This window comes from Brienomyrus brachyistius, chromosome 17 (assembly GCF_023856365.1).
Source record: "Brienomyrus brachyistius isolate T26 chromosome 17, BBRACH_0.4, whole genome shotgun sequence".
In the NCBI taxonomy this organism is placed as follows: Eukaryota; Metazoa; Chordata; class Actinopteri; order Osteoglossiformes; family Mormyridae; genus Brienomyrus; species Brienomyrus brachyistius.
In genome coordinates this window covers 8,630,670-8,737,013 of record NC_064549.1, presented here as the reverse complement: position 1 = coordinate 8,737,013, position 106,344 = coordinate 8,630,670, and the positions used below count along the sequence as shown (strand labels likewise).

The 106,344-nt window shown below is 43.7% G+C and overlaps 8 protein-coding genes and 1 long non-coding RNA gene across 16 annotated transcripts; 5 read left to right on the top strand and 4 right to left on the bottom strand.

Annotated features, from left to right (window-relative positions):
* Positions 1-355: 355 nt before the first annotated feature.
* Positions 356-13,943, bottom strand: bace1 (beta-secretase 1). Its single transcript, XM_048981901.1, has 10 exons — positions 13,747-13,943; positions 12,953-13,331; positions 8,759-8,847; positions 7,738-7,954; positions 7,119-7,256; positions 6,423-6,557; positions 4,908-5,009; positions 3,460-3,609; positions 2,782-2,953; positions 356-1,530 (listed from the first exon to the last, which is right to left on the bottom strand). The coding sequence occupies exons 2-10, from the start codon at positions 13,232-13,234 to the stop codon at positions 1,289-1,291; spliced, it is 1,527 nt and encodes a 508-aa protein (XP_048837858.1). The 5' UTR covers positions 13,235-13,331; positions 13,747-13,943; the 3' UTR covers positions 356-1,288.
* Positions 13,944-19,238: 5,295 nt separating this feature from the next.
* Positions 19,239-22,357, bottom strand: LOC125712011 (T-box transcription factor TBX1-like). Its single transcript, XM_048981587.1, has 6 exons — positions 21,832-22,357; positions 20,579-20,702; positions 20,392-20,493; positions 19,943-20,114; positions 19,699-19,854; positions 19,239-19,310 (listed from the first exon to the last, which is right to left on the bottom strand). Exons 1-6 carry the CDS (start codon positions 22,058-22,060, stop codon positions 19,239-19,241), a joined length of 855 nt encoding a protein of 284 aa, XP_048837544.1. The 5' UTR covers positions 22,061-22,357.
* Positions 22,358-24,814: 2,457 nt separating this feature from the next.
* LOC125712087 (apolipoprotein A-I-1-like) lies at positions 24,815-27,540 on the bottom strand. Its single transcript, XM_048981724.1, has 4 exons — positions 27,438-27,540; positions 26,378-26,429; positions 25,966-26,110; positions 24,815-25,795 (listed from the first exon to the last, which is right to left on the bottom strand). The coding sequence occupies exons 2-4, from the start codon at positions 26,418-26,420 to the stop codon at positions 25,219-25,221; spliced, it is 765 nt and encodes a 254-aa protein (XP_048837681.1). The 5' UTR covers positions 26,421-26,429; positions 27,438-27,540; the 3' UTR covers positions 24,815-25,218.
* An 8,318-nt stretch (positions 27,541-35,858) lies between these two features.
* On the top strand, positions 35,859-53,607 carry LOC125711949 (centrosomal protein of 164 kDa-like). 4 transcript variants are annotated; one of them, XM_048981429.1, is made up of 27 exons: positions 35,859-36,051; positions 36,294-36,380; positions 36,850-36,961; positions 37,336-37,534; positions 38,903-39,046; positions 39,271-39,384; positions 39,657-39,734; positions 40,287-40,385; positions 40,788-41,828; positions 42,438-42,494; positions 42,745-42,837; positions 43,255-43,337; positions 43,407-43,856; positions 44,657-44,788; positions 45,630-45,801; positions 45,959-46,069; positions 46,563-46,661; positions 46,771-46,893; positions 47,198-47,565; positions 47,995-48,198; positions 48,412-48,589; positions 49,674-49,781; positions 50,616-50,715; positions 50,903-51,163; positions 51,796-51,877; positions 52,041-52,148; positions 52,582-53,607. In XM_048981429.1, the coding sequence occupies exons 2-27, from the start codon at positions 36,299-36,301 to the stop codon at positions 52,676-52,678; spliced, it is 4,695 nt and encodes a 1,564-aa protein (XP_048837386.1). In that variant the 5' UTR covers positions 35,859-36,051; positions 36,294-36,298; the 3' UTR covers positions 52,679-53,607. The 4 variants fall into 4 exon arrangements, with proteins under 4 accessions (XP_048837386.1, XP_048837387.1, XP_048837385.1 ...); XM_048981430.1 differs by having other exon boundaries at positions 35,859-36,055; positions 43,425-43,856; XM_048981428.1 differs by having other exon boundaries at positions 35,859-36,055.
* Positions 53,608-54,594: 987 nt separating this feature from the next.
* Positions 54,595-58,185, top strand: dmac2 (distal membrane arm assembly component 2). The gene is made up of 6 exons (XM_048982308.1): positions 54,595-54,652; positions 55,130-55,323; positions 55,423-55,503; positions 55,684-55,823; positions 56,477-56,639; positions 57,333-58,185. The coding sequence occupies exons 1-6, from the start codon at positions 54,635-54,637 to the stop codon at positions 57,553-57,555; spliced, it is 819 nt and encodes a 272-aa protein (XP_048838265.1). The 5' UTR covers positions 54,595-54,634; the 3' UTR covers positions 57,556-58,185.
* A 2,146-nt stretch (positions 58,186-60,331) lies between these two features.
* Positions 60,332-66,048, top strand: sirt2 (sirtuin 2 (silent mating type information regulation 2, homolog) 2 (S. cerevisiae)). 2 transcript variants are annotated; one of them, XM_048980832.1, is made up of 16 exons: positions 60,332-60,512; positions 60,806-60,846; positions 61,041-61,092; positions 61,210-61,320; positions 61,649-61,690; positions 61,834-61,940; positions 62,024-62,080; positions 62,233-62,301; positions 62,485-62,614; positions 62,855-62,914; positions 63,408-63,463; positions 63,603-63,679; positions 63,842-63,893; positions 63,992-64,059; positions 65,113-65,179; positions 65,354-66,048. In XM_048980832.1, exons 1-16 carry the CDS (start codon positions 60,497-60,499, stop codon positions 65,480-65,482), a joined length of 1,134 nt encoding a protein of 377 aa, XP_048836789.1. In that variant the 5' UTR covers positions 60,332-60,496; the 3' UTR covers positions 65,483-66,048. The 2 variants fall into 2 exon arrangements, with proteins under 2 accessions (XP_048836789.1, XP_048836790.1); XM_048980833.1 differs by lacking the exon at positions 60,332-60,512 and adding an exon at positions 60,532-60,733.
* Positions 66,049-66,192: 144 nt separating this feature from the next.
* Positions 66,193-84,732, top strand: rinl (Ras and Rab interactor-like). 4 transcript variants are annotated; one of them, XM_048980831.1, is made up of 12 exons: positions 66,193-66,763; positions 67,971-68,113; positions 68,305-68,455; positions 70,826-70,934; positions 71,246-71,318; positions 71,516-71,604; positions 72,450-72,532; positions 72,638-72,878; positions 73,277-73,924; positions 79,069-79,386; positions 81,008-81,139; positions 82,055-84,732. In XM_048980831.1, the coding sequence occupies exons 2-12, from the start codon at positions 68,067-68,069 to the stop codon at positions 82,690-82,692; spliced, it is 2,529 nt and encodes an 842-aa protein (XP_048836788.1). In that variant the 5' UTR covers positions 66,193-66,763; positions 67,971-68,066; the 3' UTR covers positions 82,693-84,732. The 4 variants fall into 4 exon arrangements, with proteins under 4 accessions (XP_048836788.1, XP_048836786.1, XP_048836787.1 ...); XM_048980829.1 differs by having other exon boundaries at positions 67,946-68,113; XM_048980830.1 differs by having other exon boundaries at positions 66,193-66,999.
* A 2,416-nt stretch (positions 84,733-87,148) lies between these two features.
* LOC125712206 (uncharacterized) lies at positions 87,149-96,354 on the top strand. The gene is made up of 3 exons (XR_007383213.1): positions 87,149-87,215; positions 93,249-93,359; positions 96,022-96,354. It is a non-coding gene; the product is annotated as an uncharacterized LOC125712206 (long non-coding RNA).
* Positions 90,881-103,226, bottom strand: meis3 (myeloid ecotropic viral integration site 3). The gene is made up of 12 exons (XM_048981991.1): positions 102,534-103,226; positions 99,085-99,224; positions 98,625-98,799; positions 98,419-98,469; positions 97,974-98,024; positions 97,683-97,832; positions 97,181-97,289; positions 96,431-96,576; positions 93,800-93,876; positions 93,425-93,483; positions 93,243-93,329; positions 90,881-92,413 (listed from the first exon to the last, which is right to left on the bottom strand). Exons 1-12 carry the CDS (start codon positions 102,543-102,545, stop codon positions 92,223-92,225), a joined length of 1,248 nt encoding a protein of 415 aa, XP_048837948.1. The 5' UTR covers positions 102,546-103,226; the 3' UTR covers positions 90,881-92,222.
* Between the last annotated feature and the right edge of the window lie 3,118 nt (positions 103,227-106,344).

Genomic DNA, 106,344 nt, shown 5'->3' with positions numbered 1-106,344 from the left:
CCCCTGTCATGGTGGTCACAACTGGAAGCTCCAGTTCACGGACATGCAGTTATGGTAACTGCCATCTCCAAATGGGCTGTTTTGTGTGCCTTGTGATAGACCAGCTTCCCATGCAGGGATCTTCTGCAGCCATGTGTCCTGTACTGCCAGGGATGAGCTCCAGTCTCCCCAGTGACCAGGATTAATGGTTAGTAGATGAATGGTTTCCAGGGATGTAAGCGTGATGCATTTTTCTCTTTCATGAAAGAAGGAGGTCACACTCTTACTGGAATGAACTGGGACTTGTTTGCACAATCATTTATGGACATGCCCTGAGCCAGGAGAACTGGATCATCTAGTGAGGTCATTACTCCGAGACGATTATATTATGTACTTTATTGAATGTCAGTACAGTCAGGTTCACCTGAGTGAGATCCAGGGCAAATTATTTACAGCAAATCAAACAGACCAGATGAACTTGCAGGCTTCATTAGACTTCATTTAGATGTACTTCTCTATGTATCATTCTTTTTGTGTACATTTATACATGTTATTTGCTATAATCACAACACTATTCATATCTATAACCGAAGAGGGGACTGAACAGTTGGGGTGTGCAGTTGCATATAAAGACTGTACATCTTAAAAGTTTGAATGAATAACCCTTGAATAGACCTAGATATGTGCCAAATCACATCAACTTAAGAATCCATCCATCCATTTTCCAAACCGCTTATCCTACTGGGTCGCGGCTTAAGAATCCAGTATAGTTGATATTCTTTAAACATATGTTCTTGCATATGTTTATGTAAGAAAAAGTTGTACGACTAGCATTTCTGTTCTATTTCAGAGGGACATTCTTCTACAGGGTGCTGGCACTGCTGATGTGAAAATCAAATAACATATTGATATTCCCCAAAGTCCATCTCTCTGTTGTAGATACAAGGCAGCATTACCCATGTGCAAAATCGGGCACAAACGCTCATAGTAGCTCTTCCAAAATCCCAGTCAAAATCGCTTCCCCCAAAACACGGGTCAGTGAGGCAGTCCGCTGCCTAGATATCTGAACTGGAGTGGAAAGTGAAGTTTCTCCTCCCCGTGTAATGATATAGGGAGATATAGTCTTCTACTCTCTTGGCTTGTTCTTACGTTCTGATGCGTTAGGTGCCTCCTTAAGTTGACCCGCACCACTGGACGATATGCACATCAGAACAGTACAAAACAACATCTATTTCCAGTGTGCTGGCCTGCCTCATTTCCCGTGACGCCACTCACCCCCTGTCCCACCCCCTCACCCCCTTACCTCTCCTCATTTAAGGAGAGAGATGTCGTCGGCGAAATCGCCCCCACCCAGACGGAGGCAGCGGGTGAAGCGCCATTGGCAGACCATGAGGCACAGAGGCAGCATGAAGAGAGCACATATGCCCGCCATGATGTAGGCGATGGTCATCAGGGTAGACTCGTCTGTCTGAGGTATGTTGTAGCCGCAGTCCTCCAGGTCCATGCTGTGGAAAGGGCCTTCCACCGAAGCCGTCCGGAATTCATCGTGAACTGAGCCAGAAATTTGATGGGGGGGGGGTGACACACAAACAGACCGGTCATTGTATGGCAGGACTGTTGAACCCTATACAGTATGTAGGTCGACAGTTGAGATGAGATGAGAACCCTTTATTGCTGTTGCAATACACCATGTCACTAGTCACAAGTACCAGCGAAAAAACTGGCCATCGCCCGACCATACATATACACAAACATCACAGTAGGGGGTAGACAGGTCGGGAGACAGGGGCAAACAGAGAGAAGAAAAGAAACAGAATAACATGAGGAGAGAGGAGGGGAATAAAAAAACAGCCCCCAGACTGTACTCCAGTGGGGAGGACATTGTAGGAACCGAAAAAAACACCTCAGCAACATAAGCACATGGTCACTACACCTTACAACATAAAATGACACAACTTGCAACAGGTGGGGGAAATGGGGAGGTGGAGGTAGTCCAGCACAGACAGACAGCCATCCGGTCCTGCAGCCACGAGGGCGCTGGTCACAGACCCGCCTGTTCACGCTGGGGGTGGGGGTTCAGTGCACCACTCGGTAGTAGAACTTCTCAAACCATGACAGAAGGACCACAGCAGTGGTTTTTTCCACCTGGTCGCTAAACTCATCAGATTCAGCAAATTAATTTAACAGCATCAATGGTGGCATGGTGGCTTGGTAAGTTGCACAAGCCTCCAGCGTTGAAGATTCGGGTCTTGCCTTCAGCTCAGTATGTGTGCTGTGTATGCTCTCCAACGTCCAGAGGAATCCCTTACATAGTCCGAAGACGTCCAATCTAAGTCAGCGTTTTTTCAAGCCAGGCAACGTATCAGATGGTCCACATTGGAAGACAGCAATAATATGGCCTGTCTGGGGTCCCCAAAGACCGGTTTGAGAAACACTGCTCAAAATTGCCCTAAGTATAAGACTGTGCATGTATGTGCCCTGTAATGGGATCCTGTCCTGGGTCTACCTTCTTCTTGTGCTCTTTGCTGCCTGGAATAGGCTCCAGGGCCCCCATGACCCCATGGGAGGATTAACAAAACCCATGTAACTGCCTTTACCGAATTCCAGTTTGTTAATGAAAAGCTTGCTGGGCTAAAGCACTGGCAGGCATGCAGTGCCAGGCATGCAGTGCCTTTATGTGCTTTTGTCCATTTTGCACCTTCAGCACAGGCACACTCACTGGAGCACAAACCCGCGAGACGTTCGTGAATGGTATCCATAGTGACAGCACAAACAGTTCTCTCCCCGCGCCCTCCCACGTACCATGGCAGGTGCTGACGGCGAACCCGATGCGCTTCCTCTGCCGGTCGAACACCACGTAGAAGCCCTCCATGATCACGGCGCCCATGACGGTCCCCGTGCTTGACTGGGACACTGCAAACTTGTAACAATCTTCCTGTGCCGATGCCACGTCCTCGACGGGCCGGAGGTATTGCTGCCGAGAGATTGGACCCCCGTTGAGAAGCCCGGAGGACAGCAGACGCTCGAAAACACTGGCCATTCATTTACCAGTCATTTACACAGCATTTCAGCATACGACACTGTCTAAACGTCTGCAGCTCTCACATTACAAACTAATGTTATTTGTGTAAAAAAACCGTTACATCAATGGTTGTATCAAAACGCGAAAGCAATATCAGACTGTTATGCCGTTGTTGCTCATAACAAATACAAAAATGAAGCATTTTTGCTTGATGACCAAAATCCAATGCAGAAAAGCAACAGCAAGTATTAATAATATTCTTAGTAATAAGTATTATTCAGCAAGACATGCCCAGGCATGAACAGAGGCACGTAGGCCAGGACTAGTGGAATGATAGACTAATGGCCATAGCAGCACACAGACAGTGGCCGCTGTCCTTTGGCGATGCCTCCACCACAGGCCCTTTTCACAGGACGCCCCTGGGGCTCGGGGCCGCCTCACTCGCCCCCCAGCCGTACCTGGGGCAGGATGGAGATGCGGAAGGACTGGTTGCGGTTCTCGCTCATCAGGTAGAGGGAGATGACCGGGAAGATGTGCCAAGGCGTGGTGCCCATCTGCCAGCACACCAGCTGCTCTCCCAGCCAGAAGCCTGATGGGAACTGTTCGGTCTGCCGAGTTCGGGGAGTGGGGGGGGGGGGGGGGGGGGGGGGGGGGGGGGGCAAGGGATGGGGATGAAGGGAGGACATACAGTAATGAAAGTGATGATGAGCTACAGCAGAATCACTGAAACTGGTGAATATGTTAAGTATATTCAACATCCTTCGTTTACCTTTTGTACATTGGTAGATAGGAATTCTTATATATTGGGGATGCACCGATCGCAAAACTATTATGGATATTGGATCCGATACCGTCCTTATGCACTAATCATTGTAACAATATCACACCGATGCCTACATCCAATACCAAGTAATGCTGTATCAGCAAAATCATTACAGAGCAAAATAATGGGAGAAAATGTTTGCAATGTAGAGATACTTCAAAGTTAAGACTGAATACAAAAGCAAAGCAGTCTGCAAGCTGTGCTCTACTCAGCTATCAAGAGGAGGTAGAAAAGCAGGTTCATACAGCACTACTAATCTCATTAAACATGTACAAATCAAACATAAAGCAGAGTATGATAAAATCGCCACCAGCAGCAGTAACCCACTGTGCAGCAAACACTGGCGCGGAGAGAGAAAATGTCAAACTGTAATGGTCTTGCAGTGGGAATATCAGAAGCTCTCCCAGCATATTGTCAAAGTGGTGGCGAACTCAGAGCGTAATGTTATTTGAGGTATTTTTCCGCAGAGACCAAAAGACGAGAACCGGCATCGCTGATCAGCATACCCCGCCCCATCGGCAAGATTAATGGCAACATGTGTGTTTGTGATTGTGTGTGTGTGTGTGTCTGTGTACATGTGCGTGCACGTGTGTGTGTGTGTGTGGTGGGATGATTTCGATATTGGTCATCCCGATATTTTAAAATTAAAACATTGCATATTATGTTTTTAGACATTGTCCAGTCCTAATTGGTATCAGTGAGTACCAGGAAGCAAGTATGAGTACTCATACTCATACTCAGTATGAAAACAATGGTATTGTTACATCCCTCTCTCTCTCTCTCTCTCTCTCTCTCTATATATATATATATATATATACATACACACACACACACACACATGCATATATATATAATTACATACTGTAAAAAACATGACTTAAGTTTCCATTTTTATCAGTAGTAAATTCTTGAAGGAAAACACGTGAGACATGACGTTACATCTATCCTATTACACAAGGTTACAAACAGGAAGCTGACGCAATGAAATCAATGGAGAGGCTGGTGTACATTGCTTTGACAGGGCGAGGACCCCCCCCCCGTTCAGGGACCGGGGGAGCAGGGATCAGGGAGGGGTGAGCTCACCGAGGAGGCGGCCTCGATGGCCTTGACGGCGGCCTGGAAAACCTTGCGGGGGAGGCGGAGGTTGGTGGTGCCACTGTCCACGATGCTCTTGTCATAGTTGTACTGCGGCAGGGAGGGAGGGTGGGGAGATGTAAACAAGGGAAAGCCTGACCACCTTTTTACAAAGAGACTCAACGGGCATTCATCTCCCCCGCCATGAATGGCTGGAAGAATCAGTCCCCGGCACACTGTCTATGAGTACAGAGGCCATAGAACGCAGTTAAATACTTGGTGAATATCAGACATAATCAGTCACTGACTCTCCAAGTACAAATGGGTTTTTAGACCTACTCTCTCGGAAAGCCTTCACTGCCAAACCTCTGTCTCTATTCGGCCTAAATTTTGTTAATGGGTCATTCCATGCAATGTCTATTTATAAAATAAGCTAACCTCCTTTGAATTCACATTAAAAAATGCCATGTTTCCCAGTGGTTACAATGTCCTTTCTTGGTGTGTGTGTATGTGTGTGTGTGTGTGTGTGTGTGTCCAGCCAAACAAAAGACAGGAATATCTCAAAACTGACCCATTTTGGATCCATTTTTCTACAATAAGACATCCACATCCTCAGGAACAGCGAACAGACAATGGTGGGTTTGGTAAACTTTTGAAAATGGTTATTTTCAGTAACCTTTGAGCTAAGATATCTGAGAGCCATGAGTAGATTCAACAGTTATACAATGCTGAGTCTGTAACTATTCTGAAGAATGACAAGTAAGATGTGAATATAAAGAGTACATGGGTGCCATTCAGTTAAAACATTACCTAGTATTCAAATGGAATAAAAGACTAATTTAACAGTAAACATAAGACCTTCCATGTTAGTCCTCAGGGTCTTTTGATATTGCTTTCATAGTTTCACCTTCACCGTCACATCAGCTGCAGCAATGATTTAACCAGGAACTGAGAGTAACTGTTACTCTTTCTAATGGTAATGTTAATCTCTAATCAATCTGTTGGCAGATTAAAGTTGTGTTCACTATAGCAATCAGAGTTGGGGCCATTCCAGAATGCATTCATTGGTTCCATCTAAATCAGGAAATGGAACTGGAGCTGGAATTTAAATCTCCCTGAAATTCAAATTCAATTCCAATTCTGTTCCCCTATTGTTTTTTTCAATCCCAATTCCAATTCCATTTCGTGATTTTGATTGGAATTGATTAATGCATTCCGGAATGGCCCCAACCCTGATATCAACTGCATTATTTAAAAAACTTTTTACTAATGTTTTTACTGTATTTTTGTTGTGTTTCTCTGTCTGTTTAAGCAGCGGTTTAAGAAGAATCCATGTGGATGCAGGCAAGTTAAACCTGACCTGGATCTAAGGAGAAAGTGGCACTTTCACATGAACTGCACAGTGTGCAAATAAATGCACTGCACTCACACACACTGCACTGTAAATGCGCTGCACTCACACACACGCCAAACAGCAGGCAAACACCCATAACACCAACCAGCATTTGCCATCCAGGCTCTCACCTCCTTGCAGTCCATGTTGAGATCCTGCCCATTCACCTCGATGCGCACGATGACGACCTCATAATACCACTCGCGGCGTATCGGAGTGTACCACAGATCGCCCACATACAGGGAGGGGTCTACCCCCCCAATGATCTGAGGACAGGAGGGGAAAACTTCAAACAGCACATATTTCTATATATTTATATCACTCTTTCTCTCTCTCCATATATTTTCAGAAACCTCTTGTCCTTTGAAGGTTGCACAGGGTCCGGAGCCTTTCCCAGAAGCCCAGCGCACGATGCGGGGAATAACCCAAGATGGGACACCAACCCATCGCAGGGCACACTCACGCACCATTCACTCACACGTGCACAATTTTGGTGATTCCAATTAACCTCATTATGTTTTTTGGACTGTGAGGGGAATCTGGAGTATTCGGAGGAAACCCCACAATGACATGGAGAGAACACGCAGAGAACATACAGAGAACACGCAGAGAACATACAGAGAACACGCAGAAAACATGCAGAGAACATGCAGAGAACATACAGAGAACACGCAGAGAACATACAGAGAACACGCAGAGAACATACAGAGAACACACAGAGAACATGCAGAGAACAAGCAGTTCACACACATGGAGCCATGGTAGATGGTACCATGTTTGGTAATAGTGCTAACCCCCCCCTCCCCCCGTCCTCCTTGTGGCCTCACCATGCTGCCCCCCACAGTAGCGCTGTCCAGGCTGTAATTCTGGCTGTACCCGGTGCCACACAGCTGAAGGGAGAAGAGGTTTGGAACCGTGGTCTGCCGCACCAGCGAGTCGAAGAAGGGCTCCAGCGTCTCGTCGGGCTTCAGGCGGAGGGCAGAAAGAAGACATGGTTTAGGTTGCGAAGAAAACATGGTTTTCTGGTCTTTATTCACCATTTAGTCGGCAGTCGTGCAAATGCCTGTCTGTTTCGGTCATAAAATCTTTCTCATCTAGTTTGGAGGTGGTCAAGGTCAAGATGGAGAGGAGTCACACAGGTACTGTAATTAAGGCAGACATGTCTCAGACCTTGGGTATGAAACAGAAATAATGACATCCTGCTGTACCTTTCCTGCATGCGTCTCACACACCTGTCCTCTTCCACCCCTCTCTGAGCAAGCGGGGATTCATATTCCAATATTCTCACTCATACTCGCTTCCCCATTTCGATGGAAGGCCTGCATCTTTTATCCTTCATCTACTTCCACAACACATCTACCCTTGAGTGCAAGGTTGCTATGAGAGAGTGCTCCATCTTGCCCGTAAACCCTTTCGTGATCCGATCCAAAGCCGCCCCCCACTCACTCGTGCAATCTCAGCGTAGGCCAGCCCAAGGATGCCCTCCCAGTTGGAGCCGTTGATGAAGAAGTGGTCGGACTGTGTAATGGCAGCGATGTTAGCTCGCAGGGAAACGTTGGGTCCGTGGGGCACAGACACCACGTCGGTGCCCAGCTCCCCTTCCCAGCGGCCCTGCGTGTATGGCACATACACACTGTGGCCAAGGTCCCTATACGAACTTGATCTGAAAAGCAGAATACAGACACACTAAGGTCACTTGCACCAAAAGGTTGTTGGTTTGAGTTCCAGCTGAACCTCACGTAGTAGGTCTAAATATCTCCAGTATAAATCTTCCTTTATTCAAGTCTAGCCATGGATAATAATACAAATTAAGTGAATAATTCAAATAATAATATAATAATAGGAGGATTGTGAAAAAGAGCAAGCCACCAGAAAGCCTAAGACTGTGACCATGTTGAAGAGTAGACTAGATGTCAGTGTTGTGAACTAATGAGCAGTGTACTCAAAATGAGCAGTGATAGTATCTGCAGTGTACTCACAGAGAGTGATGGTGGTATCTGCAGTGTACTCACAGATATTGATGGTGGCATCTGCAGTGTACTCACAGAGAGTGGTGGTAATATGTGCAGTGTACTAACAGAATGAGGTAGTAGTAAGTGCAGTGTGCTCACAGAGAGTGGTGGTAATATGTGCAGTGTACTCACAGATATTGATGGTGGCATCTGCAGTGTACTCACAGAGAGTGGTGGTAATATGTGCAGTGTACTAACAGAATGAGGTAGTAGTAAGTGCAGTGTGCTCACAGAGAGTAATGGTAATATGTGTACTCACAGAGAGTGGTGGTAATATGTGCAGTGTACTAACAATGTGTTGGTAGTATGTGCAGTGTACTCACAGAGAGTGGTGGTAATATGTGCAGTGTACTAACAGAATATGTTGGTAGTATGTGCAGTGTACTCACAGAGAGTGGTGGTAATATGTGCAGTGTACTAACAGAATGTGTTGGTAGTATGTGCAGTGTACTCACAGAGAGCGGTGGTAGTATCTGCGGAGGAAAGGATGAGCTGCTGCTCCAACAGCAAAATTACTGCTGCCAGTGTCCACCAGGATGTTCAGCTGTGGGACACATACACACGACAAATTTTAAAGAATGTGTTGGATAGTAATTGCTCCTGTTTATAACCAGTTGTCATATGCTACCTTAGGAAAAAGTAATATAAGCCAAACCCTGAGTTGACAAGAACAGTACATAAAATAATATAAAAACATAAGTAGGAATAAAAAAATAATGCAAACAATATAACAATTTATAGAATCATGCTAGCCTCAGTCTTTGTTATTATCAAGAAGTGAATGTTTAATTGTTTTAATTTTCAATTTTATTTTCAGTAAGACTTTACTTCAGGGGACACAAATAATGTAGTAGTACACTCTTACTTAATGTATTAATTAACCATAAACTAAGTGTTAGTTCTGTACTGGTACCATGTTTATTCATCATTAATAAATCATGACGGTTCATCTATCACATGCAGTTGCTACTGTATATTTGCTCATAATTTGTACTTGAATAGCAAATGAGTTACTGAGTTACTTATGCCCCCTCAAGTAAAGTGTTACCTTGTTGTCTTGATGGTTGAATCTGTATTTTCCTTCATTGGCGTGTGGGGGGGGTTTGGGGGGGGCTGTGACGTGAGCATTTTGTCATTCATCCCCACCACTGCCATGTCTGTGTGGAGTTTGCACGTCCTCCCCATGATCTCTGGACTTCCACCCATGGTCCAAAAATCATGCATGTGATGGTCTTGCAATGGGCAGACACCCCCCTCCAGGGAGCCCCCTGCTGTGAGCTTCCTGAGGGGCTGCAGGCCAGACATGACTCTCAACAGCGTAAGCAGTTATGGATGCATGGACACCAGACCTTATCCTGCCTTCTGATATAGAACCTGACCGCTGACTTCGTGCCCTTGTCTTCATCGTTGGCTTATTAGCGCAGTAAACTGACCCCATCACTACCTATCTGAGGGATCCTGAAGCAGCAGACCTTTAAATTGGCTCCATTTATATTATCCCTGTATGCATACTGTGGAATTCATATTGTGACTTTCGAAGTTCAATGTTTGGACCTGAACCAATTAAAGGCCGACACAGTTAACGGAATAAACATGTATGCAAATCAGAATCTTCACAATTTCCTGGCAATTGTAATGCGACGCAGATTGTAATTCAATATTGTCTGGCGAGAGACGATGACAGACTATTACCGTAACACCGAGAGTGATTGTACACACTGAAAATGAGTATTAAGGCACAGTGAGGTTAGAATTATAAATTAAAACTTCCATTCAACACTCAGCTGTAACATATGTGTATCGTGAGCTACTATTTATAGCTATTTATAGAGGGGCCACCACTATACTGCAAAAGGAGAAACTGACTGTGCACCGCAATCATCTGTTACTTTATACAACTCATGACCATTTAAATCAGTATTCAGGCAATATTATAAACCAGGGGTGGGGAACCTGGTGCGGGTTTTTAGGATGACCCCTCGATCAGCCAATAATAATGCAGTGGTTCTCAATTCAACCTCTTTGGGACCCACTGTGATTGGCTGATTGAGAGACCATTACAAAAACCTGCAACGGCCCTCTATGGGGTGCGGTTCCACACCCCTGTTATAAACTGAAATATCTGTTCCTTGGAACAAGTAGATTGTGGGCCACTGATTATCAAGGCTCAGCAGTGGAAATGGCTGCTCTGAACGAACAGTGATTCCTACAGCTCTGAACGAACAACCAGGAAGGGATACCAGCAGTCTGCGGCTACATGAAGCAAACATGTTCCAGGGACAGGCCAGGTGGCCGGACGAGGATATGATTCTCCACATGGACATGAAAGGCGAAAAATTATGAATTACTACATTTCCAGTCATGGTCACTAAAGTGTCAGGAAGCTCATCAAAGTATCTAAAGGGCAAATGAATTATTGATTCGCACCCCTACTGGACACCAGAGACTAGCTGTCTGACTGACTGACTCAACTGACTGGGCACAATCCGATATGAAGACAGAGAGAGAGAGAATGAGAGAGAGAGAGAGAGAGAGAGAGAGAGAGAGATGAGAGAAAGAAAGACAGAGAAAGACACAGAGAGAGAAAGAGAGAAACACAGACAGAGAGAGAGAGAGAACGAGAGAGAGAAAGACAGAGAGAGAGAGAGAGAAAGAGAGAGAGAAAGACAGAGAGAGAGAGAGAGAGAGAGAGAGAGAGAGAAAGGGCAACCTGAGATCAGTAATCAGCAGGGGAGGGGAGCAGGGCGAGAGACAATGCAAAGAGCAGCTGATTACGAAGAACACAGATACAGGACTGTGGGGGCAGAGTGCCTGCTCTTAACAGTGTCAGTATAAGGCATCACTCATTTAATAATCCACATTAAATACCCAGATTAATACCAGTATATAAGACTTCAGTCCCAAAAAATTGACCATCACGTGAGGTTTCACGTAATCCCCAGGGTCAGAGGTACTGCAGAATTCATGACTGACAGAGAAAATTGGCAAAAAGCTTTGGACAAAAGTGCTTCCTAAATTAATGGCAATAAAAAGAGATATCCTGCCTGTACATTCAAACTTTCCAGAAAGCTGGGGGCGGCCCTCGCTACTCGATTTCTGTTTATTATGACTGACATGCAAAATGGTGGTATCAGTTTCCATATAAGCGACTTAAACCGAAGTCACACATTGATAAATTTCTTCCGCAGAGCTGCAGCCAATCAATGCATGGGAATTCACAGGAAAAATCCCAGTCATCACCTTGCAGTAAATTCTGGTGTCTGCTACCTTATACAAACCCCCCCCCACTCCATCCTCTCCATATATTTCTGATGGGTAAGCAGACTCACGATGCTTCTCTATTCCCTCACTTCCCTCCACCAGGGCTCAGGGCAGGCAGCTGCATCCTGCCACACCAGAGACCCCCGCAAGAATGCATGAAGGTCTCCTCTGCAGCCGCATATCCATTACCGGGAAACACTGATAACTCCTCACCTCTCTCACATCCAGTGGCATTTGGAAGGAAATAGCTGACAATGGCACAGGAGAAAGTTTGATACTGGGGAGGGACAGAATTTAATAACGTTAAAGTTATATTTTTTTTAGACGAATGAAGCCAAATTAAATATTCGGGGGTACAAGTCCCACCCAGCCCCCTGACTCCTACACACCTGATCGCTGACATTCTCCCAGCCCAGGATTCCCTAACTTAACGGTACTTAAGGGTACAGTCTTTTTCATCCATAAAAACCCATAACTTATATCTACAAGCATCAAATAACAACCAAGTAAACATTTTATCACAGGATTGCAAGTAACCGGCAGCCACCCTTTTCTATATCATTTGTATCTTGCTCTTTCGTCAAGGTCACAAATATACATGATAAAAAATCTTATTTTTTTTGGTTGGACAAATATCCCCTGCTCCAAAGGAAATAGATTCATATATCTCAGATTTTGTGTTGTTTGACTATCTGCTCAGTTTGTACAGCAATTTTCTTGATTTCTTTTTCCTCATTTGTCAAGAGTTATATTTCCCAAAAAATGCCGTAAGCATTTTGGTTGTAAGAAAAAGGGCGGGCCAGGAGAGGTCAACTTTAGCTAAAGTGCTTTCTGCCCCCCCCGGGGATAATCCCTCTTCCCCCTCTTTAGTGGCACCCTGTTCCCTGCACCGCAGCTGGCCGAAAGGATGCATACAATCGTTCCATTTCTTTCCCTCACCCAACAAACACACACGCACACACTCTCCCTAACACACTTATACACACACAAACACCCTTGGAAACAGATAAAATGCATTCATTATATAAGGACCTCTTATCCAAACTTAACAATCCAGATGTTTTCCTGATTTTCAAAAAAAAAACAAAACTTGGTATTCATAATCAAAGAGCACCAGCGCTGTGATCTGAAAGAGGATTTCACAATGATAACCAGATGTTATTTTAAAAAAAGTCTAAACGTGAGTAAGCTAGCGGCATAAAGTTAATATATATACATACTACGTTAAGACTCATAGTACAGATTAAAGTTAATACTTTATGCAATACCTGAAATGGCCCAGTACGATGGAAAGGGCATCTTGACTGGTTCAGGACAGGGTTTTGGGTGCAGGTGCCCGGGCATCAGCCGGGACACCGCTGCAGACGGTGCATTGGGGATGACCTTACCTTTTGCGGCGGAATCCCCACTGCCATCTCCACGTAGTAACCTTGTCCAGATTTGCCCCGGAGGTTGTCGATCATGTCCACGAAGCTGATGCCCTCGGCGCCCCTGCGCCGCCTGCTCGCCCCCGGGGCCCGCTGCTTGGCCACGGGCTGCGCTTCAGACGGGAGGCCCTGTCGCAGAGGGACGCGGATGGCCAACGGCTCCGGCACGTCGCGCCCGGCGTCGGGGCTCGCATTACCGAACAGTGTCCAAAGCATCATCCAGAGAAGCCAGGGTGCCTCCATCTTAAGACGTCTCCAGTGCAAAGTGTTTCTCTTATTTTAGCCCTTTTCCTTATTTTTTAACCCAAACTTGTTCTTCCTTCTCCGTGCTTTTTGGTGCCTGTAATAATTATTGCAGCATTGCTGTTTATAGGTCCGGCGCAAATTTTAGATGCTGTTATCCAAGTACCGTCACCGTTATTATTATGCGTTATTTTGTACAAGAGCAAAAAAAGCCGACTATTATTTTTTCCCGATGTTGCTGTTTTCCTCCTGTGGTCCTTAAGTTTAAATTTTGAAATGTGCTGCCACCTTTTACGCCCCAATGCCGTTCTTATGCATAACCTCCCGCTCCCTGATCAATATTAAAAACATGTAAAACTGACACATGTAACAAAAACATATTTGTGTGATATAGTCCTGTATTTGCGAATCTCCAGATTACATATAAAATATAGGGAAATTCCCAGTACCAGATCAACGAGGATGAAAATATAAATTAGTAAAATATTTAAAAACTGAGCAAAATAAAATACCTCTCTTTAAATGTCTCCGGGTGTCAGAAAGCGGAGGCTGGACACCCGGCGACTCTCGGTGCTGTTGCCTGTCCTGACATCGTTCAGTCACACGGACAACCTGCCGCCCTACTGTCCACCATAATCCGCATCTCCTCCCCGAATACAATCTGCTGTTTCTTCCCTCTTCTCCGCCTCCCTCTCGGGGCTGTCAGCATCCAAGCTGAACCAGGGTAATCGGTACGTCTCAGTGCCCAACGCATTCTGGGATTTGTAGTTTTCCGTATTATGCGCTCGCTGCGATTGTATTCGCTTTATGCAAATACGCGCGTTGCACGATCTGCTTAAACTAATAACACACGAATAATTGTGCTTTTTAATATCTTTAATCGACAAGGTGTTTTGGTGTTTCTAGGCTAGGAAATTAGTGGGAACCCTTTATTAGTTACTGTAGAGCGTCCTTCAGTAGCAATAACCTCCATTAAATGTAGGTGTTGATCAGACTTGCACAACATCCATCCATCCATCCATTTTCCAAACCGCTTATCCTACTGGGTCGTGGGGGGTCCAGAGCCCATCCCGGAAGCAATGGGCACGAGGCAGGGAACAACCCAGGATGGGGAGCCAGCCCATCGCAGGGCACACTCACACACCATTCACTCACACACGCACACCTACGGGCAATTTAGCAAGTCCAATTAGCCTCAGCATGTTTTTGGACTGTGGGGGGAAACCGGGGTACCCGGAGGAAACCCCACGACGACATGGGGAGAACATGCAAACTCCACACACACGTGAACCAGGCGGAGACTCGAACCCGAGTCCCAGAGGTGTGAGGCAACAGTGCTAACCACTGCACCACCATGCCGCCCCTACTTGCACAACAGGTAGGAGAAATTTTAATGCAAAGCTGTTACAGTTTTTTTTTCGTATTTCTGGGATTTCCTTTGTGAGCAGCTCTCTTCAAGTCATGGCACAGCGTCTCAGTTGGGTGGGGTAGGGAGTCAAAGTCTTGGACTGAATGTAATTCTCACTTTACTGTTCCTTCAATGATAGCAAACTGCCCCGAGGTCCTGAGGCAGCGAAGCAGCCCAAAGAGTGATGGTTCGTCCCCCGTACTTCGTAGTTGGAACGGGGTCTTGGTGTTGGAGTACACTGCTTCTCCTTGTTCATTTCCAAAGAGTTCAACTTTTCTCTCATCAATCTGCAGAACATTGTCCCAGAAAATCTGTGGAACATGCAGTACAAATGCAGTGGTGTTTGTGTGTGTGTGTGTGTGGGGGGGGGGGGGGGTGTGGGGGGTGTGCATTATGTTTATATTACATTGTGGGGACTAAATTGCCCCGATTTTTCAGGTTCCCTCAAAGATCTGTGAATGCAGCCAAAAGTCTCGTATTTTGTCTCTCCTGTGCGTGCGTGTGTGTGTGTGTGTGTGCGCGTCTGTGTGTGTGTGTGTGTGCGTCTGTGTGTGTGTGTGTGCGCGTCTGCGTGTGTGTGTGTGTGTGCGTCTGTGTGTGTGTGTGTGTGCATCTGTGTGTGTGTGTGTGCGCGTCTGTGTGTGTGTGTTTGGAAAGTAGCACTTTCCTCTCTAGAGTCCTTCCATGAGCAGCTTTCTTGATCAGGATTTTCTTACCGCAGCCACATGAAGTGGGAATTTGGCAGAGAGGTCTCTGCTTTGCCCAATGCTGTTTCCCTGCGGTTCTTTATATCCCCCGAAGGACGCACACTGCACTCTTACCATGGTCTTTGCCAGATGCCCACTTTAAGGCTGAATAGCAATGTCCCTATCCAGTCATATGAGCTTCACCAGCTCTTCTTCTGAGGTTCTCTGAAATCAACTCCGATCTGGTCATGTTGCACTTTAATAGATGTCTGTTGTGAAGAGTCGGTAACCAATACTGTGTCAAGGCAGGGCAGCTCACACCCACAACTGAATTCACTGGTATCCAGTTACCCATTATCAAGAGCCCATTGTCATAAAGGTTTGCATAGTTTCATCATTAATGACCAAGCATGATAAAAAAGATTTTCTCCGTAAAGGTATAGAAATGTTTTGCTTGTTGTTCGTTAAAGAAAACTAACCAGGTCACATTTCAGGTGCTGTTTATGCTGAAATTAAAATTATTCCAAAAGGTTAGCAAAATATTGCAATTGAACATGTAAGTTTTTAATGAGCAGCAGGAATTTCAGGTTCAGCTGCCGAGGTACCAAAAGTCAGCTGGATTTTATTCCCTCATGTAATTTATTAAATGATTTATGACCTACATTTCACGTACATTTAGGGTTAGGGTTTATTATTACCCAGTATTGCATTGAATAGTGGAAAAATGGAAGGCAGGGAGGAAAAAAGGAAAGGCAGAAAGGAAGGACAAAAGGCAGAAAGGAAGGATGAATGGAAGAAAGGAGGGGTGAAGGTAAGGAAGGACAGAATGTAGGAAGGATGGAAAAAAGGAAAGATGAAAGGCAGAAAGGAAGGATGAATGGAAGAAATGGTGAAGGTAAGGGAGGACAGAAAGCAGGAAGGAAGGATGGAAGGCAGAAAGGAAGGAAGGAAAATGGGAAATATGAAAGGCAGAAAGGAAGGATGAATGGAAGGAAGGGTGAAGGTAAAGAAGGACAGAAGACAGGAAGGAAGGGCGGAAGGCAGGACGAAAGAATGGAAGACAGAAAGGAAGGAAGGGAGGAGAGATGGAAGGTAGGAAGGAAGGGAGGAAAGAAGGAAGGTTTTGGATGTAAAACCACACAGATGTGCCCAGGTGTCTGGGCTGATTTTATTTTTTTCTCTTCGGAGCACAGAGGTATCAGACTTTAGAGGCAAAACAAAGGAGAAGCAGAAAGCTGATGGGCTGACATGAAGGAGGCACTGTGAAGGGAACGGTTGCATCACTTTTTTATACTCTGCCTCAGTAGGGAAACGAGAGCAAAGCAGCCTCTTGAAATACAAGTGATAGGGCTGTGAGAGATTAAAGCCCAGCGGCACCTCTTCTTCTGCCAAAGGGGGGCACCAACTTTATGTCTGCAGCTCCTGGGCATGTAGATCACGCAGGAGGGGCCACTATGACTGTTTACTGGGGGTAGAATGACCTGAGACATAGGTGGAGGAGATTTTGTTTGGCTTGATGGGCCCATCTGTGGAGAGAGGAGACAGAGAGAGGAGACAGAGAGAGAGAGAGAGAGAGAGAGTTTACATTATCATTTACCTTTTGTGGTTTTCATGCATATGCACTGTGTCAGTAAGAATATATTTGAACAGATATTGCATTTAAGGGGATTGTTACCAGTCAGAAAGTCAGCTCATCATATAGAGGTCACAATGTTCCACCCCGCATTTTGTCTCAGATTGGAACAGTCCCTTATTCAGTTTCTCATAGATCTTCTCCCATTGCTTAACACCCATTCCGAATCAAAAGAAATGACGACCATCGCATAACCCCTTAAATGTGCATCCTGTCAGCCGCCTGCTTTCTCTCACTCCAGGGACTGCAGTCTTCTACATGCATCACAGCACAGTTGGAAGAGAGAGGGAGGTGTTCGCCTGATTTCACCCACACTCCTGTAGGTGGCAGGCTCAGAAAATGCAGCACTGTAAAGTTATGAGAAGGTGAGGCACCCAGCTGTCCAACCCAGGCAATGAACTAATGTGACAGACCAAGGTAACCCCCAGGTCCCCCCTGGGGGATGTTCCCTCAGCTGACCTCCACACCATTAAGTGACGAACCTGAATGTTGGTTCAGCTTTTTCTGGTGTCGTTGCTTAGCTTTGTTCTGCTCCAGCTTACTTCCTCGCACCTGAGAGCTGGGAAATGAGAAAGGGAGAGGGGCACCAGTTGGAGGAGCACAAGAATGTTCCCACTCCCACAAATGTCCTTGTAACCCAGTACAAGTTACACACACACAGCTCACCGTCACGAGGTAAGACGGCTCATAGGCCATGCTAATGATATTTGGAATCCTTGCAAATCTACAGAAATTATTGGTATCTGGGAGACCCATAATAAACACAAAGCAGAAGGATGTACCAGATGTCGGGAAATGCACTTGTGACCCAAAGAGTGGACATGCTATTGTATTTTTTGAGGGAAGTGCTTAACATTGTTTTTTCAGTAAAATCCTATTTATCCCATAACTGGGTTGTGGTAAGTCAGGAGCCTGTCCCAGCAGGTCACACACACACACACACACACACACACACACACATGCTATGAGCAATGAGGAGGCACAAATTTCCCCCAAAGAATGCTTTAAGTGAGACCGCAGTGCTGCATATATGGTTAAAATCATCCGTCCCTTTTCTAGTGTGAAGTTTGGCTTGAAAACCAATATGTTTCAAAGTACAGGTAAATCTGATTGCAGTACTGTCTAACTATTTGTTGATTAGTGAACCTTTATGAACTAAAAGGGTATTTACTTCATTATCACCTGACATGAGCACCCGGATTTCAGGAAATAAAAAAATCAAGGTCATAGGCTTGCAGGTTTAATGTCATAACCAGCTCTTCTCTCTGGTTTTAAGAAAGCAGCCATCATTTAATGCTGAGATGTCAGTTAATTAATATACACTATAATCCAGGGAGCCAATCTAATCCAGAAAGGGCCAGTGGGTATGTGGGTTTCCGCTATAACTACCTAATTAGATTACTAATGCTGCATTCCATTTGCACTCCTAACTCGGAAAATCGGAAGTTTTCTTGGTTCACGAGTCAGAATCTCGACTTTACGTAGCATCCCATTTGAAATGTCTGACTAGAAACTCGGAATCGACACAACCCTGAGCTCAGAATCCAAGATGGCTGTGCCCTTTATCAGCAGAAGTTAATGCTGTAGTTTTATACTGTTTATTAGCTAAGAAAGAAAACCTGCTTTTTGAAACAGGTCCCTGGTATTGCATAATGACTTTTGCTTGGTTAATTGGAATGCTGTTAATTTGGGTGTGACGTCATTCTCAGGTCCGAGTTCTGACCTCTGTGGTAAATACAGCATACTTAGAGGATTGATTGGCTGAAGATTCCTCACATCTGGGTTTGAACAGCTGACCTAAAGGTTATACCTGCATATACACTGGCCCCTTCAGCATAAGATTGGCCACCCCTGCTATAATATTTATATATGTAGTCACATATATTGGTTAAAAACAATGGAAAACTTTACCTTAGGTGCACAAATAACTTAGTTACTCGGTCACTACTCAAGTACAAATCATGAACAAATATGTAACTGCACGAAACACATGAATTGTTATGATTGATAAATGATGAACAAACTTGGGATCAGTATGTAACTAACACTTAGTTTCTGGGTAATTAATACATTAAGTAAGACTGTACTACTGCATTATTTGTGTTCCCACAAGTAAAGTGTTACTGATTCTTTTGACATTGAATTAAGTTACACGATATAATTTTTGGTATTAATTGATCCTCAAGTCACGCACCTTCACAAATCTCAGGAATTTCACAATTGAGATTTCCCAAGTAATGGAAAAAATATATACCTATCATGCAGCCTGTCCGCATCTTACCATTCAGCTGTGTCATTGGACCGAAATCCTTTGGCGAATGGGTTGCTGGCTATCTTTAACTGGGTGATCTGATTGGGTGAAAAAGAACGAAGGGGAGAGATAATGAAACGAACAAAAGTTTATATAAAATATAATAAGTATTAATGATTGCAAGAGTCTTCCAAATGGATCATTTTAGAGTGTGCCTTATTCCATCCATCCATGTTCTTTAACCGCTTATCCTGTTCAGGTTCACGGAGGGCCCAGAGCCTAACCTGAAGCTTACAGGCGCAAGTTTGCCTTATAGTGTTTGATTTTTAGACCTGAACCAATAAATATGATCAGCTGCAGAAATTTCCTGAATAATTCAACAGACCCTTATGAGGAATCTTGGTCATTAGAGCTGCAGCACTATGCTTTGGTACTGTCAGAAGGTCACAGACAGAGAATGACTGTGATTGGATGCTGGAACAGTACCCTGTGATTCTGGTAGGCGGTGACAGCAGTGAAGCGAGTCTCACTGAAGGAGAAGGTCAGGAAGTTCCGGTGGGGATGTTGCTGGTAGTTGTGATGTGGGTCCACAAACACCACGTGAAACCGGGGCTGGTACCGGTGCATGGAGTTTAACATTATCTGCACACATAAATGCGTAATATACAGTATTAGTTTGGTTTCCATGGGAATTAAGGAGCCGCGCGTTCGCCCGGGGGGGTACACTCACGTGTCCGTTGTCATCCAGCAGGTTGTTGGTGAGCTTCAGCTGGTCGAAGGACACGGTCTGCTTCATCCACTGGGCGCCCTTGGCAGGGGAGTCAGGGTGAAAGTGCACTCTGCCCGGCATCACAGGGTCTGCCTGTCCTGCCACCAGCCAGGACGAGCTGTGAAATGCATACCTTGGGGAACGAGGTGGGGAGCGAGAGGGATTGATCAGAGAGGCCACATGGAGAAGGCCGCGTCAACGGCCAACTCAGCTCAAGATGAACATTTATGCGTCTCTATAGCAGTGTTTCCCAATCCAGTCCTGGGAGACCCACAGACAGTCCACATCTTTGCTCCCTCTCAGCTCCCTACGGGGGTGCAGGGAGCTGGGAGGGAGTAAAAACATGGACCGACTGTGGGTCCCGAGGACCGTGTTGGGAGACGCTGCTCCATGGGAATGAGGATTCCCACCTGTATCTCTTGTTATCTACAGGGATGAAGTCCATCAGGAGAACGTACTCTGCTGCTGGGTCCATTCCAGAAATCTGGACTTGAAATGTGGGAAACATCCGCCTGACAAGCAATAATAATAAATCAGATGTTTTACATGCAGGCTTCTTTTGTACATTTGTGGTGCCAATATGCCCGACATGCTAACCTTCCTGCCTTAGTGATGATCATTTCCATACCCAGCTGGTCAAACTGCCTCCACAGTGCACTCATCTCCAGTTGAACTTTGACCCCGGCAACTTGGGGGACTTTGACACACTTATTACCGGCCTCTGTAACAGCCGAGAGGATGGAAAACCCCCCCCCCCCCAAGGAAGGAATTTGATTCAGCAAGAGAGAGGGAAAGATAAGAGTGAGACGTTAGCAATTTTGTATTTCTGCTTGTTAAAGCTGTGAAAATGACACTCAATGTATCTCTATTTGTATTTCCTGTTAGTAGATGTATTACATATTAGACGGAATTAAGTGACTTGGACAGAATTATCAGTGTGTTTTGTTGCATGAAGATTTTATAGCCTTTTTTTGACAACACATTAGAACTTGCTGTGCGTTAGGAAGCAAGATAATTTCCAACTATTCTGCCAGAATAGTTACACAAGATAGAAACACTGACAACGGGCAGAACACTGTAAGTATTCGATGAGAGATGAAGGAAAGCTGAGAGGATGGTACCATCAGAGCAGAGACAAACAAATAAAGAGAGCGAGTAGGGGGGTTTAAATAAAAACGTCCAGCAATTTACAACACGGGAGACCAAAGAATAGACACAGCATATAACTGTAATGAATGTAATGAATGTACAGATGTACTGTGATATTCTGCAAGTAAATAATAGCCCATATTCTATAATTGCTTCTCCAGTGCAGGGATACACTGAGCCTAGGTCCTATGCCAGGAAGTTGAGGGACACCTTGGGCAGCCGGCCCATGTCCGATATCTGGCATGGTGTGTCACACAAACGAACTACCGGCAACTTTACAGTCAGAGGGTCTTCTGAATAGGACATTTTTGGAGGGTGGGTGTAACTAGAGAAAACCAATACGAGCCCACAGATAGATAGATAGATAGATAGATAGATAGATAGATAGATAGATAGATAGATAGATAGATAGATAGATAGATAGATAGATATACATTACATGCAAATCATAGACAACATGCAAACTGATCAAGCATCTATTTTGAATAATTAGACAATGGCAGAGGCAGATAGTTCAGGTCCAGAAAGTAAAGTTCCAGTCCAGGATTTTCTACCAACCAGTTCAGTATAAGGAGTCACCGTCACGTCACAGAGTGCTCAACTGGTTGGTTGAAACAAAATCTTGGTCTGGATTTTTACTTTCTGGACCTGGGCTACCCACCTCTGGGCAAAGGTAATTAACAAAGATGGAGCCTCTCTACCATCCATGTGAGCTGTGGGTAGACACTCCATGGCTGTAGAACTCAAAGGCAACGTCCATCTGCCTGCCTGTCCTTCAGGTCCAGATCCGTAGGGTGATTCTTCCCACTGTTCCATCTCTGGGTCTCTCTGCCGAATGACGTTTGCTGTCCAGCTGGGTGTTGCCGCCCGGCCACCATAAATAGGTAAAAGAAGTTGCTGTATGTCCTCAGATGTTTTTTGGGTATCCATCTTTATCAGACTGCAGCTGTGTAAAAGCCTTCCCTTTAATAAGCTGTGTCAATGCAATCACTCGCTGTTTCTCAATCTTAGCCGCTTCTGAAAGCTACCTTTCTGAGACATCCAAGTCGCTTGATTTATTCCAGCTCCTTTCTTATTTAGAATGAACTCATCGCTAACGGTAGCAAGAACAGCCAAAAGCGCCACTTCTGTTAGCCTCGGTAGCTCTCACAGAATCTCCAGGGCATGCGGAGATGTTTTGTTGTGTGACGCTAATGACAAGGTAATGCCATCCTAGCACACGCACAAGCTCCTGGATGCGTTCATGCTATTGCAAATATCAGTGTCAGGCTCAACAAGCCGCAGAATCTCCTTCATGACAGCACAACTAGCTGGTTCTGTCTGGACCGGTCTCCTCTGACAGCAGGCCCATTTGCGATGATGCAACGGCGGGCGGCTCTGCTCTTTATAGCGCCAGGAGAGGTGGTTACGAAACCACCTGATCCTACCAGCAATTAAGCCATCAAAATTGTTTGTGTTGCCTAATAAAAATCAATTCATTCTTACTACAAGTTCATTAATCATGAAGAAGCATAGTTGTCTGGCACCACTCAACACTGAACTAATTGTATTTCCAAAAAAAAAAACCCTTCACAGGAACACACTGTGCAAACACCCTCCAGGCCCACAAGTAAAATCCAAACAAGAATCAAGGGGATCAAGAATAATGATGTAAATCTTTGGACATCAGTCTTCAGGATCTCCATTGGTCTGTCTGAACTCTAATCTTCCCGTGTCCTGGGTGAGGCAGCACGTCAGCCCTCTAGCCATCTTGGATAGTCACAATCTACTAATAAGCATCCTTCCCCATAAGGCCTGACAATCAGACATGAAGAATCACAGATACCCTGGGGCTAAGGGCACAGTGAGAAGGGGGCATCTATCACCATTTTTTCAAAGTTGCTCATGCCTGGTTTGATATTCCTTTGGCTCAAGTTTTCCTAATGACGAAGGTTTGCACATAGCGAAGATATCGAACGCATTTGAACAGCACTTAGTCCAATGTAATCATTAGTAAAGTGAACATTCTGAGTTAAACATAGATCGACTTTATTGTCCTGCCATACATACTGACCCTATATGCAACATTTGGAGATGCTGCCAACTGCCAGCTCTCCGATTCTCATGCGCGACAAACAGCAACACGTTCATTTTGCCAAGATAAAATAAAAGGATAAAATGCATTTAACATCACTTTAAATGGTTTAGATTTGAATCTTGAGAACAGGTGATTTGGTTGCGTCAGCGTTGGTAAAAGGCTTGTATTTTCCTTGCCGCCACCTAATAGTAATCCTAGTTTGTGTATGATTTCTGATGTTTTTCTGTGCCTGAAGCACAAAAGCTGCTAATTGTGCCCCCTGCCGCAGATAAGAGAGCAGGTGAAAGGATGGTGCTGATGTATACAACCTAGGGGTGCCTACAGCCCCTAATCCATCTCCCTCCCTAAAAAACGCTTCCTAAAGTCATGCCTCAGCTTGTCAATAAAAGAGCGGATTCATTATTTTCCCTCATTAATCAACCCACTTATAATTATGTTGTGACAGATGTGACAGCATCCAGTCTCCCAAAGGTCAGTCCTCTGACCCTTCTGGTAGAGTTTGCTTGTTTTTATTTTGCTGCATTAATGGCACATAGTTGAAATGTGTTGAAATAACAGTGCAGCATTTTGTCCCGTATTTTGCATCATACTCCGGGCATACTCCAGCCATACTCCAACCATACTCCGGGCATACTCTGGCCATACTCCAGCCATACTCCAGCCATGTGGTAATCTTGATTTGGGTTTCCCTTGACATTTTTTAATTGATGTTTATAACTTTCATATGCGTGATGTATTGGCTGAATATCTGCCGGTGCTGATCGTGAATTACGTTCTCTGGAAAACCAGTGTAATCACTGCCCCTTGAAGTCCTTCACTGTATGACGTTATATATTCATATGAAAAGGCTCAAACACACTTCTTTTGACTGCTTTGATTTCCTGAATGCATTTCAGCTGGGAGTTCATCAGCAGCCTGGTAAATGTGTTATAGTAGCTTATTTGCCCATGGAGGAGATTTAATCTCCATCACAACAAGGTGTATGGTGCAGTGTCAAGCCAGGGTCCATTTCTGGTGTGTTAAGTATGAGCCACAGGGGCTCAGCAAACAAAAACCAGATTGATTTCTGTCAAATGGGTTAGATGATTCCATTTCTATGTCTACTATGACTTTAAGGGAATGTCTGGCAAATATTATGTTGCTAACTAATGCCTGTATCCTATGGAGGGAGAAGAAGCATATAGCCAATAAGGTATTTTACTTATGTAGCAGGCACAATTGCAAAAAAGCAGGCTCACGGTTGAGGGCCTTGCTCAGTGGCCCAACAGGGAAACCACTCACCCAACCCAGGGATTTGAACCAACAACCTTTACAGACACAGCGTCCCAACCTGCTGAGCCGCACATCACCACAAGACATGAGTGCAAGAAGGAATGTTCTCATTTCATTACCATCACTCACTTAGTCATTTAACAGCATGTCAACAATTCACTGTAGCATAGACGTAAGGAATCACGGAGTGAACAGGTCACTGGGTGTTCTTTCTTTGGGACTGCATTAAAACCCGCAGCTTTGCCTCGATGTTTCATAATCCTGTGAATAGCACTGCAGTCCAGCAATAGCGATAAGAACAATGAATAAATAACCCACGGCAAAGACACTTGGTATTAAATGATATAGATTTTATTGGTTAAACGTTATCGGTTGGAGGTCTGGGGTGAAGATTACAAGGCTGAAAGGTTAAAAAAGAAAAACCCATGCAGCAGGGTGGGGTTCAAGCAGCAGTTTGGATGTACAGACATCAAACACGGTGGCTGGGCACGCACTGCCCTCACATCCCACAGGAATCACACCACTGGTCAGATCAGTACCTGCCACCAATACAGAGCAAGCTTTATAATGTGTGACTATGTCAATCAGATCATTGTCTTTTTTTTGTTTCTATTTGCCACAATTGTGACACAAAGGTGTTTCCGATGTGGTGCTTGCAAAGCGTGTCTTATGCATGTGTTTGTGGGTGTCCATTAAAGTGTAGGAGACTGACTGGCGAGGCAGGTGAGTGGGCACACATTTAGGGCTGGAGGTGGCCCTTGATGACGTTATACATGGCTGCAAGCTTTTCCTTCACTTCTTCAGCCAGGGGCTTTAGCTTGTTCTGGAGGTCTTGGTTACCGTCCTTCAGGTTGGTGAATGTCTTAGTCAGGTGCTCCTTGTATTCCTGGGCAAGGGGCTCAACCATTTCCTTGAGCTCCTGCAAGCGCTCGTTCACCTTGGTACGGACAGCTTCCACAATAGGCATCAACTTGGACTTGGTTTCCTCGACATTGGTCGCGACCTTCCCACGCAACTCGGCTACTACGGGCTCCATCTTCGCCCGGAACGCTTCCATTTCCTGACGATGCTTCTCTGAGTACTCCTTCACGACGGGAATCAGCTTCTCGCGGTATTCCTCTAGATGCTTCTGGATGACCTTGCGCAGTTCTTCACGCTGGGGCTCCAGCTGTGTGCGCAGGCCATCGATGTCGTTCAAGATCTTTGCACGGATGTCTTCGGTCATGACCGCCAGCTGCTGACCGTAGGGGACCACGGTGTCTGTGGATTTCGTAATTATGTCTTGAACCTTGTTGAGGCCCTCAGTCACGTATTGCCTATTGGGTGATGGAGGTGGAAGGGGAGGAGAGAAGGAAAGATCTGAGACATCTGGTGGAGCTGAACAGAATTAAGTTATTACGGGCATGTCCAAGATAATACGAGAATAGAGGACAGAGCTATACACTTATAGGGGGCAAGACCATTATGGGGTAGGACATTGACCTACTTGTAATCTTTGTACTCGGTGTCATCCAGATGATCTAGGGCCTTGTTCACTGAATCCTTCACCTGATTCAGGTACACATCTACAACTGATTTCACATGGTCCAGCTGGGAGGGGGCATCAGCCTGCAGGACTCGTGCATGGGCGCCTGGTTTTAAAAATAAAGAGTCTTGGGTTGCCATGTGCTACAGACATACTAGTAATTAATTCTGCCTTTAGAGAAGCATTACTCCAGATGCACTGTTGTGAAGCATATTTACACCCATTAATTTTATTCTTTGTTGAATTCTTGTTCAGGTTCAGCAGAGGATCTCTATTATAATATATAAAGTGGTAGATGCTTATCATTATAGATGGTGCATTTTTTTTTGTTTTATTCCTAGATTCTGTGGCCGTAGCCGATACCAATACTAACCTGCGGCCAGCAGGACCGCCAGTGCGAGAGCCACAAATTTCATGGTGGATCTCTGAAAGAGAGCAAAAGATAGATACAGTAAGTAAGCCAACAAGGTCCAAGTGAAAGACGGTAAATGTCAGACTGTGCTTATAGGTAATTAGCGATTCCTCTGTTGGTATATTCTTCTACAACCAAGGCACTTTGCCCTGGAGAACAACAACCAATGTCCTTTGTCTTCTTAGCCAGTTACTACCAAAAGTGTCTATAATCCTTATTCATTGCAGGACTCTCCTGACCACATATTTATAGGGCTTATAATAAGATTACCCCCCCTACTGCTATTTATTCTGTATTCCTCATGCTGCCTAATTCGCTAGCGCATCGCATGGACCTCAGACCGCAGTCCAGCTTGTCACTGTGTGGCTAATAGCATCCCTGCTCAGATAAAAGTAAACTTCCAACAGATGGAACTGAGTTCCAGGCCATAGACCTGGGACCCTGCTTCTCCCAATTCGCAAGACAGCATTTTGTGTAAATCTGAGATCCTCCCTTTCTACTGTTTATTCTCTCCCACACTTTCTTTCCAAAGGACCACAAACAGAAACAACTGTTAAGGCCTAAGAGACTACAGCTCATGAAAGCGCTTCAGAAACACAAACCCTGCTTTCTAGGGTTTTTTTTTTAACCCATCTAATGATCTCATTACAAAAATTCATTAGGAAGAAACTGCAGAATGAAAGTGCATTGCACCATTTTTATAACGCATATCTGACCATCAAATAGCATAATGCTATTATGGAACACTTGCCCTAAAATGATCTCTGTGTAATTGCACAAGACAGTAATGGCATATACGATTATTCCCTGGCATAGAACGAGAAACTTCTTGAAACGGACAAACCTGATCACCTTAATTCTTTCTCTGCATTTTCCCAGCCATGTAATATTACTTTATACTTCATACAATCCCACATCTATCACTCCGTTCCCTTCTTCCAAGCTTCTTAGACTCATGTGCGCCGCCTGCGCTCGTCTTACAAGCCCCCTGCTGTATTTCGCCCTGGAGTTCCTCTCTTACCTGTAGTTGCCGGAGCTGTGAGAGTCAGTGTAGCAGGACGGAGCGCTGGGGCGCCTTTTATAAGCGGATGGGCGGCGGTGATGGTCGCGTTCATGTCGGCGTGGAGGTGGACCTCAGCCTCTCACCTCCCCACTGTGCAACAGCAGAGTTCAAAGGTCACCGAAGGAAGAGTCAGCAATCAGCAAACACACAAACAAACTGCCGACTGCAGCACGGAGATGCGACTAACGCCTGCTGTGTCCCCCCCCCCCCCCCCTTCACCCACCATCGCCCTCACTCTGCAGACGCTCTCTTTCAAAAATGTGGATTGTGAAATTAACTCGGTAATGCGACGGATGCTTCGCAGTTCCATTCTCTGATGTGAAAATGCGTCTCGCGTTGTTTTTCTTCCACTCTGAAAAAGTTTCCCACTGTGCTGTAAATGTGTTTTGCACCTTAAAAGACCCGCCTGGATTATACAATGGAGAGACATCAGACGGGCATTCCTCTTTGCGTAACAAAGGCACTTGAAACGGTTCTAAAAAGAGCGGCTCAAAAAGCCGGATCACCTGGAGGAAGTTAGGCCACCGGCTGCATCACACAGACATGCTCAGAATGGTCTGTCAGCTCTCTGGTTTGTGTTTATTTGCCTTGCCTGACTACTTATTTATCTTCAGTCTCTTTCATGCATTTTGGCTATGAATTAAACAAATAAACTTTTCTCTTTTTTCTTGCTTTTTTTTTTTAAAGTACATTTTTAAAATACAAAAAAATATCCCTGAAAAGAATACAGTAGCCCCTTTTAATACAATAGCTAGTTTTCAAACCTTGTTTTCAAATAAATAAATAACTAAATAAGTACATCTGCCTTGAAAGGCTTAACATTTAAGGATAACAGTCCCATCGTCTGAAGGAGGGTCCCATGATAGGAGCGTGAAATGAAGTTATCTGTGGAGCTGGTCAATCGAGGAACCCTGACCGAGCGTAATGGAGCAATTGGCCAGCAGAGATAAACAGAGAATGTTGAAACACAAACAGAACACTGTGGCACTATCACCTTTGGCAGCCATTGTCAATCAAATTACACTGTCTGCTGCAAAATCTACCAGGCCAAAGGGGCATCATTGACTCGACTGTTGACTTGCTGAATTGCCTTTGGACTTTGCTTATCATTATCTTCCTTTTACCTCTGTTGTTATGCAGCTTTTTTCTTTTTGAAAACGCTTTTTAATTTTAATTAATGCCCCGTCCCGCTGTGTTTGCGTTTCTTTGAAATCCTAAACCTTCCCCCATTCAGCAAGGGTGTCCTGACCGTTGTATCTAAGCTGGCGATTGCATTTATTTAAGAGAGTAAATCACAGATAGAATCGCATTTCAGTTTTATTAATCACTAGGATCGCTGATGTCTGTGGTCCAGGAGTAAACAGCGATACTTCATGGAAACATAACCTGCAGTGCTTTTGGACTTATTTGCAGGTCTTCTTGTGGTGTTGAGTGTTTCAGCAAATATCCTGTAGCAGAACTGTATGGATGTGAGTCATTCAATCGTAGTGATTTTATGCTAACGCCTGGCTGACTGTAGGATGAGGGCAGGATTAGAGCAAACACTCAGAGTTGATATATTCTCACTTTACTTCACCTATCCATTTCCCAGTTGTCTTCAAAAACAACTGCCATTTCTTAAGACGTTCCTTACATTTTTGTTTCCATTTGTTTAATACTTAGCGTCATTATTATTATTTTTAATCTGGATAAGTAACAAATTACGGAAAAAATGTGTTAAGCTGCTGTGCTAGCAACTGGGAGAAGGGAACGGTAATTAAAAAACGAATAATCAAATGAAAATGTGCAATATGTCGCACAGTATGGTCTGCTTCAAGAAAACATTATATGCTACAGCAAATGCTGAATGTAGTAAAAATGACTGCTGCCATATCTGAAATAATATTCTAAGGCTTGTGACTAGAGGGTATTTATAAATCTTTCAGGTTAAATTTTACCAGAGAAAAAAATAAAACTGATGAGAATGTGAATCTTTCAAAGAAATGCTTCCTTCCTACTTCTCTCTCACCTCCCTTGCTCATTTATCACCATTTGTCCCGTCATCGTTCCTCTCAGTGATTTTCACCTATAGTCGTCAATACTTTGCTGCTGGGGACACCCAGAATTGGAGCATGTGTTCTAGAATTTATAATCCTGTGAATAGTAGATCAAAGGTTTACATGAAGATATTCAAATGCCCAGATTCCATTGTCTTAATCTATACTGACTTAGGTCCAGGATAACATTATGCCAATTTGACAGTTTATACATTAATGGTAACATCTAGCAAGTCATCTTTTAACAAAAATCCTTCTGACTTTCTGCTTAAGGAATTAACCTCCTGTAGTCCGGCGCCCAATAAGAGGCTTATGTGATTTACTTATTAATGAAATAAAAACACTGCACTAAATGGAAACTGCTGAGTGACTTCACACAAAAACTGAAATACATTTAGATTACTCTGGAGCTACTGAAATACACAGCTATAATAATATCCATCTAACAATCTTATATTTGATTGTCCGGTAGTTATTAAAATATGCTTATTATATATAATACTTATTATAATACTTGTGTGGCGCGAATAGCACGTCTGCTTGATACTGGCCCTTCTTCTGTGTTATTAATGATCCAGTTAATCGTGGCTTTCAAGAACATATTACATTTAATCAGAGGTGGATAGATCAGATCCAGAAAGTAAAAATCCAGACCAAGTTTTTGTTTCAGCTAATCAATTGCATATCAAGAGTCTCGATCAAAGAGTATTCAATTGGCTGGTTGAAACTAAATCCTGGTCGGATTTTTTTTTACTGTCTGGACCTGAACTGTCCATCTCTGCATTTAATAGTGATATTCCTACTTAATGTGATGGGGGAAAAAATGCCCTCTTTGTGCACCGTCTGTTCTGTAGTCCTCCTCGATGAGACTTACGCAGAGGACGCACCTTTGCACTCCGCTATCGCCCATCATATCTGAACCCAGTATAGGTCACTGCTGAGATCACTAATTATTATCGGCATCATTACATAACTGCTTTCACTATCACTGCCGAGCATTTGAGGGTGGTCTCCACCATTGATTCACAGTATCACACAGCACTGCGCGTCAGCAAGAAAACGAAAATCTGACTATGCAGAGCTGCCTCATGAAATATTATCTCGACAAAGCTTTTTTTTTAAAATTATTATTATTATTATTTCCAGCCAGTGGGGGTTTTAATGTCGGGATTTGTCCTGATTTGTTCCGGTTTAATTAATTGTTCAGTGGCACGCGTGGAATGTGCCATGATAAGCAGAGGGCTGAAGAAAAGAGTAAATTAAGTTTCTTTCAGGCCTTGCAGTTTAGTTTTTGCAGACTATGCTTGTTTCAGTCAGTGGCTTGGCAGGATAAGTTTAAGGATTATGGTACAAATCTTCACCTGAATGGTTGTTTCTCATACCCGCCATATAACAGGCTTAATTTCATAAGCAACTCAATCAGGAAGCCTTTTGGCTATGAACTGAACATTTGTGGTTGCGTAGTTGCACGGCGGCATATGTGTGGATGGTGACAAGACAAACGTAGTTCTGTCTCCATACAAAGCAAACCTGTCATTTTTACGGGGGTAGTGTGTGGTTGAGTGGGTTAGACCCCTGTGCTCATGATCAGAAGGTCGCCAGTTTAAATCCCATGGTCAGCAGAATGATTTCACCATTGAACCCTAGAACATATGACCCCAGTTGGTACAGGAATCGGCTGCCCCTGTTTTCTCGCTTTTATATGCCTGTGGTTATGTTGACGTTCTCCTGAGCATAAAGTTTAATATCAAGGTATCACCTTCCAGCCGTATAAATTGGTTAAATTATAAACTGTCCCAGGATTTTCAGCTGTAAGTGCTGATATAAAATAAGGAGTCGTATTAAGGAATGTGATTAATGAAATGTAACAAACGGGATATTTTTTAAGCCTTTTCATAATGTACATTTTCTTGAAATAACACAGAAAGGATAATTGTCAGGACGTGTATCTGATTGTTGTTGATGTTTTGTTGGTCACAAACGTCTTAATGAAGGTCATCTAGCAATCACACCACATTTAGTCTGTCATTGCGTCGCCACGTTAAATCTTCTCTGTTGAAAGTTAGTATAGTTAACAAGAAATAGCAGCTAGGATGAATAAAAAGCCTAATAAAGATTACATTTTTACGCATTCAAATTACTTGTTTGATTTATTGTGTTTGTAAGAATGCAAAACGTCTTAGGCAGTCAAAGGAAATGTTTAAAGCTATTTATCTGTGTAGCAAGTATATATTTGCTCAAAACAAAAACTCAATTTAACATTACAACATGTTTAGAGTAACATAATACAAACTACCTGAAATTTGTTCTTTTCTCCAAAAAGTTAGTGATGTCTTGTCGGGTAACTAGATGAACACAGCTTTGGTTCTCAAACCTCTCCTCAGGGGCAGCCTCGCCATTCCATGTATTCTCAACATTTCATCCAGCTCAATTAATTAATTGATAAAATTATTCTCTTAAGTCTCTCTTAAGTCAGTGATGTATTGTAGTGCTTGTGGTTGAGCCAAAAGGTGCATGGGGTGTATTGAACAGTTGCTAAAAAATACAGCGGTGATTTTAGTAGAGGTTTTGAGATGGTTAAGAAAAAATTTCTCTTTTGAGAAAAAATTCTGTTTTTACGCAAACCTGAAGATCATTTAGACATCATTTATTTTCCTGCCTAAGATTTCTGCATGGTACTGTATGGAGTTCTATTCATTTGTGCTGTATATTGAATGAACATGTTTCAAGTTAGTGCAACACTAAGAGTATGTACATGCGACAGCGACTGAAAAGGGGTTAGAAGGTACAGTTTGTTTTGGCTGGTCATGAATACAAATAAAAGTTCATGGGGGTGGACACAGGATAGTCGTGGACAAATAAACACCCACATATAAAATCAAACACATGGTTGTACAAAATGTACCTTAATCATCCCTTGTTTCATGGTGCAACACTTTTTCTTTTATTTTCTAGGATACATGAAGTTGATGTTCCTTTTCAGTATTGGGTCACGAATTCCAAATTATGGGAAGGCTAAAATTGATTAATTCAAGCTTTGAACCTGAAGCCTTTTCTCTGGGTGCCAAAAGTGGAACGCAGCACTGTTCCAGGAAACGCATTTGGCTCAATGACAACCTTAGACTCCCACACATGTTCCCTGGAACAATAATTGACAAACAAAGTAAAAAAAAAAACAAAAAAAAACTTGTTTTGAAAAATGTTTGAGCATTCTAGCTATCATTCAGTTAAAAAGGTAACGGCGAAAGAATTCACCGTTTAACAGAAGTGCACAGAAACTGTACTGGTGGCTGGACCAAGTGGCCAGTGAGATCCCCCTGCTTCTAAGAGACAGTCAGGTCTCACTGTGGTGACACTATCAGGCTCACGCTTGGGTGAGGACCATTCAAACGATCATTAGACTGCTTCTGCTACACATCAAAGAGGGGAAGTAGAGAGATGCTGTCCAGTGCATGCAGTACTAATTGTTAAATAGAAAAGGTGCAATATTAACGACAAAAATGCTACCTCCCCCCGTGATTACTCCCTAGGTGGATATGGCTCGATAGCAGCACATCTAAAAAATTGAACCTATTGAATCCAATTAATCCAAATGCTACTGAACACCAATGCAAGACGAGTAGCCTGATATACATTACATTTATTCATTAGCAGATGCTTTAGCCCAAACCGTTACATTTACATTTATTCATTTAGCGGAGCTTTTTATCCAAATTGAGCATCCAGCTCCCCTGGACCACTTGAGTTTATAGGAATTTCTCTGTGGCGTAACGGTAACATTATTACTGCTGGCCATGGGATCTGACCCCACAACCTTCTAGACAGGATCACAGACCCCTATCATGCTAATCTAATTTTTTTTGTGTGTGTGGGCAGGCGGAGCAAGGTATCTGCTGGTATCATGGAGCTGAATATCTTACTAGAACAGCCGAGAGTAAATGGATAGAATTTATCAGCTATGCCTCTCTTGAAACATTTCCCAAGAAGTACTTGATATAAGCCAGTGGGAACCCTTATACACACAGTCACACAATATGGCAGTGGTCACCAACTTGCCGACTGTGGTCCAGACCCTGACCAAAAAACAATTGAATCCAGACAGCGCAATCGACCCCCACCCACCCACCCACCCATGGAATTTGGCCTTCAGGGAAAAATAGCTGGAAGCCTCTGCTCTACAGGGAACTGAAAGACACCAGTTTATCTCTGTGCAACTAAATATTAATACTTTAAAGCCTTGCCTGCAACTAATTACTTATGTGTGACTAATTCTGCACCAGCTTAGTACCTGGCTGCGCATTTGTTTTCTACTCATGCATGTAATTAGTCTATACACATCTCATAGCAAATAAATTAAGAAACGCATGGTCTACTTGTTTGACGAATGACTTTAATATATATGACTCACCCTGATTATAATTTGATATTATGCAGTTAAATCTTTATGCAGTTTCTCTGGGCTCTCATTAGGCTCTCATTAGGCATCAGGGTCCAACAAACATCACCAGTCCGACTGGCAGTTCCAAGCCCAAGGCTGTAGCTTATTGCTATTGACATCTCAAAATAACCTGGCAATGGTCTTTCACGTTTTCTTGAATGGAACACACTGAAACTGAGAAACAAATGGCTCCAGAAACCAGCTACATAAAATGGGATTATAGCAGCCCTGGTTAATTTATGACAACATCCTTCTGTAGAAAGACTGTAGGTGGTTTAGCCATTCATTTGTATAATTGCGATAAGCACCCTAATTATCAGTTAGCGGTAGCTTTGATCCTACCCACGGTGTCTTCGAATATGCCTACATTTTTTTCCATTACAGAAAGGTGATTTACAGAGTCTGATCTACATCGTTTTTCATAGATGTACCAAAGCTACCATTGAATTTGAAGGGTTTGAATCGAAAAACTCCATGTTACATGTAAGACTCATTTCCTGAGCAGTGTAATACTGTGCTGGCAATGTTAGGGGTTAGCAATATTTGTGAATGTCAGCAAGCAGGTTACCAGGGAAACGTGGCTCAATTTCAGGACCGTAGTCATTAATGAGGCATTCCTGGGGTTTGCTGAATTTAATTTGAAATGCTCTGCAGTAATCGTTATTGTATCCATATCTTTGCTTGTTAAGCTGTATTTTGCTACAAAGCGTTACATGAATTATTACTCATATCCGATTTGGTGAGGGAATTGTCATTTTGGCTTGTATGTGCAAACTTTTATTTAATGGTTTGACCATGTAAAGACTTGCTGATGACCGATTGTCAGACGGTGTGGGAGTGATAGCCCATGTACTGTAAATCAGTTTTCCCGTCTGGAGTAGATGCTGAAAATGTGAACAGTTAAAATAAATTCACTTTTACTTGACACTAAGGCACAGCTAGCTTTATGGACAGACTTCTATGTAATTATGGGTTTGGATAGATTACCTCTTAATACATATGTACCTCTTACACACTTTTTTTTTGATTTAGTCAAATCTGCGCTGGTAGGCTCAACACTTCAGCCAAGACCAAAAAGCACGTTTTGGTTTAAAGTTTACCAGAGGTGGCGTTAAGAAAAAATCCTGCAACGGTCCTTGATTGCCCTCGTGTGGGCGACCTTAGAATTACAGCTCATCAAACGAACACTTTTCATCCAAAGTTATTTTAATGTTGACGGGGATAAACGAAGAGAAACAGTTCTGCTCTGTGATGCAGAGTATTTGTGTGCTTGTACTATCTAGTATTTTCATCGGAATGCATAATCGAAGCAGCTTATAATACTTGAGCCGGCCCCAATAAGTGACACTGAGAGTACGTTCTATCTGTGTGAAAACTAAACGTCGTGTTCAAGAAACATGCATTATGTTAATTTGTTCTGAGTAATAAAATATCCATTGGGATTTAACTTCATTTTCGTAGACTTAAAATACACCAACAACAATTATAATAATCGTACTGCTGTTTTTATCATGGACTTGTCACAGATTGAACCTGGTGTCTAATTTTATACCATTCCATGTTATATCCATATTGATATGTATCAGGAATGTTTAGATAAATGAAGTAGATTATATGCATATTTTAGGTGAAACTTAAAGATAATTAGCATTCGATGCTATAACATGGCTACATGGATTAAATTAGAAATCATGTACAATGTATGAGAAATTATGTTTTCATTAAGCAATTAATGCAAAAAATAACGTCTATTTCTAAGGTTCTATTCTCCTCTGTAGTATGATTAAGCAAATAATTCCAGCGACACAATTGGAACTACAAGTCCCGTGATGCTTTGGGGAGTTTGAAGCGAATTCCTCCAATCGCTTCGTTTACCATTACGTACATCACGCACCATATGCGGAAATCGTTGTTGCTGCCGAGGACGTCAGAGGATGTTTCGCGGCGTCCTTAGAAGCAGCTGGCGGATTTTGTTGACTTTAGTTGCCTGGCCATGTAGGCTTTTACCTATTTGACGATTGCCAGATAGCGAAAAAATAAAACAAAATATCGATTCATTTGGCATACTTCATCCGGAGAGCAAGTGGTATTGTAAGGGGTGGGTAAGTAACGGTTTTAAATCTTGGTTCACTCAAATCACTGGAACTCTGCTTTGCATGAATGTGGAAGGAAAACAAATCCTCGGTCCTTGCTGAAGTAGTTGCGATTTTTATTCACAGCTAATTCAGTCTCGTCCTTCTTTCAAAGCCTAGTTGCAATACTTAAAAAGCTAGGAAGAAAGAGGTTTTGCGTGGACATTAACTGCATCAGCCAGACAGAAGTGCCTCATTTGTTTCTCAGACATCATGACCGAAGCGGCTGTCCAGATAGGGGACCAATTGATCCTGGAAGAAGAGTATGACGAGAACTATATCCCCTCTGAACAAGGTATAAACGTTTATTTTTGACGAGCTTTTCAGAGAAGATTTCGCTGTCATGTATAACTAGTTAACTAGGGAACAAACTGCCAAACACACTTAGTCCCTCAGTTAATTTTAAAACACAATGCAAACGACGCTGGGCCTGCTGAAATAAAAAAATTAGCTCACGACAAAATAAAATATAGCTAAGGTTCCACATAGCATTTGTTCTTCTCAGCGCTATTGAGTGATGTTTCGCGGTGTAAAACATACTTTACACACTGCATGCATCTTCCCGTGAGCGTATGAATATCGGAGCTCAAATGACAGGATATTCACACGTTGTTTTAGGTTAAGCTCAGTTTTCGCCCCCATTGCATTGTTGTAAAACACTATGATCGCGCAGTTTTTTTAGTCTTTATATAATATTATATAACATAACCGTATAGGATATATTAACCTTATATCGCGGCTCGCTCTTTCTCTCTCTCTCCCAGAGGTCCACGAGTATGCTCGAGAGATCGGCATCGATCCTGAGCAGGAACCGGAGCTGCTGTGGTTGGCACGGGAGGGCATCGTGGCTCCTCTGCCGGATGAATGGAAACCCTGGTGATCAAGCAAGCATCCGTCACAATTTAATGCAGTTAAATCGTTAAACTAAAATCGTTAAATCGTTATATTAAATGCAGAGGACACATTTCGTCGTCGTGTGCTGTGGTGTGTCAACAATGACCACTGATCGCCTAATTCTAATTCTTTCTCACAGGTGCACTTCAGTCAACCTCAGCATGTTAAAATATATGTTTCACCATCTGACTTTGGTCTTAATGGATGTTTCAGATGCTGAAATGCTCTTATCTGACTGAATTATGTTGCTGGGCACCATTTTTTAATTGAACCTATAGCCTTTCTTCTGCTGATCTCATTCTTCCCTTGAATTCCGAGGTGCGGAAGTGACTCTTCCTCGCCTTTCCCTCTTACAGCCAGGATGTGACGGGAGATGTGTACTATTTCAACTTCTCCACGGGACAGTCCACCTGGGACCACCCTTGCGACGAGCAGTACCGGCGACTGGTGGTACAGCAGCGTGAGAAGGCTCAGGCCCGTGTGACCCCCGCTAAGAAGGAGAAGGAGAGGAAGAAAAAGAAGGAGAGGAAGAAAAAGGACAGGCTGCCCCTCAAGGTACCTGCAGCAAGTGTCACGCCTTTACTTGACCTACTTCCATTCTGCGACCTTGTCACTGATTTGCAGATGGTGGCCCTCAACAGTAATATCTTTTCAATTCCCCAGTTTCCAGTAGTATCAATACATTGGTTGCCCTTTTCGTGGTCCTTAATTTACTATTGTTTATGTGCTAGTATTGTTTTAGTTTGGGGGCTGTGTATTGCTCGGCAGGCTAAAGCACTGTGCCTGTGATTGGAAGGTCACTGGTTCAAGCTCCGCCCTCGGCAGATTAGTCACATGTCCATGGGCCCTTGAACCCTCCTAAGCCGCAGCTTCAGGGCAGCGCGGGTGGCTGTAGCCCATCGAGATTTGCTCATATCTGTGTATGTGTCTGTGTGGCTCATGGCGAACAAGACGATATAGGCGAAAAGAGAATTTCCCCATGGGGATCAGTAAAGAACAGTGGTACCTTGGAACTCAGACTTAATTCATTCCAGAAGGCTGGTCGAGTTGCGATTTGGTTGAGGTCTGTGTCGAATTTCCCCATAAGAAATAATGTAAATAAATGCAGTTCATTCTAGACTCCCGAATGATTGCCTGTTTAAACTTATCTACCTACCTGATGATAAAAGGCATTGACAATCAATATAAAACTGCGAGAGCAAACGTGCACCACCTTCAAGTCTCGCTGTTATTTTTTTAAGTTACTACAGTTACTTTCACTACTTTCCTCTTTGGTTTGCTGGTATCACTGCCTGCTTTCTTAGGGGCCATGATTACTGTGTCATTAAATGTACTGTAGATAAAGCAGAAAAACGCAGCTTTCACATGTCGAACTCGACTGAAAGGCACCGCGAGACTGATAGCGACTCATGGCCATCAGCATCTTATTAGGTCCGTTTGCCCGTGTATCAACCCATCGAGTTTTAGCAGGTCTGTTTTGTTTTGTTATATTCTGAGTTTTTGGTCGGGTTGTGGTTAGATTTTTTTTTTCTTTTTTTGACCGACCCATTCAAGGTCCATATTAGTAGAATTAAACACATCTTGACCCATACAAGTTTTAACAGGAATGGTCGAGTTCCAAGATTTTGGTATTGGTACAAGTCGGAAAAAATTTTACAGACCCGTTTGACGTCTGAGTTGATAGTTAAGAGTCGTTCGAGTCCCAAGGTTCCTCTGTCTCGCTATTTATCTCATAGCTGATGGTATTTTGTGGTGTTAATGTAATGTAGAGTGTCAAGACGCTATTTATCCAGCAGGAGAGAAGAACCTAGGGTCTGTGAGCTTGGCATTTGGGACAGTCGCTGGCTCGGGGGTGGGGAAATGTCTGTGAGTCACACTTCAGTGTGTCAGTACCCTGCTTACCTGTGGTTCTGTCTATGGTAGCCCGTGGGCTCAACACTAGGACCACTTCAGTCCCCTCTGAGGTCCCTCGCCCCTCTGCAGAGCTCACCTGACCTGCCTGCCCCCTCCCTCTGGGGCTCTCTCAGAAATTCGGGGGGTCTTGAGCCCCTGAAGAAACCCCTGGGGGTGAGTAATATCATAGAGATAACTGTGTCACATGCAAAGCTGCAGATTTTATTATTATTTTTAAACACAGTGTTGCTGTGTAGGAATATCTTTCATGTTTAAATCTTTAAATATATTTATATTGTCATGTTATAGTGTCTAAAGAACAGTACAGCGTTCTGTTATGTTCTGCAAGTCTTCCTAAAACACACTCCCTTTCCCTCTCGTTTCTTACGCTGCACCAGGAAAAGGTCTCCGCTTCCAGCCTGCATTCCGGGCTGTTAGGCGCTAAACAGGAGGAGCGAGTGTCACTTTCATTGCCTGGTTTCAAAGAGACGGACGAGGTGTCTGATGAGGAGGTAGGGTCTTGTGTTTCAGTGAGCAGCGCTTGACTGAACGTGCAGGGCATTGGTGAATCAGTAGGCTCTAGTAGTAGGTCACTGAAGGGCTCCTTAGTTGAAGGTCAGCAAAGGGCCTGGGGATCCGTGTCGACTGAGCTGATATTTAAGGCGGAACTGCAGAGCTGCATCAGCACAGAGCCGGAGATCGTGGAGGGAATATAGAGCTTTGCCTGCAGGGCTGATGAGTGAGGTTTTGACGCACCGTCAAACTAAACGCAGCCTCTTGGCAGAGCTGTCGGACCACACCGGAGTTGCTGAGAAAACTGGACCTGGATCTGGATGCCCTGGGAGGCGGACTGCGCTACGAGGTACATGGTGACCCCAACCCATCCTCCTCATTACTGGTGTACTGGTGAAACACAGCCTCACTCCCCTTGCAATATTTCTTAATTTGAATATATAAGTAATTAATTGTCATTGTAGACACACCACTGCACCCAGTGCACAGCATCCAAAAGTGTCCTGCACACTGGAAGCAGTGCTTGGGGATGATATCTTAATCAGGGTACGTTGCTGGTCAGGGATTCGTACCGGCAGTATTTCAATCACAAGTTCTTAACTATTACACCACCCTAACCATTAGACTACCACTGCTCTATACCATGTTCATATAGTTTGTATATAGTATAATATGTAGTGTACCAATATAGTATATTTTTTTGCTAAATAAATGTTGCATCAATGTTATTGTTTTGACCACAATCGGTTGCATTGAAATTGTGTGGAAATTTGTCAATTTATTTTGTCACGGGAATGAATTGACGCAGTAACATTGGTTAGCATGATGGATACAGGTAAAGTTGCCCGTGGCTGCCTTGGTGTGTCCCACACAGCTTCCTGTCTGTCCCTTCTGCCCCCAGGACAGTGAGGTCAGTGACATGGCTCGCCCCGAGGAGACGATGGACCCGGAGCTACAGGACCTGGTGCTGTCTGCCGACCACAGCACCAAACCTTCCCAGGTAGCGTGCTGTTTCCTCTGAGGTCCTGCGTCGGTAAATTCTTAGGCTTAGGTCCAGCTTTGAAGAGCTGGCTGGTTTGATAATACAGCGGTGATATCATCTCTTAGCTAGCAGACAGGGCTTTTGAATGTAATATAAAGTCTAAAAAAAGTCTAAAATGGTCATTTTTGATTTGTTTCTGTCCATTGCTCTGTTTTGGTCTGATTCAGCTCTTTTTAGTTTTCCGTGTCCCTTTTTGAGGGAGTTTGAGGAGTATGAAAAGTGTGACTGGTTTGCATGCTGTACTAATGCTCTGTCTGCGTGTCGTTCTTTCTGTCCGCTCACCTTCTCCTGTCTCCTCTACACGGACTCTCTCCGTCTCTCTCTGTCTCCGCTTCTGGGCCCAACCCCATAAAACAAAAGGAGTCTCTTGACGGGCGAATCCTGCATTCTTCTCTGCCACTGGGGGACAGCAGGGACTGCAGCAGTGCTGCCGCCTCCTCCCCCAACCCCAACTCTCACTCTCCGAGACAGAAGGAGGCGGAGTGGGAAGGCGAGGGAGAGGAGATGTGGGAGGAGGAGGATGTGGAGAGTGTGTCGCACGACGAGGAGGAGGGGAAGGGAGCCAGGGGAGGGGAGGGTGAGAGGGAAGCTATGAAAGGGGATGAAGCAAGAAAGGGACCCGTGGAAAGGGCGGGGATGGAGGAGGATGTACAGATGCAACGAGCAGAGTCAGAGGAGATGAATTCCAAGGGTGAAGGAGAGCAGAAACAGGCAAATGTAGGAGTGAAAGAAAGTGGGGAGGAGGAGGAAAGGCCAATAGGAGGGAGCGAGGAGGCGCAAAATGATTGGGAGAAGGATGGGGTCACTGATGAGATAGTGGAGAGGTATTTGAGGAGTGAAGGAGAAGATGAGAAGAAGGATAGTGGTGAAGTTGTGGAGAGATCTGAAAGAAATGAAAGAGACTGCAACAAGGGAGCAGCGGAGGGTAAGGAGGCTGAACAGTGTGCAGATGGAGGGGAGACGCAGGGCGCAGAGGGTGCTGGAGAGGAGACGAAAAGCACGGAAGGTGGAGGAGAGGAGACGAAGGGCATGGAGGATCAGGGAGAGGAGACACAGGGCGTGGAGGGTGGGAGAGAGGACAAGTCAGTTTTGGAAAGATATTTAATGAGTGAGGAAGAGGAGGAGAAGAGTGAAGAGGCTGTAGAAAGGTCTGCGGACAGTGAGAAACGGCGTGCGATGGAGGGGGTCAGGGTTGGGGATTGTGAGGCGTCGAGGGCTCTGGGCTTTAAGGATGGAGACGAGACGGGGGACAGCGAAGAGGAGATAATAGAATGTTTGGAAATGAAAGTCAGTGAAAGAAGCGTGGATGCGATGGAAGAGGCAGATGTGCGTTTTGAGGACAGGAATGGGAGCGCGGTGAAGAGCCGAGCGTCCGGACGGGACTCGCAGCCTCCCGCCCAGGTAGGGTTTGGGTTCCCCTGACAGCATGGCCTGCATGCAAAGCCAGCCTCCTCCCGCACCCCCTGGTCTTCACCTGAGTCTCGGAGATCCCCAATCCATTCTCTGAGGGGCCACAAGGTCTGCAGTAGTTGACCTCGCTTTCCTATTCCAGTTGCGCTGCCCCTGTTGCCTTGCTCTTTGGGTGACTGTTTGGCCATGGCAACGCCAGCATGGTGCTGTAGCCCCTAAGGACTGGATTGGAACACACTGCTCCTGATTTTACTTCATCTTCCTGGCCCCTGAGCAGACCCCTCCCTGCTTCCCCGCCTGGGTGCTGTGGTGGCCTGTGCGGTGTGTTCTGCCATCTCCACCTGGCTGTATGTGCGGCAGAAACCAGCCAGCTGCCTGCCTGTCTGTCTGTCTGTACAGATATCTCCATAGCATTGATGCTTCCTTGTCCTCTGGGCCCTTGGCATAGCAGTCTGCCTCATGATGGCTGTGTTTGTGTATGGATGGCTAGTATTTCTTCTTGTATGTGTTTATGTTGTGAGATGTAGTGAGCTTGCAGTGTCCGCAGATTGACGTGGGCGTGTGTCTGGTCCTTCCTGATGCTCGGGCTGTTTCTTGCAGGATCTTGAGTTGAGCGATGTCATCGACGCAGCGTCAACCTCTATGGATGACCTTAAGGTGTTGTACCACTAAATGTGTCTCCTTGTTGTGAAAATTGCTAGAATTGTTGTACTACATTTACATTTGTTTTAGTGTGCTTTTGTCCAAATAGCACACTACAAACACAAAGCTGTAAAGGAGTAGACTAAGCATAAGTGTAGCTTCCTATTCCCCCTACACGTTGTGTAGCTCTTGCTCCAGTCCTTAAATAATGCGTGTAATTTCTTTATATGCAAATCAACGTAACATTCCATTATATTTTCCAAAGTTTTTCTATAAGGAAGTTGCATTCCGGTCGAAGCTGACAGAGAAAGTTGGGGATCTGGATGACCTTTGTGCTGTAGATTCTGCAATACCACTGGTAAAACAGCAGACTGATGTTTAAACTAACCTAACTGTTCATTGCATGCAGTTAATTGGTATGGCAAATCACATGAATTGGAATTGGATTTGGGATTGAAATTAATTGAATTCAATTGAATATTCTGCTTGTTTGGTTGACTGAAGGACAAATCCAGTGAAGTTTTACATTATTTACAGTGTTTTTTTGTCTGTGTAATAAATTGAGCAGAATTGAATCTGGAAAAAGTAAGTCCAAGTATCTCCTGACTTGGTATTATCATTAAAGTGTTTGTTCTGTGGAAACTGTAATCTTGTGATCAGCAGAACAAGATCAATATTTTCACTTACAATTCCCATTTTTAGTTTGTTAGTTTCTTTTTCCACGTTCGTTTTGGTGCTTTATTTCCTTTTTTTAAACTTTTAAATCTCTTTACAGTTTTCCCCAAAAGCAGAGAAAACGGAGAAAGAGAGAGCAAGAGCTGAAAAGGACGTCAGGAAGAAGGCGGAGTCGCTGGGAAGGTCGGTTCGGTCAGGGCGCCGCCGGACACATGAGGAGTGATATTAGTGCAGATGTGATTGGTTATGTAGTTTGTATTTTCCCCGCAGTCGTCGCTGGGGAGAGAGTAAGGAGGAGCCAGATTCTGGAAAGAGCCACATCAGCGAGTCTTCCTACTCGGGACCCAGACCGGAGGTGGAGGGTGGAAGTGTGGACTCTGAAGATCGGCCTGCGGGCCTGGGGGCGGAGCCTAGCCAGAAGGATGCGCCTCTGAAGCTGGAGGAGGAGGAAGAAGAGGAGGATGAGGAGGAGGAGGGGGAGATAGAAGAGGAAGCAGAAAAGGCGGGGGTCTTGCAAAAGAGGCAGGGCCAAGCGAGGTACCTCCAGGAAGACTTAAAGGAGGATGAGAAGGAAGGGAAGCAGGAGGGAGAAAAGGCCATGCAAAGAAAACGGGAGAGACTGCAGCACCTCCAGGAGGAAATGAAGAAGCAGGAGGAGGAGGAGGAGATGAAGCTGATAGAGGAGCGGGAGGAGAGACTCCGGTAATGACAGCTCCTCCTCCTATCAGTGCTGTAGCATTGGATGGACGGCCTTCCTGGATGGGGCATGGATGGAGACGGAGCTTTAGGGCTTTTGGACGTAGCTGTAGTGCTTAGGTTCTTGGTACTTGTAGGTACAGATAAAGCATCTGTGGCACAACAAGCCTTTAATTGAATCAGCATCATAATGGTTGTCATGGAAATTCTAATTATTATTTTCTAATATTTTGTATGAAATACTTGTATAAAAATACGGCTAAGTGTACCTTAGACCAATTAATTTAAGATGTTACGTTGTCTTTTGGGGTGAACAATTCTTGTATTTTAAATATTTATTTTTTATATAACAAAATATTTCATATACATTTTTTTTTAATGGGTCATTGCATTTTAATTCACCAAAAAAGTCTTCACATCACTATTTTTGATGTTGATAAATGCCACAAAAAGCATTCGAACCAGCTTTAGCTGAGTCATGTAGCTGTAATACCAGCGGTGAAGAAAAGGTGCTGCATCTTAAAGGGACTTTTTAAATAGAAGAAAAAGTTTCCGAGCTCTATAAGGTGTAATGCACAAGAATAAAAAAATTATGCAAAGGCCACTTGATTAATAAAAATGGAATGGCTCAAGTATAAAAGTTCTTTAAAGGGGAACTTTTGTGACCATTCTGAGCTTAACCTGCTGCTGGTTTTGTAGTATCTGTCTGCAGCTTCGTTCCATCCCACATGGCTCTGTCCGTGTCTGCATGGGTCTGTGTGTGATATATTCACACTGTGTGCATGTCCTGCCTTACTGTGCATCAGGGCCTTGAGGCGACGGTTGGATGCGGAGGAGGAGGAGGAGCAGGCTAGGCTGATGAAGGAGTCTGCGCGCGAGATGGAAGAGCTTCGTCAGGCTGCTCTTCAGGAGAGGGCGACCCAGCAGCGAAATCTCAGGTCGCATACCGTCCTGAGAGACCATCATAACCAGTGTCTCCCAACCCAGTACTCGGGGACCCCCAGACCTACCAGTAGGAGAAACGTGGACTGTCTGGGGCACCGGGTTGAGAAACACTGGTCTGAACTATTCATTCAGCACTGATCATTTGTCATCTCTTGCGGAGTTTTGGACCACATTTTGATATCCTTCATAATTCCCTTTTTTCACATAGAGTTTGGCTCAATAATAAGTTTAAACGCACATGCAGGCAGTCCCTGGTCTAATTACGTCCGGCTTGCAGACCTCATGCTTACGAACAGACTGCCATAAAGCTTATTGTATTAAGAATTTGAGTCAAATACAGTGGCTTGTAATAAAGAACGCACACACTACTACGCTCATGAAAACGTGGCTCAGCTTCAGCACTTTGTCAGCTCGAGGTGCAGTACAGCACCGTATACAGTTACTTTTATTAATTATTATTTTTATGTACTTTATTATTTTTCTGACTTTCCTACAAATTTGGCATGAAAGAAAACGGGTTTGTAACTTGTGGACTGCCTGTATTTCGAATAAATAAGGTAAAATGCAGAAATAAACCCTAATATATACAAAGAGTTCTAAGCTCGTCTGCAGCACTCCCAACAGTGATAGCTGGTTTTTTAAATCAGTTAATTAAAGGGATTTTTAGGTGTTTTTTCCTTGTCCAAGATGGGAGGTCATTTTGATGTAGTTAATGCACTTTCTGTAGTATACAGGTTATCACTGTCACCTGCATGTCCTCATCTGTGCGGTCAGACGGTGTTTTCAGTGAGGAGTGGATGCGTCTTATATTTCCAGTATGTGCTGCTCCTGCAGGGAGGAGTGCGAGGCAGCGATGCAAGAGCTGAGGGCAGTGATGGAGGCCGAGCAGGCCAAGGAAAAAGAGAGACTGGAGGACCAAAGGAAGCAGGTCTACGGGGAGCTGCAAGCCAAGAGGCTACAACTGCAGAGGGAGAAGGAGGAGCAGATGGAGGCCATGAGGGTGGAGGTATGAGGAGAAACCCTGTGTGTCACGGGAGGTGGGCTTGTCTTACTTATGTAGCAGGTACATAAATGTTGGTCGTCCACCTTATCTTGGTAGTGTGTTCTGGTCTGAAGCTATGGTTTCACAGAACTGAGATCTTGGCATGTCTCTGGCTCCACAGCTGGATGAGAGAGTGCAGGAGGAGAAGCGGGAACACGAGCAGAAGCTGGAGGTGCTAAAGGAGGAGCACCGGCGTGAGCTAGACTCCATCAGGGAGAAGCACTCCGACAAGGTAAGAGAGGCATTGTTATAAAGTCACTGGTAGACACTGGAAAACTGGTATAGCTCTGTACTTTTCGTGGCATTTTTTGAAGCTCAGACAAGTTCCTGTTCCATGAAAACGATATCCAACAACCAGATATTCAACCAATAATCAGTACTGATTATGTGACTGCAAAGATTAAACAAGAAACCACTTTTTGGAGACTCATTACTGACAAAATCAATCAAAGGAAAATTTTTCGATTGTACTGTTATAGCCCGACATGAATGTACTTATGTACTTTGTAATCTTAAAATTTAAAATGCATCGTATCTAAAGCGAGAGTCACCTGTTGGATGTTCCTGAACAGGTCCTGAGTTGCCGACCCCATCAAACCCCTGTTTGTTGATTGTGTTTGTTGATTGTTGCAAACCGGGTTATATAAAAGCAGGGTTTAAATATTGCGGTCCAACTCCTTACATCCAAGTCGCACCTTGCCAGAGCACAGATGTTGGTGTTTTAGGTGGGTGTGCACAATGTCCAGCAGAGAAAGGACAGCAGGAATCTCGGGGAACTGGGAAGCACTTATCCTGAGCAGCATCTGACTGAGTACAAACGAGAGGTAAAAACCCACAGCCTGCACATAATCCTGAGGCCTGCACGTGGGATACCCCTCCTCCACCGCAACCACCATGCTTACCACGCATCTCACTCTGCCTCCGGCTCCACAGCTGGGTGAGGTGTTGCAGGAGGTGCGGCAGGAGGTGCAACGTGAGCACGAACGGAAGCTGGAGGCGCTGAGAGAGGAGCATCGGCGTGAGCTGGACTCCATCAGGGACAAGCATTCGGACGAGGTAAGCGAGGCACAAACATTGACTTACACAGCGCACTACTTCTCGTGATGTGTTTCTGCAATAAAAACAAGTGACTTTGTCATTCACACATCTGAAACGAAAATGTGACTCTACGAAGTAGGACAAGAACAGACGATAAATAAACAATACATTACACGACAATACACAACAGCAACAACAATAACGACAAAGTATAAATAATATTTCCGTCACAAAGAATATCCAGAGATCACCTATTTAATAACTCGGTGCTAAAAGCTGCATAAGTCATGTTCATGTGATTTACTTACTCGTGTCCCTCCAGGAGACCCGGCAGAGAGACTACCTCCTGTCCGTACTCCAGGAGGAGAGAAAGCGGCTGCTGTCTGCGCATGACTCGCAGCTGGAGGAGCTGCGCACGCAGCTGGACGCCAAACTACAGCAAACCAGACAAATGTACACACTCAAGGTGAGGGCAGAGGAGTCTGCCTCCGTGTCCATGAGTAAGGCTCTGCAGGAGAGGGACACTGCCCGAGAGGAGATGGGACGATCGCGTGAGGAGCTGCAAAGAGTTCGGGTGGAGAGGGACCGAGTCCGGGAGGAAGCCTGCCAGTGGAAAGAAGAGAAGCAAAAGCTAGAGAGTAAAATGCAGCCGCTACAGGACCGCTGTGACCACTTGAGTCACCGGGTTAGGTACGTGACTCACAAACCCTGCATTAACAGTACATAGCACTCACTAGTGATGTGTGCTTCAGGCATGATTTGCTGTGTTTTTTGAGCTCACCAGATGGTGCTCTCTGTTCAAAAAGGCACAATGTCCATCAGTAACCCTCACCCATGAGATGCCTCCCCGTCAACACATTTGACAGGAATAAACCGAATATGTCGATTCACTGCACAAGATTCTGCCATGATCCGTAATATAGTAGCTTATATGAAACTCGGATATTTTCTCCAAATGTGGTTTAAGCTTAAGTAACAGTTGACACCTGGGGGGATTTTCTGCAGACGTTGAACACCGACAACTAATCAGATGTCTGCTTTCCAGAAGAATGTCGTTTTCCTTTGGAATTTGTTCTTGCTTATTTCCAACTCTCCAAAGAGTCTTCGAAATTATTGCAGAGATTTGGAAGAGCTTCAGAGTGTGAGGCAGTCTGCCGCAAAGGTGGATGCAGACGATGAGAGGAAAGCGATGGGAAATCAGAACGAAAATGGGCCCGTGCCGACGACGTCTAAGGACAAGGCTATGCGGGTCGACGAACTGGAGCATCCTGCCCCAGCCTCTCCACTACCTCCCTCTGATGGCAGTGAGGGCAGCATCGATGAGTATGTTTGCAGGGCTGATCTCTGCCTCTGAATATCTGTATATCATATTATTTATGTCTCCTTCCATTAGAGATCTTCTGTAACTCAGGCATTATTGATTCTTTCACTGGTAAGTTAAGCAGCTGTAGGAGATTGAAGCCTCCAGAATTATGAAATACATTTCTGTGTTTGTGACTTAAAAACCGTCTTGTGTGCTCCTTTCCACCCTTTCAGCATGCGTCAGTATATCTCGGTGGAAGGGATATCGCTACAGAAAGCACGGCGTTTCCTGGAGAGGCAGAGCAACAGTCTGAGAGAGAGACAGGCAGCGCTACGGGCCGCCCGGAGCAGTTGGATCCAGGACCCCATTAAGGGGTCAGCAACTCAGGACCTGTTCAGAAACATCCAACAGGTGACTCTCGCTTTAGAAATGCTGCATTTTATATTTTAAGATGTGACATTCATGTAGGGCTGTAATGGTATGCCTCTTTGTCAGGTACCTTTTGGTACATCACTTTTCAGTTCACAACGAAACGAATGAATACGAATGAGCAGAACCTAAATTCACAAGTAATTGTTTGGCATGGAAAAATTATGCTACTCCGAATCGTGCCGGTGAGTTTACTTTGGATATTTCTGGTTACACTCAGTCATAATTGGTAGATTAGAGACATCTTGGTTTCCCGATGAAATATACCAAGAGCAGAGTGCAACTAGCTGATGAGATTAAACCTGTTTGTTGGCTATATTGCTGGAAATGCATCCAACATGCTGACTCATTTGAAATGATCATCCATGCGTGTGTCCCGCTGCAGCAAGGCCGAAACATCCACTGCAACTGTAGTCTCCGCATAGCATCGCAGGTGCTTCCACCAGGAAATTCAGGCCGAGTTAAAAAAAATAACTGTGGTTATAGGGGTGTTTATCACTGCAGATATGTTATCATACTCTATGCTGGAGAACATGCGATTTAGATGGGATTTAGTTCATTATCATTGTTATATTTTTGATTAATGTATTTTACATATTTATGTTTACAATATGCAAATAAGCATCGATTAGGTTTTGTTATTCATACCCATCGACAGACACGCTGTCTTTGGTTTTTTGATGTTCTTAATTGTGTTTGCATATTTAATGATGCATTTCAAAACTCATTCCGTTTTCCCTGCTGTAACAAACTGTGAACCCAAAGTCGAGGTGTGTGTCAAACCATGACTTTTGTGTACTATTACACCCCCTTATGGTAATAATGATAATTACATTTCTTTTGTATTACTTCCACATTTTTCTGCAAATAAACCCAAAAACTGAAGTATGAAAGTACAAAACATCCCTCATCGTCATTATTATTATTATTATTATTTTCATCACTGTCATTTGTTTTTCTTTATCTCCTTCCTTCTCTTTCACACTTGACGTTACATTATATCTTCTCTCCCTCCATATCTCTTTCTGCTTCTCCACTATTGTCTTCTCCTCTCCTGCCGTGACAGGAGTCCATCCACATCGAGCAGCTGAAAACCACGGTCCAGCATGGACAGGCTCTGCTCCGCCGGAAGGAGGAGTGGCTCAGCCAGCTGGAGAGTTCATTGGCTGAGGAGGTAACTGAGCTCCACGTGTCGTTCTCATAATGACCATCCAGGCCTTAACACTTACCACTGAAGTCTCACAGCACGCTATAAAATCCAGAGACTGAATAGCAGGCAGTTTCACCCCTGGTACCTCCTATTCTTCTGGCACATCCCACAGTATGCACCAGGTCCTTCTCCAAGTCCTTGATGCACATGTAGATAGTGTTCCCATATCACCATTTCTCCTAAATTTTATATTCAGCCATGAAGCAGGTTAACCTCGTAGTACCCTGATGTGTGGGAAGGCTGAGACATTCAACACTGAAGTGGTGTATCCACTACATCGCCCCAACAACACTAGCTGCCTTCAACAAATTAAAAATTTCCATGCAGCTTTTCCACCACACAGGCTCCAGACATTATCATCTTCCAACACTGCCTCCTGGTGGCAGGGCATGTTCCATACACCTTTTAGCGGTATTCCCCATTGTTAGCAGCCTGTCCCCACAGAGCTGGGCCCTGCCTCCCCTTCTTGAGGCGTTTAACGGTTTTCCAAATTCTTTGGGACCAACCACGGTAATTTACCCTGTCCAAACCTCTATCAGCGCGCAGGTTTCTGCCTCTACCTACCACCACTGCAGCTGTTCTTGGCTGATAGTACCATTCAGGTGACTCCAAAGACTCTGTTATGACCTTTGCCCTGAAGACCTCCTCTTTCAGCTTGAGAACTTCTCTCGTTGATGTTCATCAATGGGACATTGTGTTACCACCAAAACAGGCATGGACTGCGCTCTGACCACTGACCACCAGGTGACGTTTGACCTCTGCATGCATAGCATTTCCGCTTTATCAATGTCTCGACAGCTCTCTGACGACGACATGGAGAGGGCGGCAGCAGACAGGAGAGTGACCTTCGATGTCAGCGAATCGGACTTGAGCAGCTTGGAAGCCCACAGTGGTTCAGGTGACGAGCAGCACTGCATCTGCAGGGTGACACTTTATTGGAGAATGTCAGGAAATATAAAAGGCTGTGAGGTTGGATAGTTTTCTCTGTGTTATGAGCATAAAACATGCTCTTAAGTGCAGTGCTATAATCTCTCTCTCTCTCTCTCTCTGTCTGCTGCTTTCTGCTCTGCCCCCCTCCCTCCCAGGCCCCCACCGCACAGGACCAGCCAAAGTGCAACTTCTTGTTGAATCTCTACAGCAAATGTCGGATCAGCTCAACAATGTGCTCGGGGCCTTGGGCTCTTTGGCCCAAAAACAGATGCCCCTAATGCCCCCTACGCAGCCATCTTACACTCCCCCCTCTATATCTAAAGCCCCCAGCTGGGCCTGGGGCGCCTCTGCCACCAGTACCCCAGCTTGGGGTGCGGACAGTGCTCTCAGCAGCCGCTGGAACAAGCTCCTTCCGGGTAAGTTCTAACCCAGTGGGTCCGATTGGAGCATTACTACTGATTACCACAATCTCATCTTGGTCGATATGAACCTATCAGTCTAATATCATAGCTATTAACCTGCAAAATGTTCTTTTTTGGGCTTTCTCTGACACTCTGAAAGAAAAATGTTTAATTTTAGGAAAATTTCCATTCAGGTGACATTGACTTTATATTTCTTTAACTTTTAGTTGTTATAAAAACAATGAGGAATTCCAAACCATTGTTGAACATTGTTGTTGGATTAGATTGAACTCATTTTACATGCTTAGTCTATCAGGGATGATGTACAAAAACTATCCTTTGGTGGACCTGACTCAACTGTGTTACTTGAGTTTCAAAGCCACACCCCCCATTGTGTTAGTGAGTTAGTGATGGCCATAACATCACTTCATGAACCATTTTCTGTATTTTTTGACCCCACTAGAGGGTGCTGTCTCCTCAAAGGGCTCAAATCATGTCCCGTAGCAAGCCAAGAGCACCATCTAGCCGGATCAAAAAATACCGCAAATGAGGCCTTGTGTTTGAGAAGTGAACTGCAGGACAGTCATACTGGGTGTCCAGTAGGGGGTGCTGCTTCACCTTGTCATTCCACACTGTCTGTTTCGCAGGGGAAACCATGAACTCAGGTTCCCCTCTTTCAGGGGCTCCTTTGGCGACTCGTCCCACATATTCAAAGTACACGCCAGCCAGGTAACAGGACCACAGGAAATGATTTGTTCTTGCAGAGTTATCTCTGTGCAGAAGCAGAACTTTTGGGAATGCAGTGTAATTATTCTGTTGACTGTTTTGCGGGCAGTGATGGTGTCATATCTTTGCATCCGTGTACGTTCACGTGTACATGTGGGTTTGCCAGTGTGCGTCCAGTGCAGCCCACCTCAGCCGAGCTGGATGGACAGCGGCTGCAGAACCTCATTGACAAGAACAAGAAGTGGTTGGAGGCTTGCAGGAAGAACTCCAGTATGTATCCTTAATGACACTCCCAGTAGAGCCACTGGCAGCCCTACACTGCGCTTATTGCAGCTGTGAGCATTATCTCTTTGAACCCACACATTATATGCATTGATGGATACTTTCTCTGACCAGGCGATCTAAAGGGGTATATATTTGAAAGTAATGTCCTCTGTATGCGTTGGCAAACCATTTATTGCATTATTTTAATAATTTCAAGTTCAGATTCATGAGGCCATCTCCGGGAACAATCCAGTTGTTGAATAAGTACCGCTAGTTATTTAACGTTGCATTTAACGTGAAAAACATGGCGACTATCACGTTTCACATTTTTAACACGAGTCAGTTCAGTCAGCTGTCAATGCTAGCATGAAAGCAATTATACTGCTATACCAAGACTGCAGCCAGGCCAGCGTGGATTCTCCCTTAACGCACGCTCTGACCAGGCCCCTGCTGACAGGATACCGACACCCCGCCTCCGCGACCAGGCTGGTCCAGCTCAGCCTGGATGAAAATAATCAGATAAAGGTGCACCATTTCTGATGGCGCTCCAACAATCGAGGAGAATCGGGAAAGCAAGGCAAGACAGGGACAACCTTACGCCTTATCTGTTGTTAAAACTGCTTCCAGTGGACTGCTTCAAATCAAAATACTAAACAGTGTTTTGTTCCAGGGTCTTTTTGGTTCAAGTGTGGTTTGTTGTTGTTAATAATAATAATAATAATAATAATAATAATAATAATAATAATAATAATAATAGAAGTAGAAGAGCAACAACAAACTAACAGACAACAAATAGATTACATTTATATAGCGCCTTACACAAACCCAAAGCTGCTTTAGAAGGAGGGGAATGACAGCAGATGAGGAGAAATGTCCATTAAACAGGAAGGTTTTAAGTCAGATTTACGATGAAGAGCAGTCATGGAGAGACTGATAGAGCGAACGCTCGAGTTTGGGAGCAATAGCACTTAAGGACCTACCACCCAATATCAGAATAATGGTGTGAGGGTCAAATAGAATTCTGCTAAATGACCGAAGAGAGATTTTCTGTCCGGGTCCAAGTTTATTTCCAGGCGTGGCAAGCTGCACCATCGCCGCCAGTCCTGCAATCTTCTCACCTGTGAATTCACAGCTACTTGCTGCTATTGTATTCAGAAGCGTTTGATCAAGTGTCTGTGTTTGATCCTTAATGACCTCAATGTATATTTTTGTACATTAGGTGGGTGACAAGTTAGACATTCTAGTACCCGCAGCCTCGCTAAAGAAAAGAAAATCAACGCGAAAGCCACGTTTGGGTTTATCTTGGGTTTGTAATTTATACTTGTGACCAACATTCAGCATCAGTGTTTGTGTTTTTTAATGGTTCAGACCGCTGTAATATCTTTCCTGTATGTTTCATATGTAAACATTGCGAACTGTTACAATATTTTTATAGACAGATTTTAATAAAGGCATTATATATTCCTTAACATTTTTCTCTGCTTTTATTTGCATCAAGAACCCACATAGCAGCCCTATTAACCTAAAGCTACAATATTCTATTTGCAATGTGACATTTCACCAGGAATTTGCAAGAATTTCGCAGGGAATAATAAAGTTCATTTAATCTGATCCAATATAATACAACCGTTTCCGTTTAAAGATAACGTCTGCATTGTACTATAGATGAGCATGTTAAGGAAGTGTGTTTTATGAAATAGAAGGGAAAATACTTCCATTTTAACCAAGTTTGAATTCTAGATTATTCGGCATCGATTTGGCGTGACCATTTCAAGAGACTATCGACATATAGACATCTAGCGAATAACTGCGAACGGTTCCGTTTCTCATCCCAGTCTATGCTTTATTAAAGAATGTTCGCCTGAGATCAGTAAAGTTTCATTCGATGTGATTAATTTATCATAATTTAAATTAGATTAATTCTTGATTAATCTTATTATTCGAACACCGTTTAGATTAGAATTAATTCAATCTATAATTTCAAACATCTCGCGCGTGGATTTGCGCTCACGTTTACAAACTCTGTGCATGGCCCTTCGTTATTAATCTACTGGAACACTCTCGTACATACGCAATGCAGATCATCCTGAAAAAGCGACCCATCAAAAACTAAAACTGATGCGTGAGAAAAAATACTTTCCCTCATGTCACATGCCCCAGTTATATATGCAGAATATTTTGTGCATCACAAGAAACAGAGAACGCTTTTAGCCTCTTCACATCATTCTTTAGAATGCAAAATGATAAATGATCTGGTAGAAGTAAAAGTGCAAATGCAGGTTTGTATCTATGTGTATTTTTTTTTTGTATTATCTATCTGTAACCGATCAAGCCAAAAGGCGTATAATTTTTGTTCTCGAATTGTATAAGAAAAGTGAACCGTATGTCCATTAGGTGGCAGTATATGTCTTGTTTGATTAAAATCAAAACGACTTTTGAGGAAACGCAAAGTTTGTCCTACATATCTTGCTGTAGGGGTCATGTCCTTACGGAAAGATGGTTCCTACTATGCGGGTAAGTTTATCCTTCATGTATTAATTCTGTTACGTTTTTAAACTTCTTGAAAACTTTATCCAACTGCCCTTAATCGGTCTATAAAGGTTAGCTGAAATCGATTTATTATGTGCACATCAGATTAGTATTTAATGAAATTTCTTATTTCTCATGTAAGGCATTAGCCACTACTTTATTAGTACATGAAAAGGTGTACCACGGACCGGTGTGGCTGCAAATAAGCGTTGCCCGTCACATTCATCATTATGACCACAGCAAACCACAGAATAGTTACCGTGCTATCAGGCATTTTGATATGAAATATGGTGGTCTTTACATTGTATAAGAAGCTGCACACAGTTTTGCAGTTCCGTGTTTATTTTATGGCACTATTGAAAAGTCCTTTAGTGGATCAATGAAAATTGCTAGTAACATCAAGCAAATATTCATTCTCTCCATTCTCTCCACTGTTTTTGGTTTCCTGTCCTTTGGTTGTAGATGTGGCCAGTACGTCTGGGATGGACATGTTTGTCTATTGCCAGGCGCTCCTGGAGCTCAGCGAGCTCCCCACCAACCCCACTGCCACTGCGCTCCCGGATGCTCCTCCTCCTGGTCCAGCATTTCCACGACGTCGAGGCGATAGTCAGCTGGAGCTCCTGGCTAAGGAACTGGACTCTGCAACAGAAGAATGTGTACGTACGCCGTCAATGGAACAACAACAAACATTTTTTGATTCGTTTCAAAAACACACACATGCGTTTGAATGTCAAATGTATTTGTTTCCTGCTCAGTTACTACAGTTATGCTCAGAAGCAGTTTGGGAACAATGCGGCAGCAGCATTTTACATCTTGAACCTGAAGGGAGGATTCAGGTGAGGTTTATGAATAATGTTAGGTAACTCATGTATCAGAGTATGTGTTAAATTGTTATGGCTACAGAATTACACAACAATTAGAGCCTGGGATATTGCAGCCATAACATGAATGCAATCCACTGTTTGGTTTGCCTGTTATCATTCAATCTATTGTTCTCCCCCCCCCCCCCCCCCCAGGTTGGCGGGACAGTCGGATTGGTTCAGACCAAATGCAAAGGGGAAGTTCAGCTTGGATTTCATCAATTTCTCAGACCTCCCCATCGAGGAGGTGGATGCCAGTGGCACAGTGATCAACTACATGGGACTTAACAACCTGGGTATATTTACATCACCTTTATTAAACAAACGCTTCTGTCCAAAATGATGTACAAGTCAGGCAAAGAGCACATTACAAATCTGCAGCTTTCGCAGAGTCAGCTAGGTAGTCCGGTTAGGTTGAACCACTAATTAATGCTCAGTTACAAATGCAATAATAATACTTATCTAATTGGGGATGCAAATATTCTGTTTCTGTATAAGGAACATGTGCGTTGCTCAAGAGGTGCTGACAGTAAAACATGAATGCTTTGCACCTTATAATTGATCACAAAACAGACCTCAGCTTCCACCCATGATTAGTATCTTCTGGCTGCCAGAATAAGCTCCCCACAGCTAATTAGACATTTTTAGACAAGGTACAGAGAGTCTTATATGAGATGGACAATCATGTTAATCATATACAGAAATGCTTGCACTGTAAAGTATGCAGTACAGGAGCAGCCGGATCAGTGGAAGAATTGTAATAATGTGTGTTAACATATTTTATTTCTCTTACAAATCATCTACGGACCATCTTTTGGCATTCATTTTCTTAATGCTCTGTGCATATCGTGCAAGAAACTCAGGATAAGATGCACACACTGTGAGCACAAAAAAAATCGGAGTAATTGTTTAATCGGGAAAATTAATGCATGTTCCTCCCACCCTGCAGTGAGTCAACAGAAACTGCGTTTTCTCTCACTGCGCGGGTGCCCTGAAGTGGACGACTGGTTCCTGTCCCGCCTGCACATATTCAAGGACAGCTTGGAGGAGCTCGACCTGTCTGGCTGCTCTCGTGTGTCTGTTGGGGGTCTTGCTGCCTTGCATCACCTGAGGTACCTCTGATTTTTGCAGACAAACTTGCAACCTTCCATCAATGGGCAACGCGAACAGTGGTTTTCTTACCGTGTTTTTAAACAGGCATTACTGGTTAGCATTTAGTAAGACTGGTCGATATCTAAAGGCTTTTTGTTACTTCAAGATGTATTATTTGATATCAAGCTTTATTTTAGGACTGTAATTATCTATTACGATATCCTTGAACAATGGATGCTTTTGAAATGACCTTTAATGGTTTTGTCACACTGACTCAAAGGTGGAAATTTCAGGTCCAGAGAGTACAAATCCAGACCGAGGTTTTGTTTCAGCCAACCAGTTGAGTATAAAGAGTCACAGTCACAGAGGACTGAGCTGGTTGGTTGGAACAAAATGTTGATCTGAATTTGCACTCTCTGGACCTGAAGTCTCCACCTCTGCACCGTTTTACTAAATTCCAGGTTTACAAAGAGTATTTAGGCTGTGATTCATACAGCGATTTACTTTAATATAATAATCCTAGATGTTCCACCCATCATCCTTGACCACTTCCTAAAGCTTGTTTGCACTCTATCTGCTTGTGTAATAAAGGTTCCTTCCAGTGACATAGTAATATTTGTGATCCTCATGCATTTTCTAGCGTAATCTGTTCCATCCTCCTCGCTTATCCCATTAGAAGTACTTTCTAAGTCCCGCGCCCGGTTATGTTGCAGGAAACTGCGGAAACTCGACCTGTCGTCCCTCCCGCGCCTGCAGAGCCCAGGGCTGGTGCGCATCTTGCTGGAGGAGGTTCTCCCTCACTGTCACATCATGGGAGTTGAGTACCAGGAGGGTCTGCAGTCCACCGGGGCAGAGACTCACATGGAGGCGACAAGTGACCAGCAGACTGGAGAGCTTTCACAGACCAATGAGCAGGACAGTGGTACACACAGATGACCAGAAACATGCTGTGATATTTACTGAACAGACTCACAAACATGAGCGAGTGAAAGGAAATCCAATCAGTTTAGCCTCATGTTATATGCTACTACCTGTTCGTGGGCCAGACTCCAGTAAGGATGTCAGCCCTCTGATTGTCAAAATGTGAACCGATGTTATTTATAAGATGTTTCCAGAGACAACTTGTCTGTCATATGAGCACAGTTAGGTTTACAGCGTAGTGAACTGCTGTTAAATTTGAATCACATTTCCGGATACAAAACTTCTGCAGTTCAGTTACTTAAACTTGTTACAATCAACAGTGTGGTTGTAACAGCTGGATGTTGTCAGTGCAACGAATTGTGCATTTACCTCCCATACTTCAGTTAGTTTTATTCTGTTATGAGCAATATTCTGAAGGGTGCCGAAAAATGGAAATCATTGTAATAATTATTAATGGTTTATATAACTTTATTTTATGAACAGTGTGTTTGAGTTATAATTATGGATGCAATTAGGTCGTTCAGTTTTTTAGTTGTAATTTAGTTTCGTTTCTGCATCAATGACAGAAATATACAAACAATATTTTTATTTATGGTTTATTCCAGTGTTACCTGTTGGTTGTTCTAAAACATTACTGACTCATCACTTTGAGAGGAGAACTTCTTTAAAGCCTTTAGGGTTGTGTTGCCCTGGAAACTAATCTTTTGCGTATTTTATATTCTAAGTCTAATTTCACAGTCTGCAAGGATATTAGTCAGATGGCAATGCCCGGCGAGCAGAGTGGTGGCTCTGCAGCTAAGGATCTGTGCCAGAAATCAGAAGGTTGTTGGTTTGAATCCCGTAAATGCCAGGAGTGATTCTACTGCGTTGGGCCCTTGAGAAAGGCCCCTACTTTGCAGTTGCTTCATCCTGGGTATGATATTAATCTACATCCAGCCCTATAAGGAGGTCCACCAACTTACAGGGAATATTTGAGGATTAGTGGCAGGACTGGCACTCCAGCCACCAGGAAACACTTTACACTGTTCCATTCCGTTCCAACTAGTGTGGTGCTGAGGTACCACCTGCCACACGTACTCAGGTTCTCATCCCTGAGATTACTGCACGCACAGCCACTTAGGTGATAGATATTTAGAAAATACCATTTCAATATCTTAAAGTATTTTGTATGTTTATCTGTTCATTGCGTTTGCACATATACGTAGTTGCCGTCTTTCACGCCTGTCATTCGTGCCGTGTTGAAAAGTATGCTTTTCAAATCAGATCACAATGAAGATGACAGGAAGGAGTGTGTGTGCAACAAATCGCATTAACTGAGCGCCGTGAAGCCCACAATCCAGTGAACAACGGTTCATCCAAGAGGGAAACTTATCTTAAAGGAGAAAAACAACCAACATGGAAAGAAAAGATAACCGAGATGAACTTCTTTAACTGAGCACCCAGGTAAAGTAACTACGGCAGAATCTGTAAAATGTTTAGGTGCGACCATAGCTCCGTTTTCATCGGGCGCGTTATCAGTAGCACAAACATATAACCATATACAGCGGACCCTCGAGTTACGACCGCCCTGACATACGAACAATTTGGGTTACGCTTGGAAATAAATATTTAACTATAACTAATAACAACATAAATAAAATAATAACGCTTGTGCGTCTGTAAAGAGCCGAGAGGCGTTTGTAAGCGTCAGTCTGAGCCCAGATATGCTTGTTTGTGGGCGTCATTTCGGTCACTGCAGAGCTTTATATAATTTTGCTAATTGCTATCAAAATGCCCCCCAAAAAAGTTAGAAAAGAAGCCAAGGAAGGAAGAGAAGGCAAAGAAAGCATTCACAATCAAAAGAAGGAAATTGTGCAGAAATATGAGAGTGGCGTTCGTGTGACCGACTCGCTAATATGTATAGCATGTCGAAATCCACCATCTCCACGATCTTACAAAGTAAAGATTTGTATAAGGAAGCTAGCGTTGCTAAAGGTGTACCTCAAATTACTAAGTCACTATCAACAGAGTTAGACGAGGTAGAAAGGCTGTTGTTAGTGTGGATAAACGAAAGGCGGGCGGCAGGTGATATAGCCTATCTGAGCCTATAATTTGGGAAAAAGCTGGGGGTATAAATGTAGATCTTGCAAAGGATAAGCCATCAACGAGTGGTAGGCTAGGCACATTTTATAACTTTTTGGTGAGAACACTAGGAAAATTATTTCTGGTAAAATACGTTCATTATACAAACCTTTTTTATTTAGAAAAGGTTAGGTAAGGGGTGCTTTGGGAGGTTCGGAACCCATTATGGGTATTTCCATTATTTCTTATGGGAAAAATAGTCTTGACTTACGACCAACTTGAAGTACAACCAGTCCTCGCGAACGAATTGAGTTCATAAGTCAGGGGTCCACTGTATTAGTATTTTTACAATGCTTTTTAACATATAATATTTTGTACCTGTTATACCTATTATATGACAAGAAAAGTACACAACGATATAACCAAAGTTTCTCACTTTCTGTATGCAAAGAATTATAACATCGATAACATGTTTTATACGCTTTTACGGTAAATAGTATATTTGCAGGGTTGCCAGTTCCCACGCATGCGGCGCTTTAGGAATTTATATTATTCCATTATAAACCTAAAATTAGCTGCATCAAAAGCGTTGGGGTAATAAAGGCAATGAAACCGTTAAATACATATAAATGCGTGTGCATATGTATGCAGACTTGTCCCGAGTTGAAAATCTCAAATTGTATTTTTCCGGTTTATAATTTTTCTCCTATTGCCGTAAAACCTCCGAAGCGCGTCACCGGCGCCGGGATTCCCTCCGGAGCGTGAACGCGGACGGACGACAGCAAACGGGGCCGCTTGCTTGTAAATCCCAGTGACACATTGGGTGGGGTAAAAGTCTGCAGCGCCCACCCTGTTAACGTCGTCCTTTGTGCTGTAGCTAAAAATAGGCGAATAGATGTCTGATGCACCAGGTAATGTTTAACGGGGAAGCCCCGCTCGGCAGCACCGGCCTGCGTTGTTTTGCTGTTAGCCACCATTAGCTTGTTGGCTCAGCTACCTGTACTTGAGCTGTTTTGCACGTAATGCAGAACTAAGTAAAAATGACAGTTTTAGATTTCACAAGTAACGTTTTTCGTACTCGATTCAGATAGGCTTCGAGTTTTCCAACGTAAACAAGCGGTTTGGAAAGAAGGTAATAGGGAGTTTTCTTCTTGGCGGATTGCAGTATGATGTCAGCAGGATGATATAAATGCATTTGTTTCAGGATCTTCAGAAGAAAAGGAGGCTAGTTCCCCCGATCTACAGGTGAGTGACAAACTATTTAGAAACCGACTTCTCATATTTATGTGCTGTTAATGATGTATTGAAGTCAGTATTCGGGGGAAATTATGTAAGTGTTACATATATAGTTATTATCGTAATAGACCTGGGTGTGAAGGCTACATAAACGCCATTGTTTCGTTAAACTAGTTCTTTTTATGTTAATTTTTCGTTCTTAGGAAGAGCCTTCGGATAGCAGCGAAGACGACGACGTTTCTGGGGACGCAGAGAGTAAGACACCATTAGGGGGCGCTGTGGCGTATTAGAAAAATGACAGGAACAAACTTACTGCATTTTTTTGTCTTTCTCTTTTGTTTTCCTGGTGTTTCTGTGTGTTGTATATGGCAGTGGACTTTCTACGTAGTCTTTTCTCCCGGACTCTGGGCCTTGGTACTGGAGAAAAGGTTTTGGATGAGCTGACCCTAGATGGAGTGGCTCGCTACATCCAGAGTGGTAAATGTAAGTATCACTGCACTTCAATGCCAACAATGCACATACACCTTTTGTATGTTTTTATATTTGTTTGTCTTTGACTAGGCATGCTATTGCGCTGCTATAAATTCCAGCAATATACAACACTTTAGATGAGCAGTTTTTTATTCATTTTAGACAAGCTTTCTTTTGCAACTACAGAAACTAGCAAAAACTTTGCTAGTTATTTGTTAAATTGACATGACATTGGATAGAACTACACTTGACATGTAGAGCTGCAGTTTATTTGAGTGAAGTCTTTTAAATGTATAGATCTCAAGCACTTTCTTACTCTATTCCTCTTGTTCTCCTGCAGGCAAAGACATAATCTGCATGGTTGGCGCAGGAATATCGACATGTAAGGCTGCCGCCCCAATATAAGGAATATGAATTTTGTGATATTTCTCCTTAAAGTTTTTAGCCATTTTGCATCATTGAGCTGAAGCATAAATGAGCTAATTGCAGAATCCTTCCATCTCCTTTTTTTGCACTGCCTCCCAGCTGCAGGAATCCCAGATTTCCGCTCCCCTGAGACAGGCCTTTATGCCAACCTGCAGAAGTACAACCTGCCTTATCCCGAAGCCATATTCCAGATCGACTACTTCAAGGTATCACAGTGGTGGTCATAGTACCATCCGCGCGCGTGTCTTCGTTCCCCTTGTGAAATCCTTTCCCCCCTGTTATTACTCAGAAACACCCAGAGCCATTCTTTGCCTTGGCCAAGGAGATGTATCCTGGGCAATTCAAGGTAGGCAAGGTTCCCTTACAGGTTCACTGTGGTTATTAAGTGTTTTGTCTGCTTGTCCTAGAGATTTTACTGATGCATGTGGACTGTTGCATGATAGTCCTGTGTGGAAGGCTTCTGTGCACAAAGTACTGAGCTTTGCGTATATATTCCAGCCCACAGTGTGTCATTACTTCATCAGGATGCTTAAGGACAAAGGTCTTCTCAGACGCTGCTACTCCCAGGTCAGCAAGCGTGTCTCCTTTATAAGCACCTCACATTGTCAGTTTGCTGGTCACTTTATCGCTGTTGACCAGACCATCAGTCCCAAGGCCTTGTTTAACCGTGAATGTGCTTGAGATGGTGCACTAGTCAGCCCTGGCATGTTGCCACTGAGAAGTTAATCTGTGCTCTGATTGGTGAGGAAGAACATTGACACTCTGGAGCGTGTAGCGGGGCTACAAGAGGAGGACCTGGTTGAAGCCCATGGGACCTTCTATACCTCCCACTGTGTGAGCTTTCTGTGCCGTAAGGAGTATACCCTGGACTGGATGAAAGGTGAGAGCCAGAAAATGAGATCACGCAAGGATAATGAATTAGTTGCATGTTTTCTGATACCGGAATTACTGAAACAAGTGTATGTATTTGAATATGTTCATTAGCATTTAAACTGTGTTTTGCTAAATGTCATTCTGTTTTTTTAGGTAAATGAGATTACGTGGTTGTCCTTTTATTTAGATTAGGATTATAAAAGTCTGTATGTTGACCGAGTCCATTTTGATAACCTGTGGTCTGCAGAAAAGATCTTCTCAGAGCAGGTGCCCAAGTGTGAGAAGTGCAACGACTTGGTCAAGCCTGGTGAGTCCAAACTCAAAATAGCATTTTTTTTCCAGTCCCAATATATCCCATTTACCAACATGTTAGATTTAAGGTTAATCGCAGTTCAGCAAAGACGTGGTATATTTCAGACATCTCTTTGCGTACATTCATGAAATAGACATGAATGAACAGTTGCTCATTCACAATACATCGAACTGGTGTATAGGGCTTGATATAAGTTAGAAGGGATCCTGCATAGATTTAGCCTCTGAAGAGGGTTTCAGTGTCTTCTGCTGTCCGTCTTCAGGTGCTAACCCTTAGCTTTCTTCTCTCTTTATGTCACTTTGTACGAAAGCATCTTCAGCATAACCAGTCTGTCACTTGTTTCAGTAAAACAAACTGCCACTCGGAGAACAAAGGTGTGAACCAATAATTGGTTTCCTGAAGGCAGTTACTAGCTGAGTCTTTCAGGTTGGATTCAGTGTTAACACATCTGTCCCTTCGCTCTTTCATTTTGTTTGTCCCTTGACAGACATTGTGTTTTTTGGCGAGAATCTGCCTGCCCGATTTTTCAGTACGATGACGATGGTAAGGGGGGGCGCGGGTCAGTTTTCAAACTGCATATAGAATTGTTATGAATCCATAAATTAACATATGCAGGTCTGCATTTCTCCTCTTTCTGGCCATCGCTGTGGAGTGACAGTCTCCTCCTTTTTCACTGTCTAAGGATTTCCCACGCTGTGACCTCCTCATCATCATGGGAACCTCACTGAAGGTTCAGCCCTTCGCCTCCCTGGTCAGCAAGTGAGTCCTTTCCTTCGTCTCGGTGACCGGTCGCAGTGCGTTAGTGTTTCCGTGTTTCGGGATGCGTATGTTTCATCCCGCTCTCTATAATAGCTGCGATGCGGTTTCCGCGTGCAGATTCTGTACTCGGTCGATCACCTCAGCTTGCACCTTTGTTTACAGAGTTCCCAAAAACACCCCCAGGCTGCTCATTAACATGGAGAAGACGGGGCAGGTCCGGATTCTTAGCTTCACGTTTTAATACAATAAACTGTAATAAATCATTGGCATCTGATGTTTTGTCTGACTGACCGCCTCCCCCATCTCTGCCAGTCTGACGCCCTCATGGGGATGCTTGGCTTTGGAGGAGGGATGGACTTCGACTCCGAAAAAGCGTACAGGTGAGGGATCTTTGCCGTATCCTCAGTTATTGAAGCATGTATATGTGGGCAGTGGTGGCTTAATGGTTAGGGAAGCGCACTTGTAATTGAAAGATTACTGGTTCAAATCCCTGACCAGCAAGGCACCACTGAGGTACCCTGAGTAAGGTCCCGCCCCCAGGCACTGCTCCCCGAGCGCTGAATTAGCTGCCCCCCTGCTATGTCACGATGTCACATATGGGTTAAATGCAGAGGACACATTTCGATGTTGTGTGCTGTGGTGTGTCAACAATGACCACTGATCTCCTAATTCTAATTGTAAATATATTTGTTCAGCAATAGCAGAGTTTACCAGTCCACATGCTTGGTGTCGGTCTTAAAATAAATCGACATTTATGGAGCAAAGTGGTGTCTCGCCTACCTGGAACCTGCAGAGATTGTCGGGTTGTTTGTTGTTGGTCTGAGATTCGGGCAATTAATACAATTTAAAAAATTATTTTCTTTTAAATAGAAATTTGCAGCAAATAGATCTTAAAATATAATGAGGTAAAGGATAAACCACAGTGAGGTGTTAGGCTACACGAAAATAATCGATAATCATGTTGGTGTAATGCGGTTTATCCCCCTCGGCTAACAAACAAAAAATAGTAACAGAATAAACTGCTCAAGTTGATTTTTCAGAAAAGAATATTTCATTTAGCATCCCTTAATGTTCCGTTGTGCTCCAAAAAATATAGTCCCATAGAAGTTACCATAGAAACCATCAAAATACAGGCTCCTGGAACATCTGAAGCTGGACAAGTTATGCTAATAAGAATGGCTGCTTATTTATGAGTAAACAGTCACACAAGTTTTATATTCACATGTTTAATAAAGTACATATGTACCACTAGTGAAAATAGTGCACGTTAATTAATATAGAACTATTACTAGACTGCCAAAACCACTCGTGTGCTTACACAAAAATACCCACCCATGTGACATCTCTGGGCCAATAAAAATATTATCGCCTTTGGTGTAGTGACCATCAGTGTATGTGTGTGTATTCTCACACTGGCTACGTCCTGGTCTTAGGGATGTGGCGTACCTGAGCACTTGTGACGATGGCTGCATGGCACTTGCAGACTTGCTTGGTTGGAAGGTAATGGTGAATTCCAATTGCTCAGACACGCACAAGCACAAGAACTGGATAATTTTCACACTAATTGCAAGACATTGATCTCTTTCTGAGTTCACGCAGTGATATTTAGGTTGGAATCGACACCCACATCTCCTTTTGCTTCACCCAGCGTGTACTGATGCTTCTGTCTTAAAGGCCGAGTTGGAGGAGTTGGTGAGACAAGAACATGCCCTGATTGACAGCAAAGATAAAAAGGAAAAAGCCAAAACATCCAATCAGAGCGCTGCAGCTGAGGAGAAGCCCGCCTCCAACAAGTCAGAGTAGCCAGTCAAGCAAGGACTGCTGAGAAGAAGGCGGAGCGTCAGTCGTGATGCCATTTTGGCGTCGGTTACTCTGTTTAGCCGTGTGCAATTTGGTCCGGCTCCTACTTTTCCCACCTCTACTTTAAATATTATTTTTGTTATTTGCAGACTGAGCAGCCTATGTTTAAACATAGAAGGTTTTATATATATATATATAAAAAGAGAGCTTAATTTTTGGGAAATGCTGCAATAATTAATTTTTAATTAGCCAGATGCAACTTGTAAATTGATTTTCTGACTTAAAAAAATCGACAGAGAGAGGTTGTGTAAATATAACAAAAGACAATAAAACAGGGTCTTCATTTCATATTTCCCATAGTTCTTATTCATAATTTCTGACAAGTTTTAAGCGTTCCAAACTATTATTTTAGTATAATTTCTCTTTTTTTTGGGGGGGGGGGGGGGGTTAAATGACTAGCTGTAGAAGGTGACGATCTTATTGACTTATTTGTTTTGTGCAGTGCCTCATCTAGCCAGATGGTGGTATGCATGTAGCGCAGTTAAAAACTTAATAAACTGAAAACTAGACCAGATGTGGTATGGTCATTTCATATGAAAATTACATGCTGGATTCCCTTGATATACACAAATCATAGCATCTGTCACTCAGCTTATTTCAAATGAGATTTCACATCCCATTTTTGTACTGCGGCCGCAATTTGAAACGGCCAAGTACGGTTTCGGGCCGCAGTGATAAAAGAGCAAGTGCAACCCCTGAAGTTGCTTGGTTTATATTGCTTTTTGTATTGTTCATAAACTAAAAAATTACATCGCGAGACAGAAATGACAATCGAGACTGTAAGCAGACAGCAGTTAGGATAGAGATTAATTCACTGCGGAGACGAGTACTTACGCATCTTCATAACGCATCCTTATTGTCAGTGATCGCATGGATATGTGTCGGAATGTGCATGTATGTTTTAGGGGCATACTGTAATTTAAAACAATATGTACCTATATGCCTACTGTTTATCAAGAAGACAAACAATTAGAGTGTTATTTGTAGGATGTTTCGTGGGTATTGTCCCGTAAGTACTGGTAGGATGCTTGATATAAAAGTCTGTTGCACCTTCCTCATTTGGCTGTACATTCTAATAGTGGTGTGAGGTTAACCACATGTGCCAGAGGACGAAAGAGGAAGACGCAGAATAACCGAACTGAAGAAATTTCTCATACAAGAGTGCAGCGCCGCAGCACGCAGCTCCGGAAAATGCTGAAGCGACGCGGACAGCGAGCTCCCGAAGTACGTATGTATTGCACGCTGCATTAATCCGTTTATGGAAAACTATTTGCGTTGGGAAAGAGAGGAAGAGAAAATATGTTGAGCGGTAGGGGAGTGTTGTGAGAGGAGGGATATGAAATACGAACAGGGCTGAACTTTGCGGGGCTATTGCGCCGAGCGAGCAGCGTGTGAGGGAGACAGGTGACGGCAGGCGAATCTAAAGCTCACCGGGGGAGACTGCAAGAGCAACGCGAAAGGTGAGCGTCTACTACGGCTTCTCCGCCCCGTGCCATGCCTTCCTGCTCTTGGGCCACTTTTTACTGGGCTAGGTATCATCATTTTTGAAAGATTCGCTTCATTTGCAGGTCCTAGAAATGCGCAAAATGTCACATGCCTGGAACTGTTGCGAAGTCCAAGTGTACTGGTATAATGGTACTAACATTTCTATATCCATCCCCTCAACCGCACTTATTTATTCCTTTGGTGGGATGACTTTTTTTCTCACGTTCTACTTCATTCATTCATTCATTCATTTAACATAATTTCATGCGGTGCGTTGCGAGAATTCAACGTAAACGTTCTAAGTTCTTAACTCTTTTTTTTTTTTAAAACAAAACTTGCTACATAACATCTTTCTTCGTTCTTAGTAATATCCTTTATTGAAAATCGTAAACGGTTGTAGCAACGATTGTGAAATTCCATCGAGGTAGTGAAGGATTACTACATTATTGGGCAATTTTTTGGGTCTTCTTATGTAGCTCATGATACTGTTTTTCTTATTTTGCAGCCTAAAATCTATCCACTTTAATACATCATGTAATAGTATGTATATAGCCATTTATAGAATGTTTATTGCCTTATTTTTTGGCAAATGACACTCTGAATAGGATCAGATTTCTCATTGATAGTCTTCTGTAAGTTCCAGGTTAGCTGTACCGCGTAAAATTACGTTTCAGATCTAATCACAATGAACAATTTTTGGTACTATATACAATAAACTAGATTAAAGCTCATCACTTAAAACTTTAAAAACTTTTGGCGTTGTCAAGGTAGCACTGCAAACGTAGTAACAGTGTGTCATGCCATACACCGCAGAGCCTGTTCTGGATGGAGGAAGGTCGGCGGTGGGCAGGGCTGGGGGTGGAGAGGAAGTGGTGATAATATAACAACTTCGCACTCTTTGCATCTTGTTTCGACTCTTAGGTTTCTTTCACTGCTGCCTTTGCAGAGTGACAGTTAACATACCCAGTGGGGAAGCAGTATTAGTTTGAGGGACCAAATTGGATTCCTCGCTCGACAGTGTTACCCCTGAGAACCGGGGGTGATGAGGGGATTGGAGGACAACGAGAGCGACAGAGCCGGCTGTGACAGGTGACCAATAGCGTCGTCCTTTTCGTATTCCAAATTATTTATTCCGTATTGAGAAACAGTGTACACATATGTGCATTCATTTTTTCATTTTGACAAATATATATTGTGAATTCACCCAGTATTAAAGGTTCAAAGTGGGATAAACCTACCAACGCATTTTTATCACTTTCCTTTATTTGCTGGTCTCGCAGGTCCCCCACCGAGATGTCGAATGGCGCAGGGGTAGCGCAGAAGCCCCTCACTCTACTGGACAGGCTGCGGCTCTGCCAGTCCGCTTGGGCCCTTGGAGGCCCCTGGGACAGAGAGAGCATTCATACTGCGCTGTGGAGACAGCAGCCTGGGGTTAGCTGATTCAGATAACACCATTTCATAGATTTCTTAGTATTGAATGACGTTAAATCCTTACAACACTCCATCTGATTTATCTCCAGTCCGCCTGGCTTAGAACATGGTATACGGCAGGATGGATGTGTAATTCGGCACAATGCTGGTTACTCAACAAGTGTCACTCTGCCAAACCTTCAACGGGTACCGGCGATCTTTTGATTATAGACACAGTGTCCCAGCCTGCTGAGTCAGGTGGGGGGAACCTCTGTGGTAAATTCGCTTCATATCGCTTCCATATTCCCTCAGCCAACTCGTTTGGCCTGCTTTTTGACCCTCTGTCAGCTGAGAATTAGTATCTCCCAGCTGTGGTCTTGGTGCCTCATTAAATCCGTTATCAGATATTCTGCCTAGTTGATTTCTAATGACACACAACTGCTTTTGCATCTTGAAAATGTGCCTGAGGTTACTAAAGACCATAGCAGAGATGGGGAACCTGTTCCATGGATGGCCGGTGCAGGTTTTTGGGATGACCGCTCAATCAGCCAATAATAAAAAAGTGGTTCTCATCTCCAGTCCTGGGGGGACCCACTGTGATTGGCTGATTGAGCGGTCATACCAAAAACCCGCACCGGCTCTCCATGGAACGGGTTCCCCACCCCTGTGCTATAGTAATGCCCTTCAACTTCTCTGTGAAGGTGAATCATTGAAAAAGCTTTCCTGTTTATGGAGATATCTGCTTATAACGAAATGGGCTACAGTTGGACAATCGAAATATAAGATTTCAGTATTGACATCGTGCTGGGGAGACACATTGAAGAAGAATGGGAAGGGGGGGGCGTATTTTTTCATGCACAGACTCAACAGATGGGCTGAACAGTCCAATACCGTATTGATGGCAATGCAAAGGGAACACTTTACCTGCCTTGGCTCTGACTCAAAATTGTTTGGTCACTTATTCAATTAGTTCCTTTTCCTCTTTGCATTTTGACAAACAATGTTCTATTTCACTGCCTATTGCAGAAGTGACTAAAGATAAGGAAGATCTAGTTTTGGGAAGGAAGATTGTCAGACGAGCAACAGGAGCTGATAAATAGGTGAAGGGCAAACCAGACACCTCGGATAACTCAAATAACTAAGAAAGGCTTTAATCCTTAAAAAGGGCTTTAATCCTTAAAATAGCAGAAATCAGGGTACGTACCTTTAAGTAACATGCTTATGTTCAAGTGTGAGCGTAATAAATATTAGACTACAGAAAAAAACGATACTTACATTCGATTACATTAAACGTCTAGGTAAGAAAACGTCTGTCTGCGTGAACTCGAAAAGAAAAATAAGAATGAAAATGATGTATATGCAAATAACTTTATAAGTTTAAAGGATGAATTTAAAGCAAGCGGTTTAGGCGAGGTAAAAAACAAAGTAGCATTTTTACTTTTCGTTACCACGGATTTTTAATCTTTTTTTCCATTTTCAGTGACGAAATGTATCACCGAAAGGAATAAATCATGAAAGATGAGATTTCTCCAGTCGTTTTTCTAACCTGCTACCCATTGAAAGACCCTGTTACTGTTCCCTCGTGGTGACTGGAAAGCCACAGCTACAGTAATTAATAATACATTTCAGTGCACTTGTTTCAAATAAATTTTGGAAAGTACATTTATATGTGCATTAATCGAAAAACATTCGAGAAAAAGCGTGGAAATTTGGCATGTAGGTGGTTTGCGTCGTACAAGCAGAGACGGAAACTGCCTTTCCACTCACTTCTTACGCAGCTATTTGCTTTAAACGTCTAGAAGATGCAGTCCAGCCACTGATGGTCTTACCCTAAAAGGCAGAATAATCACATATATTCGAGCTGGGAAATTCCAAGGTCTGGGGACAGACCTTTGAGGGTGGAATTACTTTGCATCTGTGATGCAAAGGTTCCTGACTTGAAGAAAAGTAACTGCAGTAAATTCTGCAAATTATGAAGAAGAGCTTCCATACAAGTGGCATTATATATTTTTTCTTTTACCTTTCTTTCATTTAGGAGAAATGGCTTGCGCAGTTGTTCATGACTGACTAAATCTCATATTTTTTTTTCTTTGTCACGTACATGCTTGCGGTATCTAATTTAGTCTGAATGTTACCGACACTCAGACTTCCTGCAGCCTTTCCGTGTGCATGGGCCCCTGAGGAGTATGAATTCATGCCATGTCAGCTTGTGTGATAGTTCATGCAGTGTGAACATAGCAGCACTTCTGCAGAATAGCGATTCCCAAATGACTCAGTTGCTTCTGAGTAAACCTGCCCATGTCTTTTCCGTACCACCGTCAGCCAACCACTTTTGACCTTGGGTCATAAAATACAATACCCAGAACTTGTTCTCCTCTACCTCTTGAACAGAGTTTCCTGGTGCTGCTAGATTCGACATCTCAGCCACAGCTGCTGTGCCTGTCTGTAGGGGGCCACAGAGAGAATGTGAAGGACTTCCCAATCCAACGCACTGATGCAGGTACAAATTTCCACCAGATGTATAACTGTGCCTCTTAAGGCTGATTTGTACTTATGCATAGAATCCATGCTGTTGAGAAGCAGCGTAGGTATGGTTTGCCCATGGGAGTTCCACTTACACAAACATGTTCTGAGGGCAGAAAGAAAAATAATTGGTTACTTCTCTGAACCAATCAGATCGTAGAGGAAGTGGAACCAACCAATCAGATATCTTACTCCTGCTTCCTAGTTGCTTGGATCCACAGATACACAGAGAAACACACTGCCTTTTATTTGAGTAAGGAAATGTGTGATTGTCATTTTTTTTTGTAGTTTTTCACCTTCTGGAGTCCCACCTAGGGTTTTCAGACCTGGTCCAGCTGGTGGCCTTTTACAGCCTGAGCAGGTGAGACGGCCGTTAATCCGGCAAATTCTGCCATTGCTTCTCAATCTCAGCTCCACATATGCGGTTGGCATCCCACACTTGGCCGCCCAGTCGGTGATCGCGCCGCCTAATTTGTGGCACCGGTGCTGTAATTAATTGCAATTTGTTAACGGTGTGGGTCTCCATCCCCTGCCACATACCCCCCACCCCCTTTTCAGAGATGTGCTGCCAGGCTGCTTGTTCATCCCACAACGTGTCTTCAACCTCACACAGGAGACAGACCAAGATCTGTCCCTTCTAGGGCCGAGTGAGTCTCTTAACCAGCCTGTTGCTTTCTGATTATTTATTAAATAATGCATTTTGAATATCCATTCATTCATCCATCCATTTTCCAAACCGCTTATCCTACTGGGTCGCGGGGGGTCCGGAGCCTATCCCGGAAGCAATGGGCACGAGGCAGGGAACAACCCAGGATGGGGGGCCAGCCCATCGCAGGGCACATTCACACGCCATTCACTCACGCATGCACACCTATGGGCAATTTAGCAACTCCAATTAGCCTCGGCATGTTTTTGGACCGTGGGGGGAAACCGGAGTACCCGGAAGAATCCCCACGACGACATGGGGAGAACATGCAAACTCCACACACATGTGACCCAGGCGGAGACTCGATCCCGGGTCCCAGAGGTGTGAGGCAACAGTGCTAACCACTGCACCACCATACCGCCCCCCATTTTGAATATCACAAAAAATAATAATGCATGTAGATTTAAACATCCTATATGTTCTGAAAATAATATATTGCCATGATGTTTTTTGGGGAGATATGATTGATATAAATATCACTAATAACTGGATAAATTAAGCCATAGGATGCTTTGAAATAAACAATTGATGAAGGTTCACAGTTTCATAAACAGAGGTGGGTAGTTCAGGTCCAAGAAGTAAAAATCCAGACCAAGATTTTGTTTCAACCATCCATTTCACTATAAAGTTACAATCACGGAGTACTCAACTGGTTGGTCTGGATTTTTATTTCTTGGGCCTGAACTACCCACCTCTGTTCATAAAGATGGATGGAATAAGATCAACTGAGTGATGTAAAGTGGTTCATTATCTAATCTGAAACGGACACCTTAATTCACCTTCCAGAGTTTTGGCTCTGCTTGTCCTCGAACCCACAACAGAGAAATGTGACCCCACCATCCACAGGCCTCAGCATGTGTTCCATACAGGTAACAGTACCATTAAAAGCACTGATCTTCTTTCATGTACGTTTTACTTATTTATTTGAATGCCAAGGAGCGGTCTCCTGACCCTCTGATCTTGTGGGTGGTCAGGTGACCTCTGCGAACGGGGCACTCTGCGTCATCAACCCCTTGTACCTGCACGAGCACGGGGATAGCTGGCTTATTGAAAAGGCCTCTCCACAAAGGAGCCCCTCTTCCGCGAGGCGACCATTCGCAGCAAAGCGGGAGAGACGGCTGAGCACAACCAGGCCTTGGAAGGGAGCAGGGTTACGTGACATGAGGGGCCCGTCGTTGGACCACGAGGCCAGCACCTCATCGGCCGGATGCTCAGGTAATTTAAGGGATGTTTGCCAATTACTCCAGTCCATCCAAAATCCTTCCCCATTTGCAAATATGTACGACTGATTTTATGTGAATTACATAAACATGTGCTGTCTGTCTGGGATGGGTAGATGCCTCGTTCCCTGCCTTACTCCCGTAGCTTCTGGGATAGGCTCCGGACCCCCGCTATCCTTCATAGGACAAGCGGGTACAGAAAATGGATGGATGGAAATAAGGAAGGATGGGTGGATGGATATATGGATGGTTGGATGGAGTCTGTCAAAGGCAGCCCCCCCCCTCCATCTAATCAGCCTCTGAAGTGGGACAGAAGATGACAAAGACCCTGAGGAAAAGTACCGTTCGGACATTTTTGTACGTCGGCTTTGACTATCTTTCTGTTTCTCTCAGTTCCCCCCAGGACTCGTCCCAACTCCTCTCCCTCTACCCCCGTGGTTCTCAGAAGGGCAAGTCAGTCCAGTAGCTCTGGCTCCTTCAAGGGAAGAGGACAGAACAGGCTGTCTGCGGATGGCGAGATCTCCAGCGAGACCACACCTCTGGCCAGTCCGGTCCCCCAATCCCCGCACCGTGTGTCTTGGATAGAAGACGGCATCTGGCTCTCTCCGCCTCCGCTCACCTCGCTGCTCCATGCTGCCAGCCATGAGCTGGACTCCCTCTCCATCAGCAGCCTGGAGGAGGAGTCTGACTCCACCCCCAGCCCCATCCAGGTACACAGCCAGCGCTTCACATTGGTGCTGGCCGACAAGGTGAAGAACCGCCTCTCGGCCGTGGGGCAGGCCATTGGTGGGCTGGTGTCGCCGCAGAAGAGGCTCAACTACAAGGCGCAGGAATTGAGCGAGAGGAAGAGTGGCGCCTTTGCCGAGAGCGTGAAGGCCTTTGTGGAGAAGACGCTGAGGGCAGGCTTGTGCCATGCCTGTGGCTCCGAGCTGCTGCAGGAAGTTCGCACCGCGCTCAGCAGCCTGCGGGAGATGCTCTTGGAAAGCCCAGAGATACAGCTCCTGATAGACAGCCTGGGAGACGTCTCTGACTTGGAGTTAGGTGAGTAACAGTGCAAAAGGCAGAACTGAAGTGACACTTCAAGCGGGGCATGGTGTCGGAAATGGATGCAACATCTATCCATCTATCGTTCCCCTTAATCTGTGCGATTATGTCACTAGCAACTTGGAACAGGCCACAAGCCTGGGGACTCGATAGTGGACAGGGGTGCTGAAATGCATGGGCTTACCTGGGCTGAAGTTAAAAAAAGGCAGGGGGGGACCTATGGGGTGACCAGGAGTGGCCGTGCCCCTCCCCAGTAAATACATGGCCACCCCAGTTCCCACCCCTCACCAAAAAGTAAAAACGAGATATGGAGCATTTATTTCTTTAAGCCAGAGTTGTCCGACTTGGTCGCCATTGGCAAAATGACTCCCCTCCCTCTCAGTCAGCCGTGGGCGGTGCAACTTGGCCACCCCCATAAACATAAACAATCCATCCATTTTCTGTAACTGCTACTCCCATTCAGGGTCATCGAGGGTCTGGAGCCTAGGGGTGCAAGACAGGGGAGAATCCAGGAGGGGGAGTTAACCCAGGCGATTTTCTGCAGCCGGCACTGTAAAAAGGGGCCTCAACTAACCCCCCTTGTTGACAATTACACCGTCATAGAAAATATTGGGGGGGCCTCTCACAGTTCAAATAGCCCAGGGACCCCTGTCCATGTTAAAGTGACTCTGCTAGTGTAGCAAACACACACACACACACACACTGTACTGGCAATCTGGGGACACTTGTCACCTACCCACGTGTCTTTGGGCTACTGGAGGAAGCTCAAGCACCCAGGCGAAATCCTCAGCACCACAGGGAGAATATGCAGAGTCCACACACACCCACCATCCCGGAGGTGTGAGGCAGCAACGAGCCACTGAGTCACCATGCAACCCCCACATGGAACAAGCAAAACAAAAAATATATATAAAAGCATACAAAAATTTTCCCATGTGGTTAAAGTTGATATAAAAGTTCTAACAGCAGTGAACAGCACTGGAAGGGATGGCATTAAAACTGCTGTGAAGAGCTTGGGTTAGAATTACATAATCTTACTGTTTGGGCTTGGGTTCACATGTTGACAAAATTCAGTGAGTTTTGGTAGGACATCTGTCTGATTGTACCTAATATGGTGCTGTTGAGAATAGTTGTAAGATCACGTTTTGATCACTTTCTTTTTCTTACGCAACTACTTTACACAAAGAACACCGTTTAGGATATAGGGCTATCTTCAATCCGCCAGGGACAGTGAGGTCCACTCGAGTGACGTGCACTCTGGGTTTTAATTCACGTTAATCCATTTTTGTAAGTTCTAAGCTTTTACCAAGGGTGTGTGATGATGTATTATTGGTGCACAAATACAAAAAGTAAGATGAGAGATATTAGAACAGGATAGGAATCAGAGGCTCCACAGTATGGAGAAAAGAAACCCTGGGAGTTAAAGGTCGACTGGCTGTCCAGCTTCCCTGGGTGCGCTGACATAATAGAATGCAACAGATTTTGTTTCTATCGGTGTAAGGTACTGTGGTCCGTCAGTGAGCCACGCAGATCTCTGTAAGCTAGCAGACTGCAGGCTGTGTCGACAGTGTCAGACTTGGATCTATTAAACAGCATCTCAGTGCTGGCATCAATTGCTATTATTATTATCATTATTATTATTATTATTATTATTACAGCTCTAGTTAAAGCAGTTTCCTTGCTGTCTCCTTGACAGAAACCAGACTAGAATATTATTTGTATCTAACTATAATTGAGCTTGCACAGAAACTATTCTGGACAGAAAATGGAGGGTTGAGGGTTTAATGTTCAGTACCTGTGTGTCCAAGATCGGTTTCATCAACAGTGCTTTAAGTAGGTTAGGTGTAACACCTGCAGGCCGATGTATATTCATAATGAAAATTACAAGTTCTCTCATAACTTTAAGGAACTCTAAACAATTAAGAGGGATTTTTATTTAATACGTAGGTTTTGTTTTAGCTCTGAGTGGTTTTTGCTGGTGTACTTCAACTAAGACACTGAGGAGATTTGTATACTATGTAACAGACATTTACATCTTTGTGTTTGAAGTCTGACATCGTTTTATTGTTAAAAAAAAGTCCATGACATGATCACTACTAATATTAACTGGTACTGTTGATTCTGCCTGAAACAGGTTAGATAAGCTGTTTTATTAAATCGGATATTTTGTTGTCTACTGTAAGGATTGAGTAGTAGGGATAACAACAGAGAAGCTGCACAGAGGTTTTCTTTTATTGTTGTGTTAATATTAATTATTCCGAAACCAAGGCTGTGTTTTACATGACTGCATATGTGATTTATCAAGGCCAAATGTACAACTACATGTTTATGATTTATTAAGACTAAATTACCCTCACTTGTCAACCACTGTCCACTGAATTTTCAGTGTCCACTTGATTGCTAGTGTTAAAAAAATGACGAAGATTTTTAATTAATGGTCACGCTCAGCAGTTCATAACAATTTCACTTACACTTTTCATTCCGTTTGTATGGAATAGATCTTTTTGCACCCCCTGTGCCCTGCCTTCGACTGTAGCCTATAGGCTATGATCTAGATTTGCCTGCGACTTTGGTCCCCTCTGTGAGTGACTCAGCCCCATTCTCACCATGATATAAAAATTGAAAGCCTTTAGATTTAAGAAAAAAAAATCTCAAAATCAATGACCAAAAACATGTTTTGCCAATCGAATGAGTACGACATGCTATAATGGAGCCATATAATGAAGCCTTAATGGATTTACAAGTTGGCAATTAAAAGAACATAAAGGCAGCCCCTAGAGAGTGCCGAGGTGGAGCAGTTAGATTTAATGTACATGCCATGACAAGGACTGAAAAATCGCAGTTTAATTACAGTTTGGTTGAACAGAATCATCAAGTAATGCTTTAAAAACAATCTAGCGAATGATGCAGACCTAGGTGCCTGAATTATGCTTGTGCTACTGAACTCTACCGGATGACGACTGTCTGTGGTGGCAACGGTCGTCATGTGACACGGCACCTTACAGGAAGACGCTTTGATCTTGTACTGTGCTATATGCGGCGGTTCAGTGTTTAATCTTTTTTTTAAGGGTTATTTATGTGACATGATGCGTGAACGATGTGTGAAAAAGGACACACTGCAAAGGTGCCGTTTTTTTTTAACCCCGTTTGGTCGAGTATCCCTTTATGATGCCAGTGGACGGGAGATACAATGTTGGCATAAGGGATGTGACTCAGAATGTCCCGGCCTGCATGATGCATGTCTGTCCTTGTCACTAGCCCCACCTGTGGCTCTCCATGCCTGTACTGACACCTCCTCTGCCCCCTTGCTCTGCCTGCACTGTGCATGGGGGCCTGATGGTAAAATGCCTCACTAAACTGTCGCTCTCTTGTTCTCAGTGAAAAAGAAGTTAAAGAGTAAGTAAAAAGCATCACGCCCCTACAGTGTTTTGCAAAAGTCTTAGGCAGTCAAAAAATGTGTATTGTTGATTAACAAAAATACTATGTAACACTAAAATATATACCAGTGAACAGCAGCGCAATAAAAACTGACATGTCTTCAGTTCTCTACGGAAGCTGGGAACAGCTGTGCGCGCAGCGATCTTCTTAATGCCGTTTTCTCGAGATTACGAGAATTGAGCGGCGCGCAAGCCACGCGTTTTAAAAGGACTTGCAGCTTACATATGCTTCAGTTTACATTGATATCTAAGGGTTGCTCTCTATGTCTGCCATTGTGTAGATGGAACAAGGATTCAGACTATTTGATTAGATTTGAATGTGGGTGTGAAGTTTTGTTCATATGAAACCCCAGTATTTTTTTTTGTATTATGTCATCTACGCATGTTGCGTGCAGTGACTTGTCATAGCTTTCCCCAGGATCACAGTGTAATTTAGAGACAGTAATTCATGGTAAAATGCTACATGGGTACAACACTTTAATTTCAGTGTTAAACACACGGATGCACACACTAAGTAACACAGTTGCAGTACATATGTGAGCAGCGCTGCGTACGGCATGGTGGCCCCTTGCCGTCGCAATATGTTTATCCTTGTAATTATTTAGAGAAAATTACAAATAAGATTTATCTCAAGGTAACAGCTTTAAAAAAATAATTGCAGGCACGACTGTTCTTGGGTTCCGTAGCTCTCCAATAAGTTACTGCTGTCTTCTTGAATGGCTAGAACCCTGCTTCAGTTCCCAAAGCTCTCTTCAGGGGAACATACTTGCAATATTTTTTTCGGGCAAAGCAGTTTCGCTGCCATTTAGCTATCCTCACTGGCTTCTTTTATTCACTGTGTCTTTGCTATCTCCCAGTCGTGGCAGCCTTGGAAATATTTCAGAAGCATCTCCATTTCTGACGCTGATTTTGAAACCAGCAACTGGTTTTCCAAGACACAGAAAGGACTTATAACACAGAGACACTCTGGATGTGATGTAATAGGATCGTTTAATTTTTGGACCTAAGTTCTAATGTTTCAAGAGTTGTAGTGAACAGAAAACAAAAGTAGCGTTGTTTTTTAACTAAACCATGGTTCACGTATCTGTATTTGGTGATAGATGTTGTGGTTTTAGGTGCTCAGTAAAGAGTCATATCCTGTAAGGGTGAAACAAAGTCAACCTAAGCTGAAAGGTGTTTATTTCAGTGGTATGATTTTATTAATTAATGGCTTTCTAGTAACTTTCGAGTTTATGGTCTACATAGGGACTGCAGAGGAGAATGTGTCTCAAGCTCAGCCTGGTCAGCTGCAGTATGGTTGTATAAGATTTTAAATGGAAGTCTTTAGCGTGACTTTCGTATTGTGGCATGTTGTCTCAGTTCCGCAAAAGATGCAGAACGCATGTGGTCATCGTCGTTATTTTATAGTCAATTTCCCTGATATGTGGCTGCAATCAAAATATCATACCTGCCCCTGACTGTTTTTGAAAGGGGGGCATTTCAGGTGCAGAAAGTAAAAATCCAGACCGAGATTTTGTTTCAACCAACCAGTACTCTGTGACTCTTTGTACTCAACTAGAAACAAAATCTGGATTTTTACTTATCTTTACTTTATCTGGATTTGGAAATGTCCACCTCTGTAGTTTTCATATCTGACTCTGCAAATCGGCTTTACCACTGACCACCATCAGCTGCCATATCTTGTCAATCTGTTTCCTTCCGCAGACGGAATGTTAGAACTCGCCATACACAAGGTGGCACTCAAGCCAGTCTGTGCCTCCCTGTACGCCTCTCTCCAAGACTACCATCATCGGGACGGCTTCAGTGAGCGCCTCAAGCAGAACCAGCATACAATGGAGGGACAGAAACCAGAAGAGCTTGGAGGAGCCTTGGGCGTCGGACTTCCAGATGCCGTGGTTCTGGAGAAAATTCAGCAGCGTTGGGACTCCATGCATGAGGCCTACTCGCCCAGCAAGAAAGTGCAGATTCTGCTCAAGGTCTGCAAAACCATCTACCACAGCATGAACACCAACTCCACTCCAGGTTGGTAGGAAAGCTGAGTGCAGATATGCGGCGCCCCCTAGCTGCAGAAGGGGTGGCCAGGCATTGACATGAGGTTGTCAACACTATAAGGTAAAATCAGTCTAATACAACTCATAGCCAAATTTGTACACAGTGATGCGATCCTTCTGATGGTAAAGTTTCCTTCTTTTTATCAATGTAATTACTTTGAAAAGCTATAATTATATACAGTTTCATGCAAAAATTATAATCATATTAATACCAAATATACACATGATGAACCAGGTGTATTATATTACAGGTATAAAAATACATATAGTATTGCTGAAATGTGATAAATGGTTTGGTTTTAGACGTAATATTTCCAGCTCATACCAGTTTTAAGTGGGACAAATACTACTGGTTTAGTTCCCTAAACTGTTCCACACATGCTCTGTGAGCTTGAGATCTGGTCACTGAGGGCAGTGAGAGATTAATTTTCTTCTTGAGCTGTCAGCCCCCACGCCGTGCTCTGCAGGTCAGCACGCCACCGTTATCGGACTCACCCCACCCGGTGGAGCCGAAGTACCACATCATTGAGCTCCTTGGGCTATAATTGCAAAATTTCCTTTTTGTTGTTGTGACCAGCACGGTAAAGCATGACTGTGACCGTTATAGAGCACCTACGCACTTTTCACAGCTACGGAAGAGTGTCAGTCAGGGTAACTCGACTTTGGCGTTGGGCCTGTCTGAGGCAGTTTTCGTAGGTGCAGATGCATGCCACCATCATGCAGCTGTTCTGCATATAGCAACATTAACCCTCGAAATCATGTATTTATCTCCTGTTGCTTCCGGCCATGCAGATCCACGTTATTCTATAAGATGACTTAGGCCAGTTTTTCCCCAACCAGTCCTCTGGGAACCCCAGACAGTCCAGTTGCTCTTTTAAGACACAATCTTGTATGTGTATGTGTAAGATTATAGCACTGGCTTCCTTTAGCTGGGAAGGCTGAAAAAAATATTCTTGTATGAATTAAAATCCCTCTGAGATTGTTAGTATTAATTAAATCGTCCCAGAGTTTTTGTAGGATGTGTGATCAGTGGCCTGTAGTACGCAGCGGGGTTACTGGCTTATCGGGGTAACTCGTCGGATTTAAGGTAGTCCAGGTGAAATGTAAGTGAGCGAATACGAAGTGCATTTAAACTGTGGTGCCTTAAATCCAACAAGTTACCCCGATAAGCCAGTGACCCCGCTTCGTAGTACAGGCCACTGATGAAAGGCTGGGAACGGAATATTGTACTGGAGGTCTGCCCTGTGCTGCAGCTTTGCTTGCTTTTGTGAAATTTAGTGAAATTCTGGGGTCTTTAGTAACACAGAGTTCTGCCTGTGATACTAAGGGATGCATCAAGAGGGCTGGTGACTGTGTCCATAGAAGATAAAAGACCAGCGGGACTCTATAAATACAGCTGTGAATTGCTCACAGTGTCCAGTAGCCAAGGAGGGATGATGATGACGATGATGATGATAAATACAATCAATAAGGACAGAATAACTTTAATAATTGATGGCCGGATGGAAGTGTATTAAGAAGAAAGACTGCTCGTCTTTTCTTCGAACTCAGTTAACATCCCGTGGAATTCAGGCTGTCCCTTCTGCACCCAGGAACAGTGTACGGGGCAGACGACTTCTTGCCATGCCTGACCTGGGTGGTCCTGCACAGTGACATCACCACCCTGAAGCTGGACACAGACTACATGATGGAGCTGCTAGACCCCATGCTGCTACAGGGAGAGGGTAAGCCTCATCTGCACAACACACTTTGGAATCGCGGTGCTGTCAGAGCCCCCCCCCAGCAGAAGACACCTCCTATTGACCTGGAGGACCAATTACAACTGGAGTATAATGGAAATTATTAATCAGCAAGTGCCATCAGTGTTACTCAAACTGAGTGTCAAACTGCAGGTCTGAATGCGTCTGTGACAGATAATGTCTGTTAAAGCAGCGTCTCATTGGAAGGGCTTTCATGAGTATTTGCTTGCTGAAATAAGTCGCTGAGTCAAATCGTAGATGACACTGATCTTAGATAATAGAAATCTTAAAGCGTTTTGAGTAGAGCAAGCATTCGCATGAACAGAACATGGCTGTTAGTTTTAATATAAAAGATCACCATATATATTCTGGGATGTAGGTGCTAGTTGTAAACATAAACAGATATTTACAGGAAAATACATAAAAGTTTATATATACACGCAACTATTTATGTATGTACATAATTTTCACATTATTATGTCTACTGGTGTTTGAAAAAGTAGGACTGTTTGTCCAACCTCCCCAATATGCAGTTGTTTAATATCTAAGATATGTATTTTTTTAAATCCACTGTTCTTTCAGAATCGGAATTCACTTTATTTGCCAGATGCACCTACGTGGTGCATGTGAAGACAACACAGAAGTAAAGAAAAAATAAGAATTAAATATAAGCTTTAAAAACATAAGCCATAATTGCATAGAAGTACAAAACACAGACAGGAAAATGATATGTAAAAAAAAATGCAATGTGCTTGAATGTTCAACTAGATGTGTAAGTTTCAATAAGAATGTGGAATCTTGGACCTTATCATTGTGGGTAGGCAGGGTAGCTCGACGCAGAACAGTTATTGCCAACACTAACATCCCATTTTACTGGCTTTCTCTTTCCGCTGCTTGCAGGTGGTTATTATCTGACGTCACTTTATGGCTCGCTGTTCCACATCAGCAGCTTCCGGCCTCGCTTGGTGGCCCGCCAGCTCAGCACCGAGGCCCAACACTCCCTGAGCCAATGGCACCGCAGGAGAACTCTGCACTGCGACCGCTCACGAAGAACCGGGAACAGGAGGACTATTCGGAGGCCAGCCTCCAGGGAGGTGGAGCCGGGCTCACAGGGTGGAGCAAAATTGTCGGACTGTAGCGGGGAAGGCGATGCTGCGGAGTTGCCCTCTTTCAGTGGAGAAGAGACGTGTGAAACATCTAAAGAGGTTCTGGGGCTTCTCCGAGAAGAAGACGACAGCAGGGATGAGGCTCCCGGGGAGGTGAGGTGGGGACATGACAGGTTATCAGAGGAGGGCGGTGGTCCCAAGCAAAGCACTGAAGCGGCAGAGACTCTGAGGGAGAGACCCACCGGAAGTCCGGAAGATGAGAAAGAACTGCCGCACGGTGAGCTTCGCTCCCATGATGTGCTCTGGACTGTGCCAGAGGACATAAGCACCGGTCAGATTGACAAAAACAAGGCGACCCTTGACCCAGATTGCTGGATCGATGGAGAGCACAAAGCATCCGAGCTAGCTACCGAATGTCTGTACTCTGCATAGCTGAAGGCAAATCCAGGGGGAGAATTCTCACCCAAAGGAGGACTTACAGCTAAGGAATCTGTTAGGAATGGTACAGCGTTCATTACTGATGTTATATTCAACATACGTTATAGTACACATGCGGTAAACATGAGTGCATTTCACTATTCTGCAACACCCTGGTCCTGCATTATTTTAGCTTATGAACGTACATTTATTAAAATGAATGAGTATTTTTAAAGTGTTTGGGTAGAATTACTGCAGGATTACTGTTCCCCTTGAAATACGAATCATTGAAGGGGCTTGATGGGCAACTTGTGGTTTTCCATCACATTGTATGGACTTTGCAGAAATACTGGTAACACAAATGCAGATCTGTGATTTCTCCTTTTCCTTCGTAGCACAAAAATTGACGATGCCGAAAAGTGAAACCCATTCATTGTCGCATTCTGACGTTCTGTTTGAAATTAGATTCAAGAGCTTGAACTTCCTGTATATTGTTTTCAAAGTCTTCGCATCAGTTGTGAAATACAATGATAATCTTTCGGCCTGTGCGGCTTATCATCCTCGTCAAAACAAAAGCACAGTAGCCGCATCTGATAAAAAATAAGTTGATTACAAACGTAATTTTCAGCTTCCAACACAAATTTTGTGTTGGTCTTCTCTAGAACCGAAAATCTTTTTATGAAATGGCATTGACTTACTGGTTTTTATTTAAATCATCTGGTCTTGTATTAACAGGCTAAAGAGTATTTTATGATCTGTCTGCCATCAGAGCTGATTTATATTGAAAGGCACAGTGGCAGCGATTGCACAGTAAAGTGGTTCATTACCTCTTAATTACAGGCTAAACAAACTGTGTGCGTTTCGTTGTCTTAGTGGTGCTTGTTGGCTCGCAGACTGTTGAAAACACGAGCGTGATTCGTTATTCCTGTCACCGCTGTACACGAAGCCTTCCATTCGGAACTGTCATATAATTAGCAATTCCACTTGGGCGTATGGCTGGAATGATTTTTTTTGAGGGTGTCATAAGTTATATATGACACACTGTGACTAATCTCTGTCGATCAGTCAAAGAAGCTATAGGTTACCATCCTAAGTTTGTCTCATGAGACTTAATAAAAGACTTTTAAATAAGAAATGGAACATGGAAAGAATCACAATGATACATCAGCAACACATTCGTTTAGCATTTAGTAATAACAGTTCAGCATTCGGTAATGATACCTAGGAAAGATTTCCATTCTTCATTGCCTCAGACCGATGATGTAATACCAGATTATTCAGAAAGTGGCCAAACACCGACTCACACATCTACTTTGCTGGCTCACGCCTGCAAGGAATAATTTCAAGAGCTCAAGTGGTCAAGAAGCTGAAGCTGCAGCTATTCCGCGAGACTTCAGGCTACAATACAGGACAAACACCCAAACTGGACTAAGCAGGAAGCTAGTGTACAACGGCAAGAGTGACATGTCAAATTCAGAAGTGAGAGGTTACTTTTACCGAGAGAGTCCCTAACAAAATTTTTTTTTAAGTTTTGTTCTCTCGTTTACACTAATCCAGTAATTATTAAGCTTTAAAAGAAATTATTTCGCTGTAAAGTGATGATGCATTTAACACAGTCTTAGCAACATGCTTTGCAAAAATCAATATGACGTGACTCCAGGTAAACTTACGTGGCAGGGGAGGGTGGCGAAGGTGGATCGCCCCGGTGAGGCTCTGATGCTGAGCTGCGATCACCCCAAGGGGAGAATCTCAGCTAGATAAATCCTGGTAGCAGGGGACTGCAGTTACACACTCCCGTGTTTCGGTTCTTCACCTGCCATCTCATCCTTGGCTGAATAATCATGTCCGTTGGGTCTCTGACCTGAGCCCTTAATTCCCAGAAATACTCCTGATGCAACAGAGAAATGTGTTGGCCCTTGTCCTCGAACCCTAAACTTTGCTCTCAACTGTACATATATGTGCATGTAAAATGGGAGAATATGGGTTATGCAAAAACTAAAGAATTCTAATGTACCTGTATAGTGCAAATGGCAAATAAAGCGTCATTTCGACTAATCCTTAAGTATCTGAAATGTTTAAAGTTTCTCTAGAAGATCAAAGCAGACTGCTGACACCGGAAGGCTCCTAAAGGAAGCCAAGTGGTGAGATCAGGTTGGCCTGTAGCTCAGAGTTTAAAGACGGCGACCTGCCTGCCAGCTCGCCGCACGAACCACCTACTGCGTTCCCTGAAACGTTCGTGCACATGTCTTGCCTAAGCAACAGAATACTGCTGATAGTCCAATCATGGATCCATCTTATAACCAGGGACCCTGAATTGTCTCCTGCCTCATACTTCAGGCAGCACAAGGCTGAGGAACCGCTAGATAGGGTGCCACTCCACCCTATGATACATATACAATCATATTCTACAGGCAATTTACAGACACCAATTAGTATAATTAGCACGTCCTTGGACTATTGGGGGAAAACTACACGGTACAGGAAGAATAAGCAAACTCCTCCCCCCCCCCCCCCCCCTTTTTTTTTGTTTTTATATAAAATATCACCAAAAGGAAGGAAGGTTCAAGTTTTACCGCACTTTGGGGACATTGTAGTCCCCAAAAGTGATCTATGCAAACCCACACATACAAAGCTGAGTCTAACCACCAACCTTTGGAGGTAGGAGGCAACTGATGCTCACCGAGTCTTGTGCATCCCTAATGATGGTAAAAAGATCATACAGGCACTCACCCGGTCAAAAGCGTCCTACATACGGATATCTCGTACTTACGAACGGACAAGCATTACGCCTATTACATACGTTTTTTTAGCTAAATGCAATGGATTGTAATAACGAACGCACACACTCCTTTGTGACGCTCGTGAAAACATCGCGCGGTTTCAATGGCTCGTCGGCTCGAGGTACAGTGCAGTACCGTATGTAGTTACTTTTGTGATTTCTGTATTATTGTGTGCCGAGTTATTTTTCCGACTTACCTACAAATCTGACCAAAAGACAAACTCAGGGAACGGACCTGCCTGTTATACGGAACTCCATGTACCCATCACAGTGGATAAGCAGCTTTAGTAATGCCCTTCTGGCTGAAAAACTTACCCTAAAAAGATTATTTTTCACCTAGTCATTTATAAATCGCTGCCTCAGCAGGGTCAACCCATTATTCCAGTGCCCCTGGAGCAGTTTTTGGGATCAAGGGCCTTGCTCCAGAGCCCAAGAGTGATACGAGTGCTCTACCAGCCAGCCGCCGTGAGATCTTGCCCACTTCATGCCCTCGATTCCGGTGTAGACCCTCAGCGGGCCGCACACCTTACATTGGTCACAGAAAACTGCAGATTCGCCACTTTGCATTGCAGTTTGCTGCTCATGCTGAGCGTCATGTTGCCACCTAGTGGGAAACAGCGGTAGCCCTCTTGTCTTGCCCTGTTGTACTGGTCTCTTTAGCAGCAGATGGCAGCATCAGCCCGGTTCTGATCTTCTCAAGGAAGCCTGATTTCCACAAATCAGCAGTTCTGTTTTTATTTCTTGAATGCGAGGGGAAATGAGCCTTAGGTTTTGCATAGGTATGGATATGTAAATAAAATGAATTAATACTGTACTCAATATGAAATGCGACATCGGTGTTTTCTTTTAGCTTTTGTTACATTTCTACCTAAAAGTTACTTAAAAGTCAAGCATACCTAAGACTGAATCCCATATTTTTCATCTCTCTAAGGTCTTTATTTTGGAACAAAATCAGATAGGCTCCTGTTATTACTTCATTAGCTTTCTTTTCTCTACTCTATCTCTCTCACCGTGTTTAGAAGTGCTCTCTCCATATTTCACTGAGCAACAAAGGAAGGGTAAGGCCTTACGCACGCGCGCGCGCGCGCACACACACACACACACACACACACACGAAGAAGTTTCCCCATCTGCACAACCACACAAACACTCCCACATATAAACACTCCCTGGAACATGTTACTGCATAATCCCCTGGTAACACACACGCTCATTTCATTTCGATGCACATAGCGCAGCTCAACTCTGAAACTGGAGAACAACCAGAAAAGCCTAAGATGCACTTGGTATGCATTCTGGATTTAAATTATTACAGCGTGTCTTAGCATACACTTTGTATATCTGACGTAATATAACATACATCATATCTTCGGGTTAAAGACACAGTAACAGCACATGGACTATTCCAGTTAAGATGCATGATCAAGCACCTCAGTATATATGTGTGTGTGTCTATAAATATATATATATATATATATATAGAGCTAGCATACATTTGAGATGTAATACAGATGTACAGTGATCTCATAAATAAAATATATTGCCCTGGGGAGTAAGGTTCTGAAAACACAGATGGTTAATGCCTGGGGCAACAAGGCAAAGGGAAAGGGTCTCTCTGCAAAGGGAAAAGAAAACGGATTTCCTGCCATTTTTAACGCACAATCTCACAGTGCCACTGCAGGACCAAATGAACACAGTCTCTCAAGTCACGCTGTCTGCTCTAGCCAGGGACTGATTACACAACTCAGCTGCTATAAAGGTAGTATAATCCCCTTTGAATATGTACGTATTTCAAAAGAATTTTGAAAGAATTACTCAATAATGAATGAAACCATCATAAATGAACATAGAGTAAGATTCCTAAATAAAATATTCATAAAATAAACAATTAATGACTGAAGGCTACTTCTGCGCTCTCATGTTTATGTTTAATTTTTCTTGTTCCAAACCAAGTGCATAGCATGAGCCACAGATTAGAAGCGGTTGCACGGTAAAACGTATAGTAAAATCATCAGTAACGTAGGTCGTGGTGTTAAATATACTTCTCAGCATATGGATATGCAACGAGAGAGTGATATAATAATTATCATGATAATTACTATAACTGTATAAAAATGGTAAGAGTAATAATTGAAAACAGATTTATGAACATAGCCTAATAAGGAAGGGCGCGCACACGCACTTTGAGCAACAAGCGCACGTCGTGGGAGGTATGTCACCATTTCTGCTCTTTGGGCCAAGGAAATGGCAGGTGAGGTCGACTGGGACAGTTTTTTTGCGTTGTACACGTCCAGCAACTTTAATTTAGTTTTAGCAAAACAAAAGAGCACCGTTATTCGCTGTGATCGACTGCTACTGTCCTTTACAGTGTCCTATACGAGCCGGACCAGCTGACGCCGGTTCCAGCATTGTGTTACACGTAGCCCAAACATCCACAATATGGCTTTTCTCCCTTCTGGCCATTATTAAAAGCAAGCATTGAATTCTCGTGTTACGGTACACGGCACAATAAGTATTTTAAAATATCTATATATTCCCAGATCAGTTGAGTGGTAAACTGAGAATCTTTGCAATGATTTAATCTTTCGCGGCTGGTTGCTGGTGATGCGGTTCAGAATGAACTTTTACAGATTTCAATGTTGAACTTTCACCGTGCGTTTTTTTCCCGATTACAATACGATACGAGGTTTATGGTCAGACGCCGATAACTGGGTTTGTTCCTGGGTCAGAAGAGACTGATGTCTGGATTTCCATCGATTTGCATGACATCCCGCCACCTTAACATACTGTTGCAGACTCAATCCTGCTAACTAATGTTATTCGCGGTCGGCGAACTTCGTCAGACGCAATAAATGGACATTTGGACTGTGGTCCGAGGGGCTGCTTCCCACTGTCTTACGTGTGTATGGATTAATCCCAGCCTTTTTGGTTTACATCCCAGTCCTCTATTCTCCTTTTTTCCCTTTGTGGCTTTGCCCCCCTTTTTCCTTCATTCCAATCTTTGTCCTGAAAAAAAAAAACGGCCTAAGTATACCAGCCCGATGGCCCCTCCCTCATATTTGTTTCACTTTCTACCCCCAAGCTGCTCTCCGCCATCCGCTCCCGCTTGTCTGTAGTCTGACAGGTGTGTAATTGGATGATTAATGATCGGCAGTGCAGCCCCCCAGCCCCCTGCAGGCCCTCACTCATGCAGGCATGCATTCATACTCTCGCACAAAGAATGGGCTACTGACAGACCCTCATGCACACACCCACACACACACATACACAGACCTACACTTATGCATGTCCATTCATTTCTATGGGCATAAGCCTAATCCCAAAAATGATGACCTTACCCCCTACCCAGCCCTAACCTTAACGATAAGTAACCAAATAAAATTTGAGACTCTTGGCATTTTTACTTTTTCGATTGCATTCACAGATTTTTATGCAATTGAATTTCCTCTTTTGGGGCTGAAAAAGTATCAAAATAACAGGTTTTTATCACATTGTGGGAACATTTGGTTCCCCCAATGTAATATATACCTGGACCACAGATACACACACACACACACACACACACACACACTTGCATACACGTGCACACAAAGACCACCCCTATACAGACTCATTGCCAAGATCCCAAAATGCTTATTATTAACCCTGGTTCACATCTTTGGTACGTAAAGGTGACCAAAGTCATATATTATAACGCACATGGGTGAGAGATTCCCTCACGTGCATCTCCGGAGTCTGTTGCCTTGTGGGAAAATTCAGCTTATTTGGGGGCAGCAGGCATGAACAGTGACCCATCCAGTCTGCTGATTTATCGGCCAAAATTCTACAAACTAACTAATGTGAACCATGGCGAGAGAATCGCAGGATGAAAGGGGAGGCGAAGTCTGCGCCAGGCTGACCCAGCCCACGGATACGGGGGAAGCGGGCGTCTGCACCGCGCTCCGAATGCCTCGCCGAAACCCGGCATGCTTTGTGATCCTTCTGTTTTTCTCAGGAACTGAAGCAGAAGGTCTCGGAATGCCAGAAATTTCCCGTAGTCCTCCATTCATCCAGCCGCTCCACAGGCTGAGACCCTAACGCCAAGCATCTGTGTTACATCACACCTTAGAGCGACACCAACCTAATAAAAGATACAGCTGAATTATTTATCTGCTTTTCATACCCTGGCTGCACTAGCGTGCATGCATGCTTGCACGATGCCATCATGTCGCATTTCCATGTCACCCAACACTGTCAGAAAAAAGTACCAGTTTGTACCTTTGAGGGCACAATTACTTGTCACTGAGGCTGTACCATCAAGCATCAGTTATACCCTAGTTGTAGGTACATGCACTTTTTTAGGTACAGAAATGGGGTACATTAATGCTGTTTGTACCTTTGAGGGCACAATTACTTGTCACTGGGGCTGTACCATCAAGCATCAGTTATACCCTAGCTGTAGGTACATGTACTTTTTTAGGGACAGAAATGGGGTACATTAATGCTGTTTGTACCTTGGGTTTCGGTCTTCTGTGCCTTTTTTTCTAACCGCGAGGGACAGTCACTGTACCGACACTAAATCTTGTCTTCAGTAGCACTGCTGTGCAATACTACTGCACATGCGGTAACACATTTATTGCATCTTTGCCCTGTGAACAACACTCTGCATAGTATTTGGTGGAGTCCGTAGGTAATTTTATGATAATTGAGGCTGGGCTTTGTTTCTGTACTAAGACAATATTTGAGAAGAGAGTAGCTGTAGTTACAGACGCTAAATGTACTGGAGTGACAGATGGCCTTGCTGACAGGAAGAGGAGTTAAAGGGGTGTCCCGTGGGGTCATCATTGAGGGTCAAAGACCCAAACCACTTCCTGTTGACCCCTGGACAAACTCTGACCTCTGCTGCAAGCTGCATCAATCACCTGAGCAGACTTGTGGAGGGGGGGGGGGGGGTAAAAGGGAACAGGGGTGGCATTGGTGGGGGTTCGAGTGCAGAAGCTCAGATGTGGATTGAGTTCATGTTTGACATTTAATGACTAATTATCCTGCCTCAAATTTGAATTTTACAGAGAGAGAGGGACAGAGAAATGCAGGGCTGGGAAGTCCCAAGATAGAGAGAGTATGGGAGTATTATGAACTAATAACAACGGAGTAAGAAGGAATATAAAAATGTACATGGCTAAGTATGATCACAGAGAAATGAGCATAATGCTCTAAACGGGAAATAACCTTTTATGAGACCAACCAGAATGAATTTCAGTACAGCATGAGCCGCGGTTGCAGTTTTAATAGATTAATATATATGTTAATATATGTCCTTCAAAATATTGTACATTAAGCATTATAACCTATTATCTGTAAAATGCAAGGAAGACATTAATGTAACCGTGGATAGCTGTGAAGAGAGCAGTCCTGCTTATAGGGGAAAAAGAAATCACGACAATATATTTGAAAAAGAGCATTTTAATGTCATAATCATTATTATAACTGTTAACATCATCTTCTAAGTCCTTTGTTAGAAGGACACGGTCTGGGCTACAGCAGCTCTGTTTGTGTTTTGAGAGTCTTTTTGCCGGCCTCGTCCGTTCAGAGGCGAGACAGGAATGACCCCGAGTCTCTACCGCAGTCGGAGGAGATTACGAGGCAGTTCTGTACAGAGGTGCACGTGCAGCGAGGGGGGCAGCATAAATGCCTGTGTGACGGGAAGAGCTGTTTTAGATGCGCGTGTCATGGCTGGGTGGGTGGCGGGGGGGCGGGGCTGCTCTGGCGGTCACATTGACCCACGGGGGGGAAGACTTGGTTGAAGGCCGATGTGTGGCGCAGGCTGTGGGAACACCCAGGGAAGAGGCTCCCGCAGACACCCTGGCTGGCTGGAAGTACTTTGAAAAGGGAAGTATTAACGCCATGGAGGCTAAGGGAAATCCTTAGAATGTTTACAGACGGCAAAGACTGCCATGTTAAAAAAAAGAAAACATATAAAAACCTTCAAGTCCTTTCTCTGATACATATTTCTATTTACAGAAAATAATAAACAAAAAAAGACATTCGCGGAAATGTGGTGTGGTCGCAGAATGAAGACAGCGGCATCATTTGCCCATTCATGTGCTGCTTTGTGAGTTCAGGCCATTCTGGGGGGGGGGGGGGCATTAACCAGGCAGAGATGGGAAGACTGAGACGGTGCAGTTCGCCTTTTTAGGTGAGACGGCCCCTCTGCCCCCTTTCACGTAGCTCCCTGCGCGTTCGGGGATTTTTGGGCGGCCGGAAAATCCAGGGGACGGTGCTTTGTAAGGGAGCGGCAGCTGCATCTCGTCATCGGATGGTTATCGCTGTTCCGGCGCGAAGCGGACAGGCCTCCCAGTGGCCGCGGCGGCGTGACCTTCGGAAGAGCGAGGGTGGAGAAGGTACCCAGTGCGCGGGGGATGACGGGTGGGGGGGGGGGGCTTTTAGAAAATAATGGGTTCTTTGTGCCACTGGGCTAATTTGTGGGAGGAGAGGACAGGAAGAGAGGAGAGGAGTGCGTCTGAATCAAAGGCTGCGCTTTGTGGTGTGTTTGATCTCGGCTTGCAAATAATATTGATATTTGCTGCTTGGTGTTTATGACGTTATTTATATTTCTGCACATATAGCAGTGTTTTCGTTCTGACTGCTGTAAATAAGTGAATGTTTATGTGTATAAGTTTGGAGAGAGTCTGGATGTGTAAGCCAGACCGTGCTGATTGGCTGTAGGTGGTGACAGTGCCTCGGTGTGGGTGTGGCCTCCCTGTTCATGCCCCTCCCCCATCCCCAGTTAATGCGCATGTATGTCCAGGCCCTGGCCTATGAGGGGCTCGGCAGGATGTGGGTGGGGGGGTGGGTGCAGCAGCATGGCTGGGTGTGGGGCTGGGTATGGATGCAGGGAAGGGGGACCGTGGGAGTACCCTGGCTGGGGTAGGACAGGCCCGGGGTAATCTGAGGATAAGGTTGTCATTCCTTGAAGTCCTGTTGAGACATTCATGGGGGAAATAATTTGCGATTAATTCAGGCAGGGTACATTCAGTTATACAGAGTGCAAAATCAGCTGGCTTGGTATTGGTTTGGCAGTAAGAGCTGGTGGAGGCTAATTGTCGAGTCACATTTGAAAATATATTAGCCGGTGGTCTCGGGACTTGGTGGGTTTGGCTTTGGGGCACAATGAACGGTATTTATAACAGACGTGCGACAATGTCTACCTCACCATTTCCAGTACAGGGGACCCTCAGCCAGACTTGTGAGTTTGTAAATGAAGTGCAAATGAAGCCTTTACAAAGTGCCCCCACAATCGTGCTGCAGCCAAACTGTGCAGCTTTCATATTTAATAACCAGAGAGCTGTGGTTTATGTCCCCCCGCGCCCCCCCCCAGGTCCCCTCCTCTAATTAACGCTTCATTATCTACGCTGTTTATACTAGAGTATTTCTTCAAAAGCACTGCTGTAAAAATGTGGTATCTAATGAATGGAGCACCCAGAGAGCGGTGACACTCAGATATGTAAAATATCTCTGTGATCGCGATTAACACTGCGATTAAGTCAACATTTGGAGTGGTTTGAGGAAACATGCATGCATATGGAGCGTCGAGAATTTAGCTAGCTGTACAAAATATGTTACAATTAACAAATTGCACTCCCGCCCCCAATGACTAGCTAGCCTACACTACCTTGTCTGCTGCGCCCCTCTACAAACTGTCATATAGCCTGACCTGAGTCATTAGAATTGGTCTTAGAAGCAGCTATACCTCTTATCTGTGTTGCTTGTATTCTTTGTATGTGTAATATTGTCCTGTATCTCTCACCTGCAGTCCTGAGGCCCAAATGGGACTGTCCTTCCAGTCCGTAGCCCCCCATCGCTGCTCCTTCTGGACTATAGGGGGCGCCTTGACCTTCGCCAGACAAAGAAAAGGGAACGTCAGGTACGCTGATGCACACACAAAGTCACGGGTGAAGAGTCATATCAAACGCAGCAAATTTTCCCCACCTGAGCGATTTGACTGGTCTATCATGGGCTGGACTATTCTGCGCCTTGCATTGATAAACCTGGAATAGAGATAATGGAAAGTTACACACAGGACATGTCATATGGTCACGTGCTTAGGGAAAGTGACACTTCACCTGCTACTTTGCATCACATTAAATGTCCTTCCTGTCTACATAAAATTCCATCGCATCTATCTATCTATCTATCTGTCTGTCTGTCTGTCTGTCTGTCTGTCATCTGCATTATTGCATGGACATATTAAATAAAAACAACAAAATACTCTACTTTTGCTTCAGAGTATGAACCAATTGTGCTGTATTGATTAATTCAGAGCAGGAGGCTGCTATAAACTGCACCAACAGTGATGGTACTGACCAGTTGTTGACCTGCAGGATGGTGAGACCGGTGTCTTGGGAGAGCTGCTTTTTCTGCTCTTCAGAAGGGTACGGATGCTGGGAGAGGACACACAGAATCATGTCAGTATATCATACAGTATATTCTGTGCACACTGGTCACACTCACGGGATCGGAGTGTGAGGGAAAATGCTGACAGCGGGTGAGTTCTGATGTCGGTGCTGCTCGCCGCCTTTCACAAGGCACCCATCGACGCGCTAATGATGCAATTAAAATATACCTCCATCCTCAACAAAGCACCATGGGAAATTACAATGGTGAAGTGCGTGCGGGATGCAGACTGAGAGAAGCCGAGGGAAAACTGTTTAATCCGCATGCCTCAGTAGCTGCGCCTGCGTCTGCGCAGTTCTCTCCGGTGGCACAACGCTAAGGAACACATGGAGCATGGTGGAGGAGATGAAATGCAGTGAGATGAAATGCAGTGAGATGAAATGCAGTGGTGTAAATTCTCTGATTCGCTTTACTGCTGGGCCTTAAGACAGGGCAGGCAGGGCAAGAGGAAAAACCTCTCCCTACATTTCTCTCTTCTTCCTCTCCACCACACCTCCCCCCCCCCCCTTTCTCTTCTCTCTCTCTCTCTCCCACTCTGGGGCGATGAGGCAGTACCTTCGGTAATTAGGATCCTTTCAGGAAGTCATTAAAACCGTTCCAATTATCTGCTAATTAACACATACTTGTTACAATTCCAGTCATGACTAAGTGTTCAGTCCATTTCTCCGGTTTAGCAGTTCAATTGAATTACTTTCGACGTATTTTATTAACACGAAAACTGTACATGTGTAAAATAGCTATCAAAAAAAGCAGAAGATCTTGAAAGTACCTTCCTATGTATATATGAAAACAGGCTTTTTTAAATGGAGTCGACCAAAAGACATATCAATTAAAAAAAACGGCAGCTTCATTCTCAGCATTAAAAATCTGCATTGATAGCAGCGTAGACACTGTGACGCAGGAACAGTCCCCATACAAAACAGCGGAATACAGGATTTACAAAGGAAAGGTCCATCCATCTTTCATAACTACTTATCTGGTACAGTGTTGACAGACAGCAAAGGACACAATGAAAGGGACCAAACCCCCAGGATGCCGGTTGAATTACATAAACGAGAGTAGCTGTTCCCTCCTTCCTTCTACACTGTGTATTTCCTGGACAAGGCTGCATGTTCACCATGACCTGATGAGCAGTTTATATAGCTGCGTATCTCACCAGACCTGTAAGCCAATGAGTAAAGCAGGTTGAAGCCCCCCCACCTTCCCCTCCCCCCAGGGCTAACTTTCAGGTTCTGAGTCTGTGTCCTTAATCGACCTGCCGTCCTGCGGTTTGCCAAACGGTAGTAGCTCTATTCACGGCTTCTGAATTCAGTGTCTAATACAGCACTGCAATGGTGCCGGATAGTGTAGTTATAAGGGGGCGGTGCTGTAAAATATGTCCAGACACGCATCACATAGCGACGGAGTTCTGTTCCTACGACTAGGATGTTAAGCGAATTGGTCGATAAGCCAGGACCTGACCCATGGTGATATTTCAAGCCTGCTGTACTGGTAGGGGGTTTGGCTGAATCATCTTTAGATGTATGTCACCTATGCACCGTTCGTAGCATTTTGTGTATTTATAAATGTTTATACAGTAGTGTACTGTGCTGTAATAAACAGAATAGAGGAAAACGTATACGTTGCATAAGTTTGCATACTGTAAATGCAGCAAACGGGAGGACGTGTAGGGGTCTTCGGTGCAGCTTTCGAGAAGAATCCCGTAAGTGTGGTCTGCTGTGTAATTTTCCTTTGTTCATGAATTTCACGACGGCGTCATAAAAGTTTATTAAATTGCCGTTCCACTTTCATAAACCGTTCAACATTCGGGTCCATACTCCCTAGTTCTAATAAAGCCACATTTGCCTTCGAAAACATACCAGCTAACGCCTTTGCAGTGAACTGCTTTTATTCTGCTACTCCTTCCATTCTACCCGCTACTCCTTCCTCTGCTACTGTGCTTCCGACTCCATTAAATCTTGTACCGTGTACGATACCAGCTGGCCAGAGAGCTGGACACAAGTCCATGTGGTCGCAGGTAGGTCATTGAGTGAGGAGTGTCTGTATTATATGCAGTTGTGGAAAAAATTAAGAGACCTCTCTGTATCTTTAAATAAATCTGCCTTTTTAAATCCTGGTTCTGCTGGCTGAAGGCTACGCTGAGCAGCAGGCTGCTTCCAGGTTGAAAATTTCTAAGACAGCAGGACACAAGAACAAGGCGAAGCAGGAGACACTGGGAACGACCAGAAACCAGCCAGGTAGAGGGCAGAAGTGACTTTCTAATGCCAGAGATGACCGTTAACTTATCCGACAGTTTTTCATGAATTGGAAGATGACATCAAGTGACCTTCAAAAGGAATGGGAAAAGTGCAGGTATGACGTGCACTGATAGGACAGATCGTATCAGGCTCCTAGAAGCAGGACTGAAGTCCCAAAAGGCAAGGAAGAAGCTCTTCATTGAAAAAAGAAAAAAAAAATTGTGCTGTGGTCTTCATTAAGAAACAGGGTGTGAACGGCGTGTTTTGGTGGCACTTTCAGTATCTGCTCTGTCTCATTGCTCACCGATAGATGCTGGAAGAGCCAAGCCCTCATAATGTTAGTGGCTACTTTGGGGAAGATCCCCCGCTTCTTGTTGTTCCTCCTGTCCCGGTCGGTCTCGTCTTCCTCGCCCGTGCTGGGGGAGGCCACGGCGCCATCGAGACCGTCCCCTGCCATCCGGGGAGACAAGCGGAGAGGATCGTCACCACGGACACGTGGTACGGAAGAGAGTCTGTCGGGTTTTACTCTGTGGCCCATAGTTTCTCGTGCATCTGCATACCCAGCAAAACCTAACATTTCCAGTAATACATACAGAGTCTCAGACAAAATGTCACCTTAGATCCTCTGCCTAATTATATCTTGTGAAGTGCAGGGCCCCCTGAACCTGCCAGGTTATTTATGCCCCTCTAACACACCCTGATCACTGTTTGTAACAGAGCAGAGTCTGCATGCCTACAGTACTGTGTATCTGGGAAACAAAAGCACATTTATGTACATATGTAGATATCTTTTCCCTATATATATTCTATCCGCTCTATTTTTCAATGCAGTCTGAAGTGACCAATTCATTCTTAAAAAAATGCAGCCACCAAAAGCCCCGAGGCCTGGAAAAATACATCTCTTCACGATTATCAGTGGAATAATATAATTATCAGTAATGTCAAAGTGATTATTTAGTGCTGCTCAGTGCTGAGCAGTACGGAGAGGAGTCTCCATACTCCATACTCCAGTGAGGCTTTCAGCATGAGGCGGTCGAGCGTCCGTGAGGCATACCGGCGTCACTGCAGTCGGTGCCATGGGAAGGCATGCCGCAGGAGGAGGGGCCAGGGGTCCCCGAGGGGGTAGAAACGCAGTCCTCTGGGTCCCGCAGCCACGACTGGTTCTGGACAAAAGCAATGTGAGGAATGAATGAGGGTAGATCCGCACAGGGCCATGTCTGAAGCAAGCCTCTCACGTCAAGTTAGAGACACACTAACTTAAAACTTTATAGTATATTATATTAGATATTAGTATATTAGATAGTATATATAATATATAGTATATATACAGTATATTCCATATTGAATAATACTAGTAATAATAATAGTTACTCTCCTTTTTTGAAAACAAAAATTAGGCTATCTAGCAAAAATATTTAACTTTTCAAAAAGAATTGATTCTTCAAGATTCTGCGTGCTTTTAGTGGTGCATCGTCATACCTATAGAGGCTGCTTGTACGTAAGCCAGCCTGTTTTTTTCAGTGGGTCTGACTAGCATAGATATGGCTGTAACTCACCTGATCTGATAGACTGGTGCAGGAGCCAGTGAAATCCTCCATGTCTGACTTTGACCCGCCCTCCCGATCATCCAGGACCAGGTCAGTGGGCATTTTACCTTTCAGACAGGTGATGTAACGGTGGCAGAAGTTGTCACAGAGGTCATGGACCTTAAAGTAAAACATCACAAAGAGGTTTATAAATGCTACATGTAAGAGGCAGACCGTAGCTATTGAGGTCTGTTATTCCTGAGAACTGAAAACGACAGGCAAGGGAAGGCTAGAGGGGCGAAGTGAGATGAAAGCCAGTACCTTCTCAAGTTCCAGCAAGTGGAAGCGCAGGACCTGAATCGCCTGAATCATCTTGAATCAAGTGGAAAGAGAGCAGAAAATTATAGTCGTGTTGCCTGTGACAGTGTTTCCCAATCCGTTCCTCAGGGACCCTCAGACGGTCCATGTTTTTGCTACATCAGAAACGTGGACTGACTAGCAGGGGGCTAAGAAGGAGCAAAAACATGGACTGACTGTGGGCCCCCGAGGACTAGATTGGGAAACACTGGCCTATGATAATGACAGACTAGGATTTCCTTATACTTCAAAAGACGAGACCCTTACATAGAGTACAAAGTGCTGCTTGAGTATTGAAACTGAAAGAAACTGAACATAACTAGGAATCCATGCTCTAAAAGCAAGATAGGATCAGGAAGTAGGAGAATGTGTGTGAAAGTGTGTATCTTTGCCTATGCGTGTTGCATACCAAGTTGTCCAGTTCGGGGTTTGATGAAAAAATCGGCTTCTCTGAGCGAATCTGAGGAGCGTGAAAAAAAATCAGTGTTGCATTAGTGATTATGCCAGTATTTCCAATATTAATGGCTGCCTAAAGTTATTTTAATATTTACAGTAGAAGCTCTGAGCAGAAAAACCAACTGCGCTACGAGAGCAGAGACGGACATGTGCGGGCACCTGCTTAGCAAAAGCAGTGATGTCGTCGTTAAACGAGTCGGAGGAGCAGACGTCATTGTGGCTGGTCCCCCCGTGGAGGTGTGGCTGACTGGACGACGCGGTGGAGTCCCGCGGAGAGCAGGTGGCCAGCTCACACTTCTCAAACACCAGAGCCAGCAGTGGAAACAGGGGGTGACTGAGAAGCGACGAGATTGAAGAGTGAGTTTTAACTAAGCGGCAGGCAGACGCATTGGCATATGCTGCGAGAAACGCAAGCAAGTTAGAGAGCAGAGATGTGAAGGGCAACCAAATTAGTAGTCAAAGGGCAACCAATTAATGTACAACAGAAACAACATCTAAAAACACATGCATGGACAGTAAAGGGATATCAAATCGATACTATGCATCGGCTATGCAACACACACACTCAATACACAATAGCCCACTGTGAAGTAAATTAGACTTGGATGATTGTACTGACCCATATATCTGGTCTCGGTGGTGTTTGAGGGAGTCTGCAACAGGGTGGCCATAGTGGGGGGGGGGAAGTGACCTCATGGTTTCTCTGTACCCCCCCACAAGCATGCCCTCTGACCCTGAGAACTGCACCAGGTCCTCATACTGAAAGAAAGAAGAGGTTTATACTTCTCGGAGAGAGGGAGACCGAAAGGCTTGAGTGAAGGGTAATGGAGGTCATGATTAATGCTGTTACCGGTCGAAGGAATGGCCGTGATTATTTGAGATCAGTAACACGCGTAGTATGAGCGATAACGAAAAGGAAGGCAGATGGAAAACTGCCAGGAGGAGCCCAGCGCCGCGCGTGGGGTCGTTAGCCGCATATGAGTTTCTCTCCTCCTCGTTAATTACTGAAACTGGAGGCTCTTTGATGTGCGATTTTTCTGCACGCATCGCCTCACCGTTGCCGACAACCTCGGTGGGACGCACACCAACATGCACGCAGCTGTCTGTAAACATTAATGAGCTCTACTCTCCAACATACTTTCGCACACTAAAACAAAAAAATACAAATACGCAGAGGCATACACGCACACTCACCCTGTACTAGAAGCACCAATAGCAAAATAAACACGTGTCAATTTCTTCAAAATTCACGCACATTATAGGTACACTTCACTCATTATATATTGCATGATTATATAATTAGTTACATAGTATAATACAAGCGCAATTTTGTATCGGATATTTGATGCAATTTGGTTTACGCATCCACCTGCTCCAAGAAAGTAGCACGGCATCATAATTTTATCATTAACATGGCGTATTACAAGCAACGCCTGTTCCAGCGATAGTAACATTCACTGTCCTCTTTTCAAAAGCGCGAGACGAACTCTGGAATCATTTTTCAAAATGCAGAATTGAGATGAATGGAAATAATATTAGAAAGTTACATTCAAGGATCTCTCACTAACACACAAACTTTATCCTTCAGACAATTACAATACCAAAATCCTGTTTTGGCTTGTGCTGGAAATGCATATGAATCATGTTAATGAAAAATAAAAGAGGTTATTTGCTTAAGGTCGGATTACTTTATTGAAATAATATTTTACCTGCGGCCTGTGACTGTTCTGTCATGAGATTGTTTTTGGAGTGTAGTGTTTATGTTTTATTTTTGTTTTGTTTTATTTGTAAAACTAAAGAAGCTTTTACAATCTTTCAGATTCTACATACCTTTGTAATAATTCCAAGGAAATCACGTGATTTTTTCACTTATTCAGTTTGAAATGTCGTCTTATTGTGGTACTATAATTAATTCAGCATTGAAACTTTAGAACCGGTTAACAAGAAATGTTTCAACTGATACAAGCCAAACAACATATACATTTATGTTTAATTAATATATTTGCACGCCGTTTTATTACACCTCGAAAGGCGTTTACACATTTTCATTTCTGTTAATCGTTTCAGTGCCCTTCAAAAGTATAATAATGTAAGGAAGTTAAGATTACAACTGAAACAAAGCGTGTAATGCTCGATATGGTAAAGAACTTAAAGTATATTATTTAAAAATCTGTATATATTATGACGAACGCTTGTGAAAAACATTCTGTCATGATTTTATTTATTCTCCAAATAGTTATAGACCATAGTGTGTTTATGTGACTCAACTGTTAGGCCTACTTTTTATATTAAATAACACCACTGTAAATATAATTTTAACAGCGCAACGGTGCCGTGCTTTAATAATTTGCGTGTTAGCAGTGTGGTCCTGTTAAAGTTTCTCGTTAATACCAAGTTCCTTCCAGCGACGCCCGCCATCAAGCGAAAGGTTCATCTCGTCATATTTCAAACGTGCCAAAGAACGATCCCATTTTAGCACTTAATAAATGAGACTTTTTAAAAAGTTTAATGGGTATATTTTGAAATATTTAATATCGAGATAGGATAGTGGATAAGTATATAGCATGCTGTGAAATGTATGTCTAATGACACCCATGTCTTTAGGATTCAAGGCGTATACTGTGCGGAAAGAAAAGAAGTATGGAGTTATTATAAATTGCACTTTTAAAAGTTACATATTGTTTAGTAATTCCAATACTGCTTCACCCCTGTGCTCGTGAGGTGTTCATGTACGCTGATGCATATATGTTGCAGAAATGGTTGGTAACATAATCAAAGACGGGCAAAACAATAACACTCATGTAAATATAAACCAGTAGCCTATGTGTTTTATGATGAAATTGTTTTCAATAAGATACGTAGGCTACTTCAGATACTAGGCCTGTATATATTTATAGCTATGCTAAAGATGTAAAACGACCAGTGTTTGTGCCTGCACTACCGAATATGTTGGCAATAAACAATTTAAATAATAATTATTAACATAACTGAATTGTAACATATGGAAACGTTTAATCGATAATTCATCATTAAACGTTCCACATAAATGAACTTTAGAATCAGTTATATATTCATATAGGTTAGACACAATCAAAGAAAAGAAAGGGAGAGTTCTGTTTAATAAATGATTTTATGGCCCGAAATTTCACGATAATTTTGTCCATCATATATAGAACAGGGCCATAAGGGGAGGGCAACATCTTGCACTGCGCTTGGCTCCAGTCATTAACTCACTGTAGCAAGAAAGTTGACCTACTTACCGACTTCGCCTTTCGCTCTTTCCGTCTGTCTTTTTCTCTATTCTTTTGCAACACGGTTTCTCCGTTCCCAAACTCCCCTTTCTTACTGACGATACTAGTCAGACAAAGCTTTTATTTTATACAGCCGTTTCGTACCTTGTTCTAAAACAAGTTAATTCGCATGAATTACTTCGACTGATGTACCCATGCAGTTCATGGTTAGACGTGAAATGATCATCTTCCTCCGCTGAATAAGTTTTGGTGAATAAACGCAGGATAGGTAGGCTACATCTGAGATTAATATATGTTTATCAGGTGAATATTTAACGATTCTACTTTTTAATTAAAACTACTAAGGCACACTGGCAACAATTATCAAACAGCATCTGATGCACAGCAATTGCAATTGGAGTGGAAAGTTGCATTATTATTATTTTTATTATTATTATTATAGTAAAAACAAGAATAACACTAATAATAATAATAATAATAATAATAATAATAATATATGTTCGTGAAGTTCCACCGTACCCATAAATACACGACTTGCATTATAGTCAGATATTAACTAAGCTTTTACAGTACAAGTAGCGATTCCCCCGGTGAAAGAACAGAGGGTAGTGAGTGGAGAGGCAATAGTGCCATGTCGAGTGGTCGAAATGGCACATAATAACAAGACGAACAAGACAGATGGAAAAACAGTCCTAGATCTCTAGATATTAAATGCGCGTATTTTATGATCATCGTGATTGAAGTATTCCGCGGTGGTAAAGTGTACAGAGATTGAGGGTTAGATAGTAATTATAATGATAACAGACAGCGAACCTACCCTTTTATCCATGCGACACGGAAGCCAATTCTACACCGGGGAAAACGAGATAGCGGAGTGGCTATCCAGCGCAGGCGTTTCTCCACTTGTATCCAGGTTATGCGATCAAAATAATGTGGTTTCGCGATGTGTAAAGATGCCCCGAAAGCCGGTAATAAAGCTAAGTCTATATTTCAAATAAAGGTAGAGTGTATACAGCTGTAGCAGAAAATAAATAACAATAGAAATAAATTATGTATAGACTATAATACACTTAGTAAAAAAAAGGATGCTGCCGTAATATAGTACTGTTGATATAAATACTACTATTATAGGCTGCTAAACAGGATGAACTAAGATAGGTGTGCTTAAATGAAAAATAATTTAGGAAAAAATAAAATTTTAGGGAGAATAAAATTTTGTATCAGATTCCCAAAAAAGGGGGCATATCCTTGGAGCGTCGGCTGAGACTGTTAGATGGTGCTCGGGGATCCTACACAGGCTGCGGCGTCGGTTCCTTCAGCGCAGCCAGGAACGCGGCGTGACTCCGGCTTCAGCGGGCGAGCAGGATGTTGAGGAGCGTTAGGGACGCCGTGCTTTTTGGCCGCTCCCGCTGTCCATCGACCGAGGCAGCTGGCTGGAATATGTCAGTGCGCGAAATGAGCGATGAAGCTTTAAGGGGATGGTGAAGAGACGGAGGGTGTGATGAAGGTTGGGAGTTGTTTGCGAGGTCAAAACGCGGCGGGGTATTACCACCCCCCCACCCAGCCTGGTCTTTTGACTTAGGCTCACGCATTACAAGCGGTCTCTCATTCATATCATTGGCACACTCCTTTACATACACACAAAAACACACACAAATAGGCGACTTAAACTGGTATTTGCACTTTGCAAAAGAAGATAAAAAAAAAACATCCGAAGTCGGCTTTTTTTTTTTTTAGATTTTTTTTTAGTTTTTGATAGTCATGGGTTACCTTGCTGTTTTTGGCTTGCACATTTATTTGCTAATGTATATTACTTTTACTGAAAACATAAGCTCCAAATAATATTTCCATTCTTTGGAAAGCCAGATACATTTTCTTAATCTCAGGTTTCAAGAAACTTCCGGAACTAAATAATGATGCGGTGCGTGCCGCGATTATTTTCCTGTTTATTCTATTAGGCTATAAAGACGTTGTCAGAACCGTGGCAAGTATTATCCCTGATTATCCCTTGTCTACAGGTAATCAGTTGAAACAACTTAGTAAATTTATTGCCCTGTTTTGTACTGTTTAGTAGACCTAAATACAATAACCGTTTTCCCTGTCAATGATTTTAAAATAAATTTCTCAAAATACTAACAGAGCCTATTTAAACTATCAAACGTTTTGATTCAAAACCTTATACCTTGTTATATTCTTCGCTATAAATTGTTACCCTCTGGCAGGTTTTAAGACCATGTTGTCGCTATTGTTCAAAGCTTTTAACGTTTTATGACGGTTTTCGGCCTAATTGTACGTCATGATGACTTTGTCCATAAGTTTACAACTAAAAAAAAAATCTTAATCGTATTGGAATGAAAAAAAAAGAAAACGGCGAAGACGGCTATGGCTCGTCTTGTGTTGTAAATTACACTTCAGTAACATAATAATTATTCCGAGCGCTCCCAGTACGCCCAGCCCCCCCGCAGCGAGCTTTCGCCGGGCGGCCAGAACTTCAATCGGCGCTACATCGGCGGCACATCGGGCCGGAGCTGCGGCGCGGCAGGAGGCAGAGAGAGTGACAGAGGCGCAGCAAGCCAGCGCTGTAACATCAACCAAACTGTGGCCTTTAAACGCCGCAGGAGGGTCACTGTTAATTGGCACGATTACAACGAAAGAAGCCTTTAACTGCGGCGCGATAACGTCAATGAAACATATGAATGGAGTCATTCACTTTGTTTATTGTTTAATGTATTATTTCCCTGTCCGCCATAGTTAGAAATACTGATAAAAATCTCGATTACTGACGTATCGTAAGGCGTATCGTAGTTGTCGCTGAATATTACTTGCAATACTGGAATCGAGTATTTTATCATTTTTTATATACGCTTGTTTTTATTTCATTTGCAAGCAGGGGCATTTCTGGATGTGTGATTTGTGTGTGTGATTTTAGTTTTGGTTTCTTGGCGGTTTAAATGCATTCATGCCTCTGACTGAGTTCGTGCATGATTAACCATTTTTGTGCCTCTTTTCTCTCGTGTGTGTCTTAGTCTTTGCACATGGTAGTGAATGAAACAACTGTGCGCGTGTGTCTGCAGCGGTGCCGCGGTAGTAGTTCAGGTCAGGGGCCAGTGCAGGCTGTGTCTGACCCAACAGGGCAGGAGACCAACAATAGAAAGAGGAAATGCAGCGCTGGGAGGCTGCAGAACACAGATTAATGGGAACTGGGAAAACAGGAGTGAGAAAATGCTTTATGTAAAGGCTCTGACTGTATTTTCCTCCTACTTCCCCATTAATCATTTTATGGAATTTAACTATCTACTTATAACGATAATAAATGGTCTATTAGTAGTACCATTAATTAATACTCCTTTCCATGTAATTAGTGCTATTGTCCATATCATTCTGTTGTCGTGAAACACAAAACAGGGTCATGTATAAAATATAACGTGATCGTAGGTACATATGGTATCCGAGTTTGTGTTTTTCAAACTTCTTAGTGCTCTAAAAGAATTGGCTGAAGCAAGTTTTAATTTGAAAGTATTTTGGTGTGTGGAAGTTGGTGCACATATATTGTGGATATGCCTCCTATAGCACATGCAGTGTGAAAGTTTAAAATGGAGCCGCGCAGGAACGCTTGCCGAATGAGACCGGAAGCTCAGGGCCTTTGTGTTTTGACCTTAGATTTCAAACTCCGTTCTGAAAGGACGTGGCCTCTCCTCTTCACCCTGGCACCTTGCTCTCAAATACAGTTCTGAAGTAATCAGATCCGCGTAAACATCCACATCGTTTGTCCAAGACTGGTTTACAGGGTCACCAACCCCAGTAAGTCAATTGCCGGTGTCTTTTATAGACCTATTGCTTGTATTTAAATACCAATGTGCCGTTTTCTTTCCACTAAAGGAAATGCGTTTTAGATGATGTACTTTCGAAACACTGTTTTAAAAGATATGTCAAACGGAGGAAGTAGATTCTTGTGTTTCTGAAGGTAACTGATGATCGTATTCGTCAACAAGTTAGTAATATCCAGTGGCAGTGACGAAATCTGAAATGATGCTGCGGTTCCGAAAAGACGTTAAGTCAGCAATGATATAAGGCCGTTATAAGTTAAACTTCGTGATTCCGTTTAAGTGCATTCACTCCTCATACCATGCAGTTTTATATTGCTTTTAGTGACTTTTAGAGGATAGTGAATTCCGTGTTTCCATTTATGGGCTGGCAGTGGCGATATGATCCTGGATGCTCCTCTGAAGGGCAAATCTTCCCCGTGTGTTCTTGGAGTTCGCAGATTAACTGATCTAAGGCCAATAGTGAGGTCAGCTTACAAAACAAAACCCTGTTATGAAATGCATAGCGCTGGAAGACCACATGGACAGGAATTTTGTTTATAGGGTGGTCTGTATATTTATAATAGCACGAGTTATATATATATATAATATTTTGTATATATAGCTTTGATGCATCTCAAATGAATGTGTTTCTATTTATGAGTATTTAAATGTACTGAAATGACGTGCTACTAATTTCAAAAATATCGTATTGGTTTGCGGTCTGCGTTTTGTCACATTGTGCTGCGCTGTGAAATATTACAGCATTTTGTTCATTTGCTTGTAAGCCTTGTTTTCCACATTTTCATGGATTGCATTATGAAT

Bases quoted from the DNA above. Each gene is read 5' to 3' on its own strand.
- dmac2 (XM_048982308.1), top strand. The intron at 55,504-55,683 runs GTGAGGTTTATG...CCCCCCCCCCAG, and splicing joins AACCTGAAGGGAGGATTCAG to GTTGGCGGGACAGTCGGATT. The intron at 55,824-56,476 runs GTATATTTACAT...CCCACCCTGCAG, and splicing joins CATGGGACTTAACAACCTGG to TGAGTCAACAGAAACTGCGT.
- sirt2 (XM_048980832.1), top strand. The intron at 63,464-63,602 runs GTAAGGGGGGGC...TCACTGTCTAAG, and splicing joins TTTTCAGTACGATGACGATG to GATTTCCCACGCTGTGACCT. The intron at 63,894-63,991 runs GTCCGGATTCTT...CATCTCTGCCAG, and splicing joins ACATGGAGAAGACGGGGCAG to TCTGACGCCCTCATGGGGAT.
- LOC125711949 (XM_048981429.1), top strand. From the start codon at position 36,299: ATGACCGAAGCGGCTGTCCAGATAGGGGACCAATTGATCCTGGAAGAA. The intron at 36,962-37,335 runs GTGATCAAGCAA...TCCCTCTTACAG, and splicing joins CCGGATGAATGGAAACCCTG to CCAGGATGTGACGGGAGATG. The intron at 46,894-47,197 runs GTAAGCGAGGCA...GTGTCCCTCCAG, and splicing joins GGGACAAGCATTCGGACGAG to GAGACCCGGCAGAGAGACTA.
- bace1 (XM_048981901.1), bottom strand. From the start codon at position 13,234: ATGGAGGCACCCTGGCTTCTCTGGATGATGCTTTGGACACTGTTCGGT. The intron at 5,010-6,422 runs GTGAGAGCCTGG...TCCCTGCCGCAG, and splicing joins TCAACATGGACTGCAAGGAG to TACAACTATGACAAGAGCAT. The intron at 3,610-4,907 runs GTGAGCTCACCC...CGAACTCGGCAG, and splicing joins CCATCGAGGCCGCCTCCTCG to ACCGAACAGTTCCCATCAGG.
- meis3 (XM_048981991.1), bottom strand. The intron at 96,577-97,180 runs GTATGCCTCACG...CCCGGATGGCAG, and splicing joins CACCGACTGCAGTGACGCCG to GGGACGGTCTCGATGGCGCC. The intron at 93,877-96,430 runs GTGAGCAATGAG...GTCCTCTCCCAG, and splicing joins GGCTCTTCCAGCATCTATCG to CATCCGTACCCTTCTGAAGA.
- rinl (XM_048980831.1), top strand. From the start codon at position 68,067: ATGAGGGGATTGGAGGACAACGAGAGCGACAGAGCCGGCTGTGACAG. The intron at 68,114-68,304 runs GTGACCAATAGC...CTGGTCTCGCAG, and splicing joins GACAGAGCCGGCTGTGACAG to GTCCCCCACCGAGATGTCGA. The intron at 81,140-82,054 runs GTAAGCCTCATC...CGCTGCTTGCAG, and splicing joins CATGCTGCTACAGGGAGAGG to GTGGTTATTATCTGACGTCA.
- LOC125712011 (XM_048981587.1), bottom strand. From the start codon at position 22,060: ATGGATACCCAAAAAACATCTGAGGACATACAGCAACTTCTTTTACCT. The intron at 20,494-20,578 runs GTTAGCATGTCG...ATTGCTTGTCAG, and splicing joins ATCATCACTAAGGCAGGAAG to GCGGATGTTTCCCACATTTC. The intron at 19,855-19,942 runs GTGAGTGTACCC...TTATGTGTGCAG, and splicing joins TGCTGGATGACAACGGACAC to ATAATGTTAAACTCCATGCA.
- LOC125712087 (XM_048981724.1), bottom strand. From the start codon at position 26,420: ATGAAATTTGTGGCTCTCGCACTGGCGGTCCTGCTGGCCGCAG. The intron at 26,111-26,377 runs GTTAGTATTGGT...TTTTAAAACCAG, and splicing joins GGCGGTCCTGCTGGCCGCAG to GCGCCCATGCACGAGTCCTG. The intron at 25,796-25,965 runs GTAGGTCAATGT...ATCACCCAATAG, and splicing joins ACCGAGTACAAAGATTACAA to GCAATACGTGACTGAGGGCC.